The sequence below is a fragment of the Dermacentor silvarum genome, chromosome 7, assembly GCF_013339745.2.
Source record: "Dermacentor silvarum isolate Dsil-2018 chromosome 7, BIME_Dsil_1.4, whole genome shotgun sequence".
In the NCBI taxonomy this organism is placed as follows: Eukaryota; Metazoa; Arthropoda; class Arachnida; order Ixodida; family Ixodidae; genus Dermacentor; species Dermacentor silvarum.
The window spans coordinates 105,749,331-105,864,713 of record NC_051160.1 but is presented as its reverse complement, the minus strand read 5'-3'; the positions used below and the strand labels follow the sequence as shown (position 1 = coordinate 105,864,713).

At 44.6% G+C, this 115,383-nt stretch overlaps 3 long non-coding RNA genes across 3 annotated transcripts; 2 read left to right on the top strand and 1 right to left on the bottom strand.

Moving 5' to 3' along the window:
- Positions 1 to 20,560: 20,560 nt before the first annotated feature.
- On the top strand, positions 20,561 to 23,720 carry LOC125946916 (uncharacterized). The gene is made up of 3 exons (XR_007467988.1): positions 20,561 to 21,198; positions 21,968 to 22,141; positions 22,560 to 23,720. It is a non-coding gene; the product is annotated as an uncharacterized LOC125946916 (long non-coding RNA).
- A 5,727-nt stretch (positions 23,721 to 29,447) lies between these two features.
- LOC119458346 (uncharacterized) lies at positions 29,448 to 100,850 on the top strand. Its single transcript, XR_007467986.1, has 8 exons — positions 29,448 to 29,568; positions 46,527 to 46,623; positions 51,352 to 51,528; positions 74,538 to 74,563; positions 78,796 to 78,942; positions 87,482 to 87,549; positions 95,310 to 95,405; positions 100,601 to 100,850. It is a non-coding gene; the product is annotated as an uncharacterized LOC119458346 (long non-coding RNA).
- On the bottom strand, positions 81,102 to 82,599 carry LOC125946915 (uncharacterized). Its single transcript, XR_007467987.1, has 2 exons — positions 82,229 to 82,599; positions 81,102 to 81,654 (listed from the first exon to the last, which is right to left on the bottom strand). It is a non-coding gene; the product is annotated as an uncharacterized LOC125946915 (long non-coding RNA).
- Positions 100,851 to 115,383: the final 14,533 nt, after the last annotated feature.

Below are 115,383 nucleotides of genomic sequence, written 5' to 3'. Positions count from 1 at the left end.
CCTGTCTATTACGCCTAACATTTTTCGTTGCGTCGCTCTTTGTGCGGTCCTTAACTTGTTTCCGAGCTTCTTTCTTAAACTCCATACCGGCCTAATTCACATTAATTCTCCGGATTGCGAAGCCCGATTGCACAATGTTGTTGAGCTGTCTCCCACACGCGAGAAGGACCGCGTGACCATAGGAGGAACTGGGGCCTGTAGGCCTGCGGCAAGTGCGTGTGGCAACCGCTCAAGAGTTACCCCTGCGGCGCAACAAAGACACCGCTTTGCTGGGCAAATGTTCATTGGTCATCAGTGCACCACAGTTGTTGCAATTGGCCCGTAGCGACAATACCGAGTTGTAGATTGGGCGCTGGCATCCACAGGCACATAACGCGCAATTGCAGCCCTGCTCGCGTTTCTGTCGCAAAATGTTCCGCGCGTTGATTGAGTGTGGCTTCTATGCGCGCACGATACGCGGGGCGGGGGGCTGTTGAAGGTGGCATCGGATGGTGAGCCGCATGTCCCGCTACTCAGGGTAACGTTGGTACATGGCAGCCGGTGGCCACTTATCAACAGCTGCCGTGGTTTCATTGCTGGCCACACCGAATCGAATTGGCAACATTACAGCAATCCGAACCTGACCCTTCTCTGCGAAAGTGAATCGAGCTGACCTCGTCACCTGTGCACTAGAGGGCCGCCGCAGACTTTCCCTTGCATGTGGCTAAGCGGCACTTGCAAGTCGCACAGCATCGTTTCTTACGGTGGCGCTTGCGTCACCTGCAGTGGAAATCCGAATGCCATGCAGAGGCCCCAAAGCTCCGCTCTCATCAACGACACATCCACGACACCCCAGGAGTCATTCTTTGAGATTTACCGCAATGGAGCGTTAGGATAATTACTGCTGCGTTCAGTGAGCCCCTGTCTTGTAACCGGTGCGGACTGGAAGTGCGTGCAGCGCGCATTATTTGTGGCGCTCTTCATTTTTCGCAAATGCTGGAGATGTGAAACCCCCGCGTGGGGTCTTTGAGGAAATAAAGAAAGAAAGATGTCCCCGCGCACTTGAACGTCTTGTGGGCCTGACCAGGGTTCGTGGCACCGTAAGAGGACGCGGGCTTGTTCAGCTGTTCGAGAAGAGCTGCAGTGGACAGACCTTGATAATGGCAGCGTGGGGGCGCACTGCGACGTCACGTTTGTAGTCCTACCGAGACCTGCCATGTTAGTCCAGTGCAGGTCCTGAGGGCATTTCTGTGCGGGACCTCAGTCCGTTTCCACTGCCGTTTGCCGATAGCGAGGAGAGACAGCGTCTACAGCGTCGCCGAAACCGCAAGGTCACTGTGTGCATTCCCAGTGTCGTGTTTTGCGAGTTGTCTTGCCCGCGCGCCGTGAGCTTATTAACGGCCATCATGCCGCACCCGCCATCATGCCGCATTCTCCCGACCTCGAAGATGAACTTGCCAACGAGTGTTTCAACGGAAGGTTCGTGCCGGTCATTCCCTGAGCCATGTGTTTGACGCTCCTGCGAGCGCTACACGCCAAGGCGACGGACTTCTCGGCGCACTGCCACGCGTTGACATCTAGAGCCGTCTACAGTCAATCCCGCATGCAAGCCATCTCTCCCGATGGTTTGCAGCACCCCAGGGCAATGTCCTTTACCGGGCTAACTTCCTTGTATGCGGCATTATTTTATAGAAAGGTGCGCATGCAGGTAGGCAGGCAGGAAGTTTTATCAACATGCACTGTCATTATTCAATTCAGTCCCTTCATTTGACATCATTTCATGATGTCAGGCGCACAGACAAAAGCAACAATAATGCGGCTTGACGAGAGTCTGTACACCCCTGACATGTCCAGTACATTTCCAGTAGGAATACAGCATAAATATTTCTAAAAATGAAAAAATGACAACTTATGGCTGGCATAAAGGTATAAAACAGATTCAATAACATGTACTATCAGCGGTGACATTGTGTAGCATAACCAGTAATCACTTATCATCATGTGTACGGACAGAAACAATCGGCAAGGCTAACCGACTCATTCAAGGCTGATCAATTAGTACTTGCAGAAAGCGGCTCCTCATATTGAACTAGGGCCGACAAATCAAAAGCGCTTAGATATAATTATTTGTTAGAAAGTGCAGGTTGCAAGAATGTTCCTGGGACATTTATCGATTTATTCTACTGGTCATTGGGATGACCAAAATGTCCTAGAGGAGCATATATATGGGACATTGCTTCGAGTTTTGTGGTTTGCTGAGATGGAAATTATTATCTAGTTATGAGCGTTACGGCGTGAGACATATAGCCCATGGCAACTTTGGGCGGGAATCCGAAAGGAAATTTTATGGCGGGCACCCTCTTGGATAAGAATAGAAAGTTATATTTGCTGCGGAGGCGTGAGGTGTCAGCCGGATGGTAATATTGGAGCTTCTGACTGGAAATAAATTTTCCTGAAACGTGATAGTAATTTATACACGCATTGCAGAGACGAGCATTTCCACGTGCGTTCGCGGAACATTCCATGTTACCGTGAGGTACGTGAGAAGTCGAAAGCGAGGTCTGATTCTCGCCTTCATTTCATTATCAGTGTGACCTTGTTCTTATTGATCAGTGCTTTGATTTGAAAAAGTCTGTTGTGGCGATTGCAATATTTGTATAGATCAAATGGTCAAAAATCTCAAATAAAACATGCATCCCCATCTGGTTAGCCTCCTTGCCTTTCCATGTTTCTCACTATCCCCACCAGTTGGTTAAATGAGAGTAAGATGCACTTAAACAGCAATAACATGACAACTCCCGTCGCCACTCTGGTGCATGTCTTGCGCATTCCATCTATCTGTACAAATAATATCTAAATTGCACTGGTCGTATTTCTTTAAAAAGCGAAGTTGTGGCAACGTGGTTCGGTGGCGCTGTGTAGGCTTGGTTTGTTCAAATGCGATCACGTCGGACTCAGAGAGTAGAGGCGCCACGGCAGGTACGCCATCTCCGTGGCCAGAGCTACGTCGTAGCCACGTGGAGAGCCGCAGCGGCGTTGTGCAAGTGATGCCAGGTCCCTCGGTAACGTAGCCTTGGGCACTGAAGCTGCGCACTACAATATGATTCTCAATATAGTATGAACCAACGTTACCTCTTTCAAAGTAATCTAGTAACGGTGGTATGAACGGCCACCAACACTGCAACGGAAGTTCGGAGTTTTGGACAACGCGGATGAGTGGCGCCATCTGCTTTTCCTTCGCTCTACTAAAGCTGATCGTTAGCGATCTCAGAGGCCATAGTTCTGGCGGCGGTGAACGCTCTGTCGGCAACCGTTGTAAATTACGAGACGATGGGCGGGTGGCGCCATCTATTTGACCTGCACCTAGGTGTGACTACACACTTTCAATCTCCGAGGCTCCTTTTGGCGGCAGTGCACGCGAAGTGCGTAACAATAGGTATTTTGTGCAAGATGGGTGTGTGGGGACAACTCTTTATGACTCCGCCAAATGCGGCCGCTCCACCGCAATTTCTGTCGCTACGGTTTGGCAGCAGACATGTGTTGCGCACGTGATCTGGGTGTAGAGTGTACTAGAAAATACTTGAAGAGTGGCCAAAGGTGGCGCGCAAAGAAATGGGGGAGCGTGAGGCTGTTTCTTCCAGCAGCTGCCAGAGGCGCTGTGATACCAAACCCGACCTTTCTTCGCTCGTGTAAGCGGCGGGCGTCTGCTACACGGTTGATTATTATTATGTTTTTTTTTTTTGCAACTGATAGCCATTAAAGTGATAATACAGGTACTGTTAAGTTTCACGTCACTGCAAAATAACACTACAGTGACTCGCCATAGTAAGTACGCGTTTGGGTGCTGTCAACTCCGGGAATTTGTATATATATATTTCCACTACTGTAGCTTTGCTGTGGCAATGTTCGCGCTTACGCGTCCATTGCAGGCATTCATTGCACGCGCAGTTCTTCCTGAGAAAAGTATTAAAATGAATAAGCTGTGACATTACAAACGTAAAACAGGACATGCTCTAATATGAAAAAGAGCAAGACGACGCTGACAACCAACGAAACGTAAACAGATTCGCGTTCAGCAAGTACAGCTCACACTGACGCTGTGCCTTTCATTTATTTTAAAGCTAATGAACTTCTTTTGCTCTTTCAGCCGTTTTTGTCGTTGGTCGATGGTCGGACTCGGCAAGGGAAACGTTCTTTCATTCGTTCCTTTCGTCGTTTATGCTTTCGTTGACTGGGAGGCTCGTTCGTTCGTTTGTTCGCTTTCATCGACTACCACCGTCGATGGTTCCTGAAAAAAATCATTTTGGTCTTTGTTATGGGACATTCACGGTGCATTGCAAAGATCGTCTTCAGCTTTTACCTGTTTTCTTCCTAACACGGAAGCAAACAATGTTAATTACTCATTTGCGTATGCTCGCCAATTCGCATGAAGCAGATGGGCCTGCTGGTCAATTATAGTGATAAGAGGGCATTTATTATAACGATGTGCGATTGTAATCTATTACCACCATATGGACGCCGTATCTGTGCTGATATTTGTCCTTTATTCGAGCTAAAGAAACCGGGATAAAGTGTTGTGAACTGCTTGAATTACACGTTTTAGGCGCTTTTCTGAAATTGGCAATTGCATCCTAATTTTGCTTACGATAGACGCCGGAATTTGACTTTTCTTTCCATGCGCTGGCGTTGGAATTGAAATCAGTGCAGTGCTATAGCGCAAGCAGAGCGCATTTACCTTTCCCCATACTTAAACAGCGACATTGATTTTGTATGCTTGATAATTTTTTGCGACCTTACAGTACACAAGGAAAACGTCCCGAGTTCTGTTATAGACACACGCAATAATAATAACATATCATCAATCAATCGATCAGTCATGTTTATTTAACGTGCCCAGGAACAACCCTAAGGTTTGAGTGCTGGCGTACACATACATTACAAACCAAAAACAAAACACTGCAGAAGAATATCATTAAAAAATAAATGATTAAAAATAAAAATTGTGAAAAGAAAAGAGTACCGAGAACAAAGCGCAAAGTAAATACAAAAGAAAAAGGAGGAGAAGGGCACTTGAACAATGCATGAAATTATAACACAACGCAAAGCTCGGAAAATAATGATGACAAGGAGTTATGAAAGATATCAAGATCACGAAAGTAAGCGTTATACAGACTCTGTATTCTGTGGACAGTTGAATGTTCGTGATGACAGGCAGGAACATGGAAAGGCCTATGTTCTCTGGTGATCTTGCGTGAGGTACGAAACATGACACAGCTGAGAAGTTCGGGACACGTGAGGTAACCGTGAATGAGTTTGAAGAGAAACAGAAGGTCTGCGCGATTACGTCGGTCGCGAAGTGAGGGCAACGACAACAATCCAACAGTGCTAGTACAGGGTGAAATGTCCAGGTTTGCAAAGCGGTGATTATATATGCTTAGAAACTTTTTCTGGACATGATCTATAATGTCACTGTTGGATCTAGAAGAGCCATTCCAGACGACCGACGCATATTCGAGCTGAGGAAGACAGATGGTTGTGTACAATTTGCGGAACGGAGTAGGAGACTTGAATTCCCTCGATAGTCTGCATACAAAACCTAGAGAGCGCATACCCCGCATTGCAACACGTCTAGTGTGAGCCGAAAAGTGTAAGGTTGCATCAAAAAGTACACCAAGATCATTGATCTCGCAGACCTTACACAACGGCACAGAATCTACAGAATAAGAAAAATAAATACTTGCTGTTTTGCATGTGAAAGTCATGACTTTGGTTTTAGCAGCATTCAAGGTAAGCTTATTATCCTTGCACCATTTAGAAAAGGAAAACAGGTCAGACTGCAGGGCGCGACAGTCATCAACAGCGTGAATTAAAAAAAAATCTTGATGTCATCGGCACATAGAAGGAAAGAAGAGTTCCGCATAACAGAAAGAACGTCATTAATAAAAATTAAAAAAGGAGTGGCCCTAATACTGACCCTTGAGGGACGCCTCTAGTTGCCATGTAAGAAGAAGACGTTTGACCATTGACGTTAACATAACACGATCTATGAAGAATATAATATAATAATAATAATAATAATAATAATAATAATAATAATAATAATAATAATAATAATTCTTTACGAACAGAATATATATACACATAAAAAGGAAAACAATAAAGCGGATCAACGCAGAACCTCAAACCTACCTGACACGAAGCTTTCGGGATGCGTTTAAGTGCTACAAAACCAAATGTCATGCGTACACGTGTCATTACTGTAATCATATATAACGTGTAATTTGGTAAATTCTGAAAATGGTGAAGGGATCTAATGCACGTCTCACGAACACGTCACTTTGATGCACAGTCTTTGTAGATAGAAATATAGAAACGAGGCCGCTGCGCTAATGATGCCAGCTCACTGGCCTCTCGTAGCATCCGCTGTGCTCGAACGCACTAAAGGCCTTAGATTCGCTGACTTCCTCCGGAATATTCTAGCGTCCATAGATCAACGGGCGCGACATATGGTGCAGTCAGGCCTTGAGATAAACACGTTTGTTCTGACATAGGTATACATGTCCATCCTGTAATGTGTTTTCTCATTGAGGGATTTCATCAGACGCGGTAAAATGAAGAGCCCTGTATGTACAGAAGATATTCAAATTTATTTATAGTTAATATTATTATATTTATTTTGTTTTATTCCTGAATATCTTTTTTCACGTGCTTGAAATCGCATATCTCCTGCGCTTGCGCTCTGCTTACGTATTTTTTCTTTGGCAGTTTAGTTGACACAACGAAAATGCGACGATATATATATATGTATGTATTTCTAATTATAAGTTTATTTGAATATCTGCAAAGAAGCTTCTTTCTATAGGATATTTATAGTGTGTGTAAAACTGCTCAGAACTAAAGTGTCCTCGCACTGCACTTGCTTCCTTTCTGCATAATGTCCGCATGTATAACGAGCTTCGTCTGGGTACGATGAAGCTTCTTGCAGCGCGCAATCTCTGACCCGAAACCACCTGGTAATGCTTACTGCATGGGGGTGTCTCTTACTCTCGTTCACCTTATGGGCACTTTCTATCTTCGTTGCTTGACATAAGGTACAAGCTAGAGCTAACACGTTTCGTATAAAACCATGCTCCGTGTGCGTAGCAGTAAAACACGGACGACCATGACCGAAAATGTAATGGTGGTGAGAAGAGCCATCACTGCGCATAAATAATGCAGTTCTAAAGAGTGCGCTCTTCGTTACCAACTCTTCGCACGCGTAAACTTTTCGCAGCCTTTGCCACTAGGATAATTTTTCTTTCCTTCTCTTCTTCGCATCGGAGCAAGGCCGCGCACCCCTGCCTTTTGGAACATCGTTCTTTCACTATCGTGCTGCCATAACACTAACATGACGTGCAAAAAATATGCAAATCATGTCGCGCTACACCATTGAAGATAAATGGAATCTAAGTGGTTTTCGCACCAAGTAAAAGCGAAAGATTTCAGCGCGTAGCAGACGCCCGCCACTTGCCGTGCCGTCGTGAAGCGCAGGGAGCCCCCGGGTTCCAAAATAGAGGAGCCTTACGAGGTTCGCCACAGCAGCTCCCCGGTGTCGCACCGCAAACGCCTCAGGCGGAGGCCGCCGCTGCGGCCATTCTTCCAGCATATTATTATTATAGTACACAATATTCGGGTATCTGCATCACGCTTGCAACAACTAAAATTTTGGGAAATGTTAAAGCCCCTGGCTGTAGGCAACGTGGGTGAGTGGCGCCATCTCTTGTTGCTCCAGCTAAACATGACCAGTCAACTGCGATCTCAGAGTCAATGTTGTGGCACCGGCAGACGTCAGATGCGCAACAATGACTTTTGTGCAAGGTATTACAAGGTATCGGTGAATGGGGCCATCTATTTTCGCTTCCGCTAGACGCGAGTGGCCATCTCTGAGGCTACGTCTTGGCAGGAAGCAGGCGTCCCCACGGATAGATATTTCGAGCTAGAGCTTTTTGGAAATATCTACTTGCTAGACGTTGGGTGGTGTTCTTTTCTCGCCACGTACTTGACCTAGTGGGCATTATTTGCTTGTTAAAACAAAGGATAGCTGAGACATTACACAAAATAAGAAAGAAGGCTTGGTGGCGCAAGCTACTTCCATGTTTTAAAAGGGACACCCATAGTATCCATCCATTGATCCATATACATAGAAGTGGCTACTTGCTGGACATTTCTGAGGCTGCACGTTTTGGCTAGCTGTGTTGAAATAGGCTGTGAGTTCCTGCTGTACGGGGGTGGAGTGCTGCATGTTGTGTTTGCTGCAGTTTTCTCCTCGCCTCACATCTATGTACGATAAATAAGGCGCGATGTGGCTCTTGAATGCTGGGAGACTCTAATACCGATACTGTGAGTTTTAAGCTTTAGCTCTGTTGAAAAGCGCATCTTTATGTGATTGCAAAATTGTTTAGATGAAAGGGCCGTAAGGAAACGCTAAGTTCTCAGCATCTTTTTATTTGACACTAGAAAATGTATTCACGAATTACGGTTGGTAATTTGTGTTACGCAGAACATTCTCCATTTTCTCGTGTGCTTTGGAAAACAGGGAACGTTCACGCCAGAAGTAACACATTTTATAATGTCAGACATGTCTGAAGTTCACAAACAATATATATACTTATATTAAGTTGGAACCTAATGAAATCAAGGGACAATGGAGCTAAGGTACGCCAAAAGGTAGGGCAAATCGCCAGTTTTTTAAATATGAAATACAAAAATGATAAAATAAAGCAAAATGAAAGTTGACGAGAAATAAACAAGCTGCTGCATGTTGGATCCGATATCAGGTATTCGCATTAAGCATGCGGTGCTCTAACCAATTAAGCTACCTGGGTGCTATTTCCCACCAACTTTCATGGTATGTAGCTTGCAACAGCTGGCATTAGCGAAATGATAGCTGGCAAGTCCTGCATAAAAAGGAGGATTCAAATGGTATACGAACACCTTCTTGAAGCTTTGAAACGCTTACACGTACACATGACGCCAACCAAGTCCCCACGAAAACCGCAAGGACTAGAGTAGCGCACTGTCACATGTCCAAAATTGGCCAGGACAAATATTTTATTTGTCTATCCACGTAAACACATCCATGATGAGTTGGAGGGGTTAACGAACTCAGGAAAGTTTCCGAGGATGCGCAGATCGGAGTGTGCGTGGTGCCGTCGGTTGAAATGCAGTGAAATGATGTGAAATTGAAAGGGCTGTTATTGCCTTAATCATAGATTTTAACGCTAGATAAAGCAATGGACTTTAAAGTCATTAACATCAATCGGGAAGAGCACAGACGGGGCTGCGATGGCGCTTTTACGCGTGACGGGATATATCAGAACTGGTTTTGGCACGTAAAACCCCAGAAGGAAGAAGAAGGACATATTTTAGCGAGCACATAACTGCACCAGTGGGAAGTCGATCCGCGGCATGGACGGTAGCTTTTTTAGGCGGTCCGCGGACACTCAGGAAGGTAGAATAAATATTAAATGTAGAGAGACACCACGAAGACGCATAATTAGACCACAAGGAGTTGAGCAAGTATGCACAAATCATAAATATAGAGACCGTTAGATCTGCTACATAAACATGTAGGGTGGTTGCAAGCCACAGCCTTATTTACTGTGGGGGCAGGGCGCTGCACGCCGGCAATGACTGCAGCTGAAGCTAAATGTTATTTATTCGAAGTACAAGAGAATATTGTGAGTGAAGAACGATAAATGTTTATTCTGCGATTCATTACAATAGAAAGTTACTCATTGAAGCATTCCAGGGTGTCATACTGTCGCTAATCGAAATGTCTCTCAGACTTGAAATTATTTGAAAATATGAAGAACTTGAAGCGCAATACCTTGCGAAACTTTCACTTTCCTGCTTTAAAGGGACACTAAAGGCAAGTAAAAAGTCAAGCTAAAGCGATATAGTAATGTTCTAGAACGTTTAAGGCGTCAGTATAATGGCGAACACTGCTTGAGTAATCGAGAAATTCACTTAAATGCAGAACACGATAAGAGACTTCCCAGGGACATTAAGCTACTTACCCGATGACGACGGCACTCCTAAAAAAATTACGTCAAAGCACTCGACCACTCGTAATAAAAACATAATTTCCTTCGATTACAAAAGGGAACAAAATGCTACTTGTATACTTCTGTTAGTATCATAGAAAAAAAACTTTTTGGCGTGATTCTTTATAATGACATGGATGGTGCAAAGGTTTCGTTTTCGCTCGACCCTGCGCCGCGCGCGCTCTCGAGTTTTAGTAGTTTCGTTATCCCGCAGTGCTCCGCTGGTGTTGCTGGCTCGCTTAACTGGCATTTGAAATTGCAAGCAGCAGAGAATGCCACGTCCATGTGATGTCCCGGGATGCCCGAACGGTTCGCACCACTTAACCAAGAGCAGCGGCAGCGGCGAATCCAGCGTGACCTATCACTGGGTCCCAAAGAGTGAATCTCTACATTCGAAGTGGTTAACTGCCGTACCTCTACTACAGCGGGCCGGAAAGGAGCAGAAAAATCTCATGGTATGTATGCTTGCTGCACTTTCGTCTAGAGTATTACGAATTGAATGCGGACCTAGTAAATTCGTGTGGAGTACCTTTCAAAGCAATTCTTTGCCGTAGCGCTGTTCCGTCGATCTTGCCTCCATTCTCGGAAGTACATCAGCCATCGGCCATACCACGCTGAATACGCCGGTTCTCGTCCGATCGCAGAAGCTCGATCCCAGAAGCGGACAACGCCGATATGTCAGACAGAACGCGCAAGTTAGGTGGAGCCGGTTTCGCAGCCTACGGAAACGAATCACGCCAGGCACAATCACGGACATCAGCGATTGGACACAAGCGCTTCTTCAGGATGTCAGCCCCGTCACCTCCGTTATACCGGAGGAGGCTGGCCAGCACAAAATAGATAGCCGGCTCGTTCACTTGTGGCAAGCTCGAAATGGTATTTTAAAATGCTCGAAAGCACAAAGATTAAATCGGAACTTCGACTGAAGGTAACTCTGCTCGGCAGAGAAATAGAGTCCCATGCACAGAAGCTATCTAAGCAGCACAGGGAAAATATATGTAACGACATGCAAAGAAAGCTCGGCATGGCAAGCACGTCACACCTACTCAGACACCCCATAGAACCCGTCAAAAGTAAACCTGCACAAAGTGAAAATCTCAGTAAAAAAGCACACCAATACCCATTCACCGACTCTGACGTCCCTAAACAACTTCAGGCGAATTACGTTTATTACACCCCATCCATTTCTCATCCGGACTACAACGGAAAGGCCAACCTCGACTCAGATGTTCTATACTAGAGGCTGAGGTCCGCGCAGTCCTGCAACAGCTCCCTACGAAGTCAGCCCCCAGTCCAGACAAGGTAACAAACAAGACACTGCAGAATTTGGATGCCAGGTTCGTGAATGCCTTCACTAGGTACCTGAACACTTTATGGGACAGTGGTCAAGTACCAGAAACGTGGAAGCATGCCAAAATTATATTCATCCCAAGCCCGGCAAAAAATTTGCTTTCGATAACCTGAGACCCATCTCTCTCACAAGTGCAGGGAAGGTAATGGAACACATTATTCTAAACCGGGTGCAGGAATAAATAGAAGATAATAATCTCTTCCCTGCCAACATGATTGGCTTTCGAAAGGGACTATCCGCACAGGTTATCATGTTGCAAATTCAGCATGAGATTTTGAACACTAGAACCTGGGGTGCAACCAAGGAAATCTTGGGCCTTGACATCACAAAAGCGGTTGACCGATTAAAGCACTCCCAAATTCTCAGTAGGCTTCAAAACTGAAGTGTGGGAGAGAAGGCCTACAGACAGATGCGTAGGTTTCTCACCAACCGAACGGCAGAACTCCATCTTGGCTACCCTAGATCCAACACCATTAGGTTAGGAAATAGCGGCACACCACAAGGAGTGGTTTTGTCCCGTTTGCGGTTAAATGTTGCCATGTCCCTGCTTCCCAGGACACTAGACCGTATCCACAATCTTCATGCAGTCTCGCCGCGGCCGACATTACCTTTTGGGTAAAGATAGCGGATGACGCCCAAGTAGAGGAAACCCTGCAAGAAGCAGCCATGCGGACGCAGGGGTACGCATAAATGTTCAGGCTAACGCGTTCCCTGCAGAAATCAGAGCTCCTGCTATGCGGCACCATCCAGGTACAGAGACGGCACAGACGGCCCCTCTCCGCCCCAGATCAATATCTTGGCGCGGGTACAACCAATCCCACAAGAGAAAACCATCAGGGTTCTGGGCTACTTAATTAAAGCCAGCGAATTAAATACCGAGATCATAAACAAACTCGACATACAGGTACCGCAAAGACTTCGCTTACTGCACAGAATTTTTATTTACCATTCAGGGCTAAAGAAGGCTGAGCTGTTAGGCTGATGCAGGCCTTTAGTATAAGCCGTATATTGTACACGACCCTTTTCTTTATCTTAACCTACGACGCGTGCAAAAGAATAAGGCACAATGCATTATACGGAAGGCGTAAAAGGTCTTCCTGTATATTGTCACGTAGTAGTGACAATAGAGATACGTGATAATATACATCAACCGAGAAACATCTTGCGCTAGGGTTGCCTTGAAGAGCTCGTCGAGGCTCACCGCATAAACCAATAGGAGCGCCTCTCATGATGTGCTCCAGGTAGAACAATCCTGAAAAAAGCTTCAATACAGTACTAGACATTGATGTCCCCCAAAGCCAGCATACACCCTCTATTCTGGAAGGACACCAGTGTACTACCCTTACCGAAAAAATGCACCTTACCCACCATGAGGAGTGCACGTTAGCCACGGCCCAAGCACTCTATAAGCAATATTGTAACAGCGCAGATGTAGTCTATGTAGACGCATGGCCATATATAGCCCGTAATGCCAACGCCATGGCTATGGTAGACAACATAGGTGCTATCACATCCGGAGGAATGATTCAAACCCACAACAGCTGAACGTGCAGATGAGGCAGACATCTCCCTGGCCATCGCCTATTCCGACTGCAAGATTATAATCAGCGACTCCAAGTCAGCGGTTCGTAAGTTCCCCAAAGGGCGTATCTCCTCCGAAGATTATAATATCCCGAAACGAAACTCATATCGGTAACCCGTCATGATTATCTGTTCACCGGCGCATTCCTCACTGACTGGCAATGAAGTGGCCCACTCCATCGCGCGAGATTTTAAAGACCGCGCTTTTGGCCACGATGACCTGGCATCGGTGAGGGATCGGATGGTCTTCTTCCAGGAGATCACCACCCATTATCGCCAATACCCTGCAGGAAAGCTGTACACTGCAGGCGACAAATCTCTTGGTAATGAGCAAGAAGTCACTTGGCGGACATTGAACATGGGCACCTTCGCCAACTTAAAGCTACACTCCTTTTACTCTGAAGTCTGTCCCTGGTGCCAGGACAGACTAGCGGACATTTATCACATGATATGGACCAGCCGGGCCAAACCCCGCCGCAGCGATGGCTCGCATTTTTAAATACCAAGGATTGGGAGGCTGCTCTGCTCAGCTCGGACCGCCTAACAACATCCGGTCGTCCAAGTGGGCTGAGGAGGCCGCCAGGGCCTGCGGGCTCCTGGCCCCCTAGTGACCTTTTGATCCTTGTTGTCATGAGGCTCGTGCGAGCCACAGCGAGGGTGACATGGCATCGTGACTATGCACTCTCCCTTCACGCAACAGCTCATGCGCGACTGCTGCATTGTCTACGAAAACCTATTCATTCTTTGTCACCGGAAAGGCCATGGGTAGACGCGCATACGCTAGGAAAAACAAGTAGGCAAAACTAAGCAAAAGCGAGGTCACAGCCGAGCCAAACAATGCTTATGCATTAGTCGACAATTCTCCGAATTTCTATAACATTTTGTGCCATATTTTTTTCGGACATCCGGCAGCACAATATAAGAGTTGACGCGCATGAATTGAAACTACTGTTTTGCGAAAACATGCTGAAATTTGCTCCTGAAAGTGTGTTGGGTAACTTATTGCCTCCATTGTTTTCAGACCCCAGACCTAGTACAGAGAACTTCACGCACACCGAATGTTTGTCTCGTTTGTTTTTGGGTATGCGAAATGTGGTGTCTTCATCCTCTCAACTGGTCTCGCTTAATAATATTTTTTTCAAATGTAATCACAGATAACTGCTGCGACAAACGATTTGCGTTGGTGGGATTGTCACATGTAAAGCATATTGTCGCGGGCGAAACAACAGAGCCAGCAAGAAGTCCCTGTCTTTACTGGAACCAGACCAAAAAGAAAAACGTTCCCTTCTTCTTCCAACCCACAAGCGAGTACGTGCCACAGCAGATGGCTCATATTTGACGGCATGTGCCATTACCCCCTCTCCCAAAAAGCATCGTCTCGATGCTGTAAATGAGGGTAAAAAATATATTAAAAATGAGGGTGACAATATAAATGAAAGAAATGTGTCGTAACGCGAAAGAACAATCTGCTGCTGTGAAAGAAGGAAGAAAAGGAAAAAAAAACACAGAACACAACGAAAACGAACAAAAAAAAACAACAAAAAAAACCAAAAAGAACGGCGTAAGTCGTCAATGTAATCACTCCACGGGCGAGTCACGGCGCGAAAAATATGGTTTCAGTCTTGAAACATGAACCACGTCAGTTTGAGGAAACCGACGGGAGTTTCTTGGGGTGCCTTGTGGGAGAACCTCGTAGGTAACGTCACTGAGTCGCCGTACAATCTTGTAGGGACCGAAGTAGCGACGCAGCAACTTTTCTGACCGGCCCAGCTGTCGGATGGGGGTCCACACCCACACTTCATCGCCAGGATTGTAGGCAACCTCGCGGTGGCGAAGGTTGTAGCGCCGTGCGTCTGCGGTTTGGCGACACTGAATACGGCATCGCGCGAGTTGACGGGCCTCCTCGGCGCGCTGAGCGAACATGGCCGCATCCGTGTGATACATCCCCAAGTTGAGGAGCATGGCGTCGAGCATCGTCGTGACCTCTCGACCGTGCACTAAGCGAAAAGGTGTGAAGCCTGTACTTTCTTGAATTGCGGTATTGTACGCAAAAGTGACGTAAGGAAGGATATCGTCCCAGTTCTTGTGGTCAATGGCCACATACATTGACAGCATATCCGCGATTGTCTTGGTCAGGCGTTCAGTCAGTCCATTTGTTTGGGGGTGATAAGCCGTCGTTTTGCGATGTGCAGTGCCACTTAGCCTCAAGACTTCCTGTAACATCTCGGCGGTGAAAGCTGTCCCACGATCGGTAATGACGACCGCTGGCGCTCCGTGACGGAGGACAATGCTGTGCACGAAAAAATGGGCGATGTCTGCTGCGGTAGCTTTTGGGAGTGCCTTTGTTTCGCAGTACCGTGTTAGGTAATCGGTAGCAACCACAATCCACCGATTGCCGGACGAAGACGTGGGGAATGATCCCAGCAAGTCCATACCAATCTGATTAAATGGCCGCTGCGGTATTGCTACTGGTTGTAGCAGTCCTGCTGGCCGCACAGGTGGAGTCTTACGTCGTTGGCAGTCACGACATGTGCGAACGTAATGCTTCACAGTTTTTGCGAGACGTGGCCAGTAGTAAGAGCGGCGAATTCGTTCCAACGTGCGTGTGTACCCCAGGTGTCCGGACGATGGTTCGTCGTGACAGGCACGTAAAATATCGTCACGAAGCGAGGTCGGCGCAACTAGCAGGTATGTAGCTTGCGTATGGTCAAAGTTCTTATAAAGGACGCCATCTCGGAAACAAAAGGAGGCTAGGGCGCGTGGGAAACTTCGAGGAAGACTTGACGTACGCCCTTCCAGGTAGTCAATGAGAGGACTGAGCTCCAAGTCGTCGCGCTGTTGTTGAGCCATGTCTGTTACTGATACGGCAGAAAGATAACTGTCGTCCTCTTCAAGGTCAGCGGGGGCACTTCCGACTGGTGCACGTGAGAGACAGTCAGCGTCGGTGTGTTTGCGTCCTGACTTGTGAACGATGGTGACGTCAAATTCTTGCAGTCGAAGGCTTCATCGCGCCAGGCGACCTGAGGGATCTTTGAGATTCGCGAGCCAGCAAAGCGAATGGTGGTCGCTGACTACTCTGAATGGGCGACCGTACAAGTATGGCCGAAACTTTGTTATGGCCCAGACAACGGCTAAGCATTCTTTTTCTGTGGCAGAGTAGTTTTTCTCGGCAGCGGATAACGTTCGGCTCGCATAGGCAATCACACGCTCTATGTCATTTTGCCACTGAATCAAGACAGCTCCAAGGCCGACGTTGCTGGCGTCTGTGTGCAACTCCGTGTCAGCGGTCTCGTTAAAGTGACCGAGTACAGGTGGGGCCTGGAGAAGGTTTCGGAGGGTATCGAATGCGAGGCACTGATCCTGACCCCAAACAAACGGCATGCCTTCCTTCGTCAGGTGGTTGAGGAGTTCAGCGCTTTTAGAAAAATTTTTGACAAAGCGTCGGTAGTACGCACAGAGCTCCAGAAATCGGCGTAGATCACGCTTATTTGTTGGCACGGGAAATGCGGCGACGGCGCTCGTTTTCTCTGGGTCTGGGCGGATGGCGGCATGGCTCACAACGTGACCTAAAAACTTCAGTTCTTCGTATCCAAAATGACATTCTTCGGGTTTTAGAGAAAGTCCAGCTGTTCGAATTGCCTGAAGAACTGCCCGGAAGCACTGGACGTGCTGCGCAAACGTGTCCGAAAAGACCACCACGTCGTCGAGGCAAACGAGACACGATTGCCATTTCAGCCCAGAGAGAACCGTGTCCATCATACTTTGAAAAGCAGCTGGCGCTGAGCATAACCCAAAAGGAAGCACCTTGAACTCGTAGAGGCCGTCAGGAGTAATAAAAGCGGTCTTTTCACGATCACGCGCGTCAGCGGAGATTTGCCAGTAGCCACTGCGTAAATCCACGGAAGAAAAGTAGCGAGCGTTGCGCATACGATCCAAGGAGTCATCTATTCGGGGCAGGGGGTAAACGTCTTTCTTCGTGATCTTATTTAATTTTCGATAATCGACGCAAAAGCGCAAGGTATCATCTTTCTTCTTTACTAATACAACTGGCGAAGCCCAGGGACTGGTCGATGGCTGGATGACGTCATCTTTAAGCATCTGTTGCACTTGATGACGTATAGCGTCTTGTTCCTTTTGCGATACCCTATAGGCATGTTGTCGAACGGGCCTTTCGGTAGGTTCGGTAATGATACGATGCTGGGCAAGCGGCGTCTGGTTAACCTTCGTCGTTGTAGCGAAACAATCTCGAAAAGAATCGAGTACGTCCAGAAGCCTTTCTCGTTGTTCTGATGGTAACCTCGGGTTCACATCTAGAGTGCTCGCAAACGCCTTGGCAGAATGGTCACACGGCGAAAGAGCAGCTAATACTGGCGGACCGTTGGCGTCGGCAATTTCCGCAAAGTATGCAATCGCGGTGCGTCTTGCAAGATGACGATATTCCTCACTGAAGTTCGTGACCAGCAGGTGAGCCTGTCTGTTTCGAGGATGAATAACTCCTCTGGCAACGCATATTTGTTGTGCAAGGAGGAAAGACAAATTTGCCTCCGCAATTACAGCGTGGGGAACGTCCTGCTCACATTCCACGCCGACAAAGAGGCTGCTGCGAGGGGGCAGAGTCACGCATTCATCGGACACACGTAGCACGGTCTTCGGTACTTGGGTGATGTTGTCAGCTTCAGAAGGAAAAGGGTCCTCGAACGACACCAGCAACTCACGTAAGTCAATGATTGCGCCGTATTCACAAAGAAAGTCCATTCCAAGGATTATTGGGCGCGAGCACACAGGTAATACGAGGAAAGACCCCGTGAACGTCGACGCACGGATTCGAATACGTGCCGTGCACATTCCAGTTGGCATCACCAGATGGCCACCTGCCGTGCGTAACTGGGGCCCTTGCCATGACGTGGTGACTTTCCTCAATTTAGATGCCAGTGCGCCGCTCATAACTGAATAATCGGCGCCGGTGTCGACGAGGGCAGTGACAGCATGATTATCAACAACTACGGCGATGTCGGCAGAAATAATCTTAGTACTGTCGGAAAATAAAGAAAAATCGGAACGATCGTCGTCGGGTCCTTGCGTCGAGGGAGGTTCTTGGAATGTTCGTTGGAAAGCGACTTAACCTCCAGAAGTCGCGGTTCCTAGTTTCCCCTGTGGGGACTCGGTGAGCGGCTCCTTAGGGGAGCGTAAGACGACGAGGGCAGGCTAGGTGACACGGACCGGTGAGGGGATGGTGATCGCGATTGGCGGCGCTGAACAGTCGATGAAATTCGCTGGCCCGTCAGATACGCTTCGATTTCGCGGGGAGGCTCACCGTAACGTGGGCACCGCGCGCCGGGATGAAAGCCGCGGAGACCTAGCTGGCGGTACTGGCAGTCGCGGTACACGTGACGCGCTTCGCCACAGTGGTAGCATAGCGGACGGTTATCCGACGAGCGCCATACACTTGCCTTAGTAGCGCTCTGTCTTGAGTGATCAGGTGGTCGATACGTAGGTATGCTCGGGTACCTTGAGCATGATAGCGGATGCGAAGAGGTGTCCGGGAGCAGATGTGTAGCCTGGTCCACTGTACGCATGATGGGATCTGTAGATGGTGGTGCAGGAGCCCTCAATGCCGCTGCATAGGTTAGCACAGGGACCTCAGGTCTAGGTGGTGCGAGTGGTTGCACCGCCTGTCTGATTTCACTCCGGATGACGTCCGAAAGTGCTGTCATGGGTGGTTGAGGTCCCACTGGTAACACTGCTTGGAATTGCCGCAGTTCGTCACGTACAACGCTTCGTATGAAGTCTGCGAGGGCCTGCTTCTCGCTGTCGAACCCAAGGGAGCACGCAGTAGCCGTGATGTCGTGGCGTTCGTACTGTGACGACCGCTGCTGGAGAGTACGCTCCATCGTGGTTGCCTCACTCACGAACTCGGCCACAGTTGTTGGTGGATTGCGTACGAGTCCGGCGAAAAGCTGTTCCTTGACTCCACGCATTAAATGTCGCACCTTCTTTTCTTCGGGCATTGCAGGGTCTGCACGTCTGAAAAGACGAAGCATGTCCTCGACAAACATCGAGACTCTCTCGTTGGGCCGCTGGTTCCTAGAAGAGATGGCTTGTTCAGCTCTCTCCTTTCTTTCGGCGTTGCGGTACGCATCGCGGAGCTGTCGGCTAAACTCGTACCATGTCGCAAAGGAACCCTCATGGTTCTCATACCATGTCTTCGCAGAGTCTTCTAGCGCGAAGTAAACTCTCCGCAGCTTGCGAACATCATCCCACTCGTTGATGCTGGCAACCCGATCGAAGTGGTCCAGCCAGTCTTCAACATCTTCAAAAGTGTCTCCGTGGAACGGTCTGGGCGTCTGTGGCGCATGAAAAACATGCGGGAGAGAATACTGGGCATCGTGGGTTTGGCTCGCCTGGTTTGTAGTGGTCATTGACATTGTTGTTTCTAGTCTCGACGACAAGGGAACGAATTCGGGTGGTAGTCCTTGCAGGCGGCGGCTGCTTCTTGCTTTGGGAGCTGTGGCTGTCTGGGAGGTGCTAGCAGTGACGGCAAAAACTTGGGAACGAAGGTGCATTTACCCAGCACCTCCACCAGTAATGTCGCGGGCGAAACAACAGAGCCAGCAAGAAGTCCCCGTCTTTACTGGAACCAGACCAAAAAGAAGAACGTTCTCTTCTTCTTCCAACCCCCAAGCGAGTACGTGCCACAGCAGATGGCTCATATTTGACGGCATGTGCCAATATGCGCTTATACAAAGTGCAGTTTGTACTGTAGATACGAGATTCTGAGGTCTCCAATATTCTTTTGTGTATTGGATCGCTTGCTGTACGAAATTTCAAAATAAAACACATTTCACGGTCTGATATTGCCCTGTCAAAACGCCATAGCCACACGCTATGGTATGCTGGCTCACGTATGATAACAGACGAGGATAAAATTTTAGGAACACAGATGCGCTGTTGGCATTCATTCAGTACATGAACAACCACACTAGCAAAAAGAAGTTGCTATTAAAAAAGGGAAGAGGCTAAAAATGAAAGCTGTTAGAAGAAAGAAGACTCCAGCAGCCAACGCAACTCGTGCTAGTATGCTCTTGCACCTGTAGAGAAAATCGCGCACTCATCGGCGTCGGATCACACACATCGGATGGCCGTCTCTCGATCCCTCGCGCATCAACAAAAAAGTCACAGTTTCGACCGAAAGGCGAACCATCGATAGCGGTAGCAAACTAGTGCAGAGATATACGAAGCAAGGAGAGTAGTTTTATCCGCCGTATAAACTTGTAAACATAGGCATACAACTACATTAACAAGCATGGTGTCACGTGCGCACAAGAAAACATGAACGCATTTAAATCGATGACCGCGGAAACTCGCTGTCAAAACGCTGTCGGGAGTAAGCGCGGCCGCAGCAGCGAGCGAATTGACCCGGAGCCTCTTGTAGCCCGGCGGTAACGTGCGGTCGTTCGGGCGGCGCGGTGTAAAACGCCCCCGCCCCCTCCCTATTCTCCCTAATCTCCATCCACAGCGTTGCGCGCGATTGGAAGACAGCGCGATTCCTTCGCACTTCGCTCTCTTGCGTGCCCGAGTTAGAGCGGCGATGGCCGGCGCACCCTCGCACGCTTTCACTTGCACATACTTCTGAATATGGCGCGCGGCGACGATTTCATCGCCCTTAGACTTTATACGAAACCTAACGGCGATGATGATGGTGACGACGACGGCGACGATGGTAGCAGAAATGCGCTGGCCAAGACGTTGCCATAATTGCAGGCTTAATTGTTTTTCCTGAGAAGCGTGGCCTACAAAGCACCAGGGGAGAAACTGGCACTCGTGACATATTTCCCATTTACCCGGGGATATACCAGCTGACATAGCCGTGGCTCGAATCATAGATCAAGCGGAAGCTGTGTTTGAGGTCTGACAACCATCCCACTTCGAAAGCTGTGGCCATGGCGCATGACTCACTTACAAAACTTGTGGCCGCTTTGCCTGCCGCTTTTTATTTACATGTGTTTAATTTGTGGTTCAGGTTAGGGCTGTTAATCGTGGTTATTATGGGCGTTAGTTTCTGTTTGCATATAGTGACCGAGCCGGACTGACTTCGAAGGAGACAACGAATGAAACGGCCGATTCGTCTCTTTGCTTACCTTCAAGACCGAGTGCTGCTGAGAATTTCAATTAATCCGCGCAACAACAGGACATAAACTGTCGGTGAGTCAATCATTTTTGCATGGACCCACACTACGTTGATGCGTTTTTCATAAAATTGCCTCGGCACTGTCGATAAAACGTGTCCAATACGCGCAAGCATCGCTGCCTCCAGTTAATCTGCTCACATTGCAGGCATAGTTCCTGAAGCATATTATTCTAAGCAGCATATTCGCAGCCTGCGTGAAACTTCTTTTGTGAATTGCAGCTTGTGGGAGATTCGGCATGACAGTTTGCTATAGGTTCTGGTTTGTTTAAACAGAATGTATACGATACCACTCGCCGCCTGTTTCCAATGATTATTCTAGTATCGCGTAATAAATCTTTTTGCAGAGGAGAAGCAGTCATAGGATACATGTGGAAAAATGGATATGGTTGAGGGCATAGCCCAGGTAGGGTAAAGGAAGCAAGCGTTTCTGTTTCCTGTACTTCGTTTGTGAAACCGTGGTAGTTAGTCGGTATGCTCAATGTTTAGCACATATGGTCAATGAACCAGCCCTGATGCCTGCATTTTGAGTGCTTCCTCACTTCACATATACGCTAGGCAATGTTTCAGTCTTCCGAAAAATAGCTAGTTAGTAGTTCATTCGCCTTACCTTTAAGTGTTTTATGTGGGCGCCTTTGATGCACGTTTCATAAGCGGTGCTTTCAAGTTCTTGCAACAGCCACATTTTTCATACCTGCTGTCTTTTTGTTTCGGTTTCTTAGGTACACTGAACTTACTGAGCGCACGAGGGCCCTGTGTACATATTTTTTTTCACTTGTGCTGCAGAATATTGGCCTTGGAAAAACCAGGTGATGAAAAAAAATCTGTGTCTGTGCTGCACAATGATGCTTGTGACAGACATGAAAGTATCGATGGATAGGTGCCTGCCTATTGTAATTACACCATCTCGTTGCACTGAAAGAACCTAGCTGCTGCATAAGTACTTGACTAATCTGCCTGGTAATTAGTCTCTGACTGTTTAATATTGATGTTACCTCTCGCCAGATTAACAAAATGGTGAAATTGACATTGTGGTATTAGGAACCGCAAACATGAAACAACTATGCCATTATGAAATCAATTCGACATTTTATTGCTCTTCAACATATATATTCTTCTGAAGAGCGTAGACATGATTATGATGTGTGAAGTCATCGGTTGCCCGTAGTGTGCTACAGTTGAGACGTGAGATTTTTTACTGCCCCCAATTTCCAATACACCGATATGGTAGGATTTGTAGGCAGCACTTTAGTATTTCGTGGTATGTTAAAGTTAGTTTAGCATAAATAAGGATACATTATGAAATATATAATTTTTGTGGTTCATCTCAGCTTTTCTGAACTAACACTATTAAAGCTCTCTATACTGTATTTTTCAGCATCGCCATTGTGACACTTTGAATTACCATTTGGCCGATTGTAGAATCCCAAAAGATACGCTGCTGTCCTGCATTTTGTTCCTGGGTCCACTGCTGAAGTTCTGCTAGCCAAATGAAAGCCAACTGTCATGCACATACAATGGAAGAAATTCATTGTTCCGGCCTTCATAACCAATCTTTTGCTTAAGCTAGAAGCAGAGCAGAAGTAGCATGTTCCTACATAGATATACTACGTACTGCATACCGTTGGATGCCTACACCCGACATGCTACGGTCCACAAAACCAATGGTGTTTTATTCTAGAATATCTTTGTCAGTAATATTACTGCTTGTGTTTGTAGGATGAGAGTTCAAGCTGTTTTTGCAATCATATCGGAACACGAAAAGACGAGGATAATGTTACTTCATCGTTTGAGGTATTGGCGCTTAAATTGACGAGAAATGATTAAGGGGTACGTACTGTTTCATTAAATATCACTAAAGAATAGAAACCTGGCTGACAAAACGAATACCTCAGCTACAAGGACTCTATGAAGGTAAATGAATGCAGTCAAAGTTCTTTTGGCGGTGATCTGTCAACTGCTAGCATGTAGAAACGGAGATAGAGGTCTTAGCCAGAATAGTCCGACAACTACTACAATGCACCACTACAGATCAACTGTACCTCTTCTCCACTTGCGCACGAATGCAAGCACATCACATCGAGCACACTTAGAAAGACAGTTGCGCTGCGTGCTTGTGGTGGCAGTGCCATGCCTGCATATTGATACAGTTGGCAAAAACCATACACTGACGTTCAGTCACATCAAAACTAGCGAAGGTACTGTATTTGTCTTCTTTCGTTTAAATACATTCCTTTAGGATTTGTTTATGCTGAAGAACATGATGTCTTATTTTATGAGCATAGGATATTCCTATTGTTCATTTGCAAAGAATTATGTTTAGGTTGGTCGGGCGCTTGGGCAGCCAGACCAACATACAGCGATCTAGCACTTACATACAGCACCCACTAATTGCTGGAATGTTCGCAACAAACATGTGTGAGTTGTATCTGCTGCCATTTACTGGTATTGCCTCCATTAGGAGCTACGTCACTGCTACAGCTGTATTTATCACACTTAAAAATATGTTAAATAGAAAATTACACACTCTTGTATTCTTATTCTGCGTTTCGTATTCAAATAAATCATAACATTCACCTGTGCATGCATGCGGTTCAATTCTAAGAGCCATTTCATGGGATTGGGAGGCTGCTATGCTCAGCTCACACCGCCCAACAACATGTGGTCGTCCAGCGGGCTGAGAAAGCCGCCAGGGCCTGCGGGCTCCTGACCGCTTAGTGATCTTTTGATCTATTGTTGCCAAGAAATTTTTACGAACGAACCAACAGGCTCCCGAGAGCGACAGCGAGAGTGAGCTGACATCGTGGCTATGCACTCTCCCTGACACAACAGCTCACGTGCAACTGCGGCATTGTCTACTAAAGAGAGAGAGAAAAAGGTAAAGGAAAGGCAGGGAGGTTAACCAGAGGTTATATCCGGTTGGCTACCCTGTACCGGGGGAGGGGTAAAGGGATGCGAAAGGAGAGAGAGAGAGAAAAATAAGTGAAAATAAAGAATAAACATTGTCTACTAAAGCCCTAGGAAAAACAAGTAGGCAAAACTAAGGAAAAGCGAAGTCACAGCCGAGCCAAACAGTGCTTATGGATTAGTCGACTATTCTCACAATTTCTATGCAATTTTGTGCCATATTTTTCGCGGACATCCGGCAACACAATATAAGAGAGGACGCACATGAATTGACAGTACTGTCTTGCGAAAACAGTGCTGAAATTTGCTCCTGCAAGTGCGTTGTCTATAAGGATATAACTTATCGTCTCCATTGTTTTCAGACCACAGGCCCAGTACGGAGAACTCCACCTACTCAGAATCTTTGTCTCGTGCGTTTTTGGGTATGCGAATTTTTTTTGCCATTGTGCTGCAGGAAATGGGCCTTGGAAAAACCAGATGATAAAAAACTATGAACGTCAGTGCTGCACAATGATGCTTGTGACAGACATGAAAGTATCGATGGATAGGTGCCTGCCTATTGTAATTACACCATCTCGTTGCACTGAAAGAACCTAGCTGCTTCATAAGTACTTGACTACTCTGCCTGGTAATTAGTCTCTGACTGTTTAATATTGATGTTACCTCTCGCCAGATTACAAAATGGTGAAATTGACATTGTGGTATTAGGAACCGCAAACATGAAACGGCTATGCCATTATGAAATCAATTTGACATTTTATTCCTCTTCAACATATATATTCTTCTGAAGAGCGCAAACATGATTATGATGTGGGAAGTCATCGGTTGTCCATAGTGTGCTATAGTTGAGACGTGAGATTTTTTACTGCCCACAAGTTACAATACACCAATAAGGTAGCATTTGTAGCCAGCACTTTAGTATTTCGTGGTATGTTAAAGTTAGTTTAGCAAGGATACATTATGAAATATATCGTTATTTTTGTGGTTCATCTCAGCTTTTCTGAACTAACAGTATTAAAGCTCTCTATACTGTATTTTTCATCATTGCCATTGTGACACTTTGCATCACCATTTGGCCGATTCTGGAATCCCAAAAGGTACGCTGCTGCCCTGCATTTTGTTCCTGGGTCAACTGCTGAAATTCTGCAAGCCCCATGAAAGCCAACTGTCATCCACATCTAATGAAAGAAATTCATTGTTGCGGCCTTCATAACCAATCTTTAGCTTAAGCTAGAAGCAGAGTAGAAGCAGCATGTTTTCTACATGGATTTACTACTGCATGCCGTTAGATGCCTACACCCGACATGCCACTGTCCAGAAAACGAATGGTGTTTGATTCTGGAATATATTTGTCAGTAGTATTACTGCTTGTGTTTGCAGGATGAGAGTTCAAGTGGTTTTTATAATCATGGGCGCTATAACGTAAAATGATTCCAAACTGTTTTGATTCCAAACTCCAGACGTCAAATTTACGTAACCACTCACGCATGCATTGGGCGGTTACCAGCAGCGTTGTCTGAACAACCGAATCAAACAATGGACCAGGCTGCCTTCCGGTGTAACAGGTCCCGACCGCAGCTTTTGCACTTACACTGTATACCGTGGCACTGCACAGGCAGAGAGCCGAAGGAAGTTACTTCGCCAACACGGATCGACTCGGCTGTCCGAACGACCACCTCTCGAAGCGGTAAATGATTTTGCTCACGTACTGCGTGACAAAAAGGTAGACAAATGGCTGTCGAAGGAGATGACCGGTGACTTGTTTCCTCTATCGGAGCACGCCATCGCCCATTGGAGGAACTACCCCCGTTAGGTCGCGAGAGACGAGTTGCTGGCGCGACCTGCACTCGGTGGCCCCAGGAAGATAAAGCAAATTGACGAGTGCCTTCTTCACGGTGAGCAAAAGTACAATCGAGGCCACCTAATGGCAGGCGACAACGTTCCGCCGAGCCGCCAAAACTACGGCGGTGTTAAAGATGGTAGCCCATGAGTCTTCGGCATGGTCTGCATGACCAAAGGGGTGCTGCGACTTATTAAGGTCGACCGACGAAAGGCGGTGACGCTAGACGCCAATATTGCAGCGAATGTAAAACCGGAGACCATTATTCATCCTGACTAATTCGCCGCATACAACTGTATCCCAAATTTAGTGGATGCTAACGGGGCTATGTATCCATCTGCATAAAGAGGCAGTCAGCCACAGAGTGAACTTTGTGGAACCCATCACGGGCGTTCACACGCAAAAAATTGAAAGTTATTTAAAAAAAAGTAAAGCGCCACCTCGTCAGCAGTGGGTACAGGGTAACTGCACCGATGCTCGAGTCCCACCTGGGATGGATGTTGTGGCAGTCAACAGCCACGTGTGCTGCAAAGACACTTTCTTGCGTTTGTTAGAAGCCACGGATCGCTTGGGCTACCCAGTATGACTTTTTCCTGTGGTTGTTAGAAGCCATCGCTCGGCGCCAACCAGTATGAAAGTGCTTCACAAAGTAGCAGAAAATAAAGCGTAGTTTTCTAACTCTTGTACGAGTGCTTTCCGGCATTCCTGAATGCGCACACGGTAAGAGCACGGCAAGCCACTTCAGCGCTAGCCAGTGGCGCACCGATGGGGTGGGGGGGAGGGGGGGGGGGTTCGGGGCTTGTAACCCCCCCCTGAGGCCGAGTTAACCCCCCCCCATTTTGTTTAACCCTTTTCTTTCCTTGCGCCCGTGAGTACTGCAACTAGGATGTAAGATGCGCAATCGTCTGCACACTCGCAAACTTGCGCAAAAATCGAATTTTTTGACAATTTCCCATGAACAAATATAAATAAGTGCTGTTTAGATGGCATTGGCAAACTGTCAACCCCCCCCCCCCCCCCTGGTAGAGATCGTGGGTGCGCTACTGGCGCTAGCCGACGCTCACTTCGTCTCGCAGCCTTACTTTAGCGCGAGCAACGAGCGATTTGTTGAAAGCCCAGTGTGAAAACCAGGCGCACACCAATCTTTGCTTGGAAATGGGGCCGCAAGCACGTAGCGAGCCGCACTAATTATATCCAGAGGAAACAGAAGGAGCAACGAGCGATCTGTTGAAAGCCCAGTGCGAAAACAAAGCGCACATCAATCTCTGCTTGGAAATGCTAGCACAAGCACGCAGCGAGCCGCGCCAATTCAATCCAGAGGAAAAAAGAGGAGGGCAAGCGTCCACTCGTGGTATAACGCGAAACGTATTAAACCACAAATTGGTCTAATACACATTCAGTGTACATCTTGTAAACATTAAAATGCTTATAACCCACATTAATGTCACTAGTATTATTGTACTAAATGCATATATTTTATAACTTGCTTGTGCCTGTAATGCACTCGGTGGAACGACAAACAAGTGAAAGAAGGCACGACAATGCACCGACCCTATGATCACGTGAGCCCCAGTTAGCCGACCACCCATATGGCAGCGCCCAAGGGATGATAGCCACCCAGAGTGAATATAGATAAACCAATGAAACTGGAGGCGTGCTGACGGACAAACTTTGTCTTGATAGCATTTGCTCTGTCATCTTGGGGCGGCGCCAGAGCTCGTGATGATCCCGAGTTTCGTCAAACTCGGCGCATCCATGTATAGCACCCTAGGACACAATTTTACCGTAGGTCACATACGCATACAATATGGCACGCAAAAAACAACGAAAATTACACCGTTCGCTCTGGTCCATGGCCGAGAAGTCACTACAATGCTTGACGCTATGCTGCTTCATAGCTGCAGTAGTTCAGATGCAGACGCCGCAGATTTCACTGAACGCGCCGAGGAAGCACGACAGCTTGCGCACGTCAGGAAAACTAGCAGGCAAGAAAGCGACGCACTACGTTACAATCTCCGCCACCAATTTGCCGCGTACACACCCGGGGAAAGCTCGGAGAAACTTGTACGCTGGCACTTCGGACTGTACAAGCTTCCACACCGTATTAGCGGCGCGACCTACGAGGTTGTTGGTGAAGGTTCATGCTGCTCGAAACGCAGCCAACAAGTGCCTGAGGTAGTGCACGTAGTGCGCATGAAGCCATATCACTCCGAGTGAAGTGGACACCGACAAGCTATCGACTGAGTCTATCCACTACGATTTGATCAGCATCGGGACGATGGTCGCTCTGGGGGAAGGGCAATGCCGCGTCGCTATTCGTGCGCAAATACGCCCTGGCACCGACAAAGTTAACGACCGGGCCGCTCGAGATTCCGGACGACATCAAGAGAAGAAGACGTTCTTGTCTGCGCCGCTCTGGTATCTTCTCCCGATAACCGCGTGGTGCAGCTGCTTCGGTAATTCAGCCTTGAGCTTTGTGAATCGCGGCAGTATTTTTGGCCTAGAAGACAGAACAGATTAGCAACGGGACTACAGTTTCGCACCTCCGCTCGACAAGGAAACCCTTAAGCAACCCGTCATGTAGCCAATGTGTGGTAGGCGTCACTTTACCGGCTGGGGGAAATCAAGCCAGACGAAGCAGTTGAGCTAATTTGCTGAGTGTAAGACACAGACAGACTTACTTGTAAAATGGTCTATTGCAATGTTTTCAAAAATATAATACGTTTTCTGCATTGCCTATTTGGTTGTTCGGAATGCGCGTATGTTAATAAATAAATATTCTCTAGGAAATACCAGGGAGTTGACATGCAAACGCTGTTTTAGTGGTGTTTCTTGAATATGAAAAAAGATACGTACTCCTAACAATGAAAATGACACGATTCACTGGTTTGATTCTTGGGGGGCCCTGTTGCTGGGTGAAATGTGAGTGAAATGTTAGTGAAATGTGAGTGAAGTTTACAACTTGCTAAATCTTCTCTGGGCTCTTGAATGTGGTACACCAACATGTTTGTTGGCAGAAGAACAGTCGTGGGTTTTAGTGTGTATTAAAATTCATTGAAGGCACATAATGTTTCTGTCACTGAGAATGAGGGGCACGTTATGCAGCCGTAGTGAGGCATACAAATGAATTTCATGTTAGTAGGTAATGTACAATATTGAGAAAGGGGTATCAACATATATATGCTGGACCAAAATGTTTCAAGAGACGCAACCGGTCTTGTTCTTTGCAACCATTGAGCCAATATTTGTCAACCATATCTAGCACATTTCCGTAGCGACACTTAGGTGTGCAGCCATTACGAATTGCAAAAGATCCTTTTTTTTGCTGTGAGAAGACCACACTACATATGTTGGAGCGATAACATGTGTTACTAAAAGACAATTACGTCGTTTCAATGTACGACACAACCAATTAATCTTTGCACCACATGTGCTACAATGCCCCACATAACAAGGAAGGCATAATAAAAACAGTGATGCCTGTGGTGCAGCTTATAATCACGCTATTGTTATGAGAAGAATAGCTGCTGGGAGAGCTTTATTTTCGCTACGCAGCAGCAGATGCCTCGATTGCTGCGTCGGCGTAGGTTGTCACCCCCACGTATTGTACGATCACCATCCGAGGACTTCGAGAGGGACGGTAAGCCTTGCACTCGAATTCAACTTGGTACCCCCGCCATGTTTGTCACCGTCTGAAATGTATGCTCGCAATATACTCCAATACATTATATATTGAACACTTCGTGGATTTCTTGCGCGATTTGGCGCAACATTAGTTTCTCTATTTCTAAATGCTTCAAGAATCCCACCTGAGCCAGGGTTGGCTCGGTTCAGAAAATGGCAAGATTCAGAAGTAGTTCCGTCTACTCCTTGCTGCAGGTCTCCGTAAATAAACAAAAAGCTGATGTTTTCCATCTTTGTTCGGTAATTCCCTCTTCTGTTTTTGTTTACAGCTGTTCGTTTATTAACCCTACTGATAATACAGCTAAAACGATCGCAACGTCTTTACGGAAATGTTAGGCAACAAAAGAAGTTGCAGCTATTTGTATAACTATGCTTTCGTAGTCCTTATTATTAATTGATTTGGCTTCATAAGCTAACGTGTTTTAAAGCGACCTTTTGTTTCCGAAGTGGAACTTGCTGCATTTCTCCAATCGTTAGGATATTCTTGGTAACTGATCTCCTCTTATGGTTAACTACACTATATGGCGCGATATAAGTGTATTGCACTACTACTTAGATTAGTCACGCCACTATGCATACTACAGTAGCAAATATATTTATCCAAGCACTCTTGTACAACATGCCAGAACCCGATAATTATAAGGGGTGGACATAGAGTGCAAATCAGTAAAATCGTTTAAAATGAAAGCAGTTCATAAGGTGTCCATGCACACCATAAGTACGTGGATTTAGTTTCACTACATATTATCGCCCATATTGATTTATTAAATGATATACTGTTCACTGAGGGTTTAGACATCACAGAGTGTAGGGGCAAACAATACAAAAGTACGCATCGAACAGTTGTACAATATGACTAATAGACAAAATTAAGCATAAACTTAAGAGGGCAACACATGCAAAAGCACTACAATATTACCAGTCAAGCACTGTCGTGCACATTGAATAAAACAGATTTGACAATAGATGTATCTAAGCTAGAAGTGACTGACTGTAGGACTGACTGTGACTGACTGTATTCCATGCTATGCCGTATTTTGGGTAAAGAGTCCGTGAGGATGTTACCGCAATCCACCAAAGGACATCATCCTTTGCTCTGTGGTCAATCCTACTTGAGATAAATGGTGGTGGGTGAATGATATGCTGACGAAGGTGGTTATTATGAGAGTGAATTTTCGGAAAATACCAATGCGAACGAGTTCACAACGGCTAGGAGGAATGGGAAGACCAATAATTGATTTAATTTTGTAACACGTACAGTACTGGGATAATTCGATGAAATAAGACGGATGGTACGCTTTGCACCGCCTGAAGTTTATTCGTTAGTGTTATCTCTCTGAGACGCTATATTGTTGATGCGTATTCAAGTTGTGGCCGTATATAAGTGATAAATTGTAACCTTTTTAATGAACTTGGCGCCATATGCAAATTCCTCATAAAGTAACCAAGCTTTTAAAGCAAAGCTTTCTATGTCTCACTGGTTCGTCCGCGAGTGCCAAAAACGCACTGCAGGAAAGCCAACTTACACAATGGAATTATCTGCGCATCTGCGCACACAATAGAACAACGGCGCACGACATACGTATTGTAGAACACTACAGTTTACATTTGCAATTGTACCGATAATAGCAATGCGAACTGGAACGCCACGCGACCCAGACAAACTGTATACACCTGTATTGCATTACGCGCGTCACGCAATGCATTTCCTGCCGTCACCATGGGTAGCCCGCGGGTGCAGCGCACGGCAGAAGAGGCTGCCGTACGCGAATGTAAGCTCGAGCGCCGATCGTGGCCGCGTAAGGCCGATCTCGTGTATCGGCAACGGCAGAGCCTCTGACCGTCTACCACCGAGATCACAAGGCAATACTGTGCAAGTGAAGAGTCGTCCGTGAAAGTGTGAGTGTGTGCGTGTAATCAACGGCTACATGATCGAAAATAAAGTCTATGCAACTTAACGAAATGTATCTCCACTCAACTTCAACGTTCAAAAAATACAATCCTAAACAAGCAATCAGATCACATATGCATCGCATCGGGTCGCTCCGCATTTCTTGGGTTCGTTGCGTAGTCGTGGCTTTGGATTTAATTCAGTTTACATGGGAGAAATTTTCACGTTCAACCACCTTTCTTTAAGAAAGAGGCTTTGATTTTTTAATTATCTCTTGCATTGGTCGTTACAACATGTTGTTTACATGAAATGTTTTTAGATAATGTGAACACTGAGATACCGGTAAGACGGTAGTGGGCAGTTATTCAGGTAGTAGTCTAGAGTGGTTAATGAGCGACAAGAAACGCAAATAGATTTGCATTTAGTAACGTTTAATTCTCTAAACCAAGAATGACACCAAGTAAGAACGATATTTTAGTCGCGCTGAAGAGCATCAACATGTTAATCGTTAATTATGTTCCGATATGTCACGCAGTAGTCAGCGAAAAAGCAAATTTTTGAGGAAGGATTAGTTGGTCACTCAATAATCAACGTATAGATATATTAACAGTACTATTACCAAGCCCTGCAGAACTCCTGAGAAAACAGGTTCAATTGAACATTAGTAGAGATAAACTGAGTACGGTTGACAGAAAAACCTTTATTCCAAATAAAGGAGTTAGGGTCGAGATTAAGGTGGCTAAGTTGAAAAAATAAGGCATTAGTAGCTTTATTGAAGGCTCTGAGGAAATCATAGAAAATCCAGTGTTAAAATTACAGAATCTAGAGCCTGAAGCATATTATTAGTGAAATTTTGTAGGTGAGTTTCACAGGAAATATTTTTTACGGGAATCATGTTGTGCCGGTGTGAAAAACTGATTATGTTCTAGTAAATTTGTTCATTGTGCACATATATTATGCTCTAGAATAAAGCCCGGTACGGATGTGAGAGGGCTCAAGAAAGGGGTCAGGCAAGGAGACACAATCTCTCCAATGCTTTTCACTGCATGCTTAGAAGCAGTATTCAAGCTTTTAGACTGGGAAGGCTTAGGAGTGATAATCAACGGTGCATATCTCAGTAACCTTCGGTTTGCAGATAGCACTGTCCTGTTCAGCAACAATGGGGACTAATTACAGCAAATGATTGAGGACCTTAACCGAGAAAGTGTAACAGTGGGTTTGAAGATTAATATGCAAAAGACAAAGATAATGTTCAATAGCTTCGCAAGGGAACAAGAATTCAGGATCGCTAGTCAGCCTCTAGAGTCTGTAAAGGAGTACGCTTAACGTTTATCTAGGTCAATTAATCACAGGGGACCATGGTCATGAGAAAGAAATTTATAGAAGAATAAAATTGGGCTGGATTGCACACGGCAGGCATTACCAAATCCTGACTGCGAGATTACCACTGTCGTTGAAAAGAAAAGTGCACAATCATTGCATTCTACCGGTGCAAACATATGGGACAGAAACTTGGAGGTTAACAATGAAGCTCGAGAACAAGTTGAGGACCGTACAAAGAGCGATGGAACGAAAAATGTTAGGCCTAATGTTAAGAGACAGGAAGAGAGCGGTGTGGATTAGAGAACAAACGGAGATAGCCGATATTCTAATTGACATTAAGTGGAAGAAGTGGAACTGGGCAGGCCATGTAATGCGTAGGATGGATAACCGGTGGACCATTAGGGTTACAGCATGGATACCAAGAGAAGGGAAGCACAGTCGAGGAGGGCAGAAAACTAGGTGGAGTGATGAAGTTAAGAAATTCGCAGCCCCAAGTTGGAATCAGCTAGCGCAAGACAGGGGTAATTGGAGATCGCAGGGAGAGGCCTTCGTCATGCAGTGGAGATAAATATAGGCTGATGATGATGATGATGTGAGAGTTAGGACTATAATTACGAGGATCAAGATTTATACCGCATTTGTGCACTGTTGTTAATTTAGCACTTAGCCAATCACTCGAAACAGCTGCTGATTGAAGTGACTGTGAGAAAATGCAACTTAGAATGATAAGGAAGTCTTCCAGCTTATTTTTTTAAAAGTAACTATTTATTGGCTGCCCTCAGTACTACTAGATGATGTTTCAAGCCTCTTAAGAATATTGTGAACTCCCTCCGACGTACCGACTATGTAGTACGTTGGCACAAAGGTAAATGATGTGAACGGAGGTGACACTTTATTACTTGATGGATCAGATAATACTTTGATAAATGTTTCCTTTAATATTGTTGAGCGCTGCTGGTCAAAAACCAAATTTCCGCCAGTTGGTAAAAGTGATACTGCTTTATGTTTGCCGTCCCGCATGGTATTCGAAAACTGCTTTGGGTTGTTTTTGAGCATGTCCGGTAGCGTGCGGTTAAAAAAATGTGAACTTAGTCAGCTATAATTTGGCTTAACAATTGGGATTACCAGTTCTGCATTTAAGCCAACATGCAGGTGAAGCATTTGTGCGCGCAGCATGAAAAAGCCTTTCCTTGCTGTTCGAAAGGCGGTTTAAGGTAGCGGACCCACTCCAGTGGTACGAGCTTCTGTTTTCAGTACTTTGGAGCAACCGTGGCGGCTCTTGTACTTAGAATATGAAGTTGTATATACCGTAAAAAAGCTTAATTCTGGTAAATTCGAACTATATATCATATAATAAAATTATTAATGTGATTTACAAATAAATGTTCAAGAACAAGCATGAGATAAACGTTTTTTGCGAACTGTGTCTCAGTTGTGACGAGATTTAGAATAAACTAGGGAATTTACTGCATTTCGGCTTGCTCTGTAGCTTTAGGACATATTTATATATTTTTTAGACGCAGCAAAATAGTGTAAAAGTTTTACTTTTTGGATAATTTGCTTTTGAAGATTGCCAAAATATTGCAACTTCTGTTGTAAACAGCGCCGCAACTACAGGCTCAAGGAAGGTAAATGTTGGATAAATTAGATTTCAAAAATTACCATTTAGGACGCAAAATTTATTTCATGTACCTTTATTAATTTTAGAGCGCAGCTTCGTACCTTCCCGCAAAAATGGGCAACAGTAGCACCCGAATTCTAAATATTGCTTAATTTCGGTCGCATTATTAGAAAAACAAATAAACCTACATGAATGAAATTTTGCGGCCTGAATGGAAATTCCTTGAACTCTAATTTATTCAAAATTTTGCTTCGTTGAGCGTGTGGTAGCCGGGCTGTTTCCAACAGAAGTTGCGATATTTTGGCAATATTCAAAAGCAAATGATCGAAAAAGTAAACGTTCAATTTTATTTTGCTGCATCTAGGAAATATATAAATGTGTACTAAAGGTACAGAGCAAGCCGTAGTGCAGTAAATGCGGTAGTTTCTTCTAAATATGGTCACAACTGAATCACAGTTAGCAAAGACCATGAATCTCATGCTTGTTATTGAACATTTATTTCTAAATCAGAATAATCAATTTCTTTATATTATATATATTTTAAATCTACAAGAATTAAGATTTTTTATGGTATTTGCGACAACTTTACATTCTAAGTAGAAGAGCTGCCACGGTTGCTCCAAAAGTACTGAAAAAAGGGGGCTCTTGCCGCCGGAGTGGGACCGCCACCTCAAATGCCTTACCATGGGACATTTTTGCTCGAGTGTACTTTTCTAGTGGTAGTATATTTGTATGTTAATTGTAAAACGTTCTCTTTAACAGGAGCCAGTTCTCTTCGACTGTCCGGTTCCAATAGGAACCGTAAAAATAAAGTAAAATAATAGGACGGGTTGATTTTATTGGCATCGAAGTCGGCCTTGCTATCGTCTTGGATATTTGTAAGCGCTTTCATACCCTGGAAACTGGCAACGAGAGTACAGAAAGAACTACCGTGTGATCGGTGAGACCTGGAATAGGTGTAATCGAAGAAATAACATCGGGGGACGTAGTTAGGATTAGGCAACGAAGCGCTGATGTGGTGGCTGTTACACGTGCTTAAAATTGACGATTTGTGTCAGTCCAAAGTCTTTACAAAAGCAAATAAAGTGACTTGATTCAGCAGGAGATCTGTCAGGAAATAGAATTGAATTTCGCTACCCAATATTTCAAAAGTTAAAATCACCAAGTAGTAGAACATACACGCTATTGAAAAGAACAGTGATCTGTCCTGACAGTGATCAGTCCTCGTTGAGTATATCATGTAATTCCTCACAAAGTCTACTCCAGTTAGATGGGGATCAATAGCACTCTCTCAATACTTTCTTAAAGTTCCAGACAGTACGTCGAAAAAATTGCCGCAATCATAACAAGAAATTTTAATGTTGCTGAATTCTTTGCTCAAGATTTCTTTATCCACTGAAACCATTGTTCGTGTGCACACAATAGCCCGATTTTCAGCAAGCGAGACTCGGCCTGCCATAGTCAAGTTTGCTTCCTACAAGGCCAGGGATTTAGTTTTTTTTTCCAAACAGAAAATGCTCAATGGTAGACTGATCGTAATGCGGAAAGACGTCACCACAGGGAAGCGCCGAGCACAACGCACACCAAGGTTCTGAATTTCCTTGTAAATCTTTACCGCAACAGACGGCTTGCTAATCGAAAATCCTATGCAACTAATGTCGCTGTCTACGAAATTGAAGTGGCAGCGTCCGCGGTCGCACCTAACATGTTGTCGGTTGTACCCAATGCAAACCGTCTGTAAGCACGCCACCTTCATTCTGTAGCGCAAGGTGAGGGGCACTTTGTACGTCGTCCGTAGCAAAACGATTTGCATTTCGCAGTTACTCGGACAAAAGTACTCTGCACTACTCACCCATAAGAAATATGTGATTGACGTCGTCAGACGTCACGTATATCATAGAGAATGCAGAAGACCCTTTCTCTGAGTTGTGAATGGTCTCCCCTCTTAGACCTTGGCAGCTGCGAAACAGAAAGAGAAGGAACGACCTGAAACCATACAAACGTCGTATTTCTCAAAAAAAAAGAGACCTACAGATTGGACAAAGCATGTACTAGTTTTCAATGCACCATTCTCAAAACTCGGAAATCTTAGCTTACTTAGACATGAGGGCTGAGTTCTGTCAATTTCTTGACATCTTGGCAGTTAGATTTTTAGACGTTGCACTCGACGTTGATTTCCTATTACCTGTGAACCAATTCAATGAATAATTGAGTGTGCTAACTTAAGTTTTACCATCGTAATCAGCAAGGCATCTGTAAAATATTGAAAATTACATCGCTTTTTTTGAAGTTCGCAACATGAAATCAGTTTTAACTAGTCCCGTATCTTTTCTGTCATATCTTTTGAACTTCTTTGCATTTCACCAAGCAGAAACGATAGCATGTGACATTGTGCCATTTTCTATCGCATCACAGATTTGTACCTAATGCCTAAATACCAATACGGTTCATGTATAAACACTAAACCTAAATGCCAAGATGTTTTAATTCATATAGCCTAAAAAGGGTTAATAACTGTTATAGAGTAGCGCTGATATCTGCTTCTCTAGTTTCGCTCCTGTTTTAGTTAGTTGTTCGTTTTATTTCGAGAACTTATTGCTAAAAAAATGAACGAAAAGAAGCCCAGGGGCCTACATTCTCATCAAACAGGGGAATGGAGCCTTGCTTATCCTAACCTCTACTGCGGAAACCGAGAGACGTTTGAACGGTGCTGTTGGTGCTGCTGCGTTGGGATTGTTTTCCACTTATAGATATCTACGTCAGCTAACAAATGCTGACTGGGATCGGAAGGTGCGCACTGCCCTAGCACTGCCAGCCATATAATCCGCGCTGGTTCTATAAAAACAGAACAAAAACAAAAAAGAAACAAAGAAACCATAGAACTAGGGTTGAATAATACAACTAGCGTGAACTACTGTTTATTTGTGTTTCTGCGTAAGATTCTTCGAAAAAGGTGAGGCCTCACTAGCAGGTTGACGAATTGATGGCGATGAATCAAATTTACTACAGGGTACATCGGTCACGATGTTGTAGTCTGAACGCAAATACGACGCAGCAAGTGAGAAGTAACAATAAAAAATGTGGTTGATCCCTCTTATATAGGAATCGGTATAGAACACGAAAGTGAAACGTGTCTTCACAGAAGTAGTGTAATGTTTATTGCACATTGATATATAATGTCTATTGGTGTTTTGTGGCTAAAGCGCCCTTAGGCGTTGATGCACCCACGCTGACGCCTGGTGGCACGTCTCCTCCATCACGACTACCAACGTCGATGACCATGAGCAACCGTCGTGCATATGGAAGCTGCACTACGCTGCACACGCTAGCACAACGCGAAAGACGAAGCACGTAACTGACACACTAATACAACGCGCAAGACAAAGCACGTAACTGAATCGTCACCGAGTCAAATCAGCGCGTACAGCGCGTTGTAATTGCAGCCTCCGCGATCAACTTCAGAAACATTTTCAGAGCTAATTGCGGAGGCCACGCTCCGCTGTGCTGAGTACGGTGAACGCCACCTAGGTGGCGTTGGTAGTGCTTCTTGATGCCAGCGTCTCTTCGAATGCTGGCATCGAGGCGTCGTAGTGCTGAGACCACCGAAGCGTTCACTGTCGGTGCGCGTTAGTGTCATAATGCAGTACTTCTCTTTTCTGCTCGTAGGCGGCGGCACCGCCCCGAGCAAGAGCGCGGGTACACGGAGGAGTGTTAGATATATAAGGCGCGTCTGTGTAGCTCTCTGCAAATGCGTTTGTGGCGCAATGGGTTAAACGCTCGGCGATCTATCGTCGCGGACCGAGAGGTCGTGGGTTCGATTTCCAAATTTTGCATGTTTGTGGAACTTTTTCTTCTGGTTTCTTTCTTTGTATTATGTTCGTGTACATTGTAAGCTGACGTATTTCCGTGACGGAAATACGTCAGTGAAGTCTTGGTGGACCCCGGCATAAAACACTTTCGTGTTAAAATATGTCAATTACTAGTAAGATACCAGTAAATGCATTCCATAGCAATTGACCCGCTTTCAGCACAATACACGCAAGCAATACACGCAAAGTGCCCCGATTGGCCATTCGTGCTGCAATTTTTGCGTGTATTCGCGGGCTTCTTTCTACTCCGAAAAACACTTTTATGCAGCACGTATTGAGCAACAGAGTGCTGTGTCGGGAGTTTTTCGTGTGGCCTGCAGTATTTCCCGTTAACACTTTTCATATAATTATGATATTTGAGAAGTTGAATAATTAATTAGGCCGAATAATATAATTAGGCGGAATGCAAAAAAAACTCTGCATCTCCAAGCGTTGGCAAACATTACCTTGGTTCTGTCCATCTACGTGGCACTTGCATATTCTTAAAATTTGTTGCATAATAGTTGGGACACCCTGTATGGTGCGGTGTAATTCTCGCCTCACATTTTATCACAATGTAGACGATTTTAATTCATTGCAGTCACCACAAGCACCCATTTGTTTCGTTTCGACATGTATTTATATGCTAGTTTGTTATGGGACAAACGAAAAGCGTACTAAAAGGGTCCCTGAAACGGTTGGGACAAATTTTGTCTACGCGTAGGGTACAGCTACAGTAAAACATTCGCGTCACAATTTAAGTGAAGCGTCTCATATTAAGGGAGCTACGGACGATTACAAGTTGCCCTCCTCCTTAACGTGCATTTTCTCCTCAACTCTTTCGCCGAGTGATTGGGGCTAAGCTCCGCCTTCGCTGGCTCTACGTTATGTTGGGGAGTCATGTCGTCTACTTCCGGTTGTCTTGGAGCCAGCGCACGAAGGCTCTACAGCCTCTCCGCTAGCCGCCTGGCCGTCGATTCCCAGCGAGAGTGATCAAGCAGCGTGCGTTGCGAGTGTTCTGTTGCAGCGCCGAGCGTGTCCGGTGTATCAGTGACCACAGGCGAGCTGTGGTCACTGAAACACCGCTTGATGTGGGCTGTGGTCACTGGTCATTACACGCTTGATGTGGAGCGCTTAGATACGTCAATGAATGATAAGAAAGACCCACTCTAACGACTCAGTACGTTTGCACTAAATTGTCTAAATCGTTTCAAGGTCAACTCAAGAGGAAGCTTTAGCTCGGGCCTAACTCCGATGCGGCCTATTCAAATACTTGTAAAACGCAGAAACACGTTTTCTGAGACAACCCTTAGACCAATTATAATGATATTTGTTCTATTTGAGAGAGAAGGTAAATTCTAGTGACCTCAGGAAGCGAAATTTGGATTTAGGGCCTGAATTTTACAGCGAAGCTGTTAAGCGCCCAGTGTCCGATGATCGTGGCTGTCATTTATCAAAATTATTTATGGGCTGTCATCATCATTTATGGGCTGTCGTTCGCAAAATTCTGAGGAGCTGTATAAACTTTGACATGTAGCAGCACCAGCAACGCGCAGAACTGTTGTCAACGCCGGCGGCGTTTTGCCCACGTTCGCACCGAACGCGCGCGGTGTTGGTGACGTGCTTATGAAGAACGTGCCAACCTCTGCCGTACGCCTTAGGGCGGTGTACCATAGCGACCATAAGGCCATGGTCCCTGTGGTCACTAAATAAATGAAAAGCACTGGATAATATATATTTCGCGTTCCTAATTGGTTCAAATAACCAAATACGCCATCACATCTTAATACCCATAATGGTAAATACAAAATTCACACCATAGTACAACTTCGCTGGTCTTCCATCTCCACCCCAGTGGACGGGCTGACAGTTCTATTAAAAAGAGGTTTCAAAAATTTCAATGTTAAAAAAATAGAAGCACTAAGTTTACAAATTAATAGCTCTGCATCAAAAGCAACTAACGAGGTTTTTAAAACGGAATCAATAAATGATTGAAAGCGGACAAAATCGATATGTCAATTTATATTTTACGTGAATTCATTACGCTGTGTACAAGGGTTCCGCAGAAGCTGTATTTCCATATTACATCAAATTTTTTTTTGAGATCCATGTGTAATATATCAATTTGGGCCGATTTAGATGTACTATTAGATACAATGTACTGAATTGTGATATCATTTCTCATTGCTGAGTTAGAGTTGTAGAGTTGATAGTTTTGTTGTCTAAAAATTTGCGATCTTGGCCAATATTGAATAAAAAATATAAAACCTAAATAAAAATTCAAAACCAACAGTCACTAGATTTTAAGATTTTCATTTATATGCAACAAAACTCGTCAAATTTGGTGCAATGGTTGCCGAGAAAAACAAATTCTCATTTTACATGTATTTAGGAAGGAGTACCTGAGCTAAAGGTTTCTCTTAAGGGTGCATATTAACGCGACAGTGTTAAAGACACCGTGTCGCAGAAAATCTGGTGTCGGCGTCGTTGTCAGTGAGCAAAAATTTGCGTATATATTCAGGTATACATAGATGCCACGCTTTGCATGCCAAATTGCCTGCCTTATGTTTTACATCCCCCTTCTCTCGTCATCGTCACCCATCATGCGCCTCTTCCCTCTTTCTTTCCCTCTTCCTCATCCAAACGCTGAGTAGCGGGCTAGAGGAATTTACCACAGGCCAACCTCTCTGCATTTCGCATCATTAAATTTCTCTCTCTCTCTCTTGCTATGTGACGTACGGTATATGCAGGTTATATTGCCACACCGTTCGATCACTAAAGTTGCTCATACCTTGTCTAACATTCTTGACAAAGATATTCCTGGAAATATTGAGAACGACAGCCCACAAATAAACGCCCTAAATAATGAAAAAAAAAACCGACAGCGCATGCCTCTTATGTTAACTCTTCCAAGACTGAAATATTAAAGTGCCAAACAATAACCGAAACCTGAAAACGACGTAATCTTTAGGCGCGAATGGCTATTACGTACAGGATCGGCCCACGCAAGAGGCCGTGTTTCAAGCAGAAAGCTCCCCTTCATGGATAGCGTTCGTCGCCAGCGTTTCCCGGTAAACATTACGGCTACATAAGCTGCAGGCAGTGGCGTAGTCAGAAATTTTGTTCCGGGGGGGGGGGCTCAGGTTGCAGCGCGGCATCCTCCTTGTAGAATTTTTCGAGGGATCAAATGCATGAATAATAACGGCATGGCCAATTGCCATTGTTATTCTGCTGCAAACGAATGATGCTGATGCTGCACAGGAATTATTGAACCCTATGCACTGTCGAGGAAAATACGTATTCTTTCTTAAAACAATATATTTGTATGCCCCAAAAATTCTGGCAGAAATCACTGATATCACTGCTTCCGCGTTTTTTTTTGTCAATTGTTTAAGCAAAGAATATATCACATTAACTTTAGAGCTATATCAGTTCGAAACCAGCAAAGTGGATGCAGCTGATATGAAAAACGTAAAGGCAATAAAATAAATAAGTTGAGGACAATTTTTTATGAACCTTCGTCATACAAGAACCTTGTTTACATTTTGGTACATATACAACGGCCAGGAAAAAACCTCAATGACGCTGTCCCTCGTTGCAATAGATTGCGCAGGAGCAGCTGTAACCGGTCGTGTATTGTAATTACACAGAGATTATACTCGGAACAGTGAGTACAAAGAAAAAGTAGCAGTTCTGCAAAATATATATTAGAAGTGTGAAGATATAATGGAATATACAAATGCGTAGCTACAACTCGCTAAAGGGCCAAAAAGAGTCGCTGGGAACAAAGTTCACTGCTTGTATAACAAAACCTCGCAACAAGATATTTAAAGATACTGTAATGAAGCTTCATTACAATACGTATAAGTCTGCAATAAATCTGCGTATTTAGGCAAACGTCACTGTATATAATGCATCAAACAAGACAAATAAACATGTTGCGCAGTCACAGAGAGTAAACTTTGCGCACAGAAAGACAGACGATCCAGGAAAGAACAAAAACTATGATCGCCGATATGTACTCGGGCCATGCGGCGGTCGCGACAGCACCGTATGGGTGGAATAATAGAAAAATAATACAGAAATCAGTACGAAAATGTTTAATTTAACTGCCTGCACAGCGCCAACAATTATTCTGCACCCAAAATCAAAGAAGGCTATTGCTTCGTTTAAAAAAAAACACATAAAATCAGGTAGATTAAAAGGAAAGAAAAGGATACACGAAAGCCACAGTTGATGCGGCAAGTTGAACCATCCAATATCCGAGTGTGTTTTAGGCAAACGCCTCGTGGGCCGGGCTTTCAATGAGCAAGGTAGGGTCAAAATTGGTTATTGATGTCCTCGCAATTTTCCTATTAGCATGATATTTTTGATCATGATGCTAACTGCTTGAATAAACGGCGAAAATTTCTGCGGTTTTAAAGGCTAATTAACAGTCATAAGTTTTCATAATTAAGAGCTTATGGACCTGAAGGAACAAAGCTTTTTACTTGCATTCTATTTTGCTGCTTCGCTATCTAAAGAAAAACTTCTCTCGGCGGGGAAGTTGAGCGAAGCGGTCAATGACTTCGGACACGTGGATGCCGACGTCGCTGTAGGTGTATAGAAGCGCCAGCCTAACCATGCGTTCCACAGACATTGTAGAGCGCAAGTAGTTTTTTAGCCAACTCTTGTTAAAACATTCTCTCTGTGCTGGCAGTGGTCACTGGAAGGGTGACCAGAATCTGCAGCAGTATTTACAGATTTACATAGAGCCTGCAGTCGCAATGAGATGTGGGCACCAACTCCGGTGCTAAAACCTAGATCACTCCCTCGATGTCGTTGGTGTACTTGTTTAGGTGCCTTGCACAAGCAGTAGGCTGTTCGCTTCGAGCGATGTCCGTCGTTTTGTCAGGAAGTATGGAGAAGCATCCTGCTTTTGCATCTAGGCTTTCTTTGATAGTTTCACCACAAATTTCTATAATTTGGTTTTGTGGATCTGGGCATACGAGGCATTACTGGACCAACTTTCCAAATGGTTCTTCAGATATGTATCTCCACAATCAGCTCGCACGCGAAGAAGCGCTCTGAAAATACTTGTATTTTTCAGCAGGGCTATGCTTAAATTCATAGGGCCACTGTCCCTGCGGCCACGGAGAGCCAGACCTTGTCGCCTGCAAAAGAAAAAGAAATTCCTGAATAATAGGCCGTTTACTTTCTTCTGTTTTCTCATATTTTACTTTTCTTGCCCTGGTCCAGCTGGTCGATCACATTGGGCACGCTTCCTGAAAATGTTTGGAGAAAATTATCAGCTGCTAGCTGACAGTCACGGTGATATTTAGTATTTTCGTGTGTGTGGAAGATCGCGAGCGCGTGCTTCCATTTCTGGAACGGCTTGGACACGAGGGCACCAGTGCATGAATGTTTGCTCAAGTTTATAAGAACACTAACCCCATAAAGTTTCAGAATTGAAAATCTTTTAAAGCACGCCTTTGGAAATGTCTGTGCACCTTTCGCGTAAAAGGTTTATGAGAACTTTATACCCATAAAGTTTCGTAATGGAAATCCATGCACTCCGTCGATTCCGCGGCCGCTGCGAGATGCCGCAACCCGCCCGCTCGCTATCGAAAAGCACTTGAAAGTTTGTGCTCGGAAGGGCTTCTTGCGTTACGTGACTCCAGGTGCAAGGGCGTTGCCATGAAATCCAGCCCGAGTTCGCAATGTTCGTGCCGAAATGTCGTTTCGAGCATGAAACAGACAATGTAGAGAAAATCCAAAATTATTCCTGGCGCCGGTGGTTGTTTTGGTCGGCAGTGCATGACAGAACGAAAAAAATTCGGGGGGGGGGGAGGGGCTGAAGCCCCATCAGCACCCCCCCCCCCCCTTGCTATGCCTCTGGCTGCAGGTGCCGGGAAGCGTGAGCAGTCATGGATCGTTGAATCCATGACTGCTAACTCTTAAAGGAGAAGCTTAGGCATCGTTCACATTTTTTATGGCATATTGTTCTGCAGGCCGGAAATGTCAGTTAGTGCAGGTCACCGTTGATGTTTCGCATTTCTCTGCGCTTTAGCAGAAATACGCATGTCATTGCAGTCAGTTAACCTTGCTGATGACAAACCATCAAATTGGACATGATTTTTTAACAAGCTTGAACTTAGATAAATACAAAATTTGTCGAATCATTTAGCATTGGTCCCCTAACATCCCGAAATGGTTTTCTGTTCATCCTGTAACGGGCTAAACGTATCCAGTCGAGCTGTCGAATTAGTACCACCCGCCTTTCCATATACCATCGTCATCCGTTTTTTTCGAAATCAAAGGGGAATGGAACGTCCATTATATTCCCATGAACTAAACATCCTAACCAAAACGTTGCCATAAAGCGCAACTTCACCTGAGCCTGACGCAACGTTATAAAAAAAATTTTGCCCATCGTTTTCCGTTTTCACGACGTTTTCTGGCACTATTTTTTGTTTTTCTATCATGGAAGGATAGCCTAAAAAATATAGCTGTTTCCCATTTTCCTTACAACAATAATAACAATACATTGGCTAGGACCACACGGAATAAGCACCTAGGCGTCAACCTCACACCAAATCTTTCTTGGGTTTATCATATAACCTCCATTTCTGCTAATGCTTCCAGATCATCAAGCTTTCTTCTCCGCAACCTACAAAACACGACCCCACACGTGCGTTAACAAGATTTGTCAGACCGCAGTTAGCGTACACTTCATCCATCTGGTCACCTCATCAAAAATACTTATTAGACAAGTTGGAAGCCATCCTGAACAGAGCTTGTCCTTTTATTTCGCGGAAATATAATCATCAGTTCAGTGTAACCCAGTTGAAATTCGAACTTCACTTCGCCCGTTAAAAACCCATCGATGCATTGCTTCATTGATGACACTCACCACCTCCATTTGTTTTTCAATGTTATTTGGCATATGTACAAAACTTTGTGCATTTCCCTTATTGTGTTCAACGATGCATAGTTCTGTTGACTTCATATAAATTCTTCCGAATCGTAGTGTCTTGCAATCTAATATCTGAGATCACTAGTTTTGTACTTACCTCTATCTAGCTGTTATTATTGCGATAGCAATTATATGGACACTCAAAAGCAGATTTCTGCCGTCGGAGTCGCCGTCGCCGTCGCCGTGAGGTTTCGTATGACGTCATTTGGAGAAGAAATCGTCGCCGCGCGCCGAACGCTGTATGTGCGAGTGAAAGGGCGCGAGGGGCGCGTCTTTCACGGGGAGTGAACGCACGGCGGAGAACAAACGCGCGTTCTGCGCCGTGCTCGCTTAAGGGCTGCAGAAGTAGGCGTCTCTTTTCTCCTTTACAATCACCATATATGTAGAGCAAACGCGCCTTCTTCCGACGCGCGAGAGGCCGTGGGGGAGGGGGAGGGAAGGGAGGCGACGTTTAGCTGCGGCACGAAGTGCCTATTTATATCAAAGGCTCCGGCAACAGTCACCAACGCCGCACGCATTTTGAGCGAACGCGGGCAAAACGCCGATGGCGTCGACAACAGTTCTGCGTGTTGCCGATGCTGCTGCATGCCCAAGTTTATACAGCTGATAAAGCTAATATCATTACTCCGTATAGCTCTCTACAAGTTTGCTATCGCAATTGATGCTTCGCCTTTCAGGCGAAACTGCGACAACGATTTTTTTTATTGTTATCCCACTTTGTATAGACCTTTCTATTTGACCTCCCTTGCACAATGTCTCTGTTGAGGCGTGTAAGGTATACGTAAATAAACAAATAAAATAAATAAACAAGTAAATAAATAAATAAATAAATAAATAAATAAATAAATATGCCTTATCGACTACGTTTTCCTACTGTCTGCTTCTTCTTGCTCTAGAATACACGTGTAAGGTTAAAGGAAAGACAAAATAATCTTCATAGATGTTGTCCTCATACGCAAAAGTTCTCAATCGGCAGCTAACAACTGTCTTTCCTTCCGGAAAAAAAAAGTTGTATTACCGCAAGAATTATTGCCGCTAGAACAGCTTACACATTGCTTTGACGAGAGGAAGACAGCCAGCAGTTAAATACATTTACGTCGGCTTCCAAAGAAAGTTCTACAATTACGCTAACTATCCATCCGAAAATGAAACAACCAAATAAAATTTTTCTGTAGATCAGAGTATACAATGCTATGATTTTCTATAACTGCGTATTTTTCATGAAGCTAATGCATCATAATTTGTGGCAACTTTTGCATGAAAAACCCTTTTGTAGAGTCGACGGCTACGACGCATAGAGTGAAGTAAAATGAATATACGGCAGGGTGCCCTGTTTATTGTGACGGCAAGCTGTGTGTCATCAATTTGTGACGGTAAGTTAAGTATTTTGCTAAGGCATTGCACTTTGCTTGTTCTTGTACTTTAGAGAACATTTTTTTTCAGTTCTGAGCACAACTTCCCCGTAAAAATATTCAAAAAGAAATGTACCACTTATCACAACTCTTTAACAATATAATTTATATCCATGACTCCGCGCAAGTTTATCGGTATTATACGCCCTTACACGTAGCTGACATCAGTTGCAAGTGGATGACGTCGATATGCATTTCAGTGATGCTGCTATATCCATTTATTCAATTATTTAATTACGCGTTCAGATATTATTCCCAAAGAGCAAGTTAGGCATTCGTGCTCAATAAGAGTTTACAAAACAACTACGAATGCGCAAAATACTTCGAAACAATTAATTAATTCTTTTAGTTGGTCTGAAGAGACCACGCGGAGACGAACACAGTTATACTGAACAGCTTCATGAATTCACGTTCCAAAAAGGAAGCACATTATGGCCAAAAGGAAAGTCTCCCTCAATCTTGGTTGTAGATACTTTCTCGTACATGGATTTAGCTTGCTAGTCGAATACCACTTTGTCTAGTAACCAATTGATGACCTCCAATGGTGCACCGATATTACAATAAAAGAACTGATGTTCCTGCTATGGTTTTTTTTCTTTTCCCCCGCAATCCTTCAATTTACACTCTACCTTGCGTAAGCAAGATCTTCCGCCTATGTCGCATGCAACACTAAAAAAGTTTATTCTTTCCACATAATTAGCGTCCTATCTGACACCCAACTAGATGTAGATGTAGATAACTGAACTACCCCCACCCTGCCATTTTTTTTCTTCATTGCTGCACACACACATATACTGATAGAAACGGGAGTGTTGCTCTTCAGACACAATCATACTAAAAAAATGTCCTTGATGCTCTGCATTCCTTATCCTACATTTATGATACAATGAGTTCCTGTATGAAGAGCCGCATCTTCACGTAAAGCCATCAAGCCTATATTATGGAGCACGCTGGTAGGCGTGAGTGGACGCGTAATCACGTAATACTTTTCGTTATTCAGGCGCTAGGAGTAAAACATTATTTGTGCAAGACTTGGCGTGTTCAAAAACACTGTACGGGACGTTCTAAGACGCAGTGCTAGTTTTCCCATCACAAATTACGGTAACAACGAACAAAAATAAACATTTGTTTATCGATTTCAGCAATTTGGCTGGTGGCGGAAGAAGGCCTGTTGACCGAACACTGTAGGTTTAACAAATTTACTTTGTACCAAGTTTTCTTTAACAGCGAGATGATCGTTTGCTAAGACAATTTGCGCATGTCAGATGTACACGGCCACCTGATTTACGTGTATAAGTGCGCTGTGCAGCGTATGTGGAAAAAAAATGTCCTTGAGAGATGAGGCGTGTTCATGAATACCTTGTGAAAAGTAGTTAATATTATTTTAATTTTCCCCTATTAACCACCTATGCCTTTGTTCTTGTAGTCTTTTACCTTTATTATTCCATTCTTACATGACTGAATGCTTTAATTGTGGAGTTTTACATGCCACAACCACGAATTGATTATGATGAACGCAGTAGTGGGGGACACCCGATTAATTTTAACCACCAGGGGTACTTGAACGTGCTCGCAATGTACGGGACACAGGCCTTCTTGCATTTCGCCCTCATCAAAATGCGGCCGCCGCGGCCCGGATTTGATCCCGCGACGTCGTGCTTAGCACTGCAACATTATAGCTACCGCAGCGGGTGTTCTTCGATGATGCAGGGACTTGCTCTGTTTGTGTTTAGCCATATTGCTATGCACTTTTGAAATTGTTTTGTATTTTCCTTATCTTTTTCTTTCTTTTGTTTTTCCTACCTGTGATGATGGTAGAGCCGCCTCTAACTGTGAATGAACCTCCCACATTTTACATTCAATAATGAAGCAGAAGAAAAAGAGGGGGAGGCGCCTCCCCAACATTCGTTCTCCAGCGTCTCCGTTTTGTCATCTAAATATAAAAAAAAAGCCAGCACATCCCACGCCCTGTGGGAATTGATGTTATGCGAAGCAGTGCGCTGGGAACCTACCAAGTTAACGAAACGACCATGAGAGCACCAAGACGTAGGCCTACATGACCTACATGGCACGCATGTCATGACACGCATATCTCAAGGACGCTATAACGTAAAATGATTCCAAACTGTTTTAATTCCAATTTCTACAATCAGCCTTCACAATTGGTCAAAACATTATCGGGCCGCTCCCAACTTCGCCTGTCTGTCACGCGACGTCAGGGAATCCGCGATAGCTCCGCATCTCATATAACGTGTACACACTGATTATGCATGAATAAACCACATAAAAGAAAAACAATGATTCCTGATTCGACGCCTTTTCACCATTAGCCCTCTGCTATTGGTCCAATGTTTTCTGGCTACGCCCACTTCGCCTGTCTGTCACGCGACGTCACAAAACCGCGAAAGCTCACCACGTCAAAGTGACGTGTACGCGAAAAAAATGCATTAATATGCCGAACAAAACTGAATTTTTTTCCGAATAGCCACAGACTGCCCCGTTCCGAAAGGAATAGAAGATGGCTGCCCGCCGATCGCTCAGGCCCTCCCTACTCGCACCTGCCGGTGAGCATGTATAGTTTTGCGCATGATAAACCTTTTTGCGTGGCAGTAAAATGTTATCGAGCTCTTTCGGCATGCATACTGCATCACTCTGCCAACTCTTCTTTGCTGAAGATCCGTTTTAGCGGCATTCTTATCCTTCCGTCGCGCGCCGCCGCGATTTTCGAACAGCCACCGCAAGCTAAGTAAGGCGAAGCGGACCAAATCGGAGAAGCCGGCACCACCCTCTTCGTGCGGTTATCTATGTTCACTGTGCTGGCTCGGCCCCATCGAAACCCTATCCACTAGAGCGGGCTCCTCGCCTCTTGTCAGCCAATTACATAAGAAAAACCACGGAGTGTAGACAAAGCTATTGGTTTTGAAAGCGAACAAAGGTGACCTCCTTTAAAGAGGAGAGTGTGTGATTGGGTTGTTCAGACAACGCTGCGGGTCACCGCCCGATGCTTGCGTCAGGTGGTTACGTAAATTTGACGTCAGGAATTTGGAATCAAAACAGTTTGGAATCATTTTACGTTATAGCACCCCAGGAGTCTCTTTAGCTACACCTAAGAGACCTAAAGGTGAAAGCCTTAGTCATGCTCATGACAATGACTTCTACCACCATTCTTTAGTGTTTCCTTCACTTAGTACGAACGTCCGAACTCATTTCAGTGTTTTTTGAGTGTCATTTTTTTGTTGAGCCATTGTCATTTTTGCTCAGCCATGGTCATGACCATGATTTCTACCATCATCCTTAAGTGTTTCCTTCACTTAGTGCCCATATCCGAACCCATTCCAATGGTTTTTGAGTGGTAATCTTTTTGCGCTGAGTCATTGTCATTTTTGCTGAGTCATGTTCATGAATATACCTTCTACCAGCAGCCTGTAGTGTTTCCTTCACTTAGTACACATGTCCGAACCTATTGCAGTGGTTTTTGAGTGTTATAATTTTTTTTTTTGCTGAGTCATTGTCATTTTTGCTGAGTCATGCACATGAATATGACTTCTACCATCACCCTTTAGTGTTTCCTTCCCTTAGTACCCACGTCAGAACCCATTTCAGTGGCTTTTGAGTGTTATTGTGTTTTCGCTAAGTCATTGTCATTTTCGCTGAGTCATGCTCATAACTGACTTCTACCAGCATCTTTTAGTGTTTCCTTCACTTAGTGCGCATGTCCGAACCCATTCCAGTGGTTTTTGACTGTTAATCTTTTTTCGCTGAGTCATTATCTTTTTTGCTGAGTCATGTTCATGACTTTGACTTCTACCAGCATCCTTTAGTGTTTCCTTCACTTAGTGCCCACGTCCGAACCCATTCCAGTGGTTTTTGGCTCTTAATCTTTTTTCTCTCAGTCATTGTTATTTTTTGCTGAGTCATGCTCATGACTATGAGTTCTACCAGTATCCTTTAGTGTTTCCTTCACTTAGTACCCACGTCGAAACCCATTTCACTGGTTTTTGAGTGTTAATGTTTTTCGCAGGGTCATTGTCATCACCTACATGACACGCATGTCATGACATTTATGTCATGACAGATCACTTATGTTCGTCATACACTCCTGTTATACTATGCCAGTTTTGGTACGTACGAAGTTAACGAGACGACCACGAGGGCACCAAGACATAGACGGCTGTTTCACGACCTACATGACACGCATGTCATCACATTCATGTCATGACATTTATTTATGTTCGCCATATACTCTTGTCATAGTATGCCAATTTTGGTACATACCAAGGTAACGAAAGGACAACGAGAGCACGAAGTCGTAGGCGGCTTGATAGAAAGATAAATTCTGTCAAAGTAGCAAATGTTGGCCAAGAAATGCTCCGCATTTAAAAGGCAATAGGCGCTTGAGCGTGAAATCCGCAAATATGTATCATGATCGGAAATGTTTCCACTCGGAACAACAAAATACAACTATGTCAAGTAAAAACTGTATATGAAATAAATAAAACCGAAAACCAAGGCAGTAGGCCAAATGTAACGCTCCTTAATTCCAAAATTATCTGGATTCTTTCCCGTCCGACGTTTCAGTCCGCCAAATTTGGCCATTCTAGCATTACAGTTCGGGGAATTAGATATTACAAGAGGTGCAAGTAAAGCTTAATAACACAATGTATGCGTTTTTTTATCCCTTTTGACAAGAATGCTGGCGAGCCAATGAATGGAAAGTGATATGCTATGACTATAATGTGCCGGAAGATTTGTGCCCCGGAGTTCCTGCGACATATTGCAAGAAAAAGACAAGGCGATGTGTTTGCGGCTGCGCAACTGGAACGTTTCGTAGAATGGACTGGGAATGCGTGCCGTATAGAGAATGCGGTGAGTAAATCAGTGGGCTCGTACTCTCGATTGCGTCTGCAGTGGCCTTGATGCGAACTTGGTAAAAAAAAAGAAATGAATCACTCCCACACTGCGCCTAAAGCGTGGGACTTATCGCGAGAGTGTTCTCCTCGCAGGCATTATGTTACATTGGCACTACTTTTGAAGAAGCTCGGGTAAATTCTGCTCTAAAATGCCTTTACGGCTTCCCATGCAGACTCCTTAAGAAGCCACCACGATGCTACATTTGCTGTCATTATAGTTCCTGTTTCTCTTGTTTCTGGCTGCATAGCAAGGTGCCTTGTCTTTTCATTTTCATGGTGTTCCGAGCGCACATTTACTACAAGAATAGGACACAGCTTCAGAGTGAAAGAGCACTCTTTCAGCTTATCGACGTCCCTTATTTCTTCAGTGGGCGCACAATATGAAGACCATCGAAATGAAACCTTAACTCGCCCAAACGATAACCCTTCTTTGTTATTCTTATATGATACACTCACTCCACCTCCTAGCGTTTGTGATGAAAACATAGGATTTCTTTAGAATCTTGGAGAGATTTGCCTGGTGAAGTGAGAAACGTGCTCCTCTGGATGGAAAAGATGAAAAATGGACTGTGCATAATGCACGTCATAAAAACGACATGCAACACGCTATCAATCAATCAATCAATCAATCCATCAATCAATCACAATATTTATTGTTTGGAGAGGTGCTAAATATGGAGTTGAACATACAGAATGTTGTACCATAGAGCAATGCTTCAGGGTGACCTGCAATCTGAAATCAAGAAAAGAAGTGTGAAGCCACACTAATGCAACTTATACATTGCTCAGTGAAAACAAAGACAGACCATTCGTAGTAAACATGGTGAATAACCTGGTCAACTTTCTGTTAGAAACAGTGAAAGTGTTTTCTTAAGCATTCCAAACTGTACAGAAAACTAATTCCTTAGCAAGTTAGTCCAGAACGCTACTACTGAAAATTACGCCGCGCACGTGCGATCACTTAGAGCGTGCGTTTTCCATAGGACGTAGTTTTCATAACAACGGGTTATTATTCACGGCACATTTGGTGTTCTGGTAACTAGGTGAACTATTGAAAGAATTTTATTATCGCGGGAGAAGGTAATGTCATTCGAGATGAAAGAACTCAACCTTGGTGATTGTTTGGCTTTATGCTGTAAATGTTGTAATGGGAGCGATTTAGGGAACGGTCTCACTGTTCAATAATGTACAATATGTGAAGTCACCGTAAACGAAGGCTTAGCACAGTATCGTCACGCTTTCCTAAAGATTTTTATGCCAGATCCCGCTTTTTCAAGTGCAAAATAATATTAGTAAACGTTATAATATATTTAGAAATGACACCTAGAATTGAACGTTGCGTAACAGTATATATTTTATGCAGGTGAAATGTAATCATTGGAGAGTTGGTTGTAGTCATAGAAGTAGAATTTAGGAATGTGTCACTGGTATTGTCGATTTTCCAGCGTAAAGAAGGATATGCAGTTATGAAAATATGTATACATGTTGGTATTATAAAACATGAATGAATAAAAGCTTTCCATTCAAACAGCATAGCACCATTTGTTTGTGGTAACTTAGTAATAAGGGAATACGCCAGTAACATGAAAACTATGTTGCCTGTCCGATAAGACACGTTTATAGATGCTAATGTTGATCCAAGAATTCTTAAAGCGTTCAGTTTAGTTGGAAGAATTGTATTGCTGAATTAATGAACGGGGGCTTCTGCATAGTAAATTAGCAGTGCGCTGGCATATACACCTGAGTTGATTGCAAGCTTATACGGTGCGCTAAAGAAAGCCACACCACATTCGTTGAAAACCATCTGCGGAATTCAAATTTAGGAGGCGGTCACATGTACAAATAACCCTATTGAAAAAAATGTGAACGAGAATGTACGAGAAATAGTGTACGCGATTATTGCTCCGTAGACTGTGCGAGAAACTCGTTCAGTCTGCGAGAACTGGTTGAGTCTACGAGAACCTCGTACAGTCTACGCAGCAATCATCGCGTACATTTCTCGCACACATGTGTACGAGATCGGTGTTCTTGTCACTGAACGAGATTCTCGTACATTATGAACGAGTTCGTTTCTACGAGCTGAGTGCGTACAAGATGACGAGCTTGTACGACCTGCGAGAGTATGCACCCTGAAAAAGATACGCACCTCATATTCATATTTAGTATAATAATGCAAATACAATTCTTGTAAATACAAGTGTTCATGCATGAACACTCGTGCTGACCTTACTGCAGTGTTGTGTCGCTGTAATGGTTTGTCCAGAAATCTACAGTAAAGAGTTATGTTGAGGTGAAAAAAAAATGTCAGGTGAGGTAATGGATTGTACTTGTTAATAAACAAGTACACGTTACACAGGTTCTTCAGCACACCTATTCAAGCTTACATTAATAGTGAAGTCCTCCGATTTTAAGCAAGAGCACGTCACACATCTCGCAAGTGTTGTTTATTGGACCTTGTAATGGTACTTCAATACACCCAGTCTGTTGACAGAAGACCACTGGAATGTGTTGCTTGAGTGAGAGCTTGCCGCGCACCTGAAAAAGTAAACAAAAGACAGCAGTTTTTTTTCACACATGCAATAAGATAACACATAGGCAAAAGCAGTTTAGCTGACATTCACACACGTAAGAATGCTTTAGCATTCAGAACATGCGATACTGAACAAAATTTATTAAAAATAAGTGGTTTCCTGCAATGCTTATGACTCCTAAGGAAACGTGCATTATAGTGTCGTAGAATAACCTGTTACTTTAGCAGATCACCGAAACAAGTGTTATTACAGTAAAAAAGGCATTATTTGAGTAATAATAATTACTAGTACTGAAGCAACATAAGTAACATGCATAAAATCTACTTTTAGAGAGCAGCATTAACAGGTCGAGCTAATTAAATTACTTGGAAACTGCTATTCTGCCAGCAAAACTAAAAATCGTGGTGGCGTAGTGGCTTTGGCATTGCACTGCTAAGCCGAATGGCGCAGGATAAAATCCCATGCACAACGGCCACATTTTGATGGCAGCAAAGCGCAACAACACCCCCATAAGGTGCATTGGGCACATACCCCCGGTGTTCAAAGTTAATCCAGAGTTCCCCACTACAGCGTCCCCTATAATCATATTGTGCAGAAGGACTTGGTGTTAGGCAAGTTGCTGTTTGCTGAACGACATAGCGCAAAGGCACAAATACACAGAAGATACACAGACATACGTCACAGGCGCTACTAACAACTTTATTTGAAGCACAGCGAGATACAGTATATGTACTCCTCACAATGCGCAGGCGCACCAGCCACTTCGGGCAGAGCACAGAGGGCGATTATCAGGGCTAACACGATCATTTTGAAGATCTAAAGAAAGCAAGTTCCACATCATGAAAACAATATAGGTCAACTTTCACAAGCACTACTTTTTTTTTCTTTTATGTAAAATGCTTCCATCAGCTCACGTGCTGTTTTATCTTTAGTTCTGCCCAGGATCTTCCCATCATGAAATCTCGCACGACAAGGACAGGCTTTACAGTGTGCTGAAAGATGCGCATTCAAGTCATTCGTCGTGTTGTTAGCATGCTCCATGATTCGATCATTCATGCAGCGGCCAGTTTGTCCTACATAGGACTTTCCACAAGACAGTGGGATTTCATAAACCCCTCTGGTAGCACATCGCCAGTAATGTGTGACGTGTTGTACTTGGCAGCCTACCTTAGATCTGCCCATTATGCGGGGACAAAGTTGGGCCAGCATATTGGGAAAAGATAACACTACAAAAGCGGGCACACTGGTGAATGAGGCCAGAGCTGGTGAGTAGAGTGGCCCAAGACCGCAAGTTGTAGCGCATGTGCATAAGTTGAGCCACAATTTAAAGAAAGTGGCGAACAGGCATGGAGTGCCTCTATTCTTCTCTGTTCCCAATAGGCTGGCCCGAACGTGTCCCCGCATAATGGGCAGATCTAAGGTAAGCTGCCAAGTACAACATGTAACACCTTACGGGCAATGTGGTCCTGGTGTGGTTTATGAAGTCCCACTGCCTTGTGGAAAGTCCTATGTAGGACAAACTGGCTGCTGCATCAATGATTGAATGAGGGAGCATGCTAAAAACATGACGACAGATTTGAATGCGCATCTATCAGCAAAAAAAGCCTGCCCTTGTCGTGCGAGATTTTATGATGTGAAGATCCCAGGTAGAAGTAAAGATAAAATTGCATGTAAGCTACTCAAAGCGTTTTACATAAACAAGTAGTGCTTGTGTAAGTCAGACCTCTGTTGTTTTGTACGACGCGGAACTTGCTTTCTTTAGATCTTCAAAATGATTGTGTTAGCACGGACAATCGCCCTCTGTTGTCTTTCCGAAGTGGCTAGTGCGCCTGTGCATTCGGAAGAGTATATATACAGTATCCTGTTGTGTTTCGAATTAAGTTATTAGCAGCACCTGTGACATGTTTTCGTATATCATCTGTGTATTTGTGCCTTTGCCCTACAATATGTCGTTCAGCAATCATATTGAGGTTTTGACAAATAAAACCCAAAAATTTTATTTAAAGCAAATAGTATTGCATAAGGCCAAATGCTTATATAGAATCATCTGACAGCAGCTACGTTTAACAAAATTTAATACTTTCTAAAACAAGAAACTTTCAGATGGTTTGAGCAAAAATCTACTTATGCCAAAATTATTGTCATTAATTTTATATGGCCCATTCGGCCTTACTTTCTTTTTAACCAAAATTATATATGCAGTGCAGGTGCTCCCCACACCTAAAGAAATTGTCACCGTTCCTTAAAGTGCATGGTTTTGTTTCAAATGACAGCACAAGTATGCTTTGCGATTGTTAGCCAATGAAATGATTGTCAAACTTCTTGAAATCACGGACTCCTGGACAGGATAACTAGTCATATTGGGCACCCTTTCATCAGTTTTTGTCCACAAACTCAAGCAAGTAAAGACATTACCCTGAGTCTGCAACTGTTAATGCGTTCTGTTTGGTAATGATAATTTTATGGTCATTGACCCAAGCCAAGCCAAAAAAGCTCCCTTTCTGGAGCCGAGACAGGTTCCTGAATTACACCATGGAAGGTAAGCTCGTGGGCCCTTCTCCTGCTTCAGAAAGAGCTTACTGCTGGCACGTTACACGATGCAGCTTACTTTCGTCAGTGTTGGGTAAAGTGCCAGTGTTGAAGTTGTCTTTTGCGCAGAATGGCAGTTTCAGGTTTAGTGGGCTTGTAGGAAGACAAGCTCAAGATAACTTCCCGGTTTGAACAGGCTGTTTTGGTTATAATACATCAAGCTTTCTTGTGACTGCCCGCACAGGTGGTCCGTTAGTCTCGCTGTGAAGTTGACATTCAGCTGTATGTCCCAGAAGACCCAAATAATGGTCTGCTCTAGTTCACACGCTCTTGATTTTCTATCAGCACTCTTGAACTCTTGCTGTCAGTAATTTCTTCCCAGCTGGCCGAATTATCTCGAGGCCCCACGCTGACACTACCGATGCTTTCAAGTGTAGACTTTTCAGGATAAGGACTTTTTTTTTTCAGGACTTTTTGCTGAAAGAGTGCTAGTTTAAGGCATAAACCAGCTCCATGGCAGTTTGCAATTAAGGAATGTAAACATTTGCTGAAAATAGGTCCACAAAGAATATTTCAAAAAGAGCACTTTAAAAAAACACACACGTGAATCTATCACCAAGGCCAACCCTTGTGTCTTCTATCTCAACATATTTCTCAAAACTCAAGCTCAAAACTGATATCCAGGTGCAAGCTCTCCATATCATATTGCCTTGTCAATGATGAAGCAAAGCATGCTGGTGCCTGGATGTTATGGGACCAACTCAGGCGTGGAGATCAGCACTGATCAGCAACACAGCACAGTCTGCTTACACTTTCTCTGCAGGCCCAGCCATACCTGCATTAATACAAGTGGGCTTAGTGTCACGTGAGTATAATATAAAAATGACACCGTGAACAAATCAATCCTTGTTCGGTATACATATGAAAAAATGTAGATATTCTCCATATAGCAAGCTTCACTTTGGGTAACAAATCCTGCACTATAAGAAAAATATGATGCATGAGTCATCTATGCAAGAAAATTAATTGAAGATCCCTTTTTTTGCCTCCCTCCTCCTCCTTGTGTATAGGTGGCAGTCAGGTTAAGTAAAGTAAGCCAAACAGCCACATAGTGTAAGCAAAGGTGGTCACTTGGTGGGCCAATTAAGATACCATAGCACGACATGCATTCTGCAGGCACTGCAATGTTAAAGCACCCATAAGCCTAGCAGCATTACCCAATAGGACTAACCAATAAGTGTCCCCAGCAGCATAACTCAACATGTCTACCAGGAGGCTTTCGTTACACTTTGACAACTATCCTCCTACGGCTTGAGCCCAATTTTTGTCAACAGAAGACAAGCTTTAAGCATCTGCACAAGGGCACTTTAAACAGTACCACAATACCTTCCTACCTAATCCTACCTTTAAAATGACATTGGTAAGTTCAGTACCATGTGTAGAACCAATCAAATTGTTCTGCAATCAAGTAAGCATCCCCTTTTCATACACGCAAATATCAGCAACACTACTACTGCCATATGGGAATTTTGTAGACAAAAACACCAAGCGCAAGAGCTGAAGCTTGGGCAAGCTGGTAACAGTTAATTTTGATGGTGTTCATGGTACACACATGCCAAAAGAATAAGCGACAGGCAGACAGTGAAAAATAACTGTCCTCTTTCACACTCTGTGTGTGACTTAGTGCCTTGGAATGTGTGAGCTGTGAATGCCATCATCTGCCTGTCCCTTATCTCCTTAGAAAGTGTGCACTGTGAATAGCATGGAAAGGAACATAAGAGACCAGACAATGCTACAATCGATAAAAGAAAACATGCTCTCTGATGCAACACGTCTTTAAGCAACTTAATTTTCAACCAACATCCTAAGCCTGCCGCGCTTAAAAAACTCACTGAAGTTGCTGTGTAAGACAACAGCTTGCTTTTACAAAAAATAGAGTTAAACTTATTCTATTATTTTTGCAAACTGGTGCTTCAGTACTGTGAAAAGGTGGTATTATTGAAAACCAGTTTAATTTTTGTGTAATAAAAAAGCCTAGTCAGCTACAGAGATCAGGCTAGATATAAATCTGCCAGTGAACACGGTAAATCACCATTTCCATGACTGTTGAGGTAAAAAGAATCGTTGACAAATTCCCAACATACTATGCATGTTTTGGAGAAGACAGTGCTTTTCTACTGCAAGCATTTAACAGAGCCCCAGTGAATGCAGTATGATATAACTTATTGCAGGACATTTCAAACAGATCCTCTTTATGGCTTCTTAGGGACTTGGGTAATGAAGAGTAAGTGCAGTGACATCTCTGAGCACCTCAAAGACAATACTGGTGATTACATGGCAACACAACTGCTGACATGCAAGATAACTTTCGGGCAGTGTTGTCTCATGCCACATCAATCAGACAAAACTTTAAAGGGACACTTAAGGGAAAAATAATTATTTGAGATGCATTATTGAATTACTCTTCCGCAAACCCAGAAAGACTGCAGTTATCCAAAAGTAGAGGCTTGATAAGCTAGAAAATACACATGAACGATATACAGGTGGTGAAACCACAATAAAGTTCCCACACCTGCTGGCTGTCTGCTAAGGCCTAGTTAATTTGTTTTTGGCAGAAATTGACTATATTGCATTCTAAAAGAGGCAAGAACTGAACTTTGCAATTTTGGAGCAAGTGTACTGAACCGCAACAGCCAAAATATACGAAAATACTCTGGAATGCATGATGTCCTCCAACGTACGATGTTTCGCCACAAAATTTGGCAGGAAATGCCACTTTAACCTTCATTTTCTTTTTGCAATAAATAACATCTCATCACAAAACTAACACAAAAAGAAAGAATACATGATGCGTCTAAACTGTCTCCAAACAAAAAAATGTGTCCGGAGTCATTTTGTACACATCAAACCACTTATTTTGGGCCTTGCTTAAAGTGCCTTTGTATGTCATGCAACATGAAACTGAAAAACAGCATTCACTGTAAAGGGAGAAATGAATGGGGCTCGCCTAGCGTGACGTTTCTGCACAGGCTTAAAAGAAGTGACTCCAAGGTCTAAATGAAAAAATAAAAATAAAATCACACTTTGGGCGGGTCTCAGGTTATAGTACTACTCAAAATCTTGACAAGTGCTTATTCAGTCTGTACTTATCCCAAAAGCTTGGTAATGACATACGCCCCTTTTGCACTAATGGTGTCTGCGCCAAGGGGCTAAGGCTAAATGTTAGGTAGCGACACACATTTTAACAGTGAAATTCAAGTGCATTATAACTTTTGTCTGCCACTTTTAATAACATGTAACGGTCGATACAGCACATTATGATCTAATTATTGTAGGTCAGCATGGCCTGAGCACGGCGTGCCTAAACACTTTTGTTAGGTGAGAAAGTATTGTTTCTGGTACTCTTTCGGGAAGCAGCCTATGCCTTATTTAGAACAAAAACCTTGTTTCCCTGAGAACGTCAGACAATCGCATATTTCAAATTGACCATTTGAAATGCACACAAAGTACAGCATGGTTTTGAGGGTCCCACTAACTATTTAAACGCACATCATCCAAGTTCAGCAGTCAACATCATAACTAAGCTTGTAGAAGTGCATATTAGCAAGTTGACAGAATAATAAGGAGAAGGTGACAGAGATGGTCCCAACTATAAGAGAAGCAATAGCAGAGTTCAAGCTCCATCCCATGTCAAATGCGGAAGGGCAAAGCATACCCAGCTTTCGGTTACACTCTCACCTGCGACCACTGCACCAGGCTGACTGACATGCGTAACCAGCAGTTTGTGATACCACATTATCAAACCTGCAATTTATGGGACATCAGAGATCAGCTTCAAGCTTGATGCTATGCTGCTCTAGGGATGTATTATGAACTGACTACATTTAAATGTTATGCTTCATGGTCTGTTGCAAGCTTCAAGAATTTACTTATTCATTTATAAACATACCTCATAGGCTCCAGCTGGAGTACTGCATAAGGTGGTAGGTAGAACATTGTGAGCCAAATAAAGAACATACAATAAAACAAGTAAAAAAAGGAAATAAATACTCTTTCACACTGTGGTTTCTTATCTGGCAGCTAGCTTATAAAAGTGAACAGAAATGTGTTCATGCTGGTAGTGCTTTAGAAGAATGAATAATAATAGGTTAAACAGAAAATTCAAACACTTTCAAGCCACCTTTCGTGGTTTTTTCTTTCAACGTCCCTTTAGGAATGGGAATCAATGAACAGCCCCCCCCCCCAAAAAAAAGAGAAAAAAAGTGTAATACATGATTTTTGACTACTTAGAGAAATAAATCAAGGAACACAGAATCTGTGCAGGCATGTATGTAAGGAATTAAGTGCAGCAATATATGCAATAACTTGCAATGCCCTTCTGCTTTCGTCGGGCAACTCATAACAAGACATAAAAGGATGTGTGTGCCTCAAAACACAGTTCCTAAAAAAATACGTCACTATACACTCAGTAAAGTAGCATATCATGCATATCTACTCAAGCCCCCAATTATACTTGACTCAGAGGAGGCTACTTAGGTATATTGATTAAACTGAAGGTAGGCGATATTTTAAAATATACAGTTCAAGTAGTACTCGAATATTATGTCGAAACTGGAAGTTATGAATTGGCATCTAAAGCAAAAGTGTTGTACGTTATGCCAAACCTGCCAGCCTGTGAACTTTATGTTTTGTAAAAATCCTAGACACAATGCTGTGTTGGAAAGTCAGCATTTATTTTCTTAAAGTTTTATCTCAGCGCCTACTTTGTTCAATAGAGACACATTATTAACCATTAACTTGGAACAGCAGAAACTGACAACGTTGTTTTTAGGACCAGTGTGCTTTTTTCAGTGCTTTTGCTGTTGCCGATTTAGCCGGCTTTATGAACTTATCTCAATAAGCTCGTGTAATACAGGTGTCATTTTTCATTGCGACCAAGCCCAATGCGGATCGAATATCTCACTTGTGATTGGCTCTTTTGTGCAAGCTGCGCGAGGAAGCCAATTGCAGTAGCTAATTTTGATCTGAATCGGGCTTGGTAGGAAGTGCCCCTCTGGTATACTCGTTAGGGATTTTGCATTGCTAATAAAGCAGCACAAGTGCCATCACAATTTATTGTTTTAGATGCAATTTTGCAATCTCATACCACCCCATTTTTCAAGATTCTTACAACATATTCCCAATAGAATTTCATTCTCATAACTCAATGCAACAATAGTAAAATTGCAGAACGAGTTCAAATTCGTAAATCTCACCAAAAGATTCAGGACCGATGGCACGTACGAATTATACCAACGGAACCTAGAACTCATAAGTGGCAGTGACTGTTTTGTACACACCTTGTCAAAGCAAGCAGATCAGATTCCTTGTCGGGCTGCTCAGACTGCATTTTGCCACAGGCTCCCATGTGGCGCAGAGATTGCATCCGTCTCACGAAATCGTGACATCCCTAAACAATAAGAAATGTTCAGTTTATTGCAATCACTGCTGAAACTGCAAACTTGTGATTTAACAACACCGCGTTAAATTGTGAAAAGACCTCAGCCAGCTACATGGTTGTGCAAATATCTCATTCTGACATCACGGGCAGTTATTTAACCTGTCAAATGAACGAAGACATACAGAACACTCAAAACAAGATACACAGGTTGTCTTGACAATATATAAGCAGAAAAATTTGCATACAAGCTAAAATGTGCTCATGAGTCAGACAGAGCAATCCGGCGCCGTCTCGCGCAGATGTTAGCTGTGAAGACAACACGTCAACGTACTTCACCACATATACCATTTCTTGCTGAGAAATTAAGTACTGAAGCAGTGACATTCGCGGCATCAATTTTTGTGCCCGTTCAGACTAAACGATACTCGGCGCTAGTGTATTTCATAACAGAAAGCAAAGAAATAATATATGAAGCTCTTGGCAACATCCTATACTAGTTTGAGGGTAATTTTCATAAAACGTTTCGCTAAATGTGTACTACGACATTAATAACAAACATTAGGAAATCACTTTATAATTTTTGTCGCTGTACTAATCATGTTGTGCTCCGCCTAACAAGGCACACTACACGAACTATAAAAATGTGCCAAGCGCCGGACTTACCTTTCGAGACATACTCGGCAAACGCTCCTTCGTGTCAGGTCCGGCGGCATCGACTGCACGAACTGTCCTTCCGGCATAAACACTGTTAAATTGCGGATGAACGTAATAGTACAATTTCCAACACATTCTTCCGTGCACTGTGAACCGCTGCGAGATCGGCGAGAGTACCAGAGGCTGCTAATGAGCCGGGAACAAAGAGCACGAATGGACCGAACTACGATGACCAACAACGCCGCACCGCACGAAAGATACAGCTAGCTAGCAGCGTTGCACAGGCCCAGGGGCTTAGCGATCGCTGATGCGCACAAAAAAGAGCACATTTTCTCTCGGCAAAGCGTAAATATGATTAAACTACCACATCGACCGTCCGCAAAGAAAATATTCATGCTGCGCACACATACCGACAGCCCAACGTTTCTAGACTGGTAACATTTTGACAGCCGAACACGGGAAAATGATGTCATTTCGTCAAGATAGAGGCACCGGAAGCTTTGCAAGAGCCGGATAAACGTCATGGCGGCCATATTGTTTACATCGTCGTCTACCGTTTTGTCGTCTCAGGCAACGTTGGTCTCTGGCTCCTCGGCACCACTGTATCGGCACGGTGCTCCATGGTAATCGTGATCGCATGGATGGTGGCGGCTGGTATTCACATGTAATGCGAGTGATGCGGCGTGTTTCAACAACGTTTCTTTCAACATCGAGGACAGCAACCTGCCGAGCAGCCGTATCAACCGGTCAGGGCCGTTAAATCGCAGCATATCGTGGTTTGGTTTGTGAATGTTTGTGAATTCAACAAGGTGTCCGTGTTTTAATGCGGCGTTATCGACGACGCATTTGGTGTCGACTGGCGTCGTCGACGAACTTTGTTCTGGCTTGTGTGCCGTTTTGCGGATGTGTATAGTTCATGAAGAGCGCCGTCTGTGCATCGGACGCTGCTGCCACGCCGGCTCGATTTGCCAACGCGCGAGAACGTCCGCACTGTCTGTCGCGAGCGCTTTCGGACACTGCTTGCGTTCTGTGTGTGTGTGTGTGTGTGTGTGTGCGCGTGCGTGCGCGCGTCTGATATGCGTCGTTATTGTGTCAGCGATTTGCAAAAGTGTTTTTATTGCGATAGCAATTATATGGACACTCAAAAGCAGATTTCTGCCGTCGGCGTCGCCGTCGCCGTCGGCGTCGCCGTCGCCGTCGCCGTCGCCGTGAGGTTCCGTATGACGTCAATGGAGATGAAATCGTCGCCACGCGCCGCCGAACGCTGTATGTGCGAGTGAAAGAGCGCGAGGGACGCGCGCTTTCACGGGGAGTGAACGCACGGCGGAGAACAAACGCGCGTTCTGCGCTGTGCTCCCTTAAGGGCTGCAGAAGTAGGCGTCTCTTTCCTCCTCTACAATCACCATATATGTAGAGTAAACGTACCCTCTTCCGACGCGCGAAAGGCCGGGGGGGGGGGGGCGTCGTTTAGCTGCGGCACCAAGTGCCTATTTATATCAGAGGCTCCGGCAACAGTCACCAACGCCGCACGCATTTTGTGCGACCGCGGGCAAAACGCCGACGGCGTCGACAACAGTTCTGCGTGTTGCAGATGCTGCTGCATGTCCACGTTTATACAGCTGATTAAGCTACTATCATTACTCCGTATAGCTCTCTACAAATTTGCTATCGCAATTGATGCTTCGCCTTTAAGGTGAAACTGCGACAACTTTTTTTGTTTGTTTCCGGCGTGCGCGAATGTCAGGATATGCTGCATGTTCGTCATTTAACGACCCTGCTTGAATGTAGGGACATTGACATTTTGGTCGTTTCGAGGTCAGCTTTTAACGAATCGCAAAGCGTTGCCTTGCTCTGAACCATCACTGCACGAACTACTTAGTTATTTCTCCGTTAATTTGAAATTCAGTTTTGTGTAGTATATACACAGATAATGCTTCGTTGCCACGCTAAACTCGTACTTGCCGCTGTTGAGCGGCAAATACGAGTTTTTTTTACTACGTCAAGCTCTCTCAGCATACAGTGCACAAGTTGTGAAAGACTTAGTGCAAATAATTTTTGAAGCAGCAATTGGGCAAAATGTGCTGATCGTATGATAGCATTAGTGATTGATGGTTATGTAATTTCGTTATTTTTTTCTGTCAAAGTGCGATAGATTTTGGCTGCTATTTTGGCTATTTATTCACCAATTTATTTACACTGAGTTTGTGGTTCCTTTTATTTTTTACATGTGGGCACGCATGGCCAGTTTATGCCTGCCTGCTACAGTTTGGCATAAACAGGCACTAACAAACTCTTAAAATATGGGCAATAAAAAGTGACTAGCAGATTTGATAGTCTTGTGGGGGCTGTGACATAATTACCAACGCGAACAAGACTAATGGAAAAAAAGGTGGGATACGAGAGAGAGCTCTGTCCTGTCCCACCTTTTTTTCCGTTGCTCGCACTAGTCACAGCAACTGCATCAACACCAACTAACCCAACATTCTTCGTGAATTACTCGTCTTGTGGGGGGGGGGGGGGGGGCACACTTAGCTGTTTGGGAAATGTGCAGCTTGAAATTTCTGCATTGCTACCTCTGACTGACAGCTCTGACGCAAGCAATATGATTAGGCTGTGACAAAGCGCGTGCATCTTCTGTTACTGATCAAACTGCATGCAATAAAATCATTTGCCAACTCGTCCGTGTTGGATGTGTTTTCAGTGAGCTATAATCGCATTGCCAGCTTCTTTTATTCTGCATAAAAACAAACCTATAGCATTCTTTTCCGAAACTGTGAAGGTACTCAACCCTATATTGCATTAAAAGCTTCGGGTGATCCACTCTGAACAAGGGACGTACTCTCAGACAACAGCTTTTGGCTATATCACTGTCAGTGCGCGCTCATTGGCTGGTTGAGCAATGCGTCACACGAAGGCAATAGTATTGCGATAAGTGATTATCCGAGAATATGTCCCCAAGTGAAAATCATTGCATCATTAGGACTGACATGAGCTTTGATGGAGATGTGTGTGTCCATTATATGAAATTGCAGAAATTCAACACTGGCGCTCTTATTCATTCTGCAGTTTATGCTGCTATATGTGGCACAATGGTTCGACGTCGTCATACAGCACATTGATTATGTCCTTGCATGTGCTACAAACGATTCATCATAAAGTCTTGCTGTCATTCACGAGCTTTTGTATACACTACGACTTAGGTGCATGCACTTTGTATGCAATTCGTAGTCATCGGCCAAGATCTCGTTGCTCATATGACTACAGTGCGTACACATCACACGCTATCTCGCACACCTCGTACAGAATCTCGTTAGGTTGGCGCAGCACATCGCACACATCTCGCACATGCGTACATCTCGCACATGCATTCGCGTAGCACCTCGCATAGATCTCGCACACTTCGTGAAGTCTACGCAGCTCATGCGTACAGATCTCGCACATTTTCTACGATATCTCGTTGAATGTGCGTAGCACATCGCACACTTCTCGTCAAATCTGTGCGATATGCATACATCTCGCACATTTCTCGCGCAATTCGCGTACAAATTTTTCAATAGGGAAGTGTTTCCTTAAATGTATTTCTCTGCGTTTGTTAAATACCTTGTTAAGATGAGGTATTATAGAAATCGACGACAGTTTTAGGTGGGCTTGTGGTCTCCCTTTTTGTAGCTACATTACGCCGGCTTTTCCCCTCTTCGCTGTCGCCGCACTTTGAGCCGTGGCCGCACTTTGACGTCACACCACGGCCTTCGATTCTCCAGCAACTAGGCTCGTCGCAGTCGCCACGCGGCCACCACTCCTGCCGTTGGGCACTTGCCGCACCTTCTGTGTGACGTCACACCACGGGCCTCGATTCTCCGGTGAAGGCTGTTTCACATGGTGCGATTTTGCACTGCGATTTTGACAGCTGCAATTTTCGCAGATGCGAAATTCGCAACGGCCGTTTCACATGGTGCGATGTCAACAATGCGATTATGCGACGCCCAGGGTTGCTTGCTGCCAAATTTTGTCGCACTCGCCGCATAAATTCGTTTAATGTAATGAAAAAGACGTGCGCGTTATAATCTAATTGACCTCTCTTTATTAGGACCAAATAATACGTGCGTTTTTTAATTTAAAAACGCTTCAAAGTTTAATTTGTTTTGGAGTGCGCAACAGCAGTTTGTGAAGTTCAATACGAGGAGAAATGGCGGACGTAAACAGCTGTTCGCCGGCGGTCGTTCAGCGTTGTGTGCTGTCTCGTGTGTGTTTTATACCTGTGTCGTTCTTCCTGCGGTTAAACAAATTACAAGCGGACCTATCAACAAGCCCCTATAGCTGTTGTCATCGCATATGCAGTATTCGGAATTCGGCTGCAGCGAAGTCGTCATGTCAACGCAGAGACCCTCGCGCTACCCGTGATTAACGTCAGCTTCTGAAAAACTTATGTGTGTGTATTGCACGTGATTGCGCATTAGCGGTTCCTGCTCCTAGCAATATTCTTGCACCAAACTTAGCAGCAAGCACCAACCCAAAAGCTCACGTCTGCCCCTGAACAAAGCCGCAAATGATCTGTGTGTAATTACTGAACGTGCAATGCAATTTGTGTTGTGAACGTTTAACTCAGCGCCAGCCTGGCTCGTCCGTCTCGGCGCCTGTGCTGTAATTATTCATACAAGTGCTCTCTGAATATTTCGAAAGGCGTAAAAGCCGGCACCACATTTTTTTAGGAGCTGCAGTCACTTGTGTACGTAGAATCGTATCATTCTGGCAGACATGAGCGTCGTCTATTTTCTCGTCCTGTTTCTTGCGCTGTTAGTGTGCTGTGAATCTGTATCAAGAAGCTTAAGTTAATATGCTGCAGTACGTAGCGTAGCCACACGGCTAACATTAAAATACCTTGTTAGGAGTACGTTTCTTTGTTTAATAACAAAATCGAACGCTAAAATTTTGTATTCGTGGTGGCAAGTGTAAGGTAAGAAGCTATCGAAACTATCCTCTAATGGCATGCGTGTGCTTCTACCTGCTTCAGCACGTTATCCTTAAAGTGAGGCTGAATACCCCTGATAACCAAAAAAATCACAGCATATCCACGGGGTGAATGATGATGAGTGGGCGAAGCTCCGGAGGGAATCATCGGATCTCCCGCTTAAGGGGACGCTAGCACAAACGCGTTAGAAACGTGCAGTACTCTCTAGTAAGGGGAAGCGGCCACAGCGTCTTACGCAGCCATTTACACATGCCGGAACGTGCACCGCGTTTGCCGACGCCATCACATGACTGCTGAGAGAGTATACCCCCCGTATTCATAAACGCTCCTCGACTTGAACTTGACTTGCCACCGCTTTGGGCAGCGCGTTCGAAACGCGTTGAAGGTAAGGCGGAGAGGCCACAGCGTCTTACACCAGCTTCTTACACGGGCCGTAACGCGCTAGCACAAACGCGTTAGAAACGCGCTAGAAACGCGGCCTTTCGTTAATGTTGGGTATTTATTGCCATCGTGGTGCGTGTGTCCATGTCCGTTTCGTGGCGTAGTGGGCTAACGCCGCGCGCTCGGAAGCGAGGGGTCCCTGGTTCGATTCCGCGCTACGGACACAACTTCGGAATTTTTTTTCTCATTTTTCTCAGACTGGTTACACACTACTGGTTACACACTACTACTACGACGACGGGGACGGAACGGTTGCCGCTATAAGGAGCTTCGCCCCTAAAACACATGCAACTGGAGCCGGTGCTATGATTCCTTTCCTGGAAATGAAAGCCAGCATCCCAGTCTGTTAAGCTAGTCATGTACTTAACCTATATTAGACCAATGTTAGAGCATGCTACATGGAGCCATTTGAAACTAGGTTATTTGACCAAAATAAGAAAGTGCAAGGAAAGTGCCAAGGTACAGTCTAATCTGGTATTCCCGAACCGATTGTATTAGCAAAAGTTTATGCCTCCCTGGATTGCCTGAATTACCCCAATGTTGAACACAGGGAAGCAGATTCCCTTTCATACTGTTGAAAAGCTGCTAGAATCTCAATACCAGACTACTTATGTTCTGAGAGAAAGTGAGGGGCACTGACAATATCTCTAATCTTTTGTATGAGCCTTCACCTTGTACGAAAATGGAATAAAAATATTTACCTTTGCAAGCCTCAGAATGCAAACATTCTCAAAATTTTGAGCAGCCACATTAAATTTTTGAGATATAAACAATAAAAAGTGTGCCTAAGTACAAGTGCACACTGAACACACTTGAGTGGTTGAGTGGCCAGCTGCGAATGCAAAAGCGTCCATAGCTTCTACCTCGAGGTAACTGCTAGGTTGCACGTGTGTTTCTCCTATAGCCCATGTACCTGGCAAGGGGAATGGTTATACGTAGTCCTGTGCTTCTTCTTTTTTTTCAATAGGTGGTGGCTAGCTGATTCCATCTGTTTATGTATTTATCACTTGTGTGCATCTTATGTGCTTGTGTTTGTGTCATGTTCTGATTGTTATACGTGTAGTGATGCAAGCATCTTTTTTTAATATATTGCACTACAGTCATTTATTCAACTTTGTGTTGAAATGTACAAAATGTGGCCACCCAGTAATGGCTAGGACAGCCAGCAGGATTGGCAAAAAATATGATGCAGATCCAATGCACTTGCTTGAATCGACATGAGGCGAAGCTTTCACGCAACGGCCAGTTAAACTCTAGAAAACTAATTGCAGTGTTAACAGTTGTCCTTATTTCACCCGATGCAACACGCACTCATAGACAATGTTTGCTTATTCATCGCACAGGTCACATAATGTAATGTATGCGTAGCACGGTGAACTCACTGAAACGTTGGCTCACTAAGACTTCGAACTAACCGTGAGTCTGAGTTCGTTTGAGCCTGACTGAGTAGAATTTTGGTGAATACGAGTAAGAGCAAGCTCAGTTGAGCAAACTTTTAGTGAATATTGTCATGTGGTAGTCAGGGAAAGCTGATCCAAGTATAATTTTAGTGAATATGAGTCAAAGCAAGCTCGGCAAGTAGATTTTTGGTGAATATGACTCAGTGCAAGCTCACCTGAGTAGAATTTTGATGAATATAAGTCAGAGCAAGCTTGGCTAAGTAGATATTTGGTGAATATGACTCGGTGCAAGCTTGCCTGAGTAGAATCTTTGTGAATATTAGTCAGATCAAGCTCGGCCGAGTATAATTTAGTGAATATGAGTCAGAGCAAGCTCGGATAAGTAGAATTTTGATGAATATGACTGAGCAAGCTCGATTGAGTAATGATGGGATATGGTTATACGAGTTTATGCAGTAATACATGCGAGTGCAGACTCATTAGCAACATTTCCTCCATCTTGATGGGCAATACCTACGCCTCGTGATGAGTCTGCACACTTTATGAGCTGTGGACATGCAAGACCCACCCACACTTGAAAAGATACTATCATTCACATGAAGGAATGCAACCGGCTGACTTCACTGCACAATTTTGATCTGCTTTTGTTTAATGTGTTATCTACTACTTATAAAAACCAGATGTCTGCCTGCTTTTCGCATTATTGCATGTGTTTTACAGGAAGTAGAGACAGAGAAGCAAGAAAAGGCAAGGATGTTTATGGCTAAGTAGTTTCTTAGAGTACTGCGATATGTTACAACCAGCATAAACAAAAGTAATTCGATGCACTGAAGTAAGCGAAATCTGCAATTACCTTTCAATGTGAGGGTTAATACAGATGCAGTAAGGATACAAAGCCTGCAACACACTGAAGGTTTATTGGCTTTTTTATTCAGGAGAAAAATGATGCATCAGAAAAATGAGAAAAAAACAGTTTAAATATTGCTTCGAAAACAAATTGACAGTGCTGCTTATTCCCAGTCAAAGTGTGAAATATGCTATTCTAGAACATTCACTACGATATCCAGTTTGCACGTTCGCTTTGCGTCTCGCAGCGGAAGTAACAGAACCTTGAAATGAGATAATTCATTGGGGAAAATGCGCATGAAAGCCCTAACCAACCGACTGCAACTATATGGTCGCGCGTATAGCATGACCTATTGACCACAGCATGTGTCCGTAGTTGCATATTCTTTAAATTGTTCCGTCCGTAAAAGCATACCGCGATAAAAGTGTGGTGTTTTCGTATATCGCGAGTTGTCTCCAGAACCAGAAAATTGGGTTGACATCCGAAGGCCATGCCTTCCCGTGAGGGACACCTCGTAGTATTTACCAACTCGCAGCGCGTGTGAATAACGGAAAATCACGCAAAAGTACGTACTATCAGCACCAGAAGCCAACCTAAAAAACAGCGTCGCCAGATTAGCAACGTAGCGTGTCAACAAACTGATAGAAATCACAGAACCGAATCTGACCTACGAGTTTTTATCTGCACTGTTCGCGTGTCGGTGCTGATGTTACGTACCGATTGCGCAATCCAAGGCTCCACTAAATTAATTGCACTGTTCGAGGCTTGTTGATCCAATATTTATAGACAAAAAAGTATCCATAAACGTTGCGTTAGCGACCGCCGCCATTTTCCAAATCAGACCGCGAAATACCTCTCGGCGCAATTTCGACGGAAAAATTTCAGCGATTGCTGCGACGCTGCGACCAACCGCTTGGTCGCAGCCGAAAATTGCAGAATCGGCCCTGCGACTCCGATTTTCGTCGCATGCGACGGAAATCGCACTTCCGGTGCGATAATCGCAGTGCAAAATCGCACCATGTGAAACGGCCTTGACTCGGCTCGTCGCGGTCGCCGCGCGGCCACCGCTCCTACAGGCGCATGTCTGCTGTTGCCTAGCAACCGCCATAGCTGGCGCGCTGGCTGAGCCTTCTGTGTGACGTCACAACACGGGCCTTGATTCTCCGGCAACTCGCCTCGTCGCGGTCGCCACGCGGCCACGGCTCCTGCCGTTTGGCGCTCGCTGCATGCAGCCGGGGATCTGCAGCTATCGCTACTCGACTAGGTTTCATCATCATCATCATCATCATCAGCAGCAGCAGCAGCATATATTTATGTCCACTGCAGGACGAAGGCCTCTCCGTGCGATCTCCAATTACCCCGGTCTTGCGCTAGCGTAATCTAACTTGCGCCTCCTCATGACTCGACTAGGTTTAACCAGAGCTAAACCACAGCCAATTTGTTTTTCAAAATTTTTCCATTTTTCTTTCTTCTGAAAATACGCTTGTCTTGAAGAATGTTTGTGAAAAAAAAAAAGGGTAAGCGAGGATATGTGTGACTGCTTTTATGTGTGCTGGGTGAATAACATTAAAGCCAGCACTAGCCGCAAATACGAACTTATGAAAGTATCTTGAGGCCTGTTTCTATCAGAAAGTGTAAGTTTACTTTCGATGAGCGCTACGCACAGGCAGGCCAAGTACCTGTCCTAAGTCAAGGCACGAAAGTCTTTCGGGTATACTGAGAGCGAATGTTAAGGATTTTCTTTGTAATTGCAATACCTGCACGAACCCATTTTGACAGCTGCGTCTTCCCAAAAGTTGCACATAATTTGTTGGAGAAATCATGCACGTTTCATTTTAAACGTGGAATAAATTTTAATAGCGACATTTGAACAGAATAATTTGCCGACACGCTTAATCATGCCTGGCCAGACCTCACGGCAGGCTAAATTCGCACATTATTTCTTACAGGGTCCCTGAAACACTTCGTGAATATAGTAGTAAGAAAGCGTTGCCGCTCGGTCGTGGAGGCTATTGTGAATATGTGAGCCAAACATTACAACACTTCACTGCATGCAGCAGGTAATATATACAACCTAGTTTCGAACAGAGCGATAAAGACTTGCTCTCGCTTGCACGGTGGCGTGAGGCAGCGTCATCGCAAGCGGATGGACCCACCAACGCGACTGGCTGATTTTGTAATCGTGAGAGCATCCTCAGTAATACGAAACTGCTAATTTTCAGTTAAATAAATCATAGATAAGATACATCTGTGATCTGAAAGAAAAGGCAGAAAACATAATTTCACCTTTGATCTGCCGCTCTAGAGACAACCATTCGGGAGAGTGTACCGCGGCAGCCACGGGGTGCCGTGACAAACCATTTAGCCGCTGAATCATTCAACCTTTGAACGGTGCTTTGCCCTCTTGGCTTCTACCCTGTTAACGCCGGTCTAAAGAGGACACGGTAAGAGCGAGCGCATCTCCTCTGTAGTCCGGCCATGACCTTGTGTAGCTTCCAGTGCGCTAGCGGAGACGAAAAGCAAGCGGAAGCCGCTTATTGATGTAATAACTCCTCCAATATTTAAAGTATTTGAAACATTATACGTCATCGGATTGTGAGATAACGTGCTTTAATAGTGAGGCTATTCTATGATTAGTTATAAAAGTGTTGCAGGGCACCTTAAACTGCTGCCCTGATTCAGTCCGGACATACTGCTTTAAGCGCCACGCTAAACAAGACAAGACCTTCTAGCTATAGTGCCGCATAGGTCGCCTAATATATTCCTTTTATAGCAAATAGCCTATTTTGGCTCTGTAAACTGGTTTCTTGCCTAGCGGCTGGAATCATTGCGCTGATAAAATAGGAAGCTGGTAAAGTCGTTATCACAGTCCTAGCCGACTCCATAACACAAATGACGAAGGAAGGCAGCCATCCTTTCAGATCAGGCAACTAAGTTTATGAAACCTGCGGTAAGCTAGAAATTAATTTGACGTGCGCGCGCGCGCATGCGTGTGTGTGTGTGTGCACGAGAGAGAGGGAGAGAGAGAGAGAGCATTATCGTGCCGGTTTATAACGAATACGTGTTTGACCACTATGTAATGTGAATGTTACGGGCGACATCTCTTCAGTTGTGGCCTGGCGTTGCCAGACTGAGTACGTAAAAGCGAAGCAGCCTAGTGGTACCACCATCAGAATCGTCGCTATTCGCTGAAACAAGGCCCAACATACAAAACACGGCTTCCAAAGTTGAGGTTACGTTCCGAATAAATTTTGGACCTTTAGAATGTAGGTAAATACTATTGCTAAATTTGTTTGGTACTTTTGATTCTAGTTGCTTACCATTCTCATTTATAATTAGACATCAGAAGAAACAGGAACCCACGTACGGTCCCACGAAACACCTAGTGAAATTTATTCCTTCTCTGAGCAGACGAAAAACCCGGCGGTGCACTAGGTGCACCTGCTGGCACGAGCAGTGCACAGCTCCGTCAACTCCATGCACTTACATACCGCGTGGATAGGACATACATGATTTTGTAGGGCCGTACAGATGCCGTCATTGACCCTCAAACGAAATACTATACGCAGGCGAAAATCCTATGTGCGAATGCATAATATACCAGCCCCGTGTGCGTAGAAGGTGTGCAAGTACATCACTTGATTGGTATCACGAAGCTCGTAGCAGCCTTCACATATCAATAAAGCTTTATAAAACGTATTCAAATATAATATACCGACGTAAGGCATTCTGCTGACCTGATTCTTTCCAATAAAGTCGACAAAGTTTTCTAGCGATATCACAGTGAACAATAGAGAGGTGCTTCAGATTTCACTTACAAGAACTGACAGCCTTCTAAAGCTTATGTAGGTAACTTCTGATGGTCGATCAGGGTAACAGACGGACAGCTGGAAGTTGCCTACATGCACAACGGCGGCAAAATGAAAGCAGGTTATCGAAGCCACTCATCAGCTCCATCTCTTTGTACCATATACTTGAAGGACAGAAAAAAAAGTTGCATAAATGATCATACGCCATTTTCTACAACAGCTTTTATCCAGAGCCTCCGTATGTAGTTACTTTGTTGTTCAGCTTGTGTGTTTATCTTTGTATTAACTTTGTCTTGTTTTCTATCCTATGATGATACTAATACACGGAACGGAATAACACCAAAGAACACAGGATCATGGAACCAATGCTCGTAAGTGATGGATCACGTGTACTTTTATGGAAATTGTTCTCCCTGCTGACTAACATTTGCATCGTGTTTTTTAACGCCATAACCGGAAGCATATTATGGTGTTCTACCACGGCGCAGAAACTATTAAACACGTCCAGTATTTTTCGTACAGATTACTAGTTGGTGTCTGTAGCAAAATTCTTCCAAAACCGAGAAGATATTTACAATATTTGGGATGTCAAAGCGTTTTCTTTGTTTGAGAGCTAACTGGTATTTTTAGTTTCTAACCGTTTTCGTGAGCAGATCCAGAAGAGAGTGCAACCTAACAGAGCGGTAAAGATCACACGGATGTAGGGTACCACCATGTCGTTGCACCGGTGTTGCCCTTGCTCCCATGTGGTACCGCACGGTGGTAAGGGAAGACATGGAGGTCAGGAGAGAGCAGGGCAATTCAAAGTGTAAATAGACAACCAGGAGTCATAAAAAGAAGAGAAACAGAGGCGATAAATTGCATGCAAAGGATGGAAACAAACGAACATGGAGCTTTGCAAAAGCAGCGATACAGAAATCAGTAGGGAAAATTTCTATGATCACTCAAAGAGCAGTGCCCTGCTTTCTGAGGTCCAAGCCGGCTGGCTCAGAACAAAAACATACCGAAGAAAATACGCGCCACACGATGAGGCATGTGTGTGATCAGTGCTTCAAGTCAGTCAATAATTAAGAAGGGGCTCGGCCCCTCTCGTTAGGTCCACTGTAGCAGTGCGGCAGCCATTCGACAGGCGCTGGAGGTGATTTTGTTACCGGTAGTGCCTTGTGCGGAGCAATTCTAACTCTCCAATCTTCCGATTAATAGTTTAATCATGATTATTCGCGTAATGTGGCAGGAGCCGGAACAGGAAAGCAGCTATTGTCGCACTGCTGCTTACATTTCACTGACGCACTGCACATGACGGTCACCACCCTTGCTCGACTTAGAGTCTTGGATCATCATACGGTTACATAAACCACCTGAAGGTAAAGCTACCTGCTCATGAATTAGTGAAGGTTAACCCTAGTTTGTTTAGGCTAGCAGTTAATTTTCATTCGTTAAGTTGTGCATAATGAGTGCTGTGTTTTAAAAGAAATACGCATGCATTTTGCACATGAAACCATGAAATGTATTCTTGTAGTGCCTGAGGTTGTCAATGACGCAAGGAAACTAAGGTTCTATTTTGCAGCTAGACTTACATTTTTTGCTTCGCGTTCAAATACGTCTAACTCTTTCCTTGCGTGTTATTTTTGAAAAGAACGTTTTCAAAATGCAGATTTTTCACATGTGCTTTATTGAATCGGCGCAATAAATAAATGCTCGAAATCTACACACAATAACACATTTACTTGCTGAACACCCATAAAAATTTGTTTAATTCTTAGAAAAGTTGGCTTCACTGCACTGCTTGAAGTTTGGTTTTTCGGCGCCAATAAAGTGAACGAAATGTGAACGTCCCAAATATAACTTCTGTGGCCTGTGAAACGTCCCCGGCCGACACGACCGTAAAGCCCTTGTATTTTCCCTATACAGGGTGTTTCAGCGAACACTTTCAAGAGCTTTTAAAGGTTGCCTTTGGCAGATAGCACACTTCTAGTTTACGAGCTGGTGTACTCGAAGAGGCGGACATTTGTTGTAGAAAAAATTGAAATGCGACTTATTAACAAAATTTTACTAATTACGTTTTCCACTAATTACATTATCGCGCATATTGCCATTTACGATTTCTAGGTGAGGAGTTCGCAAGGCGGCTCCGCTGGAACGAATTTTCAGGATGGCACCAGTTTCGAGATATTAATTCGCGAACTTTGAGGATAGAGGCATCGGCGTTACAGTTACATTTTTAACAAAACGTCGTTATAAGCATTGAACTACAAAAAAAAAATATTGCTGGTTCTCTTGCTCCTGTTGTCACAAATTTTGCATAGTACCACTTTGTGACGTTGCAGCAACTGAACAGGGCCGGTATTTTGTAGCGATGCCTTATGCCTTATTCTATACCAGTCTTATCATCCGCCGCTCACGGCCGGCTGATCCCTTTGATAACGTGAGCGGACCGTCGCTCTGACCACTGACCAAGCGCGAAAAGCGCGAAAAGGCATTAGAATCGCAAAGGCATCGCTACAAAATACCGGCCTAGAACGCGTTACCAACAAAACTCTCCGATCGCGCCCTTGTTAAATGCACTGGCAGCAGCCGGATATCATGCTCACGTTCACCGTTGAAAGCTTGGCTGACGCACTCGGAGATGCCGGCCGGGCCCTTATTGGACGCCCTAACGGCGTTCGCAGAACAAAGGCTATGGAAAGACGAATGATGAGGCGCCTCTGCCTGCTGTGAACAAAAGCTCGGAGGTGAGATGGGGACGTTTCTCTGACGGCCACTTTCGACGATATCACTTTCAGCATGAGCTGAATGGCTGGTTGAGGACGACGTCATGCGAAGGCGATACCACCGCTGAAACTGATCGTCCGAGAATACGTCTCACGGTCGCTCATCACGCGCCGCCGAAGTCATGTTTCCCGTTCGATCGCCGAATGTCTTAAGCCATTGCTGCTTTCTCTCAAGCGCTGCCTTAGAGCTGCAGCATGCTTCAGCTACCTCGCTCATTATGAATGGCTGATGTTTTCTTTCCTGCGTAGGTATAGGTGGTGGCACGATGTTTCGGTGCATAGATCAGATCGCTTGATTTGAGAGCGATCGCCATGACGCCATTTATGTAAGAGAGGACGAATGAAAGGAATACCCGTGCCACCATGATGCAATGAATACTCCCACCATGATGTAATCGCGAGAACGTAGACAAGGCGTGAACATGACGCGTGTGTGGATCGCATTTCAAGAACCGTCATGACGTCATCGTCCACATGTGCACTGACTTGCACAAAGCGTTAACATTACGTGTACTCGCTCTCGGTTCAAAACTTCTATGACGTCATCTCGTTAACGCCTGCACAGGACGTACACAAGACTTGCAGAAGGTCGATACTTTCACCTGATCGCGTTTCAAAACCTCTTGCGACTTGACGCACGACCATGATGTCATTGTCAAGAACATTGTGCGCGTGCGCAGTCATTTTTCAGATACATCGACATCCAAGCACCGTGATATAGACATATATTGCGTCCGAGCTTAGTGCATGTGCAAGTGTGCCGAGGTTTACTGTGGACAACGCGGTGGCATGGAGGCAGGCAGCAGGGTTACATAAAACAATTATTCGTTAGTTTGAGAATTATCTGAGATGGGTTTTTATCTATTTTTTATTTTTGGTAATTAGGGTTGCTGATTTCCCAAGTAGTTCCGGTATTTTCCCATACAGCCTCGTGCCGCAGCAGTGCATTGCCTTCATTTTTTATAGGTTTCCGGAGGAGCACTGCTACCTTCACTTCATTCAGTCTTCTTGTTCGGAGGGACGCCATACACTACGTGCTCGGCTGGCTCACTTGACTTATCATAATCATAAACCTAACGAACATCGATGCAATTAGGACCTTTTTCTGAAAAACGCATTATTTACGTCTGTAGAGCAATCAGTTTCTCTTCGGCATATAACTGCTGCATGTGCACTTCTAGCACCACAGAACCAAAAATAAGCAACGCTTTCTTCATTGACGTTGCCGAGCACTACTTTTCACGTTGTTGAATATAATGTGCTCCTTATTGTCTAGATGATTAACTTTGCCTGCTCCTTTCGCCTGTATGCTGTGCGTATGTTTTTTCTCCTTTCACTTCTCCTGTCGTAGCATGTGACGGTTGTCTCAAGGCGACACTCTCTATAGAGTTACGCGTATCAATAAACTTTTCTTCTGCCTGTTTGCGCACTCAGCAATATACTAAGCTACCTGCATGGCTTTCTTGTGACACATTTGCGTGTTATAAATGTTTTGGAGACTATAGATAGAGTAAATGGTGGGAATCACATCGCGCTTATTGTTCGGGAGGCTACTTTCGGAGGCTTCTGGTCAATAACGCGCAGCGTCAGTATTCTTCGGTTTTTTACCAACTAATACAAAAAATGCAAAATAAATTGTCGTTTTGCTAAACTCTCCATCTCGCAGTAAGCTGTCATATTATCTCAATTGCTGTCCTATCCTAACTCAGTAGAAGCCTCACGTTTTAAGCTACATGCTCTTCTGCGCATCTGCTCGGTCGTATTCGCCATACACGAGCACAAAAAAGCTATCGCACGCAGAAAATAATAATGAACATCGATTTTGTATGCAGCTGCTGACGAGCGACGAAGACCTAATCATGGTGGGCGTTTCGGGAGACATGTACCGATGGGCTCCGGTCAGCTGCTTTAAATCTCAATTTATTTCCTATAATAATCAAGAACTCCGGCGCACCATACAATACGAATCAGATCGTTACGTGAGTACCGTCCCATTTCTTTTGTGAACTACTTTCCGAAGCAGTTCAGTTCTACAATATTTATAATGCTGTTCAGACAGGTTGAGCGAAAGCCGTGCCTTCAAACAATTAAGTCGCGTCTACAGCCCTATAGGAGATTTTAATGACTGTCTGGTGTTTTCTCATATTTAAGCTAATTTTCAATAGGTTAGGCAGTTTTCGATGGTGTGCATGTACTCGCCCAGTGCAGAATAAGGCTGTAAGTGCCGTCTATGTTTAAGATATACGGGTTACCTCGCCTGCTAAGGCCATGCTGACTAGGGGCCCTATAACGTAAAATGATTCCAAACTGTTTTGATTCCAAACTCCTGACGTCAAATTTACGTAACCACCGACGCAAGCATCGGGCGGTGACCCGCAGCGTTGTCTGAACAACCCAATCAAACACTCTCCTCGTTGATAGGAGAGTGTTTATTAACCAATAACATTGTCTACACTCAGCGGTTTTTCTTATCTAATCGGGTGACAAGAGGCGAGGAGCACGCTCTAGTGGAGAGGGTTTCGATGGGGCCGAGCCAGCACAGTGAGAATAGATAACCACATGAAGAGGGTGGTGCCGGCTTCTCCGATTGGTGCGCTTCGCCTTACTTAGCTTGCGGTGGCTGGTCGAAAATCGCAGCGGCGTGCAATGGAAGGATAAGAATGCCGCTAAAGTAAACCCTCAGCAAGGAAGAGTTGGCAGAGCGATTTCGTATGCATGCTCAAAGGGCTCGATAACGTTTTACTGTCACGCAGAAAAGTTTATCTTGCGCAAATAAATACATGCTCACCGGCAGGTGCGAGTAGCGAGGGCCTGAGCGATCAGCGGGCAGCCATCTTCTATTCCTTTCGGAACGGGGCAGTCTGTGGCTATTCAGATAAATTTTCAGTTTTGTTCGGCATATTAATGCATTTTTTCGCGTACACGTCAGTTTGACGTGGTCAATTTTCGCGATTTTGTGAGGTCGCGTGACAGACAGGCGAAGTGGGCGTAGCCAGAAAACATCGGACCAATAGCAGAGGGCTAATGGTGAAAAGGCGTCGAATGAGGAATGATTATTTTTCTTTTGTGTGGTTTAATAATGCATAATCAGTGTGTACACGTTATATCAAATGGGGAGCTATCGCGGTTTTCGTGACGTCGCGTGACAGAGAGGTGAAGTTGGGAGTGGCCCGAAAATGTTTTGACCAATTGTGGAGGCTGATTGCAGCAATTGGAATCAAAACAGTTTGGAATCATTTGCCATTATAGCGCCCTAGTCTTTTTGAAGGGGTTCCTGTGGGATTACAAAAGTTCCAACGCCCTGAGCAATAAAAATATTTTCTACTCACCATCCAGAGATCTGGGGTGTCAGGAACGCCATGGAAACCGTAACCCGAGCGACATGTATGTTGTAGTCGCAGAGTCGTCCGAACACTTTTAAGAAACGGTACCCAATTTGCGCCACGTCTGGAACACTAACACATTTCATCGGTAAACACTACGGAATAAGTTACTTGAACAAGGCTGCAGTTAACAGGAAAGTGAAGGCTTGAAGTTCTGAACAGTGGTCTAACAAGGAATGTCGCTGGAGCCAACGTTTTCACCAAGGATATTCGATGTTCAGCGCAGTATTTTAGAACAACACTTGAAACACAAAAGGACAGGCACAAGCGCTACGCCTCCAAATAAAGTAGTCCAACTAAACTAAATCAAGTGTTTTGGGGGAGCCACAACTAAGGTGTAACTAAAGTAACAAAGGGCTTTTTTAGCATGGCAAGATGACTGCCGAAACAAAGACAGCGCCCTGATGAAAACGGTTTTCCTTGTCGAAATGTTGGCACCTGTCCAATCCAGCAGTGGACCAGAGTTCACAGTTCGACTATATATACGTATAGTTGATCACTCAGAGAAATTACTGTTGCAAAACATGTTACTTCTGAAGTAAAATTCTAAGAGGAAGCTTTAGCTCGGGGACAACTTTGGTTTCCCTATTCAAATATGTAAAACGCAGAAATTATATTACGAGGCAACCACTTCACCGATATGAACGAAATTGGTTGCATTTCAGAAATAAATTTAAGTTATTAGTGGCTATAACAACGTAGAATTCTCAATAAGGGTTCGGAGTATTTTTTTAATTCCGAAGATGCTAAATCTAAAAAAAATGAAAGACGATGTTTATCAACCCATTATTCATTTGGGGGTACCGTAGTTCTGTAAAGTGCACATGTTCTGCATATAAACAGACAAATCCTGGTACAAGAATTGGAATATAGTCGTTTGAATAACTTGGTATGTAACTCGAATGAGTTCGGACATGGGTACTAAGTGAAGGAAACACTAAATGATGATGGTAGAAGTCATGGTCATGAGCATTACTCAACAAAAATCACCATGACTCACCCAGAAAAGATTACCACTCAAAAACCACTGCAATGGGTTCAGACGTGGGCACTAAGTGAAGGAAACGCTAAAGGATGATAGGAGAAGTCATTCGTAAGCATGACTCAGCGAAAAATGATTAACACTCAAAAACCACTGAAATGGTTCCGGACCTAAATGATAGGTCATGTCATCAATGTCATGACATGCGTGTCATGTAGATCATGAAACAGCCGCCTACGTCCTGGTGCTCTCATTGTCGTTTCGTTAACTTGGTAAGCTCTCCGCATACTGCTTCGTATAACATCGATTCCCAGAGGGCGCGTAATCTGCCAGCGTTTTATTGAGATAGCAATTATATGGACACTCCAAAGCAGGTTTCTGCCGTCGCCGTCGCCGTGAGGTTCCGTATGACGTCAATGGAGATGAAATCGTCGCCGCGCACCGCCGAACGCTGTATGTGCGAGTGCAAGGGCGCGAGGGACGCGCGCTTTCACGAGGAGTGAACGCACGGCGGAGAACAAGCACGCGTTCTGCGCCGTGCTCCCTTAAGGGCTGCAGAAGTAGGCGTCTCTGTCTCTTTCCTCCTTTACAATCACCATATATGTAGAGCAAACGCGCCCTCTTCCGACGCGCGAAAGGCCGAGGGGGGGGGGGGGGGAGGCAACGTTTAGCTGCGGCACCAAGTGCCTATTTATATCAGAGGCTCCGGCAACAGTCACCAACGCCGCACGCATTTTGTGCGAACGCGGGCAAAACGCCGACGGCGTCGACAACAGTTCTGCGTGTTGCCGGTGCTGCTGCATGTCCAAGTTTATACAGCTGATTAAGCTACTATCATTACTCCGTATAGCTCTCTACAAATTTGCTATCGCAATTGATGCTTCGCCTTTAAGGTGAAACTGCGACAACTTTTTTTCAGCATTCATTACAGGAATAGCATGATCCAAATGTCGCTATATACCTCATGCAATAAGTGGCGTCCTCTGATAATTTGTGAGAGAAAAATGTTCGTTTATTTTGTGCACGAGCATGTTATTGTACGTGTTGCCATTGGTCACACAGGGCCATTGGGCTCGCATACCTACGCCCAGCCCCGTGGGTATGAAGAGCACGCGTTTTCCGACGACGGGATAATGGTTGTGCGCAGGATAGGCAACACTGTTGTAACAAATGTAAGCCCCGTACACAGTGTGGAGGCCATTTAATCTGCAGACAGGTATTCCCATGCCCAGAAGAGGATCAAAGTGACTCGTCCAGATGCTGTTGGCAAGTATAACTGCTTTATGGGAGGCGCAGACCAGATGGATGCACATATAGCGGCCTACCGGAATGCAATTCGTGGCAAGAAATGGATAAGGCCAATATTCATTTGGCTTTGGGATGTCACCATAATCAACGGTTGGGCCCTTATTCACCGCACAGGGTCCAACATCACTCAACTTGAATTCCGGAGCCAAACAGCCTAAAGCTACCGCGGAAGATGGCACAACACGCCGAAAGGACGTGATCTCAAAGAAGGTCAAAGCCTGTTGACGTTGCTTGTTGTGGTGCAGGATATGCAAAGTAGCCCACTTTGTTGAAGCCGTACCTAACGGCAAAAGGCGCAGGTGCGCTGGTGCGCTCGAGACAATTGGAATAGCACGGTGATCACACCATGCACTAAATGTGACATCGGCATGCGGCAACCATACCAAACTAATTAAGTGCCCCACAAGCCCCTCATTATGTTTGTTGCGATGTATCAAGGCCTTAAATAAAATTTGGCACGTTGGCCTAGGGACCCAGCGTGACCATATGGTCACGGGCCATATTTTTTAAACTAAGAGCACGTTCATAATGATAGCTTTTATGTGACTTAGTTAGACGCAGATACAATATAAAATGACATTTGTTGTGACAAGACACGAAAAATAAAAAACCGGTCCCGAATGGGTTAAACTGTAGCGGATGGATCAAAGAGAAATCAAGGGTTTTATGCAATAAATTTAGAGATAGCACCTTAATTTTCGCTTTGTGACCTTTGCGATGCGTCCTGTGTAGACTATGCGCTCGAAGACAAAAGGAAGGCGTTCGCGATTTACCTGTGGCACATTATTGCCAAGCAGCGCGTCGTCGAAGTAGGTGTGGCAAACATCTAGACCAGGCAGAACTTTGTTGGTGAAGCGCTGAAAGCCTTGCAATGAGTTTCGGAGGCTGAACGGAATTCGTACATGTTCATAAAGCCGGAACGGGGGACGACCACTGTCTTCTGAACAAGTGCGCGTGCGATCGGAGTCTGCTGGTCTGCGAGGACATGGTTAACCTTCGGGAATATCGTCGCTCCGTGGTAGTCTGTGTTGTTTTCACTGGAAACGCCTGCGGACTAAGAGAGGAGAAGAAGAAGCGTCGGCGAGCACGAGAGGAGAAAACGGGGACTCTCGCCGATTAGCAGGGTCTTCACGGCCTGAATTAGTCCTATTAAAGCCCTTCTCAATTATATCGACGGAATGGAGTTATTCTGCGGCTGCTGTACGCCATAATTCCACAGCCTGCAATCCATTTAAATATGTGTGCGATGGTACAGGCGTGAGGAATGGTAACACGATCGAGACCTCCGTAATAGGCAATCGCAAGGAGTACATTTTATTTCTCTACGCAGTGAAGAGGACCAATAACTGTTCGAGGATCATATGATGCCGAGGCCAAGGTTGTGTTGTAACTTATTTAGTTGTTCGTTGAATGTTTTGTACACGCCGGTGAGATGGTCGTGGCCTTATTATAATGCAGAATTTCATTATTTATTACATTGTCATTGCACGTTGACAGAATCATATTGGAAAACTGGATAAGAAGATCTGCCAATTAAGCTTCACCATGTGAAGGCAGCAGATTTTAATTCATGGGCGGCAAGACATAACCCAAGCCTCGTGTACGAAAACCACACGCAAAGTATCAAGGCATTAGTGATGAACGTGCACGAAGACGATTTAATAGCAAAGGAAACCTGCACCGACCGTGCGCGCTGAACGTTGGCGACAGTAAAAAGTGAATCGAGAGAGGCACGCAAAGCCTAGCTTTAGAGTCGGCGACTTCTCACTGTCAGTCGCCATATTGATGTCTTTACAGCTTTGAGCACGAAGTCGGCGGGCGTCTGTCGTCGGTACGACGCTTACTTCTGAATCTGTGTCCAGCAAAAAGCGGACTCCAGTGACAAATGCAGAAACAACGGAGATTTCTCAGCACGTAGGTTGGGCAGAGGCACCCACCGTCGTCAGTTATAGGCCTTTCCCTGTTTGCGCGCGAGCCCGGGGGAATGCACTTACGTGGCGGTGTCATGGAAACGGCGATGGTACCGCCAGAGCGTGGCGGCAAGAGAAAATGGGACGGTCGCACAAACTTCTTCTTTGCGAATGAACTTATAGAGATTTCATAAATTCAGCAAGGCGGGAGGCGTCTTCGCCTAGCTCTGCCGCTGGATCCCCGAATCTGTGAGCTCCATAAGTTTGTGCGGCAAGTCTCCAAGCTTACAGAGGTCTCTGTCATAGGCTTCAGCTAGTATCAAGCATGCTTTTGAACTTCTTCAGGAAGAGCTGACGGAGGAGATATATATTGGTGGTATTTGCTTTATCAGGAAGTAGGAATTGCATGGAGCCAAGTAAAGGCGCCGTTGTGCGGACACAGAGCTCTCCCGCTGCGAGCAATTCCTGAAGACGCTTCTGATCGGAAAGTGAATACATTTACTCTTGGCTTCTTTTACGTTGGTAGCCTGAAGTATTTGGCCGAGGCAGAACGTTTGGTTTTCAATGATTATTTTACGCATGTAAGGAAAGAACACACAAAAATAATCTCGCGCAAGGGCTACCTCGGATGAGATTTGTAGACTCGTTCAGAGCACTGAAATGGGTAACTAAAATAAAAACAAAAATGACAATATATTCGTGTGTTTTCCCCAGTAAACAAACACAAACTTGATATTTCCATTCTATTCTATTCCTAGTCTACTTAATTAAATGTAAAGTCTGTAAAATATTTGGTATTGCAGAGATAGCGACTTCAATTTATGCACCTGGATGAGTGCAGCCGTACGTGTATTTTCGAGTGTTCGTTCGCTCTCGTTTAAAGCGCAATGCACAAAGTAATTTGCCTGTGTTAGGGATGGCGACATGCTAAGGCGTTGTTTGCTGACCACACATGACATAAACATCAATATGTGTCTGCCTTAAGCATGCCTTCTTTACTTGAGTCAGGTACGGTATGTCGCAGAATCGTCATAACACGGTACAAAGGGTTTTAATTTGGAGAGAATGTAGAAATACCGCATCTGTTCCGAGAATCTCCGCTGTGCAGGAAGACGTGTTCTGGCCGGTAGGAACGAGCGGCCAGGGTCGACCGTACAGGAATAGGAAAAGGAATTCCATGTATGGGTGTCAGCCGCACTGAAGCTATGCCGTCTATATTACTGGAAGAACACGTGTCGTCGTCCAACGCCCCACGCTAACACTAACAATATATATATTGGTTTCCAAGGACACTTGACCTTCTTCACCACCTTGCGTTTCGTCAGACATCACAATATTCAGTGACAGTACTGATTCATTAGATCGCCGAATAGTGGATGTTCGGCTAAGTGAATGTGTATATTTGTGGCATTTACAGTAGTGTGAAATAAGTCGACCAGCTGCGAAGAGCAACACTAACAATTTATTTTGCTTTGTTTTTCAGGGTCGGCTGTACGTATACGCTTGGATAACTACAAACTTTCTGTATTTTTTCTTCTCGAAAATAACATGAATAATGAGAAAGGTAAAACGCTCACTTTTTTCACCTGGTTGGTGTCCGAAGGTCCTCAGTATAATTGGAGTCGCACGAATCCAGATCAATGATTCTACAGAGTGGGCATTTGTCAATATGAAGGAAAGAAGCATTGTTTTATGTCTTGCATAAATAATGCTAGTTCTTATTCACGAAGAAAGTTACAAAAGGATTACACATGCCGAATAGATTGTAACCAGTATGCGTTAGACTTGCTGTTATTTTAGGTATTCATTAGTGGTCAGTGCTATTCGCATGGTTATTACACTGCGTTGACCTAAGGTTGACTTGCTACTGAACAGTTGCTTTCGCGTCACCTCATGGTATTTTCAGTCTGCCTCACAGAAAAACGTGTTATTCTGAAACGATACCACGATGGATCTAATAACGATACTGCGGTAATACACGGTAACAAAATAGCCTGTTGTCTGGCCTAATCTAGCGATAACGCATGTGAATTAGCAACGGGCAAAAACGCTAGCTTTATCTACACGTTCTATTTTCACTAGCACTTGCGCTGTTTATATTTTTCTTTGCTATACTCTACACGGAGTATTTGCTAAAACTTGGCACTGATTGCGCATATCTATCGTCACATCGCATGTAAGGTGTTTTTTAGCTGCACCAAATTTTCGAAAATTGCATGTTTCGAATAGAACACTTCTGACCCTTAGCTAAATTACTCGATGAGGCGACTATTTCTACGAGAAATTAAATGCCTGTTTGTTGAATTATTATATTTGCACTAAATAATTTGTAAACAATTGTTTACGCCACAAATTTAAATCTACGAATCAGAACTCTTGTATTTGCAAGGCACATGGACTTGGAACGAATTTTGAGGATGGCACCGGTTTCGAGATGTATGCACCGTCAAACTTGCTTTAATAATGCTATGGTGTTGCATTTACTTATTTTAGAGAACGCTGTTTTATGTATCGAAGCACAAAGGAAACTTGAACGCCAATGCATTTCGTCGGAGACTTTGAATATAGTATCTCGAAATTGGTTCTCGAAGTTGGTATCTCGAAGTTGGAGAATTCGTTCCAAGTGGATACGAGTGCGGAACTCGTTGGCTACAATTCCCAATTTTAAATATGTACCGTTAAGTAAATATTTCTAGTCTATTTGTGTAAGTTATTGAAGTATTCAAATAAGTATTCGGGCCTCCTCATTAAGCAATTTAGCTCACGGGCTTGAATTTTTCAACCTGTGCCAAAAAGAAATAATAATTTCGTGCAGTTAAAAAACACCTTGTATGCACAACCTAAGGCACAGGGTTGTGTACCTTGTCGACAATTCTTCTAACGGTGGGGATGCGAGAGTCTTCACAAAGTCATACGTTTGCTCCCTATGTTTTAGGCAAAGTAATGTTACGTTGGAGGTAGAGATGCACAAGGGCGGAAAAGCAGCTGATATAAAGATCAATCGTAAGTACGAAAGCATTTCACTCTGCTCTTGAACAGGAAAAAAAAAAACGACAGTAGATCTCATGAATTCCTGAAGCCGTATTGAATTTTTGTGTGATGATACTAAATCATAAATTAATATTTCGAAATATTCAAACTGAGTAGCAGGAACTGCAATAATTACAAGGGAAAAGACTAAGAGCAAAACAAAGACAATCTTTAGAAATAAAGGCGACGATGTCTCACACTGGCACAGAAATTTCCTAAGGAGCAGCAGCGTCGGAATGGCTGGTGTGTCTTTATTTAGCTTTGTTCAATTTTTGTAGGTTTTTGTTTGCGCTGTGACGTATAACGGCATAGCGTGTACTGCAGTCGGGCACTCCCACAACACGCTTAATATAACGCGTGTTGCGGAGCGCCTTTGCCACGCATGACACACTTGACCCGGAGACCCGACGTTAAGCAGGAGATTGCTTTTCTCTTTGTTAACTGATAGTTTTTACGGGATTATTAGCTTTAGCAAGTTATCGCTAGGAGCAAGTCGCACCTCGTGCAACCGAAATTTCTTGAATATTTCCCTCGATATTATGTCTAAGTGCCTTGTAAAATCCGACTTCGCGCACGACCTGAAGAATGTTGGTGTTGCACATTCTCGAATGAACGTAAGGAGCAGCCATCACTGTGTAATATATAGTGAATGCTACTCACCTCTCACGTTTAGTTTCGACGACCGACAACTGTGCTTGCCGCTATCGTTGCGATATGAGTGTGACCTTTGTTTCCCTTCACAATTCCGCCTGATAAGAGCTCGATGGAAAAACAAAAGAAAATAATTCTGCGGCTTTACGTGCGGAAACCCTGGTATAATTATGAGGGACGCCGCGTAGTGGAGGACTTCAGATTAAATTTGACTACTGCGGTTTCTCTAACGTCAACCCAATGTACGGTACGAGGAAATTTTTGCATTTCGCCTGCAATCAAAATGCGGCCACCGCGGACGGGACTCGACCCCGCACCGTCGGACTCAGCAGTTCAACTTCAAAAGCCACTACACCACCATGGCGGGTAGAGCTAAATTACTAACTCACACTGCCGGCGGTGTTTCTTTCTTCGCCGTCCCTACAACGCGTAATTGTGTACGTAGTAGATGTTGACGTGTGTCATGTACAAAAGACTTATGTGCGCGTGTCTGGTGCGGCGGACGATCAGTGACCATCAAAGAAGAAAAAGAATGGCGGGATTCGGCGCGTGCTCGCCTGACACGGCACCTCGGCCAACAGCGAATCACGAAGACACACGATTGCTGGAAGAGGGAGCAGAAGAAGAAGAGAAGGAAGGCAGCGTTCGAAAAGAAGGCCGGTGTGCGGAGTGGTCGAGGCAAGGTTGTCGGGCTCTGGGTCCGAACCTCAAGACCTCAGGAGCACCCGTCGGAGAAGTGAGGCTGTCTGACGGTGGGTCCGAGTCTCAAAGACTTCAGGAGCGCCGGGCGGAGGAGCGAAGCTGTCGGGCTGCGGGCCCGAGTTTCATAACTTCAGCGACGATCCGGCCTCTGTTCTACCTCCAGCCTTTGGTGTCCGTGGGTCCTGCAGTGACATGGTGCTGAAGGCAAGCCCTATCTACTTTCCTCCTGTGACTTCTTGGCCGAGCTGCAGACGATCGTCAAGACGCAAGTAGTGTCTTATCGTCCTATACTCACGCGACCGACGCACTGCATCTGACGCCGTCGCAACGCCGCCCCGTACAGCGCTGCACCGACGCTACCAAGTAATGGTGACCGGTCACGAACTTTAATTATGTTATATATAATTCTTTATTGTGAGAGAACATTTAAAAGTGCATGAACTTTAATATTAGTCTTAGTACCTTGGTTAATTAGTTTGTGTGTTACAGTTTGTGAGTTTGTGTTAATTATATGTTCATGTCTTGTTAACAATCGGCTTCGTTGTTTCTTTTCCCCACTGCGAATTAGTCTCAGTGGTGGCCACAATAATTCGAACCGTGCAAATACAAATACATTCCCGGGTAAACAACCCCTCGTTGACTTAGGAAGACTAAATCATCACAAATTGGCGTCCACGCGACAGGACGAAGCCGGTTGTTCACAGTTGCTTTAGCGACAAGTGAATATGAGTTTGGCAGAATTTATTACGTTGGGTGAGCGCTTGGGGCTGCAGGGCGCGGAGCTGAGAAATTGGGCGGACGAGCAAGTCACCAAAGCTCGGGAGGAAGATGCGAAGGCGCGTGAGGAACGGGCAGCGGAAAGAGAGGCGACCAAACAGCGCCTTGAGCTAGAAGAAAAGAATTTGCAGTTGCGTCTGAGGCTCGCTGAGGTGGGAGAAAGCAGTGGGAGTGGGAATGGTGCAAGTCACACGAACCAAGCGGAAGTCTTGGCCTCCATCAACCCACATAATCTGATCCCCATGTTCAATGATTCTCGAGATGACCTCGACGCATATTTAAAGCGCTTTGAACATGTAGCCACGGGACAGGGCTGGCCAAAAGAAAAGTGGGCCACCGCTCTCAGCTTGTGCCTCGGTGGGGAAGCACTGAAAGTGTTTGGTCGTTTATCGCCCGAAGACTCCCTGGATTACAACAAAGCAAAACTAGCATTGTTAAAACGATTTCGGTTTACTGCTGAGGGATACCGAGAGAGATTCCGGCAAAGTAAACCACAGGATGGAGAAACCGGCAAGCAGTATGCTACTCGGCTTTTCAGCTACTTCGGCCGTTGGGTGGAGATGGCAAACCAGGGGAAGACGTTCAATGCGGTTCGAGACTTGATAGTCGCAGAACAATTCTTGAATAACTGCCATTGTCGCTTGGCGCTTTTTCTTCGTGAGAGAAACTGCAAGACCGTGGATGAGGCCTCGGAAGCGGCCGATCACTATTTGGAGGCACAGAGGCAGCATAATTTGCTGGTGTTCAAGGAGAGGCAAGAACAAAATCCTGGCAAAGAAACGAATGAGAAACCAGGTGTGAAGTCTCAAGTCCGTTGCTTCATATGTGATAAGATAGGACACAAGACATCAGATTGCCGTGTGAAGACAAAACAGCCATATTGTGAATATTGCCGCAGATATGGACACGATGTGCAATCATGCAGACGAAATGAACCAGGTGCCAAAGGCTCATCAGCATGCTGCATACTACCTCCCGACCAGCAAAAAGATGCACGGGAATGCTTTGAACGTAGTACCAAGCAGCAAGATGAGACATTTTCTAATGCTTTGGGAGTCTGGTCTAGCAAGTCTTTTGACATGCCGGTGTTGAAAGGAGAGCTTTTTGGACAGACCGTTTGGGTTCTGCGAGATACAGGAAGCAATAGTATAGTCGTACGACGAGATCTTGTACCGGACGCAGCAATGATAGGCACTGAGTCTATCATACTACTGGCTGATGGTAGCTCTATTAACGTTCCGGAAGCGGAAGTCAACATTTCATCACCGTACTTCTCCGGTGTTACGGTCGCAAAGTGCATGGAGAGACCATTGTATGATGTGATCATTGGTAACGTTCCTGGAGCACGCCAACCCATGGAGCCAGATCCCAATTGGAAAGCATCCTCGTTTACTTCTGTAGCAAGTAAATCACGCGAGATGAGCACTACGAAAGAAGACAGTGGTTCTCTGCAGGTTATAGTGGGTGCCAAGATCTCGAAACCATGGTCCCCGGTGAGCGTTGGAGCCTTACAATTGTCAAGAGAAATGTTTCGGACAAAGCAGCAGGAAGACACAACACTTCAAGTTTGTAGAAGCAAAATCGGGAAAAATATTCCGGGAAAAGGTACAACCGCCCATTCGTTCTACCTGGATGAAGGCGTGTTGTACAGATGCTATCAAATATGCCCAGGAAAAATAATCGATCAAGCAGTGGTACCGAAATGCCTACGCCTCGAAGTCCTTAATATGGCACATGACAACTCCTTGTCTGGGCATCAAGGCATACGGAAAACCACGGAACGGGTCCTTGGATCATTTTATTGGCCCGGCGTCCAAGAGGACGTTAAAAGATTTGTGAGATCGTGCGATGTATGTCAAAGAACCTTCCCAAAAGGTAGAGTGGGCAAGGCTCCACTGGGACGAATGCCGCTTATAGATACCCCATTCGAACGGGTAGCGGTAGATATCATCGGTCCCTTGACTCCAACATCGAGTAAGGGCAACCGATATATACTCACTCTTGTGGACTTTGCAACTCGCTTCCCGGACGCCATCCCTTTACCTTCTATTGACTCAGCAACTGTAGTCGAAGGGTTGGTTGAGATGTTCTCAAGGATCGGTTTCCCACACGAGATCCTTTGTGACCAGGCATCTTGTTTTACATCAGAGTTGATGAAAGAAATCAATGATTTACTCGCCATCAAGCATCTCAGTTCAACGCCTTATCATCCAATGTGTAATGGAATGGTGGAGCGCTTCAACGGAACCCTTAAGATGATGCTGCGGAAACTATGCCAAGAGAAACCAAAAGCCTGGGATCGATATCTTGCTCCTCTTCTTTTTGCGTACCGTGAGGTGCCACAAACCAGCCTCGGTTTTTCGCCATTTGAATTGATATACGGACGACAAGTACGAGGACCCTTGGCCATACTCAAGGATCTCTGGACAAGAGACAGGCTCAAGGAAGATGTTAAGACGACATATGCATATGTCCTCGACCTCAAAAACCGACTAGAAGAGACTTTGAAGTTAGCTCACCAGAACTTGTGCAAAGCTCAGAGGACTCAAAAGGGGTACTACGACCGAAACAGTTGTCGCCGACAGCTGAAGATAGGAGATCGCGCGCTAATACTCCTCCCAACCAGTGACAACAAACTCATGATGCAATGGAAGGGACCATTTGTAGTCACCGGAAAGAAAAACAACTTTGACTACTGGTTGGACGTGGGCCATACTACTAAATTATTCCACATCAACATGCTGAAGCGTTATGAAGAGCGCCAACCACTAGCCGCGTTCCAAACTGCCTCGTTTGTCGTGGTGGAAGAGCCAGAAACTGAAGCCCCCTTACCAAGTTTTAAAGCCGAAGCAGGCGGGGGTATCGAAAGCATTCGCACATCTGATGCCCTGGATGAAAGCCAAAGGTCTGAGCTGCAAGAACTGTTAGTAGCTTATAAAGACATATTTTCGGAAGTACCGGGCAAGACAACACTCCTCGAATGTTGCCTTGAGTTGACAACTTCAGAACCGATTAACACGCCGCAATATCCTTTGCCCTTTTCCATGAAGGAGATTGTTGAACGGGAAGTGAATGACATGTTACAGCTAGGAGTGATCGAACGCTCAAATTCTCCCTACAATTCACCTCTAGTTCTTGTTAAAAAGCCAGACAAAACGTACCGAGCGTGCATTGATTTCCGGCGCATTAACAGTGTGCTAGTCTCGGATGCAGAGCCAATACCAAGGACAGACTTGATGTTCGCGGAAGTGGGAAACAAGATCTATTTTTCAAAACTGGATCTCACAAAGGGTTATTGGCAAGTACCACTCGAAGAGAAGTCCAGAGCCAAGACCGCATTTTCCACACAATCCGGACACTACCAATTTCTGTTTATGCCCTTCGGCAATAAGACAGCTTCGGCAATTTTCACTCGCCTCATGCGCACTCTTCTAGCTGGCTTGAATAACGTAGTGCACTATATAGATGACGTGCTAGTAGCCACAGTTACTTGGGAGGAACATGTCTACACGCTCCGGCAGCTGTTCGAAAGAATTCGGAGCGCAGGGTTAACAGTCAAACCTCAAAAGTGTGAAATAGGAACCACTTCGATAATATTTTAGGCCACCGGTTAGGAGGCAATAAGATAGAACCTGTCGACAGCACGATAGAAAAGATATTAAATGCTCCAAAACCGGAAACCAAGAAACAAGTACGTTCTTTTCTTGGACTCACTGGTTATTACCGAGACTTCATTCCCCATTACGCTGAGAAGGCCCGACCTCTTGTTGAGTTAACGCGAAAGAGAGAAAGCAGCCGCGTGATTTGGACCCCTCAAAGAGAAAATGCATTTCAGGATCTGAAGAACGCGCTAAGCTCGAAACCCATTGTAAGGGCGCCTAACCTCCAGAAGGAATTCTTTCTCCGCACAGACGCCTCTGACACCGGCATAGGTGCAGTTTTAATGCAAGAACATGAGGGGGTTCTTCATCCCGTTTTCTATGCGAGCAGGCAGCTTATTCCACGTGAAACTCGATATTCCGCCATTGAAAGGGAATGCTTAGCATTAGTGTGGGCGATCGAGAAGTTCCACCTTTTTCTATACGGAACTACCTTCACAATCCAAACAGACCACCAACCTCTGTTGTATTTGTCGCGGGCTAAACGTCTCAACAGCAGAGTTCTTCGATGGAGCCTAGCTCTTCAAGAATATTCTTTCAAGGTCGAACACATAAGAGGCTCCGAAAACGTTGGAGCTGATTATTTGAGTAGGTCAGGATCATATATTGAATCCAGCACTTAAGAAGCTCGTGATTTTGTATGCTTTCTTATTTTTTTTTTGGTTGAAATCTGCATGTCGCTCAATCTGTTTAGTACAGGTACTGTATGAAGTCTCACGAGTCGACGCGCATCGCCACAGTTTTTTTTTATTTTATTTTCGCTTCATCAAAAAAAAAAACTTTTCGAAAAGGGGGACTTTTTGTCATGTACAAAAGACTTATGTGCGCGTGTCTGGTGCGGCGGACGATCAGTGACCATCAAAGAAGAAAAAGAATGGCGGGATTCGGCGCGTGCTCGCCTGACACGGCACCTCGGCCAACAGCGAATCACGAAGACACACGATTGCTGGAAGAGGGAGCAGAAGAAGAAGAGAAGGAAGGCAGCGTTCGAAAAGAAGGCTGGTGTGCGGAGTGGTCGAGGCAAGGTTGTCGGGCTCTGGGTCCGAACCTCAAGACCTCAGGAGCACCCGTCGGAGAAGTGAGGCTGTCTGACGGTGGGTCCGAGTCTCAAAGACTTCAGGAGCGCCGGGCGGAGGAGCGAAGCTGTCGGGCTGCGGGCCCGAGTTTCATAACTTCAGCGACGATCCGGCCTCTGTTCTACCTCCAGCCTTTGGTGTCCGTGGGTCCTGCAGTGACATGGTGCTGAAGGCAAGCCCTATCTACTTTCCTCCTGTGACTTCTTGGCCGAGCTGCAGACGATCGTCAAGACGCAAGTAGTGTCTTATCGTCCTATACTCACGCGACCGACGCACTGCATCTGACGCCGTCGCAACGCCGCCCCGTACAGCGCTGCACCGACGCTACCAAGTAATGGTGACCGGTCACGAACTTTAATTATTATATATAATTCTTTATTGTGAGAGAACATTTAAAAGTGCATGAACTTTAATATTAGTCTTAGTACCTTGGTTAATTAGTTTGTGTGTTACAGTTTGTGAGTTTGTGTTAATTATATGTTCATGTCTTGTTAACAATCGGCTTCGTTGTTTCTTTTCCCCACTGCGAATTAGTCTCAGTGGTGGCCACAATAATTCGAACCGTGCAAATACAAATACATTCCCGGGTAAACAACCCCTCGTTGACTTAGGAAGACTAAATCATCACAACGTGTTACGTTGAGTAACCAAGTTTAGGAGTAGTCCTTTGTTGAAGGCTAATCCCACTTTCTGGTTTATGTAGAACGCAGGCTTACGTCCCTTCGACTATTACTACATGATCCGCGAGAGTGCCAGAAGCCAAGTATTATCTTTGTGCAATACTGTCAGTGAAGCGCAGACGCTACTAACAGCTTCAAAGTAACTCTGTATCTTGCCTCCCCCCTCCCTCCCTCTGCTTCCTTCAAAGCGGGACAAAAACCACCTTTACACGTGAACCCAAAGTACGAAATTTTGTATGCTACTAAACACTGCCTTATTTTTGGTACCATGCCGCAGCCAAAACGTAAGTAAACAAGACATCGATGTGTTTCTATCAAGCTTTGCGCTCACTAATATATCGGTATTATTAAAGACCTGCATGTGCATACCACAAAATATAAAGATAATGAAACTTGAAATCAACAAGAATGACAGCCACCGCTTTGCTTTCACTGTAAAATTTTTATCATCCACTTTTTTGTAACTCATGGTTCTGCCACACAGTAGCCAAAAACAGGACAACAAAGCGCCGTAAAAGTAACATGTAGAATAAGATGTAGCGCGTATTAATTTTTTAGGAGCGTTACAAGAAAAATTCAAGCAAGCTGAAGAACACTGTTGCTATTTCTACCCGATACGTTATGTTACGAGGACTCTATGCTATGTAGGAACATATGGTTCTCAAATATTTTTTTGCATTTTAAGAATGCTCTGCGATCAAAGTTATTAGGCCCACTAGGTGTCATCAATAATGCGCCTTTCATGCAGTCCATATAGCAACACTTACACGAAGCCTTGTTAAAGAACAAATCGTGCGAATACACGAGCTTTATTTCTGATAAGTAAGGATGGGCAAATACTCGAACTTATGAATATGAATCAAATATTACGCACTAACTCTTCGTATTCGTATTAGAAAATGAACTATTCAGTACTTTCGAATATCCAAACTACAGGAATAATTTGCGATAACCACCTGTTAAATTCGGATTACAGTTGTCCGTCTGCTAAACAAAGTCTCGCAAACTATAAGATGCCAAACAAACACGAAAGCCTTCGATACAATGCTGATGCAAAAGCGGTAATACAAGCTGTCTTTCCGGCGTCTTCGGGGCAGCTTATACGAAAACCTATTTCCCTTTTTTTTGCTTGTTATCGTTAATTTAGTGCTTCTTGCATCCTCGCCATGCAGCCGTTTTATCTTTTACATTGCAACCAGTGATGTCTTTCGTGGAATGGACTCCTTTGCATGTGTCTACAACGAACTAATCCTTCAGCAGCTTCTTTTTTCTCAGGACATGTGACCTTTTTGTTAACAACCACACATTTAGCGTTTTCGGATCGCTAGTCTTACCACAGCCATTCATTATTGAAACGCTTCTTTGCAATAAAGCTCTAAAGATGTTCAGAGGCTCTATGTGCAGTTCTTTTAGAACCAATGAGTGGTGTTGTGTTTAAAACTGATGGTAATTATCTATTATAAGGGGCAGTGTTTTTTTCCGCTAATCAGTGCAACATTTGTACCTAATTATGCTTAAATAATTATTCCTGCTTTAACAAGTGCATGGGCGTTTGCCTATTCGATATTCACCTCGATATTCGATAAATACCTTTTGTATTCAATTAGTATTAGAAAGTTTTGATACTCGCCTACCTCTCCTGATTTAGTAATGATTGCTAGATCGGGCGGAAGGTATAAGTGAGCAAGAACTAGCTTTTCAGCCATTATGCAGTGTTTTAATAAACGTTTTAACAATAGCAATAATAAGGTTAAAGAAATACCATCGAATGTAAGGCTTCATATATAGCGGGTTTTGTATTAAAATGTACAGAAGTTTTAAAGGGCATCTGTGCCAGATAGCCGAAGTGTAGTCTCTTTATTGGATTTTTCAGAGACATCCGGGAGCGCGAGAAGTGCAAATGCCTGCGCAAATTATCACAAAATACTATTTACCTTCAAATTGATTACCTTACTGCAAATATTGAAATTTACGAATTTTAGCCGGTGAGTTCGCGAGGCGTATCCCCTTGGAACGAATTTTAAAGACACTAGTTGTGAGATATTCATTCTCAAAGTGTGCGACAAAATACAAGGGCGTCCTGCAACTTTTTTGTTTCAAGCATAAAATGGAGTTTAGGTAAAAAAGTACGAGAGACAACTGCACATTTTTGCCACAAATTTGATGGCGCATATATCGAAACCCGTGCTTTCCTCATAATTTGTGCCACGTGTATGCCTTGGCAGCTCACCGGCTTCAATGCGTGGATAGCAATACGTGAAGTAAAGTAATTAGTTAAAAAACCTTGATAGTTATTTTTGTTAGTTTGTCAATGTCCACCGGTTTCGGTAATCCAGCTCAAGGACGATAATAATAATAAATCGCCACAGGCGATTTTTGAAATTGTGTATTGAAAAAAAAAAACACACACACACACACCGTATATGCTGTTCTGGACAAACATGAAGATGGAAGCTACAACATCGAGCTGGCCCGGACTAGAAGAAAAAGAATTCGAAGAATGAATTTTCGGACCATGATAGTTACAGCTTGAGAAGATAATGGTGCAGTTTTGTCCCTTGTCACAGGCTTAAATTTGATGGTGGTGGCGGCATAAATTTACTGGTGGATGCACTCCTAACAACTAAATGATTTTGTGGATTACCAACATGACCACGCAATAGAATGGAACTACTGTGATGTTTCTCTGCCATGGAGAGCGTTCCTGATGCAGTTCAACGCCATGGCTGCTCAGTACCAGTGGGACATAACCCGCTGTGCTCGAGTGTTTATTCTAGGCGTACATAAAAAAGCCATTGATTTCCTCGAAAGCTTGTTGACAGACATGTTGTTGTCTTACGAGAAACTGACGGGGGCCATTATTCTCGTGTTGGATAATGACCACAAGAGCTGTACGCTGCTTCTATAAAGAACTGTCACCAAAGACAAGATACTTTGCAAGAATTGGTGTTTCTCGTACAGAGGACGATGCGCAATGATCGCACATATCGTATAACCCATGCAGAAAACTAGGATCAGTAGTATACGCGGTATTTTTGTACAAATGTCCAAGAGAATCCTAAATTGCAAGGCCAAATTTCATTCTTGCACTAAACAAAATTTCTTGACCAAGATCTCTCGACGAGACCAGCACATTGTGTTTTCCCGGTGAACTTTTTTTAATAAGGACTGTCGTTATTCATGGCTTTCTAGCTTTATTATTATGTTCGTCTCGTACTTTATATGGAAATTCAATCTCGTTGCATGCCTTTACTTTTTCGAAAAATAATCCTGCGCTTGTGTAGTTGAAACCCTGCTCAAATGCCTGTGCTTAATGTAGCTCCAATCCTACTGAATTTCTGCGCTTGTGAAGCTCAAACCTAGCGCTAACGCAGCTCCACTAACGTGGAACCTGGAACCTGGGGAAGTGCGAAGCAGTCACGCGCCGGTGTTTCCCTTATGCCTTTGTGACATTGTAGTCCCAGCGCTCTTTCTTTCTTCCTTTCTTTCTTTCTTGTCCCCGGCTCATTCCCGCATATCCCTGGCTCATACCCGCATATCCAATGCAGGTATGCGCCACACGTGATTTTATTATGGTTAATTGTGGCGTAACTGAGGAGCATGGGATGTTATTGATATCATGACTTATCATTCATGGTAGAGATACATTCGTACCCTTCCATGCCAACTTTCATATATACCTAGTGAACGAGACGCGAGTTTTCGGCAGATCTTGTTTTTGTGCGTGACCACGACGACATGACTTCAGCTTAGACGTTGAAAGCCCGGGCCCCCAAAATGCTTCGCACTTAAAAGCCCTGCCGTAGGCAGAAAGACGCGAATTCGCGACCAGGTTGTCTGGATATAGATTGGGTGCGACCCTCGAAATAATCAAACATAGGTCGCAGTACTTTGTCGACACGCAGACGTAGATAGAAATCTGCTACTCTAAAGCATTGAGGGAAGCGCAGTGATGCTGATTGTCTTTATCGGTTGGTTTGAAGGAGAAGTGCAGCAACGTATCAGCGTTTTCTTGTGTTCACGCTGACTTGTACACTATCGTTACAGGATAGGAGTGCTGGACCGCGCCAGTCGTCCTGAAGGGTCCCTCTCGTTTGCAAACCAGTGCTACGAATGGTGATCTTCTAATATTCAAAAGCGGCATCCAATCAAATTATACCGTAATTTCTAAAGTAACCATAGGACTACCAGAGAATTCATTTCAGAGGTAGTCTAATTGAACTCGGTAGCGACAAACTGCGAATTGCCTAAGCAATTACTCTCTGAACGCAATCTTGCCATTGCACATGCATGGAACAAAGAATGATGCGGCTGCCATCGGCATGAGCTTCCGTGTCGGCCTTCTTTTCGAAGTGGCCGATAACTGGCGCTAGGGCTAGTCATAATCTGGGAGCTTTCTAAAACCCACCTCTTGCCATGAGCACTGGTTGAATGCTTCATTATTTCTAATAATTTAAGCGAGAGATTCCGCAATCTTGGATAAATTGGCGATAAAGTGCCGTTAGTAGGCGCAGATGCCCTGTAAGCGCCGAATCTTTTTTTTGCCTCCGCAGAAGCAGACAACGTAGCTACGGTTGTAGCTTTCTCGGGATCGGTGCGGACGCCTTCCGCACTGACCACGTGTTGCGAGACTACACCAACTTCACCTCTTTGTAGCTGAAACGACACTTCCGAGGCATATTTCAGAAATTAGCAGATCGTGTGGCTGCGATGGCTTGGTGCAGTCACTTTATGTTTTATTCAAACATGGTCTAACCCAGAAGCACAATGTCGTGGCAGACGATGCAAGCCATCCTCGATGTCATCAAAAATGTCGCCGTGAAAGTTTGTTGTCCGTCACTAGTTCTGGAGCCCGAAATGAGTCCGCGTTGCTTCGACCGCAGCGCCGATTGCGACGTTCATAGCTGTCGCAGTATGTTCTTATTTTCTTTTTTTTTCTTTTTTTTTCTTAAACTATCAATTTCTAAGGTGAGTCTGTGTATTCACAAACTGGCATGGTGAACTGTAGTTACTATTGATTCAGGGGCAGCGTTACTGCTGCGTTGTGCAGTATGTCGCATAAGTAGAGCTTAACTTGCCCATCTACCAATATATTCGCTTCAGCAAACTGCAATCCACTTTCAATATACCACTTTATATTAGGCAAAAGAAAGCAAGAAATGTTCCCGGCCACAGTCTTGTCGTCTTATATTTCTTCTAGTAGTCGAGCCAGAGCGTATGTGGTAGTTACATATGGCAGCTTGGTAATAGCACATCAGCTATGATCTCAACAAAGGGGACCTAAGGAATTATTACAATCACGTTTGGTTATGTACATGCTGTATGTCGGTGTACAGGTTCACTGTAGGCCGGGCACCCGTGTAGCAACACATTTGGATTAGTATGGGAATTAAATAATGTTGTTTGCTTTGAATGTTTACTACGAGATTGTACTAAAACTGACGTCTCGTTGTGATCTTGTATTACCTCTTTTTTCCAGTTAGAACATACTGCACCTACTGGGTCAAGAAGAGCGCTGTGAAGAATCGGAACTGGGCTTGTGACTTCATCTTAAACCATTACTGCCGAAGCCCGGAAATTGTGATTAAGGATACAGAAGTCTGTTGGCCTGAAGGAAATGCATAAAGATAGAAATGAATTGTACCAACACAATCGACGATGATTTCCAATGTGAGCGAAAAGCCGGAAGCTTCTAGAGAGGTAATCGCTTGATTAAAGAATGGTACTCTGATTGGTGTTTATTTGTCACGCTTCTTGTCTAAATGACGCTTCTTGCTTCATTGCGTAATTCCGTGGTTAATAGACCCGTTAAACAGCACATATGCAGCAGTCATTACCTTTTAAGCTGATTCGCAATATGTGGACTAATCTGAGGGAGACTGCTTGTGAAGATAACGAGGCGCTATTTACTGCAACCCTTTAGGGAGCACGGCTAAGTGCCCGTTGAGGTTTGAGACCGCCGGCGTGGAAGGCAACTGCCATCCTTCTTGCCCTACCGCGGAAGCTTCGGCAGCCGCAGTGGTGAGGGCGGCATGAGTAAAGGAGGGCTCTACCACAACGTCTAAACGACGCCCTAAACCTGTCCTGCGAGAGCGCGCGCGCCTCAAAGTTGGCATCCGGTGACGAACCATGACGAACTTGGTTACGCAAAACCACGCAACTGTTCCACTGGTCCATTTGTATTGGTAGTAAGACATCGGTGAAAATGTTTCAGCTCGGGTTGCATATTGGAAGAAACCGACCGCCAAACAAGAAAATAGAGGCAGCGAAAGCAATCCGCTTTAAATAGTGCAAATCAACTCGTGAGTTACAGTCCTGCTAGGCTTTCAAGCAAAACTTTATTTTCGTAATGTTCATCACCCAGCCATTGCAAAGGACGACAAGCAAACCTTGTTGGGACAGTCTATACAAATTCATGATATATTTCCTGTCACGTATGGAACATATTCATAAAACTATTATAACGCGTGACATCATAAGGCTAAATATCATTAAATGTCTTTAGGGAGTGCAAGAATTGTACCATGAGCACTTTGTTGCTTACAATGGCACATTGGGTTGAGCATGCACGAAAAACACGAAATACTCCATGAAATATCCCAAACTCTTAATGAGAGAAGCTGCAGTCCGTTTCTAACGAATTCAAGTAAACAATTCTTCCAGTGTAGAAGCGTTGGTAGCATACCAATGCTTCTACACTGTTTATGTTTGTGACAGTTATAACATGAGTAACACGATTGCCATGTTTGGATTTCGGGTCTCAGGATTGTGCCCTAGTCTTACTGGGAAGTGCTAGCAATCGAGAGAATGCAGTGTTTTTGTATTCCAATGCGTTTTACGGCTTCACGCACTCTACAATGCTGAGTGTTCGCCTTTCAGTACCTGAGAAATCTCTTTGATCAAAATAAATGAGTGATTCATGTTTTTGCCTAAGACAGACAGCAGTATTACACACTCTATTTCGACAGCTGCTGCAACACACATGGAATACACTGTAGTTTTATTAGGATGCGGTTGCTTCGACATGACACGTGAACTGTTCACAAGAACCTTGTTTAAGCGCTTTTTCTATATTGTATGACTTTTTCATTCGAACTCTTTAGTGCACTTTTCCACCAGACGATGTAGTACAAGGTTATGCACCGTAATACTCTAGTAGGGCCACATTCATTAATTAGCCTCTTTCCCAGCGTGGCCACCCAACATTACCAGCAACAAAAAAGAAAACCTTTTCTTCTCAGGCATTCTTAGAGCGGGACGTGCGGTATTTTTGAGCAATGTTGTGAAAAGCTGTAAAGCCGCACGGGTATCTTGCATCAATGATGACATGGCGGACTACTGTATCCGGGAGTGGGCTGCTGAATTGAGCCTGAACATTGGCAAAAGTTACTGTGTTGAGGAAAAAAAATAACAATGGGTTCGTGGCATGCGTGCGTGAATATACAGATAACTTGTGGAAACCATAGCGCTCGCTTCTAAGGCCAGCGCTATTGTTTTAGATCTCTATGTTTCAAGGTAGCGTTGTGAGGTACAGAAAAACGGAGCGTGCCGGGAAAGAAAAACAAGCGCTTGAGGAGAGTTCTGAGAAAGGGCGATGGAGGGCCGTCGAGAGTTGAGGGAAAGGGCAACAGCGGCGCAGTAAGATCATGGAGGGAAGGCAACAGCGGCGCTGGGGAGGAGGAGGGAAATGTCAGTGGCGGCGCCCGTAGAACGTTCTGGAAACGGCAGCCGCACGCTCGCAGCACGCTCGCGCGCCTTGTAAACATCGCCCCGTGGGTTCAGAGCTTCATTTCACATCCCTATGGGTGACGACGCACCAGGCCCTAGTTGCGAGTGGGAAATACCGAGAAAGTACGTGACGGCAGAAGAGGCCCGAGCAGCTCGAATTGCCGCTCGTTGTACTCGCCGTGAGGAGGATGGGGCTATAGATGAGGCTGCGTCAGCGGTCCGACGAGAGCAACATGCGACCCTAATGCGACGCAGGCGTTGTGGGAATATAGAATTGGTGGAAAAGAGGCCGCTGCCACACCTGCAAGATGAGCCGCCATGAGAGGTCACGGTACCGACGGGGGCAAACCGGAGGTTCCTGGCGACGGCGAGTGAGAGGAACGAGCTTCGGAAGGTGCTGTCCAGGGGGCTGTCCAACTAGGCTTTCGCTTTCACGTTCTTAGAAAGTTCTAAGCATCCCCCGTGATTTTACAGCTCCGCTGTATACCTCAACCAACCAAGGACATTTTCGTGTTGGCGTAAGCAAAAAAACGCCAGGCTAAAGATTGAACACAAACAGCATATCTCCTTTAAAATCAGGCATACAGCATATATATAGCTAAGCACTCGTTTTCAAAAGAAAACCCACAAAACTAGCATCAAAACCACAAGATGGACGATAAGGCGCGTTCGAACAATGGGAACACTCTCCGACGCATTCCGGTAAAGATTAGGTTTGCAGCTGCTTCGAAAGGAGTTGACGTCATTCAAAACCCTCGTGAAACCAGTGTCTTTGGTTTCACTCTTTGTAGGGCCACGCGTGTGAACTCAAGTGACGTCACAATGGGTAATTGTGGGTGTCATTTGCAGCGTTCCTTCTCCCGCGTGTGTTTCCGATAAAGATTACGGTTACGTAAGCTGATGATGATATGTGATACTTTACGGCGCAAGGGCCAGGTCTGGCCAAAGAGCGCCATGCAAGTGATTATGAATATTTATTATAATAGTGAAGTGGGAAGGATTGATTCAACACAGCTCTATATGGGCCTAAAAGTATAGAGTCACTGTGCATGCTGTGCGTAAAACATAAATGTATGAAAACTGTGGCAATGACTTTGAATCGGTTGTGTAAGCTACTCCTAGTGGAAAAGCACTCAACAGCATACAAATCATTTAGTGACGTCACCACGGTCTAGCAACTCATTCAGTTCATTCCAGGCTACCATGGGTTGACCACGGTAATTAAAGACGCCAGAATAACTGCGTGAATATAATGTTGTTGGAAGTAATAAAGGGTGTGGGTTAAGTACATTTCACTTGTCTTTAGTTTCACTCTTTGTAGAGCCAGGTGTGTGAATTCAAGTGGCGTCACAACGGGTAATCGTTGTGGGTGTTGTTTACAGCTTCGCTGTCCATTCATATTCACAGCGTGCATTGGAGCCACAATTCTTTTTTTGAAAATGATCAGGGGGTACCGCATAGCGAGAACCATTGAGCCGAGATGGCTAGGCCTCATTTATTGGGTTGATGTTCGTCAAGATCGCGAAATAAAATGTGGCCCTTACACAAATGTAGACGATATCACCTTACATACACTTCTTTAAATAAGAAGACCGGTACACGGTGGGATGAGGGGTAGAGTTTATAGGTTTTGAAGAGGCGCCATCAGCTGGTTCGCTCCGTAGGTGCCGTCTGCACTCTCTTAAAAAATATGTATAGTTAAAGTTGTCCTGTGTATATGTTTAACTATATTGTGTCTGTGCATGTTGTTCACAGTGGAGGTAAAGACAAATATGTTGAAGCACAGAAATACGGATAAGGTAGCCGCTGCTGGTGCTTCTAATACGCTTGTCTTTCACGATTGCGGGATTCGTCAGGATTGCATGATTGTCAGGATTTGCAGAAATAAAGCGAAAGTATGAATTAAAAACCGTGCACGTCCGTGCCAACAATAATGCAGTAATCTTTAAGCCATAATAAAATTTTGAGTGGTCAGGTAGATGCAAATCAAAAGAAACCTCAAATGATGTGGGTAACAGAACTCTGGTAACGATAGTTTTTTTTGGGGGGTGGGGGGGGGGAGGAGTGTAGGTTTTGGCATGGGCGAAGAAAACCTCCGGAGGGTGCTTCGGCCCGCAGCTCACCCGTAGTCGGCGCCTATGCGCGACACGTCCACGTTGAAGTCGCCAACCACGAGGACTGGAGTTTCATCGTCGTCGGCCGGATGGAGCAGCCATCCAAAGTGGTCCTTCATAAAGTCCTCTACGTCGCGCTCGGAAGAGGCAGGTCGAACGTACACGGTGGTAACGACCGTCCCGTCGGCGGTCTTTACGGCGCACACGTCGGCACAACACGCCGCGCTTTCTAGTTCTTGGGCGGTGTACGAAACATCGTAAGGCGCGACGGCGGTGGCTACATAGTTCCTCACGTATATGGCAACTCCACCCGCTCGCGAGTCGACTTGACGGTCCCAAGCGACGCCGGTGTGGACGTCGACTTGAACGAAGAAGTCGGACCACGTCTAGGAGAGGCACAAGAGGGATACCTGTCTGAGTAGGGCGTCGTGGACCATGTCCGGTGCGTGTAGATGCAGCAACCTGACGTTGAGAGCCGCCAGCGAGTAGGTATATGGCGTTTCAAGGAGACAGGAGGCAGCTAGAGCGCGCTTAGAGGCGATGATAGTTTTTTACACAACGGAGCCAGCTGCGGAAGAAGACGGCGACGACGAACGCGTGAGCAGTGGCACAAGCGCGTTCGCGCGCTTGCGCCGAGGGGTGTCATCGAGCAGAGGAAGACGATGATGACGCTCGAGCCATTGTTGATGATGATAATTTTTAATGATATCTTTCAGCGCTTAAACTAAAAAGGATAAAGTTGCGTTGCACATTGAACTTGAGATGCCACCCATTGTCACAAAATGCAAACTACGTGCAATAGAGAGTTCCCTTGGGATATGAAAAATGTCGCAGTTTCACCGGAAAGGCGAAGCATCAATTACGATAGCAAATTAGTAGAGAGCTACACGGAGTAAAGATAATAGTTTTATCAGCTTTATAAACTTGGACATGTAGCAGCACCAGCAACGCGCAGAACTGTGGTCCACGCCGTGGGCGTTTTGCCCGCGTTCGCACCAAACGGGTGCGGCGTTGGTGACTGTTGCCGGTGCTTCTGGCTCGGAGGTTTTCGACGAGATCAGAACGGGACACTCGACGAGCGGCGTCGGAAGTCTTTAACACCTTCTCGCCTTGCAACATTAAAAAAAATTAGTTTATGTTTGTAGATGTGTGCTTAAGCAACTACTTCACGTGCAACACATGCACGCTCCATCATCAATATTGGTGACCCGGATGTGATTCGCTTATTAATTGAATTAACAAGCATGGTGTCAGTGCGTACAAGCAAACATGAATAGATCACACTCGATTACCGAACACAACCGCTGTCAAAACGCTGGCGTGAGCAAGCGTGCCAGCAGCAGCGAGCGAAGGTTCTTGCGGTCTATCGCTTCAACAGAAACTGAGCGTCGAAAGCACAGCGCATACAAAGGTAGGAGCCGTGCTGCAGATCGCTTTCAGGATACGATGCGCGCGACCACCCGCCGCCGCGCCAAGTACAAGTTGCTCGCAGAGCAGAAGCCGCCCGCCCTCGCTCCCGCGCTTCCTTCCCGCTTTCCTCCTTTCCCTTGCATGATTTCATTTCCCCTTGCGCATTTCCCTCGCGCGTTTTCACTCGCACATACAGCATATGGCGCGTGGCGACGATCTCATCGCCGTTGGCCTTTATATGGAACCTCACGGCGACGGCGACGACGACAGCAGAAATCCGCTTGGAGTGTCCATATAATTGCCATTGCAATAAAATAACTATTATAACAGCCGCACGACACGTTCAAACACTCGATCAAAAATTTCTCTGCAAGGGCTTCATTTGATCCACATGGATTTAACTAATGACTTGCCACAGTGTGCTCAAATTTTACTTAAGTTTGTTTCGCTGATATTGCTTGTTATGCCAAGGCCGGGGGCTAAAATTTGCATCGTTCGTAACGCACACTCGTAACGCTCCGGAGCGGTATAATTTATTGCAGAGGCTGAAATTCCGCCAGCCACTTCGAAATATGCCTACACATGACCTGTGACGTTACCATATTTTATCACATATGAAGTTATTGTAGCGTAAACTTCTCTCGAGATACACGGAAACATAGCGTAAAATTGCCATAATACACTTTTGAGTGCATGTTTAACGATGTCTTTACAAAAGCTGTATTTAGTTCACGCGCATTATTCTTCACGCACACATTTGACACAGTAGTCGCCACATTTTTACGTATGACGGGGTTGTGTGTTAAATACGCGTGGCTCGTAAAATCCACTCTTAACGCTCAGGGGCAGTTGCATAAATTAATAATTAGAAACGCCGCAATTAACTCACATACTTCGATCTTTGCCTGCACGTTAACCATGAACATTGCTACACATTCCCCAGTTCAACAAAGACAGCAGGAAAACCAAGTACAAGTCTCGCATAATGCATCAAAACAGGAAGGAACAAGGGTTCAGCAATTATTCGCAAAACTTTTATTTGATCTGCAAATGTTGGTGCTTCGTCACAGATCTAACATGCCCCCCTCCTACCCCAACGCCCCAATTTCATCGAATGTGAGCTCGGTGTCATGTACAGTTCTTTTATGCCTCTAGAAAAAATTGCAGGTAACAAGAGCCTAACACTCTAGAACGCTGGATTAAGTAATGTTCTACTTAAACTGTAGTTTACCTGCGAAGACCGAACGTTTAGTTACGTCACCTACAATATGCCTCCTCTTCAATGAAATATAAACGTGCCTCGATTATTTCACCGAGGAAACCGGGAAAGCTGGCTAGCAGCGTCACATAATGCATGAAAATTACAAGGAAAGATTATTTAGAAAATATTTTGAAAGCAACATATTTTACCTATGCTTTTAAATAGTGTGGTAGACGTCACCTTAAACAAGGCCATTCATTTTCTCTAAATATTAAATGGCTGTCGTTTTTGATCCTTTGAACACCACCAGTGTAGGCTTCTTTAAGTCACGATGCCCTGGTGAAAGGGTTGCAGAATACGTGACCGCTGGTCATATTTGCTGCTGATAGGCACCTCGTCCTTCTTTTGTCGCGATATGGAAGTGACAGCGGTGTGGTGCGCTATCAATTCCATATCGCGAAGTGAATATGTGTATGAATGCTCGAGCACGAAAACTTGCCACAGCTGCCGCAGCTGCAGCTTGGCAATGCTGGTTTTATATGAACACATAGGCATGTGTTCCCACTAAGTACGTGCTTAAGCCGTGTGCTACCTTTTTTCCTACACTAGACGCATGTCTCGTTTATCACTATGCGGCGTTACAAAAACAATACGGTACTATGATAAACCTTATTGCAGGTGCTCTTTTAGTTGTAGCAATATTGCAGCCACCGCCTTGAAACGACTGTTTTTATTACAGAGAAAAACGATATTCTCATTGTGAATGAGTACGGGATCAGCTATAAAGTTCTCCTTAAGATGCGTCATTGTACATGTGTTGTGATTTCGCGGTTACCTTGCTGGCACATGCACTAAAAATATGTCAAATTGTAGAAAGTAGCATGCTTGCTTGTAGAAGCTTTCAATGTTTATTTGAAATGAGCATAGTCAAAACGTCAATGCGAATTTGTCTCGCGCCCACACAGTGATTTAAAACATGCACAGACAGAATTACGGAAATTATTTAAAGCATGCGTTATATTAGTTTTATAGTGTCAATGCCATAAGAAAGTCAATAGAAAACATGTAGAGGATCTAAAGACGAGAAAAGAAAACCAACTAAGCGTACGTTTGCCGCTCGTAGTGCAGTTTTCGTTACAAATGAGTTACAAATGAGTACATTTCTGGCATAGCTATTTCTATTTCACAGCACAAAAGTTGGTAGCCGTTGCATTGCCTCACACCTTACTATTTAATACAATTTCTACGCTTTGTGCAAAGTGAGTGAGTGAGTGAGTGAACTTTATTGGGTCCACAATAGACGCGAGTAAACTCGACGTCACCTGGCTAGGCCCACTCGGGGACCATCAGAGTAGAAAATTCGTGTAGCCAATACAGACATTTTTCGGAGAACAAATCTGTAGCGTTAAGACTATGACTAAAAGGGCTGAGTAGACGGGGCCGAATACTTTCATATCTGCTTTTCTTGAGTTATCGCAATAGAAAAGAAGAATAGGCAGAATTGTCATCGTTAGTGACAGCAAGTGGAAGAAAAGAAAATATGGGCTCCGGTCTACTCGTTTAAAAAATTTAGGTGAGTCTAGCGTGCACTATTCTGTGACCAAAGATGTTCATTTCAAAGAAACGTTCACTGTGTCCTCTGCCTAATCTTAATAAAAGCTTCACGCAGAAATACATGTTTTTCTGATTTCTCTTGATCGTGTTTATGGCTCTTACGTCTCAGGTGGATATTTTGTGGGCGAGTTGGCATTAATATGCATCAGGCAAGCAGCGTGAATTAATTTAATATCAAGGAAAGCAAGACGCACACTGCGGCGACTGCCAAGTGAGGTTTCTATTGAAAACACAAATATGGATCGACCAAACACGTACCGAAAAAGTTAACAGTGAGTGAGGGCCAATAGACACCTGATAATGGTGCGCATCCAGGTACATTATCTTACAAGTATGCGACTGAAATGCAATCGCATACAATCCGACCGATGATTTAGTGACAGTTGACCGGACCTGTTTATTAAAAAAAAACGCTTCTGCAATCTCACATGCCGTCTTTGTACATTTGGCAAGCGAGACGTTACGGCTTTGTCAGGGTCGAGCATGCACGTAGAGGACAGAAGTTAATGGACTGTTAACTTGTTAAGTACTACATGCAAGTGGACCATGAACGAGTACATTTAAAGACAAGTGCGGTGTTTGTTGAGAAACCTTTCTGAAGATTTTGCCTGTGTATTTAGCCTCAAGAAATATAGTTGGGAGGGGAGAAATGTTAACAGGAAAGTCGTATGGATAGGTCCTAGAGTTGCATTGGTTCGTAGTGATATTTATTGCAGTGCTGTAGACAGTTACCTCAAAACTACCATGGATTATACTGCTGTCAAAACACGCAGGGAAGTTTGTTTCGATCGACGCCATTAGGTGTATTGAGTCCGTGGTAAATATTCGTACGATGGTCGAGGAAAAAGTTTCGGGAGTCAAGTTCACGTTTGAAGACCGTAGTAAAAAATGTATGCATTTTTAGACGTCACTTTGTAATTAGAGGGCTGACACTTGCTGGATTATGCTCCACGATCTGTATAGGCTATGCTTGAATTCCACTTGGATCACTCCAAGATAGTATATGACGCCATAGCGATTCCTGTCTGGATGCCGCCTTGAAGTCCTTCCCTCACCAGATAGAGCAAAGGTTCGCCAGGCTCCTACAGCGATTAATGTAGCCATGGCATCCGGAGGAAAGTTTGGCTTTTCTGAGGGAAAGGGCCCAGCGAAGGGTAATAATGGAAGGTAAAGGCTTAGTGCCGGAAAAAATCCTGAAAATGTGCATGCTGTGAGCGTTATGTATATGCTCGTTGTATCGCACCGTCTTAAGAAACTTGAGGTGAGGTATGGCGTCAATGTTCTATTTTTGGCAAAGAACAAGCTGACAAAACTATGTGGTGCTGCGAACTGAATGGTGAAGGGTGGCGCGTAAAGCCAGCTTGGTTGCACTGTTAGGCACCGTGGAAATAAGGTCACATGTAATGCAGGCGTCGTTGATGTCATCCGCTTATGCTACGGGAAATGCAACGTTGGTCAGAGTGGTAACTGTTCGAATGATAGGCTAATGGCCCGTAAAGCTTCTCTGCAAGGTAAGCCGTTATCTAACCTATCTTTGTAATGTAAATAGTGCTGCTTTGGCCTGTGTTTTCTCACACAAAGGTGCTTTATAGGTACAATGACAAAGTGGCACGTAGCATTGAAGAACGTTTTTTTTTACAGACAAGTCGGCTCACGTTTGTGTCGTTAAACCATCAGCCACATTGCAAGAATATAAAACAGAGTATCTGGATATGCAACATGAAGTTGTGTTCTCTAGCCTTTCACTGTTGCCGTTGCATTTTCTTGCAGATGTTCGTTTTAATATGTATTGATGTGATTTCAGTTAACAACTTCGTTGAGAGTAAGTGCAGCATTTGCCTTTGTTTCCTTCATAGTGCAGTGTTTCATGTGATCTTGATTTTATAGTTCGAGGTTCGTTACCTTAGATTATTTAGCTGCAGTAGCAGGTCAATATACTTCATGATCTGGTTTACCTATAAGATTGGACACCCAGCAGGCAGTCAATACGTGGCCTTGATATACATTTAAAACAATCATACAGTATAATTTTGCTTTTCCGTGCTTTTTGAATTCTGGGGAACATATTGCGTTGAGGGCACTAGAGAATACGATACTGAATACGATAGACCTTCAATGATTATGTTTTTATGCACTTTATTACTTTCACAATAGAAATTAACCTGGCTAAAAGCCTATCGGCCTTTTTATAAAGAAGAATGTAGAAGTGTTATAACACATGCTTTTAACTTACGATACTTCACAAGTACCTTTCGGCTAATATATCACAAACAGAACGATGGTCTAGTGAGACATTTTTAAGTAATTTCTGGTCTTGCGATAATGTGGCTTCGAAGCAGAATGAATGACTGAACCGCGAGAATATTTTTATTTTGAAAAAATTCTGTTAAATAGCTGCCGTTTTTCAAGCTATTATTGCTGAAATTTCCAGAAAGAAAATATTTGACGAGATATGTGCCGCACTTGTGAATCCAACAGCCAGATGGTGAACTGGGCACAGATCATTAAGCACACAATTCAATGAAACTACGGGAACACGAGCATATTTGAAGTACGAACTCAAAAGGCAGAAATATTGGTTCTTGAAATGCGATATTACTGCTCAGCTAAATTGAATAGCAATAATGGGTTTTACAATCGTCATCCTAAGGAACTGGAAACTACCCTTAGCAGATGGTTATGTGCAAAAGATTTCCCATAAATGTTTGCATTCATAGCTTGCACTCATCATTCTTCCAAGAAATTACAATATAAGATTTCTTGGCATGAAAAAAAATGGTAATCCGCCCGACTGTTGCGCGAATCTGCCGTGGAAACCCAAGGGTTGCGGGCAAGGCCGGCACCCATCTATGTCTTCAAATACGCTTGCCTTTCCCTGTTTGCAGGTATCGTTTATAACCTGCGCAACACATGCAGCGATGCCGCCGGTAACACTTTTGCGCGAGACACGATCAACGAGTGAACGCTATTTTGGAGTACCACCGGTGGAAACAAACTTAACCATCGAATGCAGCCCCGTCTTGGATACGTGGCCCAGTCACCCATTCCGGAATGTCTAATCCTGCCCTTCATGCGACCATCACGGATTCAGCTGCGGGCACTGCCGACACCAAATCATGTCTTCAAGTTCGCTTGTCATTGCCTGTTTGCGGGTACCGTTGACAACCTGCACCACAAATTCAGCAATGCCACCGGCGACACTTGTGCGCGAGCAAACGTAAATGAGCGAACGCTATTATGGAGTACCATCGCTGGGAACAAACTCTTCACCATCGAATACAGCCCCCGCCTTGAATCTTGTAGTCAGGCAGAATCATCTAGTCAGGCAGTACCTGTTGGTACGAATATTTTATTTTCATCTGATACGAGACGTTATACATGAGTTTCCCGACTAAAAATGGAGGCCAGACTTTCCAATTTCATTTGTGTTCTTTCTGATGTTCCAATTCTTGCGATTATCATATACCAAAAAGTTGCTGTTCTTGCAGCGTTTGGTAAACCGTTGTTGTGGGTCGCCAGTTTTACAGAACTTTTTGACCTCCTCTTCGCAGCTTTTTCGCATTACTGACGCACCGTAAGATTCTATGAGGCTCTGTTGCCAGATATGGATCTGCCAATGACGTTTACCTGCAATAAAAATTAAAGCACGTGATTTTTGAACAGTATTGACACTACACAAATGCAACCTCAGAGTGTATCGGTGCTATACTACAAGCGCTTTTATGGAATTTTAGTATTAATACTTCTTATGATAATTTCTTTTTTATTGCGAAATATTTGTACGATGATGCGAAAAACTCCAAAGGAAGATCACCTTTGCTTAAGACCGAAGCCACCGTTATTCGAGAAGAACACGAGCGGCGTCCGTACATTAGCAGTCCAGGGCTGGCTGTGGGCCTGCCTCGGACTGTATGTGCACTGACTGTAATCTTGACTGTATGTCCAGGGCTGGTCCACCGGCTGTATGCCGTTCCTTCTGATTGCGGACTCATCCGATTGCCGTTATTTTTGTCGGTGGCGACGCATTTGCAGATAGTGCCACTGTATGCAAAGTAGCTCAGAGTGTTGCGGAAGCGCTGTTGTCGAAGCTGTGGAGAAGTGCAGAGCGGAGCCACGCGAGTGGTTTGTAAGGTGAAGCATGGGCATGAGGATGAGTTCGACACTTTCATGTTTTGTCGTTGCTTTATTAGGTCCTTTGTTACTTGGGAGAGCTTACCTACTGGTTGCCTTGGTGCCTTACCTCCAACTTCAATTGCTTCTTCTGAGATCAGCCTAGTTACGGTTTCATTCATTACTTCTATGTTCTTCACCTTTCTGTTCTAAAGCTGCATATTTGTTTGCGAGCACCAGCCTAATTGTCCCATTTTTACCCTCAGTGCGGCTAGGTTGGCCTGTTTCGTCTTCACTAATTTTACTATTTTCTCTTCAAATCGATAGAAATCCTAGACCTCACTAACCTGTGATTACCTAATACCTTACCTTTCACTTCTACATCCTGCGCTATGCCGGGATCGGAAGAGAATGAAATGTATTATGTTCCTTGTTTCTCCATGAGGGCTTTTCCAAGTCCACTTCCTGTTGGTACGCTTTCTGCAGAAGGTATTCATTATTCGGAGCCTATTCCTTTCCGCAAATTCTACCAGCATGTCTCCTCTAGTGCTTCTAGATTCGATGCCGTAGTTGCCGATTGCTTGCTCACCAGCGTGCTTTTTCCCCACTTCTGCATTTAAGTCACCCATGACTACACTACACTGAGTTTGACACCTTCTCATTGCTAATTCAACATCTTCATAGAACTGTTCTATTTCTTCATCATCGAGACTGGAGGTTGGGGCGTAGGCTTGCACTACCTTCATTCTATACCTCCGATTCAGCTTTATTGCGATGGGTGCTACTCGCATTAATGCTGTAGAATTCTCCAACGTAGCCCGCCATGTCCTGATAGACTAAAGGTACTACCCTGTATTCTCTTCCATCTGGAAGACCTCTGCAGCAGAGGACGTGGCCGTTAGTCAGCCCTAGTTAAGCCTCGCCAGTTCTTCTAACCTCACTAAGGCCAGTAATATACTAGGCAATGACTGATAATTCCTCAAATAGCCCTGGTGCGCGTGTTGGACGTTGCCAGGTTCAGTTTCCTGTGGCGGCCTGTCCTGACCCAGAGATTCTTAGCACCTTCTGCCGCGTCGCAGGTCTGACCGCCGCCTTGGTCAGGGGCTCCGCAGCCGCTGGAGTCATAATGGGAGGTAGTGGCCGAATACTGCACCAGGGAGGCAATTTCCTGTTCGCGTGAGAGAGTAACTTTTTTGAAGCTTAGTCAGCCTTCCTAATTTAGTTGCACCCGGACTAGTGTAGCCCCACAAGCTCTCGGCATTATTTTTTGCCGGTGTGAGGCGCCAGTCGATGCCTCAAAATGCAGTGGACTGGAGGAGGATTCGAACTTACGACCTTTAGATTAGACTCCCGGTGTTCTACCTCTGCTCAATGCCACCATGCATAAACAGTTTTTTCTCATTATTTATTGATATGGAAAAGGCATATGACATCATGTGGCGTTTTAGAATTCCCCGTGATCTGGCTGAAATGGCAATCTGAGGCAATTTGCTGAATGCCATCCAAAGTTGCCTGTCTAACCATACGTTTGTGTGACACTAGGCGATGTCTTATGTAGTCCATTTGTACAGGAGACCGGTGTACCTTAAGGTGGTGTGCTAAGCGGTACCCTCCTCGTCGTAAAGATGAACTCTCTGCATACTGTAATACCGCGTACAATGTTTTATTCTGTGTATGTAGATGATGTGCAAAACGGTTACAGATCTTGTAATCTTGCTATCTGCGAGCGCCAAGTACAGATTGGGCTAATAAATGGTCGAAGTGAGCAGACGGGAATAGATTGAAGCGAAATCCCCGGAAAAGTATGCGTGTCCTTTCCTCAAATAAGAGAGGTATACAACTACATCCTGTTATTGATGTTAATGAAGAACGACGATCTGTGAGCCATCAAAGTAATTTTTAGGCCTCACTTTAGGCTCTAAGTTAACTTTTAACACAGTTGAAATATCTGAAAGCGAAGTGCCTTAGGACAATGAATGAATCCACTGAAGCTATTGTGCCGCCCGCCTTGGGGAAGTGACAGAAGGTTGAGCTTTTACAAAAGTCTCATACCATCCCACCTTGACTACGGAGCGATAGTTTATA